The sequence below is a fragment of the Dromiciops gliroides genome, chromosome 1, assembly GCF_019393635.1.
Source record: "Dromiciops gliroides isolate mDroGli1 chromosome 1, mDroGli1.pri, whole genome shotgun sequence".
In the NCBI taxonomy this organism is placed as follows: Eukaryota; Metazoa; Chordata; class Mammalia; order Microbiotheria; family Microbiotheriidae; genus Dromiciops; species Dromiciops gliroides.
This window is the reverse complement of record NC_057861.1, coordinates 412,513,519-412,650,400: the sequence shown is the minus strand read 5'-3', so window position 1 is coordinate 412,650,400 and position 136,882 is coordinate 412,513,519. Positions and strand designations below refer to the sequence as shown.

The 136,882-nt window shown below is 38.7% G+C and overlaps 1 protein-coding gene across 1 annotated transcript; it reads right to left on the bottom strand.

The window, feature by feature from the left end:
• Window positions 1-22,117: 22,117 nt before the first annotated feature.
• On the bottom strand, window positions 22,118-116,286 carry MROH2B (maestro heat like repeat family member 2B). The gene is made up of 42 exons (XM_043996453.1): window positions 116,259-116,286; window positions 113,049-113,110; window positions 103,956-104,066; window positions 102,921-103,080; window positions 101,576-101,674; window positions 99,875-100,026; window positions 95,557-95,700; window positions 94,856-94,948; window positions 94,695-94,764; window positions 86,006-86,119; window positions 84,284-84,357; window positions 82,542-82,664; window positions 81,182-81,295; window positions 73,539-73,692; window positions 73,336-73,376; window positions 71,235-71,376; window positions 69,833-69,876; window positions 66,370-66,477; window positions 64,481-64,597; window positions 62,777-62,884; window positions 56,036-56,188; window positions 54,294-54,320; window positions 53,663-53,785; window positions 53,234-53,313; window positions 52,304-52,439; window positions 51,699-51,794; window positions 50,930-51,019; window positions 50,433-50,553; window positions 48,733-48,830; window positions 44,879-45,031; window positions 41,217-41,374; window positions 37,673-37,799; window positions 36,902-37,089; window positions 34,094-34,234; window positions 33,238-33,352; window positions 32,141-32,287; window positions 31,701-31,883; window positions 27,577-27,732; window positions 27,095-27,229; window positions 26,348-26,450; window positions 24,223-24,288; window positions 22,118-22,260 (listed from the first exon to the last, which is right to left on the bottom strand). The coding sequence occupies exons 1-42, from the start codon at window positions 116,284-116,286 to the stop codon at window positions 22,154-22,156; spliced, it is 4,761 nt and encodes a 1,586-aa protein (XP_043852388.1). The 3' UTR covers window positions 22,118-22,153.
• Between the last annotated feature and the right edge of the window lie 20,596 nt (window positions 116,287-136,882).

Here is a 136,882-nt window from a genome sequence, read left to right as displayed (position 1 = left end):
TATTTTACTATTCAAGTGAACTAGGAAGAACACACTGTCTGTCCTAGCACTCTTTTGCTAACAAAGCCAGATTCTGGAACTAATGGAATTTGAAGAATCAACGGTTGCCTCTAGAGAAACCACTGGGGCAGTGAAGTGGGTTTGAGAGCAGAGAGGGAAGTCCAGAGGGAAATAGGGGAAGTGCCACTGATAGGGGCAATGGTACGGAATAGGAAAGAGGAAGTTATCAAGCTCCCATCATCCTCTGTAGTTATAATCTTTTCTAGGGTCCAAATTCAATGGTTATTGGCTCTTGTTGTTTTTGTTCAGTTGTTTTAGTTGTATCTGACTCTTTGTGACCCCATTTGGGGTTGTCTTGGCAAATATACTATAATGGTTTGCCATTTTCTTCTACAGCTCATTTTATAAATGAGGAAACTTAGGGAAATAGGGATAAGTGACTTGTCCAGGGTCACACAGTGTCTGGTTTAAAACTCATGAAGATGACTGTTCCTGTCTATATACCTGGTCCTCTGCCCACTGCCTACTATCCTTTTACAGGAACGCATGTCAACATGAACATGGTCACTTAGCTCTAGTTTATTCAAGGGAAAGTTATCCATGTCATGAATTATTTCACTGGTAGTTTATCAAAGCGCTATTTTTCTTACCTCTTTTTCTGTTTTAATTTTGACCCCCGTTTGTGGAGAGTGGCTTTAATGAAAGGAGATGATTCTCAGTCAACAACTTTTGCTATTTGCTGAGGGGCTTTGCAACTCAATTATATTCAATTAAAGATTTTGTTGAATGACTGCACCTAGTGCTATGCTAAGCACTGCTAGGGTTACTTAAAACGTATGAAAAATAGTACCTGCCCTCAAAAGGGTTTATCATGTCACTGGGGAAATAGGAAATATATGTTTAAACCAGGAATATAGCAGGGTAAGGCAATAGTAAATGACTAAGTGCTGAAAGTATACCAATTGTGTGTAATTATAGTTATGATAAGGAAAAGACCACAAGGGCTGAAGGCACAAGGAACATAGAACTTGAGCTGGGTATTTTATGGATAGTGTTTAAATAGGTAGAAAGAAAAGTGGGGAGCAGCTAAGGTGGTGCAGTGGATAAAGCATTGGCCCTGGATTCAGGAAGACCTGAGTTCAAATGTGGCCTCAGACACTTGATACTTACTAGCTATGTGACCCTGGGCAAGTCACTTAACCATCATTGCCCCGCCAAAAAAAAGAAAGAAAAGAGAAGATGTCGTGTGTGGTTGGGAACTGTGAGAAACATCCCACAAGCTTGCATGTAGGTTATGCTATTAGGGCACGTGAGAATAATAACAATAACAGAGCTAATTGATATTCTAGATGATTGTTTTGTTTTTGTTTTGTTTTTGACCAGGCAATGAGGGTTAAGTGACTTGCCCAGGGTCACACAGCTAGTAAGTGTCAAGTGTCTGAGGTCAGATTTGAACTCAGGTCCTCCTGAATCCAGGGCTGGTGCTTTATCCACTGCACCACCTGGCTGCCCCTTCTAGATGATTATTAAAGGAAAATACACTGATGGGGGCTCATGAGCTACAAGTGTAGAAGTATAGTTTCAGAGGATTTGAGCGAGCAGCTACTTTCTGTTGACCTAACCCATGAATGTGGGAGCAGGTTGGGGGAGTTGTCTAGGGAGGGCATTATGTTACATTAGGTTGTATAAACTAGAGAAAAAAAGAAAAAACAGGGAGATCCACATGTATGGAGACAGAAAGTGAAGCTAGGGATGCAAGAGGCATTGGAAAATTAACAGAACTCGAGAGGCAAATGTTGGGTTGTGGTTGGATGAAAGAGATGGGAAAGAGAGAATATGGAATTGTATTGTCTTGGTGCCCCAAATTCAGTTTTCCTAGCAGAATCCTGAGGATTCCAGAACCACACTGAGTGGCTTCAGCAGATTGCAGCCTTTCCTTAGATATTTTCATAGATTTCTATGAGGCAGATAGCATTCAATTTAAACTTTAATGAGTGGGCCATGAGTTCTGAATGAACTATGTTTTTCTCTGGCTCTTCTGGCTGCCAGGAGGGAAGAATTACTGGGATTGAGTAAAGACTAGACTATTTTCCCTGTGGAGCCCTTAAGGGGGATTGTATCCATTTGTGTATATGACAAAATAATAATTGTATTATATAAGCCCTTACATTTGCATTGTTCATATGCTTAAATCAATGCATTTACTGTTGAATTTATTGTTTGTATGGTCTTTAAATAGAGAGAATATTGCATAGTGAGGTCATGATTCATGAAACTGATTATCTGAAATAGACCATATTGAATCTAGGAAAAGTAGCAAGGGCTCTGGAAACAATATTTTTTGAATATTCAGGGCCCTTGTAGTAACATTAATAGTGGGGGGTTTTGCATCATGTCTGTTCACCCAGAAGATCCTATAACTACTCTGATTCAAGTTGCAACAGAAAAATATCTGTTGCTCCTTCTTTTTTCTTTTCTTTCTTTTTTTTTTTTGTGAGGCAATTGGGGTTAAGTGACTTGCCCAGGGTCACACAGCTAGTAAGTGTTAAGTGTCTGAGGCTGGATTTGAACTCAGGTCCTCCTGAATCCAAGGCCAGTGCTTTATCCACTGTGCCACCTAGCTTCCCCTCTGTTGCTCATTCTTGACCACAAAAAAGTATAGAACCAAATTGGTGAAATAGGCAAGATTTGACTTGGTATTCTCCCATTCTCTTTCACCTCCCATTTTATCTGCCCACCCCTTCCTTCTTTCCCCTTTAACTCCCTACTCTCAATTCTACTACCCACTTGAGCACTGATTTACTCTTGCTTCTTACTGGGCCATGAGGATTTTTCTAAAAATTCTGTTCAATTTGGGTCCTAGGAACAGATTGTGAGCTCCCTTTCACAACACAGACTGCTGTATTTGGTATTTTCTTTAATACTCAAGAACTGAGGGGGCAACTAGGTGGTGCAGTGGATAAAGCACCAGCCCTGGATTCAGGAGGACCTGAGTTTAAATGTGGCCCCAGAGTAACCACTCACACTTCCTTACACAATCACTGGGGGTGGGGGGCCCCCAAAAAATCTGGCTTCAGACACTTGACACTTACTAGCTGTGTGACCCTGGGCAAGTCACTTAGCCCTCATTGCCCTGCAAAAAAGAAAGTACTCAAGAACTGGGAGTTGGTTTATGCCTGCTATTCAATTACTTTAATCTTTCAGCAATTTACACATTCTTGGACAGGAAAACTGATGCCATGACAGGAAATCTTGCATTTATACTTGTTATACCCACAGCCAAGGAGCAGATAACTCCATATTTAATCTTAAAGCACCAATCATTTAGGGAAAAAACAAACAAACCTTTTTTTGTTAAGGGTTAAGAAATCCAGATAAAAAGATTATTCCAAGAGTGGGGGTGGTTGAGCCAGGTGGGAAGAGCAGGAAGAACATCACAGGACCTTGTAGAATAGATAGTCCCAGAGCAATTTCCTGTCAAAGTCTGAAAGCTAGCCACTGCTCCTTTATCACCCTGAGATCCATGCTATGAGAGCAAAATCAGACCATATTCCAGGACATAGGGCATTAAGTCCAGACTGTAGAAAAATAGTGACCAAAATAGACCAGAAGTATGGACTGTGAGATTGCAGCCCATTTTCTGGGGGCCACTAAATAATGCCTAACTATCCAAGCTTGAGAGGTGAAAGTCAAATAAATTTTCTGAACAAATGATAGAGATTCCTCTTACTAAAGGACAATTTTTATTACTGCTGTCAGGAAAAAGGTACTGCTGGCATTAAAGGCTCGAGAAAGGTAGAGATGTTAAATAATGTCTTGTTCAGTCGTTTGAGTCATGTCTCTTCATGACCCCCATTTGGGCTTTTCTTGGCAAAGATACTAAAATAGCTCGTCATGTCCTTCTCTAACTCAGATGAGGAAACTGAGGCAAACACGGTTAAGCGACTTGCTCAGGGTCACATAGCTAGTAAGTGTCTGAGGCTGGATTTGAACTTAAGCATTCCTGACTCCTGGCTCTGGGCTCAATTCCACAGCAGCACCTAACTGCCCTTAAGCAAGTATATAGCATAAATAATTCTTGCTGACTGCCTTGAAAATAAAGGGTGAGCCCTAATCACAGCAATTCTTCTTAATCTATCAACACACATTTATTAAGCATTTAGTTATGATGTGTCAAGTACTGCACTCATTAAGTTCTGGGAATACAAACACAGGCAAAAAACGGTACCCTTGAGAAGCTAACATTCCATTGTGGGAGAAACCCATACTTGCATAGCTAGATACAAAAGACATACAGAGTAGATACAAAATAACTTTAAAGGGGATGGCGCTAGCTCTTGGGGGCACTTGGAAAGGGCTTCTGTTAGAGATGAACAAGGCTCAAAGGATACCAAGGATTCTAAGAGGCAGAGGAGAGGGGGCTAATGAGCTCCATTGGTGTTGATTAGAATCAGTCTATCAATCAGACAATAAGTATTTATTAAATTTCTGTTGTGGGCCATACATTGAACTAGGCACTGAGAATAAGACAAAAATTCAATAGTTCCTGCTGTTAAGGAGCTTATATTCTAAAAGGAAAAATAACATGAGTACATGTAAGTGTGTACAAAAGATGTACAAAGTACAGCGTACTTTTTGTTAGGAAGACATTAGCAGTTGGCCAAACAAACCAAATCTGATCTTAGGCTTCATTTGAGTACAAGTATATCAGCAAGGATGAGGAAGATGATAATTGCATTCTACTTTATAACTTCTCCAATAGGAGATCATGAAGTCTTTGATTGAATGCTACCAGCAACAGGAACTCAATTCTCATTAAAGCAGACCACCCCCTCCCCATTTTTTGTAGGACTAGTAGTTAGACAGTTCTTCCCTATAATGAGACTATACCCACCATCTTGTAACTTCCGACCATTGGTCTTTTTCTGGGACAAAGCAGAGCAAGTGTAATCTTTCTTCCTTCTCTTGTTTCTTTGCATGAGCATATTCTGGTTCTTTAATTCACTCCTTCCTCCCCCCCTCCCCCCCTCCCCTTGGACTCTCTCTCTCTCTCTCTGACAACTGGGGTTAAGTGACTTGCCCAGAGTCACACAGCTAGGAAGTGTCAAGTGTCTGAGGGTGCATTTGAATTCAGGTCCTTCTGACTCCAGGGCTGGTGCTATATCCACTGTGCCACCAAGTTGCCCCCAGACTATCTCTCTTAATATTAGTATATTAATATTAATATGATTAATGGATAACCCACAGGGAACCTAATGTAGGGATTAGTGGATATAGATCTGGAATGGGTATTGGTCTGGAGTCAGGATGACCTAAATTCAAATTTGGCCTCATACACTTACTACCTGTATAACCCTGGGCAAGTCACTTTACTTCTGCTTCAGTTTTGTTATCTACAAAATGCGGATAATAATAGCACCTACATCCATGGGTCATTGTAAGGATCACATGATTGCAAAGTGCTTAGTGTAGTGCCTGGCACATAGTAAGTACTTTGTAAATGTTAGCTTGTCGTCATCATCATCAGTTATCATCACCACCACCATTGGCCCCAGTTTCTGTGTCAGTTTGACAGTATTTCCCTATGCCACTTTAGCTGCCTATAAGCACTAATTTCCACCTGTTTGTTAAGAACCAGCTGCTATTTGTTCTCAGGTTTGGGACCCTGTACTAAGCCACAGTTAGGCCCCTTATAGATAGAGGAGAGGGGCTGCTTGTTAGGAAAGGACTGGGGCAGGGAATAAGATTGTACTGTTAGTTCATTCATGTCTTTGAGGAGGAAGGAGGCAATGAATTTCTAAGGGATGCTGATGACACTAAATTGCTTCAGTCAGGAGCTGTTGAGAAATTCCACTTGGACACCAGCCTGTTGGGGAACTGACAAAAGAAAACAGTAGCAGTTTGTGTAAATGGCAAGTAATGCAAAGAGACCAAAATAAACCAGTCGAGCCTGATTCATAACCCATGTGCGCTTGTGGGAGTTCTCTTGAATTACAATAGAAATGAATCAGATGCACTGAAAGCCAGGATCAGCTCATGCCTTCAGAACTTTTCTGAGAAGAGAGACTAGAACATGAGCTTGTGATGAGGAAAGCAGTTGTCTGAGTAGTGGTTATGTGTTGTTCAGTCGAGTCTGATTCTTAGTAGCCCCATTTGGGGTTTTCTTGGACAAGATACTGGAGTGGTTTGCTATTTCCTTCTTCAGCTCACTTTATGATGGGGAAACTGAGGCAAAAGGGTTCAGGGTCACTCTGCTAGTAAGTGTCTGAGTCTGGATTTGAATTTAGATCTTCCTGACTCCAGGCCCACTTTATCTACTGCACCACATAGCTGCCCAATGGCAGTGTGTACATGAGCATAAATAGAAGGCTAGTTTTGTGGAAAAAAGAACTAAATTCTGCCTTCAACACTTACTCTTTGTAGGCTCACTGGCAAATCATTTAAGATTTCTTTGCCTCAGTTTCCCATCTGTAGAATAGGGATAATAGTACCTGCAATATAATGTATGTAAGGTATTTTTAAAACATTAAAATGCTATATAAACTTCCACTATTATTATTAAAAAGCAGACTGGATATTTAGTGCCATTCACAATGTGTAGGAAAAAAAACCTCAGTAAACAACAGATTACCCTAATCAAGTATAGGATCACACTTCCTTAATCCATCTCAGAAAGACCAGGCTGTCTCAATCTGATCCCAAGCATTGGATTAAGAGGGTGTTGGTCCTCTAGGTTTTGAATAACTCCTTAGACCAAAATTTCATGATGATGACGACGACGATGATGATGATGATGATGATATGATGTGTGTGTTTGTGAAGGGTGGAGGTCAGTGGAGGGAGGGAAAGTGGTGTCTGTTTCATTAAATACAAGTTAAATGTGCTTTGGAGCACGAATTTTACCTATGGCAATGAATGCTGTCTGAATATATTTTCTAGCATTATGATCTATAATATGCTGACAAAGCTGAGGTATCAAACACACTTCAGATTAAAATGTAATTAAGGGGCAGCTAAGTGGCACAGTGGATAAAGCACTGGCCTTGGATTCAGGAGGACCTGAGTTCAAATCCAGCCTCAGATACTTGACACTTACTAGCTGTGTGACCCTGGGCAAGTCACTTAACCCTCATTGCCCCACAAAAACAAAAAAACAAAACAAAACAAAATGTAATTAAGAAACATTTAATAAGATAAATTAAAATACAATAAAACATTGATAATGTTAATATATGGTTTCCAAGTCAATATGCAGTCTGTAGGGGTCCTTTTGTATGATTTAATGGTCCTGTTTCTATTTGAGTTTGACACCACTGATCTATAATATGGTTCAAATTTACTTTTCAGTGTTTTGAACTTTATTCTATTTAAGATCCTTGTTAGAATATAGGAATTTTTTTTTTTTTGCTATTTGGACTTTTGGTGGGGCATCTTCCATGACAGTGTTAAACATTTTGGGGGAACATTCACTTCTGTATTCTTAGTCTCATTTGATGATGATTATCAGAGATCATTGTTAAATCAAGGTATATATTGTTGCTTCTGTCAAGGAACCCTGTAGTAAAATCTTAGTATCTACTTAAGAGACATTTGGAGGAAGACTTTTCAAGCTGTTTTTTATTGTATACAGTCAAATTCTATTTTTGTAATCAGCAAACAATAATTTGCTGTAGAAAAAATAATGGGAACTTTGGGATTAAGTGACTACTCTATCATGAAACTCATAATAAAGAGGGAAACCAGGAATATTCTATCTACCAGATGCCCAAGATTTTGAGAAAGCAGATTTCAAAGGATTCAGTTAAACAATAGGAAAATCTAGGAACTGATTGATTCTGTAGCAGAAGGTAGTCCAAGAAGGATGGATACTCTGAAACAGGTTCTAAAAGATACAAGCAGAAATGAGTCTGATAAATAATAAAAGGGGGATCTACTTAAAGAGAAAGCTATGGTTGCCCTTGTGAATTTTTTTTCTTCCCTACTTATTTATTCTATCATGCCCCCCCAAAAAACCCAGGACAATTAACTCTTTTGTTTCATGTCATTTTATTTATGATTTTTTTGAAATATAGCTCTGAAAAATACACAGATCTTTAATTTTCCTTACCTTAGTTAACTCTGTGACAACAGAAAAAATAGTCTGCCATAGATGATCAACTATGAAATCCTGCCTATTCATATTTTCATCCAGGTTACCTTCAATACATGCATAGACAATTTTCATGAAGATTTTAAAGAGATGAGACACTAGGCATGTGTTGAGTAATTACTAATTTATTTTCAGTTTCTATTTGGTGTAGTAATACTATCCCTGATGTTTTCCTTTCTTATATTATTTTCCCTTCCATAGGTCTTGAAAAAGCAGTCCTTGAATACCTTTGAGATTAAAACTTGGATTACTTTTGTTTCTATTTTGTCAGCTCCAACCTCTCTGCCTAATTTCCTTTTTGGGAATTTTAATTTTCTTTCTTTCTATCTATCTATCTATCTATCTATCTATCTATCTATCTATCTATCTATCTATCTCTATCAGATTTCATACTCAGATGTTAGTTTCTAAATGTGGTTTCATCACCATTGTTTTCAAGAATAGATCAATATAGGAAATGGCAGATCTGTTTTTATGTACATCTATTTGTTGTCCTTCTTGGGTTACCTGTAATTTTGATTCTATGTAAATCATAACAATTGGAATGACGCCACCTGCTGGAGATTTACTATAGGAAAGCTCCACCATGAGAAGAAGGCCTCTGAGGGCAAGGCCATGCAGCTTTTCTTTTGCGTCAGGAAGTGACATTTGCTTGTGGGAAGAAGAGGGGGCGAGGCTGGCTCTCTCACTCTCTTTCCTTAGGACTCGGGTGGAGAAGGGAGCTACAAATGCGCTCTCCCTTTAATAGATAGATGAATCTAGGCTTTTCTCTTTCTCTTAACCAAATTCTTATTCTCCTTAATAAATGCTTATAAGTATAACTCTTGCTAAAACTTATAATTTATTGATGACCACTCATTAGATATTTTAGACAAACTAGCTAGAACTTTAGCCCCTTACAAAGTCATGGTTCATCTTATAAGCTTATTTTTTTCTTCTTTTGATTTTTACTGCTTTGAGAGATGAATTTTCATCTTAATCTTTTTAAAATTTGGTTAAAAAAATTTTTTTTTGCTCTAACCACTCAGCTGATACAAAGAGCTGATTCTGAAATAATTCCCATTTTAGGAATAAACTTGACTATAAAGTTATAGCCAATTTCATTTTTGTGTGTGATTTTATTCACCTTTTCTACATTCTCTTCCTGAAGATTTACATAATATATAGGCATGAGGTTTCTGAATAATTTCCATGATTTTGTTTTTTTCTTAATTCAGATTCATATTGTCCAATATATTTCTCCTTGTGCTCATCTTCTAATTGATGTCACCAAGTTTCCATCAAATTCCATGTTGTATTGGTTTGAAGGATTTTATTAAATTCCTTGTAGTATTTTTCCCATTAATTCATATTCTGCAACCAATTTTGATATATACACTGTAGCCTTGTTAACTGTTGCCCTTTTCTGTATGTTCATCATTAGTGTTACAAAGAGAGGACCAAATACTCCATGTAGTGATATTTCATATGGACCTCCTTGTACCTCCCTGGAGAACTTGTTGATCTTTCCTTATAGATACATATGATTTCTTTGTCTTCTTGATTCATTAATAGGGAATGTTAATGTGGATATAGTAAACTGACTTGCTAGGTTGTTGGAAAAGGGCCTCACATTTAGAGTATCAACTAATGTTTATAGGTAGTACAAAAGCTGTAGTTTTAATTATTTTATTAAATAATTTTCATAATAGGGTAGCCAAAAGAACCCAGAAATTCATTTTTTTTTGGTGGGGCAATGAGGGTAAGTGACTCGCCCAGAGTCACACAGCTAGTCAGTGTTCAGTATTTGAAGCCAGATTTGAACTCAAGTCCTTCTGAACCCAGGGCCACTGTGCTACCTAGCTGCCCCCAAAATTGCCTTTTCATACTCTTTGCCACCATTGAAGTAGAATAGTATCACGTAGGATCAAAGGGCATTTTTTACGGTTTCATGGATCACAATATATATCGTGTATTGGTCAACTTATTGATGATGAACCTTTCTGTACTAAACTGGGGGGAGACTTGGAAACCAGAACTTTCTGGCTAAGACTATACTTAAAGCTTTTTTAGCTTTGTTGAACCTGCCAAGCCCAGAACATGCTTTCCTCTTCCCTTCCCTTCCCTTCCCTTCCCTTCCCTTCCCTTCCCTTCCCTTCCCTTCCCTTCCCTTCCCTTCCCTTCCCTTCCCTTCCCTTCCCTTCCCTTCCCTTCCCTTCCCTTCCCTTCCCTTCCCTTCCCTTCCCTTCCCTTCCCTTCCCTTCCCTTCCCTTCCCTTCCCTTCCCTTCCCTTCCCTTCCCTTCCCTTCCCTTCCCTTCCCTTCCCTTCCCTTCCCTTCCCTTCCCTTCCCTTCCTTCCCTTCCCTTCCCTTCCCTTCCCTTCCCTTCCCTTCCCTTCCCTTCCCTTCCCTTCCCTTCCCTTCCCTTCCCTTCCCTTCCCTTCCCTTCCCTTCCCTTCCCTTCCCTTCCCTTCCCTTCCCTTCCCTTCCCTTCCCTTCCCTTCCCTTCCCTTCCCTTCCCTTCCCTTCCCTTCCCTTCCCTTCCCTTCCCTTCCCTTCCCTTCCCTTCCCTTCCCTTCCCTTCCCTTCCCTTCAAGTTGGGAAGGGAGAATTTAGTTTGCTGCCACTTGGAAAGCTGTTTCCTCTATAGCTAACATTTATATAGTGCTCTAAGGTTGTTTTCAATACAACCTCTAATATTAGCTTCCAAATAGAATTAACCATGGAATTCCATAAATGGAAGTTGGAGAAGATCCCTGAAAGAAATCCATGGCAAAGCACTCCAGCATCTTTGCCAAAAAACAAAACAAAACAAAACAAACCCAAAACCAAAACCCACAAAAAACCCAAATGGTTTTACAAAGAGTTGGACATGACCAAAACAACTGAACAACAAAGAATAAATAAGACCAGAAAAGCAAGGGGTAGAAAGGATATGCAGCCTTCCAAATCCTAACTTGGCTCTGGTTTTGGATGGAATTCTTTGTTCTTTACTAGACTGTGGTTCTGTGCGTTTCGCTTCTCTGTTTTCATTATAGTTTAAGTATGTTAACAAAATATAGTAAATCAGTAGCAAAGAAAAAAAACCAAGAAGTGAGAACCTTCAATAAATAGTACACTTACCAGGGTAGTGCCCTTCTTTTGGGCTTTCACCTTGTGCTTATCTTAAAAATTCATTCTATCTTTAAGAACTCTAAGGATATAAGGGGATAGGGGATGGATCAAATAATGCCTTCTGGAAACTTCTGGCTATACTCCCATTCTCAGCTTCTACATGAGGCATCAGAAAAGGTTATTTTTCATGTTCTTTTATTTTGGAAATAAAAAAAAGGGTGTAGAAAGGCCAATTAAGCAATAGTTCTGCTTTCTTCCTCCGGACCTTTGCTCTCCTCTTTCCTGGTAGAGTTGCCTTTTGATCTAGGTCAGCCAAACCAAATGCTTGTAATTTACCAGAAGGCTCCTATTTCTCACTGTGGGGTTAAAGAGCAGAGTGCAGGATTGCAAAATAACATGAAGGAAGAGCTCTCTGGGGCTGTGCTGGATTTGTAAGATGCCTGAGCACACAGAGCACTTCAAGTCCAATCTAAACATTATTTATGAACTCATTAAAGGCCTAAATAAAATGACAAGCAATAATAGAGACTGAAAGACACATGACTGCTCTTCAGGAGTAAGTCAATGTGGTAGCATCTGTTTGTAAACCTGCAAAATTCCTAAGGAATTCTTAATGATATTATGGTCCTGGAGGATAAATAAATTTTGTTTCTCAGATGTCTGTGGCACAAAAGTCTCAGCTTTTTTCTTGGGCAGGCTGGTGGTGTCATTTTTTTGGTTTGTTTTGAATTGTCCTTATAACCTAGGGAAAATTTTCCCACTGGACAGATCAGTAGGTTGGTACCAGTCCCTACTTACAAGCAGGTTGTCTATAAGGTATCAAAAAATCCCATTTCATTAAAAGGAAAGTGAAATTGACAAGTCATCCCTCTTCAAGAACTGGGGGTTAGAGGCACAAGAACTTAGGTTTGATTTCTGGTTCTGACTTTGACCAGCCATTCAGCCAAAACCAAGTTATTTAGTCTCTCTGAATTTCACTTTTCATCATCTGTAAAATGGGGATAATGACATTTGCATCATTTGCCTCCTGTGAGGAAAGTGTGTGAAAATCTTAAAAATACTTGAAGATATTATTTTAATCCTGAAAGAAGTGGAGTCTCACTTGAACCTACAGTCAATATTTTCAGTATCACACACAGTGTTTGTATTACTTCTCTGAAATTCAATCCTCTATGCTGATCCCATGAGGTCTGCTATGTTTCCCACTGCCATCAGCTGTCAACACCTCATTCCCTTCCTCTACTACCTGTTGTCAGGTATTGGCACCCTTTCTCAAGCAGAGGCATCTGGGCATCCCAGGTACTAGTAGAGGAAGTCTATGAGTTTTTCTCTCAATTTTGCCTGTAATTATAGCTACTCCCTCTGGATCTCACAGAGCTCACTATATGGTGCCTAAAGGAGCTTTTATCTTCACCTCTCTGTTCTCTATACAGTTATTTTCAGGATTGCTTCCAAGAATACCCATGAAAGATGTACTAAACTCATAACAGTGACCCTAAGTGTCACATCTAATTTGTTTTTTAGATAGATGTAAAGGGCTAGGGGAAGTGTTGAAGAAGTGCCTTTGTGGAAAGAAAGTGAGGAGTCAAAGATGGTTCTAATTTTCTGATCTTGGTGAACTGGGCAAATAATGGTATTGTTAAAAGAAATAGAAAATTAAGGAAAGAGGTAGTTTCAGGGGAGATGCCATATATAGTTTTAGGCATATTGAGCTGGAGGTGACAAAAGAAAGGAGGTAATAAGCATTTATTGAATGCCTACTGTGTGTCAAGTGGGGTAGCTAGGTGGCACAGAGTGCTGGGCCTGAATCAGGAAGACATCTTTCTGAGCTCAAATCTGGCCTCAGACACTTACTAGCTGTGTGATCCTGGGCAAATCATTTTATCCTGTCTGCCTCAGTTTTCTCATCTGTAAAATGATCTGGAGAAGGAAATGGCAAACCACTCCAGTATCTCTGCCAAGAAAACGCCAAATGGGGTCATGAAGAGTCAGAAATAACTGAACAACAAAACAGAAACTTAATAAATGTTTGTTCTCTTTTTGCACTTATGGCGTCAACTTGCATCATTCCTTTCCTTCCATCATCCCACATCCCCAAATGAAGAGTTCCCTTCTCCATATGGTAAAGTTTGTTTTCAGCTCCCTCTCACTTTCCATTTTGATATCTCCCTTAGTGTAACTTGGATCCCAGTGCCCTCATGTCTCTGTGATAAAATAATGGAATTTTGCAGATGCCCAAGGGTACTGCCTGATTGATTTAGTATTGTTGAATTGGGTGAGAATGAGAAACTGACTACATACCTACTTGGGGATGATTAGATATAGGCCACACCTGGCCTGCCCATAGTGACATATTAGTGTACTGCCATCACTAGGGGGACCACTCTCAGCCAAGCAGCTTGAAGGACTTGCCTTTTGGGGGAGGGAGAGAAAAAGTAGAAAAAGGGAACGTTCACTCGGAGAAGCTTTTCTTTCCTTTTGGGTGAGCTTCGAGAGTGGACTGGAGAGGGACTGCACAGCTAACTCTCATTGAAACTATGGATCCCAGGTGGTGAGTGGAATTGAGGATAGCCCTTTGAGATAACTGAGCAGGAAGAAAGTTTGGGGTTTGAGTCAGTTTTTGATATAGCCAGGGAGCTTATTCATTTTCTCTTCCCTTATTCCCTTGTCCCTGGCTTTATTAACTTCACCTTTATTGTAAATTTTATTCCCATTAATAAAACCTGGGTTTTTTTTTTTTGGTAGAAAAGAGGCTGTTAATCTCCTTTCTTATTATCCTGGGAGAAATAACTTAAATAAAAGGCAGTTTGGAAGGGAGGAAACTTTGGATCTAGAGGTCTCTCATTATTTTCTGAACCCCAATATTTGGTAAGCCACCCAATTAACTCTCCTCATAATAAATTTGGCCCCTACATCTCTCAGGTCATTGACACAATGTCCCAATAGGATCTTTTCCCTTGACAGAGCATTGTCAGAATCAAATTGTTTTCTCCTTCATTTTATTCCTCCTTTTTTTTTTTTTTTTTTTTTTTTTTTTTAGGAAGGTAACTTTGCTTTTCTGAACCTTGGTTTCTTTAGGTAGAAATTGAGAGATATAATGTCTAAGATTCCGTCAAGTCCTAAATCAATTATCTTATAATCTAAGCATATTGATCTACAAAGTGGGAGCCATAGCCTGGCTCATGTGTGTCATCAACCAACTAGATGATGGGAAAATGGGTTTCATTCTGCCATCCCTACAGTGGCTAATCATGGGCTTTTTTTTTTTTTTTGCAGGCCATGGGGGTTAAGTGACTTGCCCAGGGTCACACAGGTAGTAAGTGTCAAGTGTCTGAGGCCAGATTTGAACTCAGGTATTCCTGAATCCAGGGCCAGTGTTTCATCCACTGTGCCACCTGGCTGCCCCCTATGGGTTTATTTTTTTTTGTTGTGTTTTTTTTGTTTTGTTTTGTTTTGTGGGGCAATGAGGGTTAAGTGACTTGCCCAGGGTCACACCGCTAGTGTCAAGTGTCTGAGACTAGATTTGAACTCAGGTCCTCCTGAATCCAAGGCCAGTGCTTTATCCACTGCGCCACCTACCTGCCCCTGGCTTATTTTTGTTTGTTTGTTTGTTTGTTTGTTTTGGTGAGGCAATTGGAGTTAAGTGACTTACCCAGGGTCACACAGCTAGTAAGTGTTAAGTGTCTGAGGCTGGATTTGAACTTAGGTACTCCTGAATCCAGGGCCGGTGCTTTATCCACTGTGCCACCTAGCTGCCCCCGCCCCCCCCAGCTTATTTTAATACAAGTATACTTTCTTATCTCTCCCCTGCCCCAACAACTTCCTCTGTGCAAGCTCCTAGCCTACCCACCTTCCTAATACCCATAGAAGAAACTTCCTGACTCCTAACATGTCATCCCATAACCCCCAGATCACCTTGTGGCTTTAGCAGTAGCCCTTCATGGGGAGTCTTTGTGTTCTGTGGGCAGTGACTGACTCACAGATCGAGCAGGCTGAACTGTGATCTGAATTGCTGATCTCATTACATTACCCTGTGAACCCACTTCTTTCCTAACCATTCCTATTTCTGTTGAGGACACCATTTTCCCAGTCATTCAGATTCAAAATCTCAGTGTTATCCTCTATCCCTCACTTTGCTTCATAACACATATCCAATCAAATGCCACATTTTCCTATCTATACCTTCATAACATCTCTCACATTGGTCCCCCTTTCTCTACTCAAACAGCCACTACACTAGTTCAGGCCATCTAGCTGGTCTCCCATCTTCAAGTTCCTCCTCATTTCAATCTGTCTAATCTCTAAACAATTGCTAAAGGAATTTTCCCTGACCTCTGGTCTGTGTTGCTTCCTTACCCAGTCTTATCTGACAGTCACATTGTAGACACAGTCTATGCTCATTGCTGATTCTCTGGGTGGCCTTGGCATACTGAGGCTGCTGGGTATGAGGACATGGTAAGTGGCAACAGGTGAGATCTATCTATTTCCTATTTTATAGCATCTACTAAGTAAATGGGTAGGTTGGCAGGCAGGCAGGTAGGTAGGTGGGAAGATAGGTGGGAAAGTAGGTGGGAAGGCAGGCATTGCAGGACTTCACTGTGTTGGGCCACTTTCTCATAGCTCTGTTTGTAAGGAAGTTAACTGTGGCAAGTTATACCTATGAGAGTAGTCCATTGGGTGGTTCTAAGGGAGCCTTGTTTGGTGGTACCTAAGACTGGTACAGACCAAAATCAAGGCCACCTTGTCTAACCTTTTCCTTTTATCAAATCTTGTCTGTCCTATGCCCTGTTCCCAGGGGACTTTGTGTCCAAAGTTTCAAATGACCACTTTGTTATGGGAATATCTAAGGTTTATTTCTTTTTCTAAAAAAAAAAACAAACAACCCTTTGATTTTATTTGAATTTTTGTCAATTAAATTTTTTTAAAAACAAATTTAACAGTTTAAATGATCAAGTACTAATTTTATCTTTTCTGTTGGGGAAATAAAAAATAAAAATGAAACTTTTGTAGCACATATGCATAGACAAGAAAAACAAGTTCTTGGATCACCCATGTCTAAAAATATATGCCTTATTTTGCATCTTGAGTTCATCACCTGTTGGTCAATAGCTGGGAGATATGTTTGAATATCATATTCCTTGAATTGTGGTTAATCATTGGATTTATCAGAGTTCTTAGGCCTTCACTGCAGCTGAAGCCTAATTAATTTTTCTTCAGTCTTGCGTTTTAACTTTGTGGGAACCTTTATGTTTCAAGGATGTTTCTTGTAATGAACATGTTAAATTATGTTTTCTAATCCAGTCTGCTATCTTCTTCTATTTATTGGGTGAATTCATCTCTTTCGCATTTACAGTCATGAGTAGTGTATATTTTCTTCCATCTTATTCTCTTATACCTTTCCTTCTCATTGTTTCCTGTCCCATCTTTATAAATAAAGGGAACGGGCTGAGAGGGAAGGAGTGTGCTCAGTATTAGTACTCTAGGTTTGGTATAATCTGCTTCTATTTTCCTTTTCCTTCTATTTCTCTTACCTAAATCCCAGTCACAGGTTCCTAAACTTTCTTTCCTTTCAAATAATTTCTCAAGATCTACTCTGAGTTAGGTTTTCCTAGGACTAATCTCTCCCTTTTGTTTTCCCTTCTCCTTTCCCCCAATTCCCAACCCCCACTCCACTCCTGTTTCCCCATTAGGTGAAATATATTTTTGTACACTGTGTTCTGGGGATGTGTATGTATATATGAGTATATATTTGTAATCATCCCTCCTTTAACCAGTTTGGATGAGAATGAGGTTTGAATGTTGCCTATTTTTTGTCTTTGAACTGGAAACTCTGGATTTTAATTATAATGTTCCTAGGAGTTCTCATTTTGGGGCCTCCTGGCTCTAAGAGATATGGGTAGGTTTAAAACAATCTTTTGGGTGGTGGTGGTGGTGGTGGTGGTAGTGGTCATGGATTTTAGCTAGTCCAGTGGTTCTTAAATTATTTTTACTTGATCTGTTTTCCAGGTCATTTGTTTTGGCTATGAGACACCATTATCTATCTATCTATCTATCTATCTATCTATCTATCTATCTATCTATCTATCTATCTATCTATCTATCTATCATCTATCTACCTCTCTCTCTCTCTTTCTCTCTCCACACATATACATACACACACACACACACACATATATGTATATATAATTCTTCATGTCTTACTGAGGCATTAGTTTCTATTTGATCCATTCTGATTTTCAGGGAGTTTCTTATTTGGGTAAAATTTTGTATCCCTTATGCCAACCTGCTAATTCTATTTCTAGTTATTTTTTTGCAGCTTAGCTTGTAGGTATTTTAGAGTCATTCTATTTTTCTGGGTTTGGGTCTTAACTATTCCTATCACCATGATAGCTCTTTATGATGGTATTCTTTTTTTGCTAATTCTTCCAGCTTACTTTTTGGCTTGGGATTTTATTAGGGCTGAGCCATATATACTTCTTGATGGATGTCTGGACTGAGCCTGTGTCTATTGCCATTTTCTTGGAGTATTGAGTGTTGTGTTATTTCAGGATCTAAGAGAACATTCAGGCTGGGAACTTGCCAACTTTCAGTGCTTCTAAATGATTCGATCACTTGTCTTCCTGGTCTGAGCTTTGCAAGTTCCTGACTTGAGCTTGGTTCTGAGCAATACATCCATGGGCTTGCTTTTTTAAGGAGTTCCAGTAGACTGCTGCTGGATTCAGTCACTGTCAGCTAGCTTCAAAGCTGTTAGTTTAAAATGACAGAATTTAAGACTTCACTTTGTCATGGTTTTTTTCACTGTTTATTCTGCTGCAGACTTCAGATTGGACCAGACACTGGAACTGAGAACCTTGATTTGATTTGCTACCAGGATTAGAACCACATGGCTGCTGCTTGGTTCTGAAAATGCTCCCTTCTCAGTACATAGTTTAGGGTCCATCACTGTACCTCACCCTGCAATGCCTCTTCTAGGCATGGGTCCCTTCAGTCTGCCCTGTATTTGTGTTCCTGAACTGAGTAGTAAGTGACAGAGCTACCAGCTGGCACCTTTTCTTGCATCTTGCACAAGGTCAAACTCCTCTATGTGGGTCTGGGACCTCTTCTTGTCCTGATGCATAGCTTTAGCTTTCAGTTCTTATCCTAGAATGGTTCTGTCTAGATCCCATCCCAAGTGTCTGAAGACCTCTTGGTCCATCTTCCTATGCAAACCTAGTGTAGAACATCACTCACTGTGATTTTTCTTGGATTTCCCAGTCAGGACTCATTCTGGTGGATTTTTTAGATCTTTCCAGAAGAGGTGGAAAGGAAAGCTCAATTGTATTCTTACTGCTGCCCTGCCATCTTCTGACCCCTCAGGTTTAAAGGGTGAGAATGAGTTATTATCCATTTCAGGTTAAGACTTTGAATATGTAATTCAGCCATATCTATGCTCATCTGTACCCTATCTGAACCTGGTCAGCCCCATAAAACTGAGAACAGACAAAAAGGGCAGAAGAGCTGAAGGAATGGCAATGATGAGAGATGTGGACCAGCCCATCATCTGAAAACCACACTAGTAATGAACAACTGTGGAGCCACTGGAGCCCTGTACAGGTCAGTCCATGGACAGCTGGGCCAGGAAGCAGTCAGAGAGCAGGACTGACAGAGTTCTGGTAGGATGTCAGCTTCATGTGAAGTGGTTTTGTTTTTTGTTTTTGTATCTTCCTAATACCTCACACAGTCTGGGACTGAATAGGCAAGTAATATTTATTGAATAATGGATTAATTGATTAGAAGTTGCTGGCAAAGCTAGAATACTGAAGGGGAAAAGCAGGGGCATCAGGAGCTGATTCCTGAATTCCCAAGTAACTTGACTAGGATTCCTTTGGAGTCCACAAATGGGAAAACTTTAAGGATATTTGCTAAATTTAGACCAGATCTAAGAACTCCTGGGTATAGGGCACGTTTAGCCTGATTGGCTGTAGGGAGCCAACTTGTATCTGAGAGAAGGGAGCAGGTATATAGCCTGTGGGGTGGTTTTTGTAATAACTTTAGATGGTATGCCTTTTACTTCTTTGGTCATGAATAAAGACTACATACAGTTGAAAAACATTTTACTGATACCATTCAGTAGTGCTGCAACTCTATGAAAGCCACAGCAAGTTTGGTGTTGTTTCTAGGCACCCCTGGGGCTGAGTGACATGTTGAATTGCCAGGGGGAAGGAAGAGATTAAGGAGGTATTGTCAGCAACATGTCCTTCTCCACTATAAAGCATGCCAACTAGGCAGGACACTCTCATATCAACTAAACACATGAAAGTTATTTTGTGGTGCCTCAGACGTTTAACCCAAATGCCAAAAAGCAGTAATTTGGGAAAGTTAATAGGAAATCAGGAGCAACACCTTAAAGCAAGTGATCTTGCAAGAATATACTTCATTCCCACCTATCCTAAAGGCCTTGTGTACTTGGGAGAGTATTTGCATATTGTATATATTTTTCTGTGCTCAGATTTGTTTTTTGTTTTGTTTTGTTGTTTTCAGGGCAATGAGGGTTAAGTGACTTGCCCAGGGTCACACAGCTAGTTAAGTGTCAAGTGTCTGAGGCTGGATTTGAACTCAGGTCCTCCTGAATCCAAGGCCAGTGCTTTATTCACTGCACCAGCTAGCTGCCCCTGTGCTCAAATTTGTGAGCTGAGGCAAGTGATATTTGTGACGTGTCTGACCAAGTATCTGGATTCTTGTCCTGACTCTGTCACAAACTAGTTTTGTGACTTTGAGGGATAGTTTTGCAACCTGTCTGGGACTCAGTTTTCTCACCTGTAGAAGGAAAGGATTGGACCTGATGATCTCTAAGGTCTATTACAATTTTAACATCTAGTGATTCCAGCGGTAGATACTTCAGGCACTGTATCAGGCAGCGGCAATTGTGGCTAAGGGTTAATTTCCTACATTGTATTTGGGGGCCCATTTGCCTACTTCTATGATACTCTGAAGTCGACAGCAGTGGTATAAAACAAATAGCATAGGGCCACTAATCCATCCACAAGGATCCCTGTGGCTGCATGTTAAATTAGCTTTAAAATATATTGTTATATTTGGTTTATTTTATTTTTATTTATGTTGTTAAATACTTCCCAATTACATTTTAATCTGGTTCAGACCACATCTGGAGTGTTGTGGGCAGGCTCTGCATCTTGTGTTTGACATCTCTGGTCGAGTATTACTTTATCCTGAAGAGTTGTATCATGCGGCGTAATTATAGTCCAGGGTACCATAATCACATACAAGGACTGTGCAAAATAAAGCAAGCTGTTATTTGGCTCAAGTTCATTTTAATTCTTCCACATCCCAAAGGCCCTAAGATCAAGTGAATGTATATGTAGCACAGTGCTTTCTAATGCTCAATAAATACTAAATGGAATTGAAATCTGTAGGGAGAGTATCACTAGATTCTAGACTAGTGGAACAGCCTTTGACTTAAGTGGATGGGGGAATCAACTGACCAGACAGGCAGTAATTATTAATAGAGCAGTCCTTAAGTGCACAAGACTATGCCACAACATGGTGGGGATTACGAAGAAATATAAGTTATGGAACATGTCCTTGAGTTGCTTATAGTCTTACAAGGGTTTTTCTGCTGTGGTGAGGTGGTTGAACGTAACCACATAAAGAGCTCCTACATGGCACCTTGTCATTCCTAAAGGTCAACTAGCTGAAACCAACCAGTGAGGCAGGTCAGCCAACCCTATGTGCCCTGCTTCCAGTGCTCAGATGGGTCCCACTTATGGAGTCATAGTTGGTCCTCTGAAAACAGTTCTTGGAGACCAAACAAATTCCAAGGGCTGGATGATTAGGTGGCATTCAATCCAGTAATAGAGTCCAGGAAGGATATTAGTACAAAATAGGAAAGGAACAATCTGATGTTTGGTGAGGAGTAGAGGAAAGGTTGTAGTCTTGGAGGTATAGAAAAGATAAAAATGAAACAAACCAAACAACAAACAAAAGCCCTTACCGGTCTCAAGAATATAAATAGGGGAGAAATTTTGGGATGCAAATGAAAACTGTGAGGTCCTTGAGAACAGAGACTGTCTTTTCCCATTTTTTGTTTGCCCAGTACTAAACACTGTGCCTGGTACATAGTAGGTACTTAATAAATGCTTACTGAATGACTTTTAGAGCACAGAAAAGAAGTGACAAATCTTAGCTTATAAATTACATCTGAGAAGAGAGAACGGTGTGCCCAATTTGGGAGTCAGGAAGATGTGAGTTAAAATCTTTTTTAACTTATGGAGCTTGATTTAAAACAAATAGGCTTTACCTTGGAAAACTGCTTGACCTCTCAGAGTCACAGGAAACTCTGTTCTATTAAGTTATAGTTTGTTGTTATCTCCATCTGCATAAGGAGATCTCATGATGACAGAATCACAAATTCTTGAGCTACTGAAGACTTAGGGCAAATGAACAGTGATTGCAAGACTACTTGTTAGACGAGAGAGAGGTGTCTGAATCACACTGCCTTCAGTGGGGATAAAGATGGAAGTGGAAAAGTTAATGTGTGAGGAATGGGTAGGACTTCCATTCGGGAGATTTAAGAACAATACTTATCAGAGTGTATTACAGCGTTTTCTGAAAATGTCTGGAATTTGAGCTTCCTGGGAGCAAGGACAGATCTGATACAAGCTTGTAGGAGGGGAGGTGCTACCGGGTAAGTCAAAGAAGTGCCCCAGAGATGAAATGCTGTGGGCACTAATCATGCCAAGAATCAGACTGGCATGGCAATGCCTGAATCTGGAAAGGAATAAGCTACCACTGTGACCAGATCCCCAGCTGTCACATGCTAGCTCTTTCCTGGGACGCTGCAAAGTTTTGAGGGATTTAGGATGAAGACTAGATTCAGTCATATAAAAAGCCCAGCAGTTTATTTCCTGACAGCTTATGAACGGTTGCCTATCTCTCTACATCTTCTCAAGAAGGTCTGCATGGCAGCTTCAGCGGCTCTCTGGACACTGACGCAGGGGTCTTCCCTAAGTGCCTGGAGACCTGAAATAGAAGGAAAAGGAAAGGTTAGTTAATGAGGAGGCATCTTGAGTTCATAATTGGAAAGGGAACACAAAACCAGATTCAGCCAGCACTGATTTGCAAGATTGACTCCTCAACTCCAGTCTCATATATTAGCGACAGAAATTCACATTTATATAATGCTTTTATTATTCTTTTTTGGTGAGGAAATTGGGGTTAAGTGACTTGCCTAGGGTCACACAGCTAGTAAGTGTTAAGTGTCAGAGGTTGGATTTGAACTCATGTCCTCCTGACTCCAAGGCTGGTGCTCTATCCACTGAGCCACCTAGCTGCCCCTATATAATGCTTTTTAAACATTATATTATTTAACTAAAAAATAAACATTTTTATTTATAGTTTTGAGTTTCAAAATTTATAGTTTTGTTCCTCCTTCCCTCCCTCCCCTCCCTCCTCCCTGAGGAGGTAAGCAATCATATAAAGGTTATATAAGGCTGTTAAGTTTTGCAAAGCACTTTCCTCACAACAACTCTTTGAGGTAGGTACTGAAAGAATGATCTCCATTTTACGGATGAGGAAACTGAAGCCCAAGATCATTCAACTAAAGAGTGTTAGAGATGAGATTCACATTTAAACCTTTTCTGATACCAAATGTAGCTCCCTCCCTCTCTCCTTTTCCCCCCTCCTTCCCTTCCTTTCTTCCTCCTTCTCTACTTTGCCTTCTTCCCTTCTTCCCTTCCTTACTACTTTCCTCCCTCCTTCTTCCCCTTCTTCTCTTCCTTTCTCTTTTCTTCTTTTCCTGCTCCCTTCTTCTCTTCTTTTTCTCCCTACTTCCCCCCTTTCTTGCCTTTCCTCTCTCCTCTTCTTCCCTTCCTCCCTTCTTTCTCTCTCCCTCCTTTCCTTCCCTTCCCCTCTTCATCACTTTTCCTTTCTCCTTCTCTCCCTCTTTCCTCTCTTGCTTCCTCCTTTCCTCTCTCCTTCCTTCCGATGTTTTTGTAGAAACTCATGCTATTTACCCATGCTCCCTCCCTCTACCCCATAGAACCTTCCTTGAGAATAAAGAAGGTACAGTGCAGAAAAACAAGCCAAATCATCAAGAAGCCTTGGTGCTGGATGTATCATTCTGCACCTATAATCTTCCATCACCTTTCTGGGGCAGGCATATTGATTGCGTCATCACTCTTAGGGAGTCAGGATTTACCACTGTATTGATGTGAATTCAGCTGTTTTAGTATTGCTCTCCTCTATGTTACTATGGTCACTGTGGGGTGGTCTTTCACATATTCCATCCTGTCTCCCTAGTCGTCACTACAGCTCACATCAACATACCACCACTTTGAGGTTTGCATAGCAGTCATTTTGTTTGTCCCTCGCAACCATATGAGATAGGTGTTATTATTATCCCCATTCTACTGACAAGGAAACTGAGGATCAGAGAGGTTAAGTGAATTTCTCATAATCACAAAGTTGCAAAACGTCCCACCTTTATCCATTTACCTCACTTAACCTGTAGCAAGTGAGCTAATGGACTGGGGAGAAGAGCCTGGTCTTGGATCTCAGTATCTTACAGAAAATCAGATAGTAGAAGTAGTTTTCCAGACTCCTAGAAGGGGGGGGAGGTTCAGAAAATGGTCTTGGACTCTCATCTGATTTTGGAGTTCTTGAGAAATTTCACTCTTTTTTTTTTTTGTGGGGCAATGAGGGGTAAGTGACTTGCCCAGGGTTACACAGCTAGGAAGTGTCAAGTGTCTGAGGTTGGATTTGAACTCAGGTCCTCCTGGATCCAGGACTGGTGCTTTATCCACTGTGTTACCTAGCTTCCCCAAAGAAATTTCACTCTCTAAGGATTGTCTAACTTTGATTCAAGTGCATCAAGTAGTGCTGTCTTTTACATCTTCTAGGTTCACCCAGAGTTCAAGGAAGCACTATGTTGTATTCTTTTTAGATACAGCACTGAGCTAGGCAAAGATTGTATTTGGTACTTACATGAGTCCAGTTGTTCTCGGTCCAGCATCTCCAAGAACTGAGGTGTCACATTCTGAATAATGGCATCTAAATTCAAGAGGAGGAGGGAACAATTACTTCACAACTAGAGGTAACAAATGTTAAAATGGTGTGGCAGTTGGGGTGGAAGTAATGGGATCTTATTAAAAACTGAGCTATAATATTTGTTATATAGATGGAAGGCAAATTTTCACTTTGGACTTTCCTTCTCAAGGAGATGTGAGGATGAATGCTCAGGCTGGAATCACTCAACAAATACTGAGTGACTTCTATATGACCAGTACTATGCAAGGTGCCAGAGTGAGGGAGGTATGCAATCAAGAAGTGTAATATAAGATCTCTGTTCTCAAGAGTACTATTTGAGTGAGGGAAGATTAGACTAATACGTATGGAACAATTAAGTATTATCTAAAGATGCTGCGGGAATTCAGATAAGGAAGGGGTCAGTGTGTACTGAGATAATTGGAATAGGTTTAGTCAAAAAAAGTGGAACTTGAACCCTAGGATTTTAGAGCCAGCAGAGACCCTAAAGTAATCATTCCCAACATTTCACAGAGAAAGAAGCTGAGATCAAAGTCATTTAATGATTTGTCCAAGATCACATAAATAATACGTGATCTTAGAGAACTCAGTCAGTGTCTGCTATATGCCAGGCATTGTGCTAAGTTCTAGGGATATAAAGAAAGGCAAAGAGCCCCTGCTCTCAAGGAGCTCACAGTCTAATGGGGGTAAAAGCATGAAAATGACTATGTTCAAACAAACTGTATACAGGAAAAGTTGGAGGTAATCAGCAGAGGGAAGGAACAAGCATTTAGAAGAATCAGGAAAGCCTCTTATAAAATCTGGGACTTGAAAGAGGCCAGGCAAATCTGGAAGCAGAGATGAGGAGAGAGAGTGTTCCAGACATGAGTGACAGCCAATGAAAATACTCAGGGTTGAGACATGAATAGTCCTGTTTGAGGACAGTAAGGAGGCCAGTGTCACTGGATCATAGAGTACCTGTTGTGGAGTAAGGTATAAGATGACTAGCAAGGTTGGAAGGGGCCAGGTTGTGATGAGCTTTGAATGCTAAACAGGATTTTTTTTTTATTGGATCCTGAAGATGATAGAGAGTGACTGGTGTTTATTGAGCATGGGGGTAACAGGTCAGACCTATGCTTTGGAAAGATCAATTTGACAGCTGAGTGAGGGATGGGCTGGAGTGAGGAGAGAGACTTGTGGCATAAAGAACAATCAGAAGAGTCCAGGCATGAAGTAAGGAGGACGTGAGTCAGAGTAATGGCAATGTCAGTAGAGAGAAGAGGGAAATCCGTACCTTGTAACCAAGGGTAAAAATCAACAGGACTTGGCAACAGATTGGATATGGGTGTGTGTGAGTGAGGAGCTGAGGATGATAGCTAGGTACCTTCTGGTTCCCAATATAGTGCTCTTTCCATAATTGGGAGGGAAGGTCTTAAGAAGAAAGGCATTATGGCTTGTAGGAGGGTTTGAGTATATGTGGGCAACATGAATCAAGTCAGGGAAATTGGAATGAGCCTGGTATATCAGGAGGGCACTGAAGAGCAAAATCTAACTTTTACTTGCAGTTCATGGTGGGGAATATGAACAGGTTTGTAAATCTGGGTTATAACATAAACAAGTCCCTTTGAGGCAAGGCATCGTCAAGTGATGGGTAGAAGGTACATAAGTGCAGTCTTAATTTTGATGTAGCAAGACTTTCCTAATGATTGGAGCCAGCCCAAAGAGGAATGTGCATCCTCCAGGAGTTTCTCATCATTGGCAATTTTCAAGCAAAGATGGGTCGGCCATTTGTCAGTTACGCTGTGATACAGAGGCGATTCTTGTTGGAGGTGGGAGTAGGCTGTCATTCTGGCTTTAAGCTTCTAGGATTCTCTAACCTGGGGACACACAAAAGGCACCTGCACAAGTAGAAGGTGCAAAGGGAGGCAGACAAGATCTTTTTTTGGGGAAAGGAGATCTTGCCTATTTTTCTGGGATGAGATCTCTTTATCGCACTAGAGTTTCACTAGGACAGGTATCAAGAGAGGAAGGATCTAGAAGAGAGGGAAGTGGGGGCATGAGAGTAACAGAGGAGAGGTGACCTGACCTGTTAGTTTGGCTGCACCACTTCGGATCCCTTCCCAGGAACTGCTGAAGTAGGCAAACGTGTGTGTGTGGAGGATCCATAGGAGGTCCTGGTTCTTCTTTGCCTAGAAGAAATGAACATTAAACTGGTAGTGTCTGGAAGAGGAATCAGTAAATTCTCTTCCTCTCTCAAGTCCTACAAGCAAAGATCCAAAAGGGGACGAGGAAATAAGTGAACCCATCTATAGCTTCTATTGGGTACATAAAACTCTTCACAACCTTTTCCCTTCCTGTCTTTCCAGTCTTCTTACACTTAATTCACCTCCACATATTCTGGGGTGAGGATGCACTCAAATGGCTCAGTGTTTTGGGAGAATCCTCTAAGACTATAAGCTGCAGAGAAAGTAGACTCCTTCACTGATAGACTTTCCCTCACCTGGTAGTTCCCTATACCAGTGAAATCACAGGTGTAGCCCCTATCCCTATACCATCCTGAATTCAATAGACACACAGTGGATTTGGGGAGGTAAAAAAAAAAACTAACTTTAGCTAGGGTGTTAAAGTGGAATGGTAGTGATGGCAAGGGTGGAGAGAAGGTGCCACTATCCTTCGTGCCCATTCTCACTGTGGTAAGTGTTCATCTGCTCCATTTGCCTAGCTGCTATTTCCTCAAATCATTCTCAAGAAGTATGTGACTTGTTGGCCTAACGGACCCTCTTTCCTTTCTTAGAACCAGAAGCATTCATCAACATGTTTGCCCCTTACTCACCAGCTTCATGCACAGATCTCTATAGAAGTCCTTGTTCTTTGGCATTTCCTGGCAGTCAACAAAGCGGTCCAATAGTGCATGTAAATCTTGGACACCAAGAAATGGGATACAGGCAGACAAGGCATCACGGCAGGCCTGGAAAACAAAGTTTTTTGCTCTACTCTCTAACTCCCCACAATTAGAGTGTCTCCATCATAGCCAGGAGAGAAATCTGGAGAGCAATGTGGGTTAGAAACAGGAAGCGCCAATGGCAGCCTTATTATCATTCATTGGTGCTTGTACTAGTTGTAAAGATGGAAGAGAAAACCCTGAAGGGGATTTGGAGAAAACAGAGAGATTCCAGAAATGTCTTTTAGATTCTGTGTCACCTGAGTGGCAGTATCAGAACGGGTTCTTCAGTGTAGGGGCTCCACAGCTTCTCTGTCCTCTCTTGGGGAAGGAGAGGGGTAAGGAGGAGTGGGTTTCTGTGCTATTTCACTTACCGTACCTATCTTGGGGTTGGGATCCCAGAGGTGGAGAACGAATGAAATCATGCTCTTTTTAATTTCTTCAGTAAAAAACATTTTCCACCTTTTTCCTGTTAGAGATGCCAGATCTTCAAATAAGAAGAATGCAGTCAGCCTCACATCATCCTGCTCCTGCAGCCACAAACACATCCTCCAGGTAAGTGAGACTTTTGGCTCCTGGTCTCTTCACATACCCATCCCTACAATCTGCAAAGGACGTACTAGACCCTTTTGTGTGACATGGACCCCTCTGGAAGTCTAGTGAAACATATGAACCCCTCCTCAGAATGTTTTTAAAGGCAAAAAATAAAATACATAGTATTTATTACACAGCAAGACAATTCTATCTGTCTGTCTGTCTGTCTGTCTATCTATCTATCTATCTATTGCAAATTCAGGGACCACAGGTTAAGAACCCATGGAGTAAACAGGAACTATCTCCTCTCCACATCTATAACCTTGGTCCATGTGGATTTTAAAAACAAACAAACAAATTGGGTCTGGATACTAGAGGTTGGGGAATGGTAGAGATGGGGGGAAGTGAGGTGGAAAAGGGTAATACAAGAGAAACAGGAGGTACAGATTTTGCCTTTGAGGAGCTAAGAAAGAACATGGCCACAGTGATGGTAATCCATGGCCACAGCGATGGTAATCCATGGCCACAGCTGAAGCAAGATCCTGGGCCTGGGCTATTGAATTCTCTGGGGCCTTTCTGGTGTATTGCTTCTTCCTGATTGATCTGCTTTTATCATTAGACTAGAGTCTATAAGCCCAAGTGATCTAAGTCAGCCAATAGATTTGATCCTAAATAATCTCCAAAGGATGTCCAGGAAACTAAGAGATGATTTGTGGGTGCTCAGAGTAAGAGAAGAATTCAGTCAGTAAGATATCCAAGCCTTTCTAGAATGTAATTCTATGGATCTTCCTGTGTTAGAAATTATTCTTGGGGCAGCTAGGTGGCGCAGTGGATAGAGTACCGGCCCTGGAGTCAGGAGGACCTGAGTTCAAATGTGACCTCAGACACTTAACACTTACTAGCTGTGTGACCCTGGGCAAGTCACTTAACCCCAATTGCCTCACTAAAAAAAAAAAAAAAGAAATTATTCTTTGCTCCTCTTTGTAACATCTCAGCCAATAAACAACCTTTAACAGAATGAGGAAAGGGGAGAGTGGTGGAAGAGCTGGTGTAGTCCAAGTTGCGATTTTTGTTTTGTTAGAAAAATGCTTTGTAATCAGAGCACAGGGTTCTAAAAAGAAGAAAGAGAAAAGTCAGAAAATACATTTGAAAGATTTCTTCAGATTTAGAGAAGTATTTAAAATGACCCATTGGAAGGAAGAGGCAAAAATGGTCAGAGAGCACTGGCCATTTTTAAAGGAAACTATTAAAAGTACAATAAAATCATGATTTTCTGTTTTGTTTTGGGTTTTTTGGACCTAGTTTTTCTCGAAATAGGCTGTCTCAGTTATAGCTATAACCTCCTTCTGCCTGAAACCCCTTTCATTTCTGGGATTTTTTATGACTGGATCCTTCCAAGTTAGAAACTTCCCTCTTCAGGGCATCTACCCTAATTGGTACTTTCCTGCCTGTGGCATATAAGTAAGGAAGCCAATCAGTTGTACCTGCCAAAGAACCTGTCCCTCCCTATAAAATCCATAGCTCTCTTCGGTAGCTCTCAGCTGCCCTGATGTGTGGAGTGATGGACCCGAGTCCTATCCATTGAACCTGGGAAGGCTAAGAGCTTAGCGCAACAATGTGTAAACAGTGTCCTCTGTAAGGTGTCAGCCCTGGGCTGAGTTTGGATGCTGCCCTGGTATCCTCCCTTTGTTGATTTGGCAGGGCAATTGTTGTCCAATTGTCCTTGCCTAACCCTCCAGGTCTGTATCTTTGGGTATCTCATGTTAAACTATGTCAAGGTCTTCTGCTGTGTGAGTCAAACTGTGTCAAATAAAGGTCTATTGCTTTGTTTCTAATGATAGATCTAATTCTTCCATAAGGTACCCATTAAATTCCAGGGCTGTCACATTGGACTGGGGCAATACAAATACTACCTCTGGTCATTCATAGGAGTGATTGTTCCTATCAATATAAAGGAAGTTGTGTCTGATTATCTAAAACGCACAAATAAGAAGGAAAGAGAAAAAGTAATCAGAACAGAAAATGAAAGGAGAAATTGGGGATTGTACAATTTACATATTGTAAAGAGAAACAGGATAAAAAGAAACTTTCTTATAAGAAGAGAACAAACTGAGATAATGATACAAGAAAAAACAGAGTTATTTAATCCCACAATTTCTATAGCCTCAAAATAGACAAAAGTGGTTAGGTCAATCTACTGCAAATAATTCTTCCAGTTGTCTCCTGCTTCTCCAGTCTGTTGCTCTGCCCTCCTACTTATGCCCAAACCAATTTCTGACTTAAGGTGATTTGCACAGATACCATTCTTGAGAAATCCTTGAGGACTGGTACTATAGGGGTTGAGGCAGGAACAGAGGGCTTCATGTGGAAATTAGAAAAAAGCAATGCAATGTCTATATTTTGAAAAGAAAGGCAATGTGTCAAAAATTACAGATCTGTTCCAGAAGCTTAAGTAATATGGTGAAAAATACAGGGTGAAATAAATCACACAATAAATTTGTAAACTCTTTGAAGAAAATAGGCCACACGCATAACAAACAAAATGGCTCTGTGAAAGCCCAAGGCCTATCAGACTGATCTAATTTCCTCCTGTGACGAACTGACAGCCTAGGTAGATCTAGGTGAAATGATAGGAGATAATCTAACTTGACTTCAGTGATTCTTTAGATTCTGTCTTTTATAATGATACTGAGAACATCTCTCTTCTATAGAACACAACTGTTATGTAAATGTATGATTGACAGAAAGGTCGGACCCAGAGAATCGTTATCAATGGATCAGTGTTAAGTCAGGGGGGAAAAGTATAACAAGTGATACTCTTCAGGGGTCATTGCCGAGCCCTGGGTTAAATCTGGTCATCAATCATCTGTGTGAAGGAAGAAAAGAGGCATGCTCATTTATTCTGGAGAACACACCGTGCTGGGTGGGATATGGGCCACCCATCGTGGAGGATAGGATTCTAATCCAAAATGACCTGGGTAAATTGGGGAGATAGTGATAAGCAAACAAACCGTAGAAATTAGTTGAGGCTGAATGCTGGGCACTATTCACGGGTTGGGAGGAAAACAGTTGCATGAATATTGATTGGAGGATGGACTATGTATGAGTACTGGAAACATCGATGGAGGTCATAGAGGGTAACAACTGATTGTAAAGTCAGGATTTTTAGCCACAACAGCAAACAGGAAATTAAGGTAAGAAGGGAACATTCCATCCTGTGCAAATGTAGCCCCCCTCCTTAGCAGAGTGCCTGGAACACGGCAGGTGCTTAATAGAGACTTGTTGATTGATGATAAACAGAAGATAGGAATTGTGAAAGAATTGTACCTTTCGTATCATATTCAGTCTTACCCCAGCCTCATCTAGATTATTTTTTCCCAATTCTGGACTAAAGAGTTAAAGAAAAACTTGGAGAATTCAGAGAGTTTAGAGAACCACAAAGGGCCAGGCAATTAGTGCTGGGGGGGGGGGGGGAATGGAAAGAATATGAGACTTTTTAGTCTGGAAAGTATACTTTTCAAATACTTTAGCTCTGATATAGAGACTGGTGACTAGCTGTTTTCCATCTTCGCTGATACCAGAACAAGAGGAAGAAACAGGATTTGGGTTAGACAAATATATGATTTCCTGATATTGGGGGAGGATAAACATTGGAATGGATGACTGTGAGAAGTTATTGAATCGTTTTCTCTGGCAGACTTTAAATTTAGAATGATTCTCGCCTGCCTGGGATTGTTTCAGCGACACTTCCTGAAGGGAGGGACATGGAGGAGATGAATATTTCCCCGGTTCTATGATCCGATGGAAACTTAGGAGGAGGAAGAGCTAGGATAAATATAGAAGGAGGGACACCATCCATCAGGCCCTTGGCTCTGCGCTGAGCGCCTCCCGGAGCCTGCGTTAGGTCTCCACACCTGTCATCTCGCTCTTGCTGGGGGAAGATTCCCGGATCGGAATCACTTACATCTTCAAAGAATGTTCTCGTTTGCAGCACTATCTCTTTGAAGTAGAAGCTCACGTCTCTGTCTGTGAGCAGTTCTAGGATTTTCTTCAATGCCTTCAGGCTTTCACAGATGACTTCTGTTCGAGTCAGGTGGTAGAGACCTCTGATGACGGTTTCTAAGAGCATCTGCTTATTCTTCTTCACCTGTTGGGTGAAGAGGCTCTTTAATGCTAACAGCTGTTGTGGGGGCAGGGACTGTAGGAATTAGGGAGCAAGAAATCGAAGAGTTCTATCAGGGGTCACATGGATTCCCAAACCTCCATTTCTACATTTCGTTCAGCAGTAAGTACTTAAATTTTTGGCAACCAGTAGATACATTGGAGAAAAATAATAAAAAAATCTTAGTTTAAATAAGTGATGAGATTATGCGCATTCTCTTTCCTCCTCATAAATTCCCTTACCTTTTGTGGGGATCCGATGGCCACATTCCCAAGCCCTCTGATTGCCATTTGTCTCAAAGTCGTGTTGGTGTCCCAGGCACTCTGGTCTATTACAAACAGAACTTCTCTTAGATTCCCCTGTTTCCAAAGGAGTGGCTCTTTCATTAGCTGAAATGAACATACTTATCATTAGCATTGAAATGAGAGTTTTTCCTCCTTGGTTTGAGACAACAAAGCAAAAGAGTCAATTAGCTCATAACTCAGAAATGGGTTGTAATTACTTTGGGGGACATGGGGAAGAATAGCTGGACCTAGGCATGTTGGTTAGCAACTTGGTAGCTGTTGGCAGAGGCCAGGTTTTTGGATGTAGACAGTTCTGAGGATGAGGATCTGTACAGAATTCTTTCTAGAAACTTTGTGATTGACAAGATTTTCTAGTGTTGTTGAAACCAGGAAGGCATAGCTGTAGAATTTGGAGCAGGAAGGCAACAACTGCTGCCAGGAACTCCAATGAGAGCACCAACTTCTCTCTCCTTATGAGGATGCCTACTATAAGGAACAGATAAAAGCATTAAGCCTGGACTTCTCAGGGGGCATTAAGAAGACCCATTATAGCTCAGCTTTGTGTTTTGGAAGGTGGGAGAGCCAGAGAGGCAGTTGAGGCCTTTTTGTGACAGAAGAGCACAACTTTGTAGAGTGTGGATCCTCGTCTGAGTGTGTGTGTGTGTGTGTGTGTGTGTGTGTGTGTGTGTGTATGTGTATGTGTTTCCAGTGAAAATCTTGTGCCTTGGAATATATTATAAGAGGTCTGACGATTTTATACCAATCATCAAAGGACTGGGCAGTGCTATGTGTGCTACAAAGTCAATGACAATTTTAGACTTGGCAGCAAATTCAGAGTATTTCTATTTTTTCTCCCATGTGCCACTGTCAGAGGTCATGGAATCCCAAAGGTCAGTCTAGCTGGGAAGACGCAGTTGGGGAAATAGTAGTCAATGATATCATTTTTGTCTCGACTTGGCCACAATGGTCTGAATTTTAGTGCCTGAAGAAGTTTACAATATAAAAAAGAACTCAAAGTGGGAAAACAGCATGCTGTAAGCCATGCTGGGCCTTGCCTCGGAGAAGAATGCTGTGCCTGTTATTCGGAAGGACTCTGAAGTTGAAGAAAGCGATGGGAACATATGCTCCATGATGCCTATCATGATCTCCTGTTGCCAGACGACCAAACTCCTAGAAAAGGGAAGGGCCAGATGTTGACACAAAAAATGCATTTTTTTTATCTTTTAAAAATTACATTTATTTATTTGTTTTTTTCCCCAGAGAATGCATTTCTAAATAGTCCATGGAGCCCTGAGAAGTTTGTGGATAGGTTTTAGGGGATGGGAAAAATTGTATCTTTACTTTTTCTAATCTCTAGTGGAAATTTCTTATTTCATTCTATTACTGAAAAACATTATTGTGAAAATGGGTCTATAGGTTTCACCAGAATGCCAAAGGGGTCTATGATACAGAAAAGGCTTAAGAACACTTGGATTAGGGGAAGCATCAGATACCTTGGAGCAGACAAACTTTCCACGAGAGAACCTTACAGGAAAGGGATGTCAGGTATGGAATTTCTAAATGATCCATCTTATAAAATGTCAAACAACTTTTAAAAAAATTGACCACAAGTAACAACCTTTTCCCTCCCTTGGGTGGGTGAATAGTTTTTGACTGTTGACCCTTATGCTCTTCCACTTTTCCCCCTCCTTCCATTACCCTTCCCAAATCTCTCTTTCTTGATCCTGGGTGAGGCAACCAATATAAATAAAGTTAATTGAAAGCCCATGTTTTTCCTCCTTGTTTTGTTCATTCATTTGCTTAACATTCATTCCACATCTAATGTGTATAAAGCAGTGTGGAGGCAATGGGAAGCCTATCATTGTTCCTCGTTTTCTCCCCTACACCAATCTCAGACTATCTAACCTTTACCTGGCCAGTACACAGACTCCCATATGGTGGGAATGGGGGCTACTCAGCAGGTTCCACAAGTTGTCTCCCTCTTCAGACTCTTTAGCCAGGCCCTCCTTCATGGCTTGGTTCTGCACACATTTCAGGGTCATAGTTGAAAGCCTGAAGAAGCAGCCAGAATTAGAGAAATGAGCTGGCTTAGACTCCACTCTTTTCACAAACATCATTTATCATCCAGGGTTAGTAACTGATGTGTGATAGAAAATACAACCAGACCGATCCAGATGGACCTGCTGAGACGAGTGGAGGCAGTAAACAACATCACAATTTCTCACCAGCCTTCGAAGTCACCAAAGCTCCAAGGATGGAATGAACAAAATATTGTCTTTTTCCTTCCCTTGGAATTCTTGGTTAGCAGCGAAATTTAGCTGATCTGAAAAGTGGAAGCAAAAGAAAATGCCAAGTGCTATTCCATGAAGAAAATCTTTTGTTGGAATATTCTGAGTCCAAGTAAAAGAGAGGAGGTTGGAGTGGGTGAGAGGGAAAGGAGAGAGAGGCGGTGAAAACTAGCTATGAGGCAATACTAATAAAGGGAAGGGGATGAACTAAACCCATCCCAACAAGAAGGGAGGGTGATAAGGGAAACCAGATGGATTTGCACTAAACTGCAAAGCTGCATCAGTCCTGGGGGCAAGAAAGAAAAGAGACATTGCTCCACAGATTGGGTTGAAGAAAAGGACAGAGAGAATTTGTGGTCGCCAAGAAGCCAATTACACTTATATGAATTTATAATGCATATAATTACATATGTATACACAAATATATGGCTAATAATATAATTTATCTTACATATACATATTTGGAGGCAACTAGGTCGTACAGTGGTTAGCACGTTGGGCATGTAGTCAGGAATACATGAGTTCAAATCTGGCCTTAGATACTTGTTAGCTGTGTGACTCTAGGCAAATCCCTTAACTGCTGTTTGCTTCAGTTTTCTTGCACGTAAAAGGGGGATAATAATGATACCTCCCTCTGAGGGCTGTTGTAAGGATCAAATGAAATATTATATGTAAAGTGCTTAGTATAGTGCCTGGCACATCAGTAGGTAGATACTATATAAATTTTAGCTATTATTGTATGTGTAGGATATTGTAACCCTGGTTAGTAATTAGTAAATACCAATGATTACTAGGATCTGTTCAATTAGAAGCATAAAGTAAAGAACTATCCGATGTATCTTTTTATGTACATATATATGCAAATGTGTATATATGTGTGTATGTGTATATGTGTACATATATATATATATATATGTGTGTGTGTGTGTGTATCTTGATCTACTACAAGATAACAGTATAATGTGGACAGGATGGTAATCAGGGCTTAAGAGTAGAATATCAGCCTTGCTTGGGGATCGTTCTCTCTTTTTGGGACATAATAATGAAACACCAAAGTAAACCCTTGGAAGCACCAAATGGTAGCAGCTTCTGCGGGCATGAAACAAATTCACTGGGTGATGGGATTGTTGGCTTATAGATTTAATAGTGTGAAGGACCTCACAAGTCATCGGCTCTCACTCCCTCATTTTACAGATGCGAAAAATGAAGGCCCGGGAATTTAAGTGACTTGCCCAAGGACACACAGGCAGTAGATGGCAGAGATGAGATTTGAACTCAGATGTCCTGACTTCATAACCAATGCTTTTTCCACTTCTGGCCACAGAAGAAGGAGTGTGTCGCTTTGAGAACCCAGAATCCACTTCTCTCAAAGGGTCAGACACCACTTAGTGTAGTAAGAACTGTGTCCTCTGGTGAACTAGCACTCCTGGGGTGCGGGGGGATGGACAGAAGGGAGCTGTAATAGCTGCTCCCAAGGTTCCAGCTTATTCTGGGACCATGCACCTTATAGCCCTGGCATAGAGAAGAGGGTCTCCTGAGGAACATCTACTGTACCAGCTCATATGGACAGATAGTTAGAGACCATACTCTGTTCTCTATCCCTCTGAAAAGCCAGCACTTTTTAGTCATTTCTTTTTCTCTGCAAGGGTTCTATGCAGCCAACCAGGCCTATGAAGAAAAATTATAGCCTGAGATTGTGAAGTGCTAGTCAATTTTGAACAGATTTATGAAGTGCTTATTATGTCTTAGGCACGGTGCTAGGCACCAGGGAGACAAAGAAGCAAAGTCACTGGAGCTCCTGGCCTGCTTGAACTGGTAGCAACATGTGGAGGACAGAATGGAGGGCACAAGCTGGAGTCAGGAAAAATAACTAGGGGATTATTGTGACAATTTAGACAAGAGACAATGAGGCCCTGAATTAGACTGGCGGCTGTGTGAGAAGCTAGAGAGGAATGGTTCCTGTTAAATGGACAGGGTCTTATATTTGTTCTGTTCCACGACAGAAACAAGGCCATTGTCTGATACCCTAGAAAGAACAGAAAGTCTGTCATCAGACTTGCATTTTTGGGGCAGCTAGGTGGCACAGTGGAAAAAGCACCGACCTTGGATTTAGGAGGACCCGAGTTCAAATTTGGCATCAGACACTTGACACTTACTAGCTGTGTGACCCTGGGCAAGTCACTTAACCCTCATTGTCCCTCAAAAAACAAACAAAAAAAGCACAAAAAGACTTGTGTTTGAATCTTAGCTTTGCTATTTACTGTCTATGTGACTTTGGACCAGTCAGGAAGCTTCGATTTCCTCATCCATAAAATGAGGGGGTTGGATGAGCTAGATAATTCATCTCTAAAATCCCTTCTGCCTCTTAATCTCATGATCCTATGATGTGATGTAAAAAAATATAGGAGGCCCCTACATCTATGTCATTTACCTGCAGGGATCCCCCTCCTGGTGTCTCTGTCCCTGCTGCAAGGCCCTCCTTCTCTCACTCAAGGTTGGGGTTGGCATCTTCTGACCCAATGTGTAGCTAATGAGCTTCAAGAGCAGGTAGAAAAGCTCAGCGTATGAATCCCTGATAGGGATGCCCGTCGACACCACCTCATACAGAGCACAGGCAACCTAAGGAGAGAAAAAGAACACCCTTGTCAAGAGGTGGGTGAGTTCTCCCAGAGAATTCTGAGGAAAAGAACAACAGATATTATTGAGGTTTCTACTTATCAAGGGCTTTGGACACTTTCTGACTTTATCTTCAGATGTTTCTATTATCCTTCATGTTCATCTTGTGCTAAAAACACTTAACTATGGTAGGCTTCCGGTATTTGTTTTCCTGAAAATGGTCTAATCAATACCAGGGGTTCTTCCCATTCCATGAAACGTTGAAAAGGGAAGGATTTTTTGATGTTGCTATTGTTGTTATCATTGTTGTTTGTTTTTTATAGGGTTGTAGACAAAGCAGAAAACACAAGCTTTCTTTGGTCTGATGGAGAAATTGGCTTCTCACTATGAATTGGGAGGGGACTTTATTCTTGTGAACTATCCACAGACAAAATCATTGCTGTACTTGTTCCATAGACACTGGTACTTCAATCAGATTGACGCTGGAGAAAGGATATGAATAACAAAAAGCTTCAAGAAGATAGGACTGGGGAAATGATTGAGCTTGGGTACTCATTCAACTTAGTGATGGAAAAGACTAACTTACTGCAATTGTCTCTGGTTCTGCTGTGTCATTCTCCAGCCCACTGTCCAGTTTATCCATCAAGGCTCTTAAGAGATGGGTATTTGGGGAACTATCCTCAGCCAGAGCCCTCCACAGTGTTTTTATGTCCCTAGAATTGTGAGGAAGTGGAAAATTCATGAGGTAGTTCCTGACTACCACAAAACCTACCATTAAGTTACTAATTACATTTTAAAATTAAATTTTATTTTTTAAGTTATCAAGTTTTTTTAGAAAAAAGATTAATTTCCCCTGGGGAAAGAAGAAAAACCAAACTTTTGCAATATATAAGTACAGTCAAACAAGATGAATTTCTATATTGTCCAATGTGTATCTCACTCTAGTTTATCACTTCTCTGTTAGGAGGTAGGTGGTATTCATCATTGGTCCTCTGAAATCATGACTGATTATTGTATTAATCAGAATTCATAAGCCTTTAAAATTTTTTGATGTCATAGTATAAATAGTTCTCCTGGTTCTGCTCACTTCACTCTGTATCAATCCATATAAGACTTTCCAGGGACAGCATAATAGTATTCTGTTACATATATATAAGTATATGTATATGTATATGTGTGGGGGTATATGACCCTTCATGTGATGACAGGATACAAGAAGCTGCTTCTTCCAAAAAGGTATACTGTAAAGAAAACAGTAGTATCCCCAACCCTTTCTGTATCTACATTTCCCCCTTTTTTTTTTGCAGGGCAATGAGGGTTAAGTGACTTGCTCAGGGTCATACAGATAGTATACATATACATATACCCCTACACATATACATACATACATACATAGTCAATCCTCAACCTTCTTAGGGGTAATGTTCCAAGAAAATAGCATGAAAATAAAAAAGGCAAGTGCTGATACATTGAACCCATGGGAAACAGGGGGTTAGGTTCCTGTGATCTTCAAAAACTGTAATTTTTCACTAGAGATCACTGAAAATACACTTTTCTACATATCTATTTTTATAACAAAATATTAATTCTGACAATATGCACTTTTCTTAACACAGTAAACATGAAATATCCCATAAGATGCAGTACACAAAATAAAATAGGTAACATAGGCTCCCTAGAATTCTGTGACCTTTTGTGCTAATATCTCAATAAAAACAACATTTATTTCAGACAGTATTCACTTTTCATTACACTTGAAATCTACAGTATCATAAATACTGTACAGTGAATAAAATTCTTAAAACAAAATAAAGCATTTTTAAAAACCTGAATCTTACCTTGCATTTTGTTGGATGGTGGTGTGAGGGCATTGTACTATATTGCTGTAAACCTCTCTACCTTGGCCACCCTCTGAAAACCAAGGAAGAGGTTGCTTGCATTTTAATTGCTGCTTCTGGAAGATGTTGAGACTGGTGAGGTCTCTATATTATCTTAGAGACCAAAGGAGTTGCACTATGCTTTGGGAGCATGATTGCAACACAAAATTTGAATTTTTTTTTTTTTACAAAATTTGAATTTTAAAGGCAAACATTGAAAATATGCGACAAATGCGCAGGGAGATCTTTACTCTAAAAAAAAAGTAAGGTGAACAAGACCAGTGAAGTCTTTAGTAGTATACCTGCCACTTCATAAACTTGCTCACATTACACCTCTCACTTTTATTTCTACATAGCCACAAATGTGCACAGTTCCCAATGTGACAGTGAAAATGAGGTTACTAATAAAATCACACAAATGCTCAAAGTTGCAAAAGTTAAATGCTAAAGATTTGACTACACCATAATTTGTTTCGCCATTCCCCAATTGATAGGCACCTCCTTATTTTCCGGTTCTTTGCCACTACAAAAAAAAGAACTACTATAAATGTTTTTGTGAATATAGGATCTTTTCTTTTTTGATTTCCTTAGTATCCAAGTCTATTCATGTTATCACCCAGTCAAAGGGTATGTATAATTTATTTAAAAAATTTTGAGATGAACCATGCTCTTCATGTGGGAAATATTGAGGATTTTTATTTGACCAGCCAGAGTGCTCCCAAGGACCATTATTTATTAAAAAGACAAGAGAGGGGCAGCTAGGTAGCACAGTGGATAAAGCACTGGCTCTGGATTCAGGAGGACCCGAGTTCAAATCCAGCCTCAGACACTTGACACTTACTAGCTGTGTGACCCTGGGCAAGTCACTTAACCCCCATTGTCCCACAAAAAACAACCAACCAAACAAAAAGGACAAGAGAAGTTCACCAGGTCTACATATCTACCCTTAGTTTCTCTCATGTGAGGTAAATTATGAATCACCAACTGATTTTGCAAATCTTGAACTGGATTTCCCATTGGCATCTTAAACTCAACATGTCCAAAATAGAATGCACTATTCCCCCCCCCCCCCGCCCCAAACCTTCTTTTCTTCCTGAATTTCCTCTCAGCCTTTGGGCTATATTTGACTTTATCCATTATTTACCCCATAGATCCAATATTTCCAATCTTTTTCATTTCTACCTTTACAACATCTCTCACATATTTCCCCTTCTTTCTACTCATAAAACCGCCAACATAACTTGGTCCCTCATTACCCTCTTAGACTCTTGCAATATCCTTCTAATTTCTAATTACTAATCTAATGGTTGTAGGATGGGTTTTTGCCATTTTGAATCTGTCTTCCACTGTTACCAAGGTGATTTTTTAAAAAGTGTCATTCTGACCATGTTCAGTGAGCTCCAGTGACTGACTGCCTCTCAGTGACTTCAGGATCAAATACAAACTCTTATTTTTGACTTTTAAAGTTCTTTGTAACCTGACTCCTTCCTATCTTTCCAGCCTTCTTATGTGTCATGCACTCTATGATCTAGTTATACAGGCCTCCTGAATTTTCCTCAAACATAACTCTCCATTCCCCATCTCCCTGCCTTTGCATTAACTGTCTAAATTTCTTGGAATGCTTTGCCCTGTCATCTCTGCCTCTTGGTTTTCTGGCTTCCTCTCAGATTTAATTCTTTTTTTTTTTTTTGCGGGGCAATTGGGGTTAAGTGACTTGCCCAGGGTCACACAGCTAGTAAGTGTTAAGTGTCTGAGGTCGGATTTGAATTCAGGTACCCCTGACTCCAGGGCCAGTGCTCTATCCACTGCACCATCTAGCTGCATATATGTAACATTTTACTGTTATTAATTTTTTTGTGACCCCCACATTACATGACTCCACATAGGAGTTGTGACCCACAGTTCAAGAAGCTTTGGACTAGATGAATCATGAGGTCACTCCTAACTCTAAGATTTTATGACAAAAATCTTTATCAAGCATGGTGCTAAGAAAGAGAAGGAATAAATACTGTTAAAGATCAATATCAGGATGTAGTATATCTCGTTATCTAATAAGCATGTATATGAATCCCCTCAGAAAAGTGTATCTGTTACAAATCATTCAGATGAGATATTTTTCTTCTGACTGAAAAGCTTTCTCATATTTTGCATCTATTGTTACTGGCCTTTTCTCAAATAATTTACTCATTTTTTATCCTGAGGAGGTGGGTGTCCCTTATTAGAACAGAAGATCAGGTATTAACTAGAACCTACTTGTCAAAGGGTAGAGGCTTATTCAGGAGATTGCAAACAACTGCCTCAAGGTGGAAATTTGCTATCTGGGTGATTGCTTGCAGAACAAAATTGAAGTTTTGCTCCTTAAGTCTGAGGATGGGCATGTGATGATAAATTGAACTCAAGATATTCAACAACTGCAAGGAAAAAAAGAATAAAACTAATTACCAATTTTTTATGAACACAATTTTTGCATATAAACAGTGAAAAATTGCTGGGATTCTGAAAGTACCATCCATTTTGTGGGTCCAATGATCTATAGGTGGTTAATGAATAATAATTACCCACACACACGGTAGGTTTATTTCTCAGTCATGAGCCTTCCTCCTGAACCAACAGTTTGTACTCCAGACAAAGATGCCTGAAATAATAGGAACTGAGACCAGGACTCACCAAAAACCCCACTCTTCTTTGCAAAGTTCTTTTTTAAAAAATAAATTATTTATTTATTCACTAATCAACCAATCAATCGATCAATCAATTCATTCATTCATTCATTTGTTTTTGCTTTTTGCAAGGTTCTTGAATGTAGGTTCACTTTATTGCACTATTCCTGTCAAATCATCTGGGCTGATTGTGGTCTGCATCTAGCTTTGGAGGAAAGCTGTTATGTCATTCTCACCTTTGGCACTTTTTTGGTCATTCCCATCTCAAATCTTATTTGTCTGGTTGTAGTATGGTTACTTTGACATAGTGAAGGGCTTATCTGTCCTCAAGTACTTTACCTTTTTACATGCTATTTCTTCCAAATAAGAGAAACATCTTTAGGGATCTTTAAGTTCAAGATGGATTTACAGATTATGCTTCATTTCTGAATAATAATCACTGGTTATATGTAGGTATGTAGCTGGGAATTGGAGATAGCTTCTACTCTCAGGAGAAAGTCCTCAGTGTCTAGTTACATGAGCCTCTGGGAGATGCCAAAAGAGAACATCTTAAAAGGAAAGTGTTGGGGCGGCTAGGTGGCACAGTGGATAAAGCACCGGCCCTGGAGTCAGGAGTACCTGAGTTCAAATCTGGCCTCAGACACTTAACACTTACTAGCTGTGTGACCCTGGGCAAGTCACTTAATCCCAATTGCCTCACTAAAAAAAAAAAAAAAAAGGAAAGTGTTACTTTTTCCTTGCCCTGGAGGATAGGAGGTAGGTTGTGTGGAAAGGTAGAGGAGTGAGAAGAGATTCTGGGTCCATGATTTGAGTAAATGACAGAGAGTTGGAGGGGGTGTCTGGAAGCCAGCTGCCACAGCTGCCATGAATCACCAGAAGAGGGTGATGGCATTCAGGTTTGCCAGTTCTGGGAACTCTCTCTGTCCTATTCCAGAAACGTTCTCCAGATGACAACAGACCTCTCTGTTGTTTCTATTAGGTCAACAAATAGCTGCCTTTGTATCCCTGAATAGGGAGTTCCCAATCGCTCCTATTCTTCTTCCTCTGTTCATTATTGGATGACCCTTCATGTGATAACAGGGTACAAGAAGCTGCTTCTTCCAAAAAAGTCTACTGTAAAGAAAACAGTAGTATCCCCAACACTTTCTATATCTACATTTCCCCCCTCTTTTTTGTGGGGCAATTAGGGTTAAGTGACTTGCCCGGGTCACACAGCTAGTGTTAAGTGTCTGAGTCTGGATTTGAACTCAGGTCCTCCTGAATCCAGGGCTGGTACTTTATCCACTGTGCCACCTAGCTGCCCTTTCCCTCGTCTTGATTTCCCCCTTGGAGCCCCAGGAAAGCTCAAAACTCCCTGACTGGGAAACTGAATCATACTGTCATAATCATGACTTGTAGTAATGACCCAAAGTCCTTTCCCATCTCCATTTCCCTTTCATCAGGAGTTTGAATATCAACTAAGCTCCAGTTCCCTAAGGGTCTCCCCTTTTTATCATTACTATCCTCAGGTGCAGGCTTGTTGTTTCCTTCTGCCAGTACCTGGTGCTGCTAGATACAGGTAAGAACCCCATAAAAATCTACCAGATGATTGGGTTTGAGAAAGGGTGCCCAATCCTTCCAGGGATCCATAAGGATACATAATTCCACCCAGGACTCCAGTGCACTTATTCTGTTTCCATTCTTCTCCTCTACTGTCCATTATTTTGTATCCTTATTGATTTGTGAGTTCTGTATTTTCTCTGCTGGATACTTGGTATTCTGAAACTTTATAAATCTGTATGAAAACATTCTTCCTGAAAGTAGTCGGGCAGAAACTAGGCATAGTTCAGCATCTCACACTGTATACCAAGATAAGCTCAAAATGCTTTAGATTAGACATAATGTAGACATAAAAGGTTATGTTATAAGCAGATAAGTGGAGCACAGAAGAAATTTCCTGTCAGAACTATAGATAGGGGAAGAGTTCATGAGATAGAGGTTCACCGGAAGTAAAATGGTTAATTTAATTACATCAAAAATGTTTCCACAAACAAAATTAATGCAGCTAATGTCAGGAGAAAAGTAGGAAAGTATGGGAAAAATCTCTTCAGCAAGTTTCTCTGCTAAAGGTTTCATTTCTCAAATATTTAGAGAATTGTGTCAAATTTACAAAAATAAGAGTCATTTTCTTTTTTTTTTTTTTGGTGAGGCAATGAGGGTTAAGTGACTTGCCCAGGGTCACACAGCTAGTAAGTGTCAAGTGTCTGAGGCTGGATTTGAACTCAGGTCCTCCTGAATCCAAGGCCAGTGCTTTATCCACTGCGCCACCTAGCTGCCCCAATAAGAGTAATTTTCTAATTAATAAATGGTCAAAGAATATAAACAGGTAATTTTTAGAGGAAGAAATAAAAACATCAATAGTCATATGAAAAGCAGCCTAAATCACAAATAATTAGAGAAATGCAAACTAAAACAATTCTGAGCTACCATTTTACATTCACCAGATTAGCTAAGATGACTAAAAAGAAAAATGACAAGTGCTGGCAGAGATGTGGGAAAATAGTTACACTGTTGTACTATTGGTGGGGCTGTGAATTAGTCTGGAGAACAATTTGGAAATATGTCCTAAAAGGTATGAAACTGTACATACCTTTGAGCCAGTGATACTGTCACTAGGTCTATATACCAAAGAGATCAAAGAAAGAGAAAAAGGGCCAATATGTACAAACATTTTAGGCTCTTTTTGTGGTGACAGAGCATTAGAAACTGAGGGGATTCCCATCAATTGGTTGAACATGAATTTGAGGGAATACTTTTGTGCTGTAAGAAATTATGAAGATGATGGTTTCAGAAAAACCTGGGGAGACTTGTATGAACTGATGCAAAGTGAAGTAAGCAGAACCAGGAAAACAATTTATATAGTAACAGCAAAATTGTGTCCAGGCAAAGATCATTGTATCCTAAATTTATTTCTGAAAGAGATCATGGAGTGAAGTTTAGACTTCTCATTTTACGGCTGAGGAAACTGAGGCACAGAGAGGTGAAGTGACTTCCTCAGGGTTACACTGTTACTAAATGTCAGACATGGGCTTGGAATCTAGGTCCTCCTGAATCCCAGTACATTTCCCCCATGTTTCTCTTTTTCTCTCTGTCTCTGTCTCTGTCGCTCCATTTCTGTCTCTGTCCCTCTCTTCCTTCCTTCTTTTCCTCTCTACTCCTCTTCCTTCCTACCACCACTCTCCCCTGCACTTCTCCCATAACAACTTTCAGGCTTACCTCATTTTCCAAGGCAGCTCCTTGTTCCTTTAGGATTGTGATTACCCACATACCACATGCCTTTGAACACTCAGGGTTGAGGATCTCCATACCATCTAGTGATTCTTCTAAGAATGCTTGGATTTCTTCATTGGGAATGTATTTGCTAACAACCTAAGATTTCAGTAAGAGATATTGATTGATGTTATTAATCATGCTTTCTACTTAGATTAAATTTGATTTTGCTTGTTTTAGTACCACAACATTTGATTTTTCTAAGCCTTTTACATATGTATGGTACTTTGCAGCTTACTAAGTATTTCACACAGTATGCCCTTTGATTCTCATACAAGGCCTGAAAAAAAAAAACCAGGACATTATTACATTCATTTTACAGATGAGAAAACTAAGGTTCGGGGTAGCTCATCTTTGGCTCAGGGTCAGGAGCATTGAAAGGATTGGCAGATATCCTTTAATTATGAATGATTTTTCTAAGTAGTTTTTCTTTTTTCTTTTTTTTTTTTTTGCAGGGCAATTGGAGTTAAGTGACTTGTCCAGGGTCACACAGCTAGTAAGTGTTAAGGGTCTGAGGTTGGATTTGAACTCAGGTACTCCTGAATCCAGGGCCAGTGTTCTATCCACTGTGCCATCTAGCTGCCCCTAAGTAGTTTTTCATAGAATCTAAGTTAGGGCTGGAAGGAAACTTAGAGATCATTTAGTCTATCCCCTTATTTTAGAGATGGGTGAAGTGCAGTCCAGAGATGTTAAATAATATATCCATGGCAACACAATAGAACACGGCAGAGATTGGCTTCAAGGCAAAGGTCTTCCATCCCCAAATCCAGCACTTATTCTATTTACTACATCATGCTCTCATATAAGCTCAAATTTATTGGAGGCCACTGAGGCTGAGGAGGGTGGTTTCAACATTTCTAGCTATTGGAAATTCCATGAGAAGAGAGAAATATTCTACAGTGGGAGAGGAGGATGGGGTTCTTAACAATGGGTATAATCTGGAGGGATTTGGTCTTTGAAGAGAAACTACTGACTCTAAGAGAAGGTTATATTTCCATGGAAGATCCTTAGAAAGGGAATCAGAGAGATTTCTTTTTGTTGTTGTTTTTTTTGTGGAACAATGAGGGTTAAGTGACTTTCCCAGGGTCACACAGCTAGTGTCAAGTGTCTGAATTAGATTTGAACTCAGGTCCTCTTGAATCCAGGCCCAGTGCTTTATCCATCGTGCCACATAGCTGCCCCCCAGAGAGGAGATTTCATGGCAAATGGGAAGAAATGATCATGGGGAAGGCAGTGGGTAGTAATGAGTTACATAATGGGACACAGGAATATTTCTATGAGGAAATGCTTTTATTCTCTCTGTCTCCTCTAGGAAGGATAAAAGGGCAAGATCTACAAAGCAATAGTATAGAAACTGTTGAGAAGAGGGAACTCAAACTAAATAACGTGGTAGCTTTAATTCTAAGTAGAATTCAGAGACTAAAGAAGGAATGAATAAGTATAAGGCCTATGAATCAAAGAACAAAAATCTAGAAGAGAAAGAAAGGGAAGAGAAATAATTAAGAGAATGAATGGAAGAAATCCTTTTTCAGAAAAAAAACACAGAAAATTTTAAAAAATCCTAGTAAATAAGTTAAAGGGGAGGAGAGCAAGTGGAATTTTTACTTGACAATTTAACTGTCAGGTTAAGGAAAGGAAAGTTAAGGAAAAAGGGAAACAAATAACTAGAAGAAAAAATGGACTGATTAAGCTTAAAAAACTCCAAAATAGTGTGGTAAGATTATTGGAATTTGGCTGATTGGGATGAGCCACACCTGGCCCACCCTTACTGCCATGTGCTGCTGATGTCAGCAGGAGAAACCACTCTCCACAGGCAGTTTTGAAGGACCTCCCCTTTTGGGGGAGGAAGAGTAAATGCTTGCTGCGGGGAGCTCAGTCTTTCTGGAGTGACTTTCCTTTCTGGTGGTGTGAGCAGCAGGAGCAGAGGAGTCCTGAAGGCCCTGGCTGCAAAGCTGGTTTTCGATTGAAGCTATGGATCCCAGATGGTGAGGTAAAATACGAGCCCTGCTCTTTTGAATTAGGGGAACTGGAAGCGAGTTTGGGGATTGTATAGACTTAGGAGGATTATCTGTATTTCTTTTTCCCTATTCCCTTGTCTTTGATTTTATTAATTTCACCTTTGCTGTTTATTTCATTCCCACTAATAAAACCTGATTCGTTTGTGGAAAAGAGGCTATTAGGCTCCTTTTTTATTGGCCTGGGAGAAATATCCAAAAAGGCAGTTCAGAGGGGAGAGAGCGTTGGACCTAGAGGTCCCTCATTATTTCCGGGACCTCAATATTATGGTGAGCCACTCAATTAACTATCCATATATTAAATTTGGCCCTCACAACAGGGAAGCAGGAAATAAAAATATGTCTACAAACTAAAGAGATCAAAGAAAGAAAATGACCCACATGTACAAAAATATTTACAGCAGCTTTTTTTTTTTCGTGGTGGTAAATACTGGAAACTGAGAGGATGCCCATCAATCAGAGAATGGCTTAAGAAGTTATGGCATATGAATGTGATGGAATGCTATTATGTTGTAAAAAATGATGAAAGGAATGGTTTCAGAAAAACCTGGGAAGACTCATATGAACTGATACAAAGTGAAGTGAGCAGAATCGGGAGAACAATTTATACAGTAATAGTAAATTTATAAAGAAAAACTTTGAAAGGCTTAGTGATTCTGATCAAAACAATTACCACAACAATGATGATGATGAAACAAGCTATTAATGTTGGGATAGAGAGTTGATAGACTTAGAGTGAGGATGAAGGTAATTTTTCTATCCATCAATCAAGCTATCATCTATCTATCTATCTATTTTCCTTCCTTCCTTCCTTCCTTCCTTCCTTCCTTCCTTCCTTCCTTCCTTCCTTCCTTCCTTCCTTCCTTCCTTCCTTCCTTCCTTCCTTCCTTTCTTCTTTGTCTTCCTTTTGGAACATGGGTAAAATGGAATGTTGTTTTGCAGGACTATACATATTTATAATGGGTTTTGGGTTTTTTTTTTGCCTTATTAATGGGTGGAAGATGTGGAGGGGAAGGGAGAGATTTGGAACTGAAAATAAAAAAAATTGAATTTAAAAAATGTATTCCATTTTATTCAACAGTTAAGAAGTATAATACCTCCCTCCCCCCTTTTAAAAACATTTTTTATGTATATCGTGGTATTTGCTCACTGATCTGGGCAAGCGTATCAGTTTTGTACAGCACTTAACCCTTGGGTGCAATCTAGTATTTATACTTACCTTCTTTGTGGCCTACTAGTTGTTCCCTATAATGACATCTCATCCTCTCCCTTCATGCCTTTGTACAAATGGTGCCAATTATAGGGGCTCCTGTGCCTCTTTGAATATGTAGCTTTGTTTAAAGAGCAGATCAGAATCTATATTATGTACGAAGCCTTTCTTTGTCCCACTAGGATTCTTCGCTTCTTAAAATTACTTTAATTCTATTACTTTGTCTTTATTTAGTTTTGTGTTAGCTATATCCTTTATGCCGGCTCCCTGGGTAGGCATTTTGGGGATAGAGACTGTTTTGCTTTTGTCTTTATATCCATAGCACCTAGCATTTTGTCCTGCACCCAACAGTCATATAATAAATATTTATAGAATGAATATTGATTCTACCATGTTGGTGGGAAGCCCAGTGCCTTCTCTTAATCCAGCAGATAATCTAGAATTGTGGGATGATTATTAATAAAACTGTATTCTAAGTCACTCAGAGGCACAATTTAAAAGTGATTTGGGTGAATTATTTTGTGAGCTAAGGAAGGGTCCCTTTGTTCTCTAGTTCCATTTTCCCCCAGAGTTACCTTAGCCATATTAGATGCAATCCAGAGCTGGACTTGGTTATCAGTGGACTGCAGTCCTTCCTGCAGGTGCCTTAGTTTCTCTGTTTCCTGGGGCTTATCTAAAATCACCAGAGGAGAAACTGGATCAGAATTCTGAGTCTGTTAAGTTAAAGGAAGAGTTCTTAGCCTTTGTATGTGTGTCACGGCAGTCTGGTGAAGCTTCTGGACCTCTTCCCAGAATCGTGTTTTTAAATTCATAAAATAAAATACCTTGAATTGCAGGGGAAAGCAGTTATGTTGTAATGCAGTTATTAGAATTTTTTTAAACCAAGTTCATGAACCCCGGGTTAAGAACCTGTGGGGCTACAGGAACTACTCATAATGTGATTTCCCAGCATATCAGCTGTAGCAAGACTTTGGCATTTTGGCTTAGGGCTTGTTTCTGTGCTTATAGTCTTCATTGGACGCAGTGGTACACATGAGACCTATTCCAAAAGCATTAGATAAGCCGACAAAGGTCATTTCCGAGACCTGGTTTCCCAGAAATTAAAAAAAAATATGAACACCATGAAGCAACTTAGTATCTTGCCAATTTATCTGAAATTTGAGCTGACTAAAAACAGTTTACTCAAGTCAAAACTAACTGAGAGTTCAACTTTGCTCCTGATGGGTCCCTTAAATGTCCTCTTCCATGTCATCTACTAAATTTATTTTTCTTCTCCTTTCTTTCATGACTCAGAAAAAGCATTTCTTCAATAAATAATAGCCCCATTTTCCAAGGGAATTTTGAATCTTTTCTGTTTATCCTCTTTCACTTTTCAGCCATCCCCAACATCTATCAGATTATATAGGCTAAAGCTTCCAGTTAGAATATCAGTACCTCTGGGTGATCACCCCCACTTAGATAAAGGCATAAGATCACTGATATTTGTCCTTTCCATCTGTATGTGAGAAATTTGCTTTCTCTGTCCATACAACACATATACACATATACATATAAACATATATATTTGTTACATATGTAAATTGGAATATATCTTAATTGAAATCACATACCTTTCCTATCTGTGTATACATACACACATGTGTCTGTATATGTGTGTATGTATGTGTGTGTCTATCTGTAAATGCATATGTAGGTATGCATATACAAACACATATAGTATGAGATTTCAATTAAAGAGAGAAACTGTTATTTCCCAATTCTCCACCTCTCAGTCTAAATAAATGGTACAATATGTACATTCCAATGTATACTGAGAAACTGTAAGCAGATCTTTCTCCTTAGTATGGACAGACTCAATAGAAAACTCTAGTTGGCTGTTGGATTCTGCATCTGGCCTCTGTCTAGTGCCATATTTCAACTGCTCATTTTAGATAGTTTCTCTGCCTATTATACTCAGTGATGTTCACGTAGGGTCATGCTATTCAAGTAAAAAGAACCCACAAAGAATTTTTTTTTCATATTCACCTTTGAAATACACTTAACCTTTGAAAAGCAGTGCAAGTTTCTATTAAAGAAAACCATGAAGTAGAGGAAGTTATAATATGACCAATTGCACTGTGCTTTAATTTGAAACTCTCATAATATTTAATATAGAACTATACAATGCTTATTTAGGAAGAGAAAGAAGGAGATGAGAGGAGAGAAGGAACATTTGACAGAAGAAAGGAGAGAGTCTTCTTTTTATCAATTGACTCCCTCATGTCTTTCCTCTCACCTTTGAGAAAAAACAGACCAATAACAGCATCAGCAGCCCATAGACGGATGGTGGGTAGTGTATCACAGCAGTGAGGTGCAAAAAGTCCGAGAAGAGGACCAATTTTAAATCTCTCTGGTGACTATAGAGAAAGAACAAAGATAACCTCAAGATTTCTCAAACAGAAGAAACGACATTCCATCATATCCTGGACATCACATTTAATTTTATTCATTTCTTTCCAACAAACCCCAAAGACTAAAATGAGATTCAAATTTTCCCTCAAAAAGAGGTTAGTGGTTCCCTATCATAGCAGAATCCATTTAAGGTGCAGGGGGACTGTCTTTGTCATTTTGGGGTTCATGAGTTTGGGGAAATCATCTCTTCAGTAAAATTTATCCACTTTGGGGATAGAGATAAAAAACAAACAAACTAGAAAAGCATTTTATGTTTGCTTAAAGACCCCTTGGTTAAGTTTTCTTCAAATTCACTCATCTAAAATAGACTAGGATACTTACTTCATTACTATTGGTCAACACCTTTGAACAGATCTGCAAGGCTCTTTCTCTTTCCCATTCTTTTGATGAAACAAGCCAGATTCGCAGAAGCTATTGGTAATTAAGAAAAAAAAATACATTCTTTAGTTTTAGTTTTCTTCATCACTGAACTCTGTCTCTGTTTCTCTGTCTTTATGTTTCTGTCTTTCTCTTTGTATGTCTCCGTGTTTCGGTCTTTCAGTCTCTCTGCCTGTGTCTCTGTCTTTTTCCTGTCTTCCCTGGACTTGCCATCCCTCTAACTGTGGCCAGGGGAAAAAGCTCAGCATTGTTAAGTGTTGAATATCTTTAATTTTTTTGTATGTGTGGAAGGAATTATCTATCAACTGGAGAGAGAGGGTTGAGGCTGACAGTAATTGTTCTTTGTATGAATGTATTATCTCCTCTTTTAGGATGTGAGAATTGAGGACAAGGACTGTGTTGTTTACTTCTTCTTTGTTATCTATTATATGCAACATGTAATATCATGCTGAGCACAGAATAGTAGCTTAATAAATGCTTGTTGGACAGATGAGCGAGTGCCAGGGACAGTGACATCATATCAAAGAAGGAGGATGCTATTTCTCCCTTTTCCTACAAGTCAGGGAATCCTGTGGTGAGGAATAGGAAGACATAAGAGAGAGTTGGACAGAAGGGGGGCCATAAGGGGAATAGAACAAGTTTTGGGTAGTGGGTGAACAGTCAGAAAGCAAATGAGAAAGAGTAGCTATCAGATCCAGTGGGGCTAACTCACGTTAAACATTTCTTGACATTCTTCTGGGTCTTGGCTACTCCACACCAGAGTTCTCATAAGTTTCCCAAGGGCATCCATGGACCTTCCATAGAGAAACTGAAACCAGAAATGAGTCTGTGAGGCTCAGCTTGAGCTAAGGTCTTATCATGGTTTTTCAGAGAATTCTAAAGAAGATTATAAAATCAAGACTACTGGTCCTATAGTTGGAAGATTTGGGTTCAAATCCCAATTCTTCAATTTACTATCTACATGACTTTGGACAAGTCACCTCACCTCTCTGGGTCTCAGTTTCCTCTTTTGTAAGACAATAGGGCTGAATAAGAAATAAGAGGTTGTTAACCTAGGGTCCATGAAGTTTTTTTTTTAATTTTGATAACTGTATTTTAATATAATTAATTATCTTTGTAATCCTATGTATTTCATTTTATGAGTTTAAAAACATTATTCTCAGCAGAGGTTCATTATGTCCCACAGATTGACAAAGGAGTTGATGACAAAAAGGGCAAAGAACCCCTGAACTAGAAGATTTCTAAGGTTCCTTCCAGGATTAATCCTGTGATACTATTGTCCTGGTTTGGGAACCCAGACCTCTCCTTCTTTCATACTTGGATGTGTGCTTTGTCCTCGTCAGTCTGTCCATCTTCTATGATTTGAGTTAAATGAGGAAGGAGAATGAGACTCCGAAGACTCTCTTCGAGGATATTTAGGTTGTCATTTATAGGTAACTGAGGTTTCAATTTGCTGAAATGAGAAAGACATAGGGGGATGCATGTTAGACTAGGAATTACTGAAAGCAGGAAGATGAGGTAAATGGTTTACAAGAGTCATTGTTCTGATCCTAAGAAGAAAAATGTATTTTCTTATAGGTAGGCATGTGGAAGGAAGTTATAAGGAAAAGAGTAAATATATAAACTGGGTGATTTTTGTGGGTAGAGGACTTAGATGATATTGAAGATGGGGCTACACTGAATCCTTTCACATTCCTCAACACATTTTTGTTACAGTTTATATTTCTTTAACTGATATTTTTCTCTTGTCTTTGCACATTTTTTTCTTGTGTTAACAGCTTGATTATACAATCTTGGGAACAAGGATCCCTATTTGTTTTGTATCACCAACTGTGCTTAGACCAGTGTTATATATGCTGTAGGAAAGCAATGAATGTGTGCATGCAATGAATGATAAAATTTAGACTAGTTTTCTTTTTTAGGTAAACAGAAGGTGTTGAAGCTAATCCAAAGGAATGAGAACAGGAACACATATTTTAATCTAGAAGATTAAAGTTTGCTCTCAGGCAAACCCTATAAAAGAATGCATCTTTGTACTCTGTACTTCATTAAAGCTGATTCTTCTGACTGGATGTTTGCTTCTTGATAGTTATCCCATACATTTAGTTTGTTACCCTTTTGGAAAGAGAATCAGTTTCCAAACCAAAGCACATTTATGGGATTCTGGTTTTTTGCCAGGACTAACAAGCAAACCCATTGATCTGGGATGAAAAAGGAGGACAAGACCAATAATCGTAGGTTCTATACCTTAGACATCGAATAGCAATTAATGCTTTCCATCGGACAGGGCTAGCTAAGGAATCCAGGGGTTCTTCTCTGATTAAATCCTGAAACACAAAGAGGTGAAATGGAATATTAATAATTTTTTGGGGGGTGGGGTTCATACCCTTGATTCCTATTTCAACCATTTTGGTCTCCCAGGTGTTGCTGCCTCCTTGCAGCCTCAAGGAGCAAATAATTTATGGGACCTGAAACACTGGCTATCTCATCAAATGAGATAATATTTAAAGGCTCTTAGCACGGTACCTGGCACATAGTGAGTACTTAACAAATGCTTATTCCCTTCCCCCATGCACCCCTTGGAGCTGATCAGTGTAAAACCCTAAATTCTTGTTAAACAATAGCAACAACAAACAAAAATCTAAGAGACTGTCCAGTGCACTCGTGTACACTCACCAGCATGTGTCCAAGGAGAGCTTCCTTACTGGTAAAATTAAAATTCAGTAGTTCTTCAGTGTCCCGAATAGCAATACAAATTTCAGTGATGCTTTTCGTGAAACTCATTTGCAGATCCATGTTCTAAAGGGAAATGAAGCATCATGCATAATAAATAAGATACTAGAGACTGGATATAAAACACATCTTTGATATCTGTCCCAAGAAAATCCAACCCACCCCTTTCATGAATTGGGATCGTTGCCTTGCTTCTATACAGAGGAGTCCAACTTTCAAACTTTACTGGAAAAAAAAGTTGAGTAGCCCCTTGCATTGCTTTAGAGCAGCCTCAGATTTCATGGCTTCAGAATAGGTGACAACCCTAATATCCTGATCCTATTGTTGAGAACCAAATAAAGATGATATATAATTTTGAATGATTTTTTTTGCAAAGCAATAAGGGTTAAGTGACTACTTGCCCAGGGTCACACAGCTAGGAAGTGTCAAGTGCCTGAGGCTGGATTTGAACTCAGGTCCTCCTGAATCCAGGGTCAGTGCTTTATCCACTGCACCACTTAGCTGCCCCCAATTTTGAATGATTTTTAAAATAGACCCTAACGCAGAACAACAAAAGTATTAAAATATAACTCACCTTGTTTAAAACAGCTATTCCCAATATCTGAAAAAGTCAAAGATGAAAGCAAAAACTCAATGAGTGGTAATGGAATAATTGTCTTCTTGACACTAGCTCATTTATCTGATAGGGAGCACTAAAGCATGATTCTATATCCTATCAATGGTTTTCCTCAGTCTTCTCAAATTTGTAATCTTTTTGGGGGGCGGGGCAATGAGGGTTAAGTGACTTGCCCAAAGTCACATAGGCCACATTTGAACTCAGGTCCTCCTGAATCCAGGGCTGGTGCTTTATCCACTGCTCCACCTAGCTGCCCCAGATTTGTAATCTTGAGAGACAAAGGCTAAGCCTTGACTAAGTAACCAGTGAAATGCAAGTTAGAGAACTTTTCTAGAATCTCAGAGTTCAGAATTAAATGACAAGTGTGAGCCTTTGGGTTTCAGTGCCATAGATTAGTCCAAAAAACTTTCTGATAATGGGTGGAAAAAAGAGTAATGCTCTGTGGGAGAAAAAATGGACCTGGAAGTTTATGAAATCTGATGCAATTGGGCAAATGAGAAAAAGAAAGAAAGAAACAAAACCAAAGCTATAAAATTACAATGACTGAGCATTACCCCAAAGAACAGACATGAGAATGTACTTGCCTTCTTGGCAGAAATGGTAGTACAATCCATGGTTATGGAACAGTGTGTATAAAGTTAGACTTGGTTGATGAATTGGTTTTGTTCAATTTTTTTCTTTTTTCTTTCTTTCTTTCTTTTTAAAGCTATAGCACTGTAGATTATGGGGGAAAGATGACTCCAGAATTGTTATTATTATTATTTTGGGAGGCAATTGGGGTTAAGTGACTTGCCCATGGTCACATAGCTAGTAAGTGTCAAATGTCTGAGATTATATTTGAATTCAGGGTCTCCTTGAATTTAGGGGCTCTAGGGCCAGTGCTCTATCCACTGTACGATCTAGAGTCCCTGACTCCAATACTCCAGTATAAAATTTAAACTGACATATTTTTCAGTGTGTGTGTGTGTGGGGGGGGGGAGGGCATGATTTTTTTCAGGGATGAATTTCATGCAACACATCAATTTTTCCCTTTCATACTTTTAAAGTAATATTTACTATGTTTATATTTTCACTTTTCATCATACAACAAATCCCCCCCAACCAAACCAAAACCAACCCAGTACACAAATAGTAATTAATGCACAGTGCTTAAGCTGTAAGTAATAAGATACAGTTTTTGTCCTCAAGGAGCTTAAAATGGATTTGGGTGGACAAGACACAGGTGACTATAAAGTTAAGTACTCCTTGCCCCCACCACAATAGAAGACATATCAGTAAGAATCTCATTGTTGAAGGAATTATATATAAATACACACACATATACATATACACACACACATACATACACTCACACACACACACACATATATATATACACACACTTTAAGTGTTGAGGTCAGAGTAAGATTAGATCAATGTGAGCCAAATTCCTTTGGGCAGCATCCTAGAGAAACCTGGGTTTTGAAGGACTTAAGTAAGCCTCCAGCCTTTCTTACAGAGCATTTTCTTATTTTTTAATCGATTCCTTTAGGTTCTTTATGCCAATTTTCTAGAGGCTGAGCCATCAGGACTCAGCCCAAGTAGTCTTTCTTTGACTCTAAGGAATGCCTGTGAACTGAAGACCCAAACAGATTCTTGAACCTCACTTGGGAAAACCCTGAATTAGACCCCATAAGCATCCTGATGTTAGTGACTATTACCTGACAGCTGGAAGTATAGAGATTGAGGATTGGGGTCACAATGTCTTTTTCCACAATAGGGAGAAGTTGTCTTTTGGGAGACTGGAGAGCCACATGTCCATAAATTGCCATAAGGTCAATCTTGGTCAACATCTTCTTTCCATATAAGATAGACTAAACATTAGGAAGGGGAAATATGAAATTATTGAGTCAATTTCTTCTTTCTCAGGCTATTTTCCAATTTAGAAAACCCCATTTCCTGCTAACTATAAAAAGGTTGCCCCAAAAAGAATTGAGGTGATTACAACATTATTCTCCTATTTATAGTACCTATTTAGGGGTAGGCATCTTGCATACACTCAATACTCCATAACTGATAATGATAATTATAGCAATTGGGACTCTTGAAACCCTTTTCACCAGAAAAGCCCTAAAAGCACTATGAATTTTTAAGTGGGCCTCATGGTTCCTGAGAAGCTCAGAGATAGACAGACACATACCAATCTCATTTAGACTTTATTTGCTAGTATCAGTAATAGAAATGAAGGGGAAAATTTGCTATTTGTTATATAATTCCATATAACATCACTGGGAGAATACCAGTATCTGGAACTGTGATCTCAACAAACAAAACAAAACAAATCATCTACTGGACAAAAGGAAGATGAATGGTAGGCATTAGTAGGCTACAACATGTTACCAACCATTTTTATAAGGGGGAGTCTCCTCAATAATATATTTTATGATGCGTATGATTGGAAAAGAGAGAAGTAGTTCTCCTGGGACAAATGAGAGAATTTAATCCATTAGAAATTTATGTAAGTGCCTACAGTGTGTACCAACTTCACTCTCCCCCAGAGCCATCTGGGACCAATGCCATGATATATATCAGGATGACTGGAGATGGCTGTGGATATTTGAGGCAATTGGGGTTAAGTGACTTTCCCAGAGTCACATGAGCTAGTAATTGTCTGAGGCTGGATTTGAACTCAGGTCCTCCTGACTCCAGGGTCAGTGCTCTATCCACTGCACCACCTAGCTGCCCCTATGGACTTGGATATATAACATAGCATAAGAAGGTATGGAGGGCTTGGAATTGCATCAATGGAGGGAGTACCCATACTGGTGAAATTATGGCTGTATCAAAACACTAAGGTGCCACAATCCAAAAAAGCAGAGGAAATGTCAGAGGTTATCTATTATTTCATTCAGGCCTCTTCTCTTATATTCACCAAATAGGTAGCCTTCTATTCTGTATCTGAATTCCTTCAGTGGTGGAGAACACATTATTACTCCCTGAGGCTATCCATTTCATATTGACAGCTCTTGTGTTAGGAAGTTCTTCCTTGAAGCGAACCTAGAGCTGCCTCCCTTTTCAATTTCCAGACCATTGATCCTTCTTAATAATAGCTAACATTTATATTCCATTGTACATTCCACTATATTCTTAACCCTCTCCAATCTGGCTTCAGATCCCACCACTCAACATAAAATGCTCTCTTTAAAGTTAATAACAATCTTTTATTGCTAAATCCAAGTCTTTTCTCAGCCATGATTGTTGATCTTTGCAGATTCTGACACTGTTAATTACCCTTCATTCCTACTGAATACTCATTTCTCACTTGGATTTTGTGACATTGCTCTCTCCTGATACTCTTCTTTACCTATATGACCCTTACTTATTGGTTTTGTTTTGTTTTTTTTTTTTTTTGCTGGATCACCATCCATGTCTTTACTTCCATACATTGGTCTACCTCAAAACTCTGTCCTTCAGTCAGCCAGTTGAGTCAGTCAACAAGCATTTATTAAACACTTACTATGTGTCAGATACCATGTTAAATGTAATTACAAAAGAGGTCTAAAAAGTTCTTACCTTCAAGGAACTATATTTTAATGGGAGAAACATGTAAACAATTAGATTAAAAAAACCATAACAAAATTATTGATATGTTTTGTGTTCATATTACGAACATTTACAGACAAACCTGATACACGTGTTCTTGTACATATAAGACATTTTCCTCTTTCTTTGATCTCTTTTGAATGTAGAACTAATAGTGGTATACTTGTGTTAAAGGAAATGCACTGTTTAGCAATATTTTGTGTATAATTACAAATGCTTTCAGAATGATTATACCCATTCACAGGGCCACCAAGAGTTCATCAATATGCCCATTTCTTTGCAGCTCCTCAAGCAGTTAGTTTTCCCTTATTGTCATCTTTGCCAATCAGATGAGTATGAAACAGAATCTCAAAATTACTTTAAATTTCATTTTTCTAATTAGTAGTGATTTGGAACTTTTTTAATGCAGCTATAAATAATCTGGGTTTCTTTCCTTGAAAGATACCTGTTTATATCATTGGACTATTTATTAATTGGGAATGGCCTTTATTCTTATAAATTTAATTCAGTTCTCTAGAAATGAAAACTTTATCAGAGAAACATTCTGCAAATATTTTCCCAGTTGTTTACTTTTTTTTTTGGCGGGGCAATGAGGGTTAAGTGACTTGCCCAGGGTCACACAGCTAGTAAGGGTCAAGTGTCTGAGGCCAGATTTGAACTCAGGTCCTCCTGAATCCAGGGCCAGTGCTTTATCCACTGTGCCACCTAGCTGCCCCTTGTTTACTTTTTAATATTAGTTTTAATTTAATTTTCTATAATTTTATTATTGTATTTATTTGTAAAAATTTGTGAAAAAATTATTTTATCATCTGTGACCTTTTCAGTCTCTTGTTTGGTCATGAACTTTTCCCTATCCATATTTCTGCCACATTTCTCTAATTGTTTGTTATGTGACCTTTTGTATTTAGGTCATGTATCCAAATGGAGTTTGTCTTGATATATGGCCTGAGGCTTTATTATAATTCTAATTTCTTCAATACTACTGTCCAATTTTCTCAGCAGTCTTTGCCAAAGGGCAAGTCTTTATCCTAGTAGCTGATTTTTGTTATTTTTAAATATTAGAGTACTAGGTACATCTGTTTCTGTACTTTATCTTTCCCTCCAAACCTTCTTTTCTTCCTTATTACTTCTTCCTTCCCTATTACTGTTGAGGGTACCATCAACCTTCCAGTCACTAGACTCCCAACAGAGGTTGTTTCACCCTCAACTCCTCACTCTTTCTTCCTTCCTTTATCCAATCTGTTGCCAAGACTTGTTAATTTTATCTTCACAACAGCTCTCATCTATGCCTTCTCTCTTATGATACTGCCAGCCACTCTGGTGTAGGCCCGTATCACCTCAAACCTAGACTATTATAGTGGCTTTCTGATATTTTTTCCATGCCACAAATCTCTCTCCACTCTAGACCATCCTGTACTCTGCTGTCAGAGTCATCTTCTTCCACATGTTTGATCATGTCACCCTGCACCTTATGGATTGAGGAGTGGAGCTAGGGAGAGCTAGGGAAAGAATCTTGATCTTGATCTTCTGGTTTCTGGCATCAAAAGAGATGACTCAGTTCCAGACAGGTTCTCTTCAGTAAGAATTACCTGGAGAGACAGAGAGAGACAGAGAGAGAGAGACAGAGAGAGAGAGAGAGAGAGAGAGAGAGAGAGAGACAGAGACAGAGAGAGAGAGAGACAGAGACAGAGACAGAGAGACAGAGAGACAGAGACAGAAAGAGACAGAGAGAGAGACAGACACACACAGAGAGACACAGAGAGAGACAGAGACAGAGACAGAGAGACAGAGATGGAGATACAGAGAAACAGATAGACAAAGAGACAGAGAGAGGTAGAGAGACAGACAGACACACACACACACACACACACACACACACACACACGTACCATTCAGAGTCTAGGAATAAGCTGATGTGCAGAAGAGCTTGCAACTTGATCAAGTTCTCATCCCCAGTGTACCACAGCAGAGACTTCAGGGCATTTCCCTATGGTGAGATCTGGCACTCTCTTGGTTGAACTGAGATATTTCACTCCTGGTGGGAGAGCTCATTCGCTCTGTGTATTGTTTGGTATATTATCATTTTGCATATATTCTCTGACTGCTATTGGGTTTGGTTAAATGAGTTCATTTGCTGTCTGCTCTATGTATTCTTTGTGGAATTGGCATTTGGTATCATGGGAGTCAAGCCCTGGGTATATAGCTTGGGGCACTCCTGAACAACAACAACAACAACAACAACAACAACAACAACAACAACAACAACAAAAACCTCCTCAAACTTTATTTTAAAGAGAACCCAGAACCTCAGCCAACTCTTCATTTGCCATCAGCTGCACTGCTTGATTTTGACTCCACTATTATCATCCTCCAGAACTGGATACCCTCTACCCAAATTCCTTTTCAGATGCCTTTTGTGTGTTATCTTCCCCCACTAGATTGCAAGCTCCTGGAGCACAGGGGTTGTCTTTCTTTTTCTTCTTTGTATCCCCAGCACTTGACACATAATAGGCATTTAATAAATGTTTATTGTATTGTATTGTAATATGGAGCCACTATAATTTATTTTATAAAGGGGGGAGATGTGATCATACCTACATTTTAGGAAAATCACTGTGGCAGCCGAGCAGAAAACGATTGAAGTGGGGAGAGACTTAAGGCAGGGAGAGCAATTAGAAGGCTACCTCAGTAGTCTAGAGAAGTGATGAGAGACTGAACTAGGCCTGTGACTGTGAGGAGAGAAAAGGTGTTGTAGGGCAGGACATAGGTGGACTTGGGGAAGCTTTGGTTAATCTGCCATACCTCCAATAGGGGCTATTGTGAGCCAAGAGATAGAGTAGACCTGGTATAGTTTGAGTTAACTTTGCCCCCAGTTGGATTGATCTGGACCAAGCTGTGAATCTTTTGAACAAGGAGAATATGAAACTGGTTTTTAGGGTGGAGAAAATCTGGGTGACTGGGAGGATGGTGGAGACTTTGATATAACAGGGACATTCAGAAGACGGGATGGTGTGTGTGTGTGTGTGTGTGTGTGTGTGTGTGTGTGTGTGTGTGTGCACGTGCAGACAATGGGTTCTGTTTTGGACTAATTGTTTGCTGGTTATTTCCCCATGGATATTTTGTAGACATCTTAAACTCAACATATCCAAAATGAAACTCATTTTCTCCTAATTTTACATAAACATCCTTATTTTTCTACGTCTATTTTTCCATCAGGGTACTACCATCCTAGTAACCCAGGTTTGCAGTCTTGGAGATATTTTCTTCTCTTCACTTCCTCAAATTACTTCCCCCCTACTCAAAAATAATCGGATGCCAAACTATGTTGACAACATATTTCACATATACCCTCTTCTCTCTGCTCACATATCTGCTACTTAGTCTAGACCCTAATCACCTCTAGTCTGAACTATTTGATAGCCCCCTAAATAGTATCATTACAATAAGGTTTCCCTCACTCCAATCAGTCACATAGCTTCCAAAATTATATTCCTAAATATTAGATGTTATTATGTTACTCTCTTGATCAAGAAGCTTCAGAAACTTCCTTTTAGTCTAGGACAAAAAATAGCAATTAATATGTAAGACATTTAAAGACTGCTACAATCTGATTTCAAACTGTCTTTCTAGATGATTTGATATCACTTCTCATATACTTTACGTTATAGCTAAACTATTATTTACCCCCGTATGTGACATTTCATTTCCTTTCAGTCCCTGAGTCTTTGTCCAAGCTTTCCCCCACATCTAGATCCCCCTCCCTCCTTGCCTTTGACTGTGGGAATCCTTAGTTCCCTTCCAGGTTCAGCTCAAGTGCTTCTACTTGGAAGAGGGCTTTCCTGATGCTTTCTTCTCCTTATTGGTTAGTGTTCTTTCTGCCCTCACATAACCTTACATTTACTTTTCAGATAATTTCTATCTATCTGTATACTATTGTCCCCCTCTCTTCCACTTCTGACACAGTAGAATATAAGTTCCTTGAAGATGGGGATAGTTTCATTTCCCCAGTGCCCAATATGATGCTTTGTACAAAGTAAGTACTTATTAAATGCTTGTGAAATTGAATCTCACTTGATCTTCAAAATAAGCCTGGGAGGTAACAGGTATTATTGTATTCACATTAATGATAAAGAAACTGAAGTTAAGATAGCTATTGTGAGAGGTGGGATTTAAATACAGGTCTTTCTTGACTTTAAGTCTTATTCGTTTTTTGTGTCATGGTCCCCTTTGTCAGTCAGGTAAAGCCTATAGACCCCTTTACAGAATAATTTTATATGCATAAAAATAAAATACATAGAATTATCAAGGAAACCAATTTTATTGAAATATAATGATCAGAATAATATTTTTAAAGCCATAAGTTCACAGATTCCAGGTTAAGAACTTCTACTTGAGGTAACAGTGATTCATCAGTCAGCACACTTTGTTTCTTTTTTTTTTTCCTTTTTTTTGTGGGGCAATGAGGGTTAAGTGACTTGCCCGGGGTCACACAGCTAGTAAGTGCCAAGTGTTTGAGGCCAGATTTGAACTCAGGTCTTCTTGAATCCAGGGCCAGTGCTTTATCCTCTCCGCCACCTAGCTGTTCCCAGTCAGCACACTTTGTGTTAGATCATTTAACTGGTTACCACTCTACCTGACTGTACCATTTTATATTTCCTTAGCTTGTCCCCAAGTGTATGATGAGAAACATTAACAAAAATTGCATAGCTTCCCATTTCCCATTCTCATTTATTTCCAAAAGACCTTGTTTTTGGCTATGTCTCTGACATGGTATAAGGACTTAAGTATTGGCCTAAGGAAACAGTTATGGTTTATTCCTGATATTAAAAAGCAGTTTAAAGGAAAATTGTGTCTTTTACCTTACAGCGATTTGAGAAGGACTTCTGATCTGCTTGGAATTCTTTAAGAACCTTTATAACAATATCCATATGATTCTTGGCACAATATCCCAGAATAGAAACAGTCGCCTAGGAATTGAGAATCACAGAATATTTATTTTAACCTAATGTACATCAGATTTTACACTGGTAGTTTACACTTGATAAGTCTTTTTGCACTTACCTCTTAATTCCCTTGGACCTCCTACCTCATCTTTATCCTGGACATTTTCAGCCCTGCTGCTACTGTTCCACTTTCTAAAGTAGTTACCAGAAAGACCTAATACACTCAGCTCTGAACTCTCCGGAGGTTTTAACCTGACCCTTTTCTTTCCAGGTTCTCTCCAAAAATACAATCAAGTCACCATTACAAGAGTCTCTGGAGAGCCCATGTCAATGAACCAGCTTCTCATTCCACTTCCTGTTTCCTGGCCACCACTTGCCTATAAATGTCCTCTCTATTAGAATTCACATTCTTTCCACCATGATTCCAGAGGACTGGTGATAAAGCATACTAATCAGTTCTTGATAGAGAGGAAATAGACTCAAGGGTCAGCGTAAGATAGAAATGTTCAGGTGTAGATGATAGGAGAATGTACTTTGGTTATCTGTGCTTGATAAGAATGTTTTTTTTGTTTTTGTTGTTCTTGTTTTCCATTGGGGGCTAGAGTAGGGGAAAGGGAAGAAAAAGAAAGAAAGAAAAGAAGGAAGGAAGGGAAGAAAGAAAGAGATAGAGAAAGAAAGAAAGAAAGGAAGGAAGGGAAGAGAGAGATAAAGACAGAAAGAAAGGAGGGAAGGAAGAAATGAAGGAAAGAAAGAAAGAGATAGAGAAAGAAAAGAAGGAAGAATGAAAGAAAGAAGATAGGGTCATTGGGACACGGATATATATTTAAAGCAGAGATAAGGAGGAAGGCCACAAAGAAATAGAAACCAGCAGGGCAGCTTTGAAAGCTTTTAACTACGTATACAGGAAAGGAAACTGTATCTACTAGAAATCTGCATTTTCATGTACAACTCTCATATCAGTGTTTATGGAAATACTCATTTTATTTGATGTTTAGGTTCAGAGTAATAAGAAAAAAATTAAAAGTCATTAGTATAAAAATGAGTGCAAGCTCTTTGAGGCCAGAGACCATTTTATTTTACAATTTTAATCAGCTTAGTTATCTGGCTTCCCAACTCAGGATATTTGCAGCAGCAGCAGAATAGGTGGGGTTCTGCTCTAGATGGGTACACTAACAACAGTAAAAAGTTAAGAGCTGGCAGTCTATTAGTAATAGAGGAAGCAGGAAAAAAACCCTATGAAAAACAGATATGACTAAAAAAACTAATACCTTGGGGGGGGGGAGGAATTTCACAGAGAATAAATTCTTTAAACTTCACCAGTCCTTGAAGGCATCGCTATATTACAATAAAGGTTAGCAATTATTTCATAAGGATTGAATGATAAAGATACTGTTAATTATAATACCCTAAGAAGGCAGAAAGATGGGCAATGCCATTTTAGAATGTTTTCCATGAAAAAATGTACAAAGTGGTATGCTTCACTTTTCTGGACAATTCTCTAATGTACAATAGCTGGAGACATGTGATTTTATTGTCATTTCAGTGGGAGGTTTGAAGGATATGCCTCAACCCCACAAGAATAAGATGTGTATGTGGGGGAGAGATGGAAGTTTCTCCTACCTCTCTCTGGTCCCCCAGCTGGGTGGCATTGACTAAGGTCTCCTTCAGCCATTCAGTTACAAAGTTCACATCCTGGCAGCATGCTAAAGTGGTTCCCAGAGCTTTCCAAAGGAATTTCTGGGGGAAAAAAGGAAAGACCAGCATCAGGATGTTAAATGTTTCAGCTCCTTAGAACTGTTGTTCTATTCTCCTTATGCCTTTATAATGTCTGTTTAAAATCTGTAAGCCATATCTAATGTATTTTTTGGAAGAAGTTGGGAGATATACATGAAATAATAACTGTTTTTAAGGATGAAAAAGATTATCAGAGGAACAGTTGGAAGATTTGAAGAGAAGGCTGTGGTTTAACTTAATAAATGTTCGATGATAGGATCATTTCAAGGAGAATTTTTACCAGCTGTTCTTCATCTTTATTGAGGACAAATAAAAATAGGAAAGTGAGCCTAATTTGGGACAGGAGAGACTTTGTTCACTTTAGCCTTGATGATCATATCTCTGCTGCAGGAAGGGGAAAAAGACAGCTGGAAATATCAGGAAATGGTATCAGAGTGTAGCACGTGCCACATGCCAACCACCTCTCTAGTTTCCAAACTATCTCCCTCTTCATAATGGGAAACATTGCTGAGGGAAAAGTACACCACAGAGGAACAATTGAGAGTGAGGAAATGATATGAAACATTCCTGTCAGTTCCACTCACTTTAGAAGTGACTGAAGGTTTGAAGTTAATGGTTTCATCTACCCCATCTGCTTCAGCCCCTTCCTAGCTTTGTTCCAGGTGCCTCTGCAAGTTTTTAGAGGGAGACAAACCAAGTTTTCTTTTTTCTCTTTTACTGGAAACCATAGAGGATTCAGGGCTAGGGCTTCAGAAACCAAAGAAAGACTTGTCCTTTTAAAAACAAGGTTCTGTCATAGGTTAAACAGTTTTTTTCTTGTTGAGTTTAGAGATACAGAAGAACTTCATAGGATCATAGATTTAGAACTGAAAAGAACTTAGAGATAACCCCCCTCATTTTACAGATGAAGAAGCTGAGGCACAGAGGAGTCAAATGACTTGCTCATTATTACATAACTAGTAAGTATCAAAAGTAAGGCTTGACATCCAGGTCTCCCTAACTCTCAGTCCAGTGCCCTATCCATTATACCATGTCATCTGTCAAAAATTTTAGCAGAAAAAAAAAACTTAGCAGAGGATGATTCTTCACAGGAATACTTAGGGAGTTTAGGAAATGTTCTTTGATGGAATTTTCCAGCAACACTATGGATAGAGAATCTAGGCAGGGGTGTTCTTTTGATACTCAGGGATCAACTTGATGGATTCTTTTTCCCCTCCTCCCCCTAGGTTAAAGAGTCTGAATTTATTTCAGTTACATTGGAAAATAATACTTGTTAGGAGCTGGCCCATCTAAGTCTGAGTATGTGCTATCTTTTTTTTCATTCACCATGATGGGATAGGATAAATTTTAAAAAAATTTAATATTTCATTTTCCCCAATTACATGTAAACACTATTTTTTCAAATTTTGAGTTCCAAATTCTCTCTGCCCCCTTTTCCCATTGAGAAGGAAAGCAATTTGATATAGGTTATAAATTTGTAGTCATGTAAAACACATTTCCATGTAAGTCATACAGTGAAAGAAAACAAAAACCCCTAAGAAAAATAAAGTATAGAAGAAGTATCTTTGATCTGCAGAGAATGAGATATCTGAAACTAGAATGATGAAGAACAGACATTGCCACCAAGAAGTGTTTTATTTTGTGATTTGACAGCAGATAACCATAAGCAATAATTTTACTTCCGAATAAAATTCTGGGTCCCATTGTAACTACCTTCTCAAATACTGGTTTGCTAATGCCAGGAGGTAATTTGAGAATTTTAGTTGAGAACTGACCTTCTCAAGTGAGGTGTCATAATAGGTCCCCATCTGCTGAATAAATTCATGGGTCAGTTGAATACTCCAATTTTTGTCATTGATTTTCCATAAAGATTCCCTTAGAATCTGTTAAAAGACGTCAGAGTTGGAGATAAGACAAAATTTATTGTCATTAGTTATTTTCATCTTTCTGGTACCTTTTTTTTGAGGGGCAATGGGGGTTAAGTGACTTGTCCAGGGTCACACAGCTAGTAAGTGTCAAGTGTCTGAGGTCAGATTTGAACTCAGGTTCTCCTGAATCCAGGGCTGGTGCTTTATCCACTGTGCCACCGAGCTACCCCTGGTACCTTTGGTTTTTAAAAATAACAAATACAAGAAACGAGAAATACAAATAATTCTAGTGAAATCAACTGACAAGTTGAACTGACAAGTGGAATTATTTTCTGCTTATTTCTCAGATTTTTCCTTGCTAGATTTGATTTCCCATAGAGAGGAGGAAAATGGAAAGGAGACCTTATCTTTTTGTTTTTGTTTTTTTGTTTTTGGTGGGGCAATGGGGGCTAAGTGACTTGCCCAAGGTCACACAGCTGGTAAGTGTCAAGTGTCTGAGGCCGGATTTGAACTCAGGAGCTCCTGAATCCAGGGCCGGTGCTTTATCCACTGCGCCACCTAGCCACCCCCGAGACCTTATCTTTTGAGCATGCTTCTCTTAGGACAGGTAGGCAAATTAATTAGAAAAGATATTTAACTTAATTTCAAAATCAAGTTGAAGTTTTTCAAAGTTGGAAATAAGTTTGGGAAAATGTGTTTCTTGAGAGCTTTTTATTCAAGCACTGACACATAAAAGGAAGAAAAATGTTTGAATCATAGTAGTAATAGCATAGTGCTCCAAGGTTTACTAAGCACTTTATATAAATAACTTTATTCGCCAATCAGAGCCCTCATTACTTATCTTTATATATATATATCTATATTTAAATATTTTCCAATTACATGTAATTATAAAAATTCATTTAAAATTTGCATTTAAATTACTCTTTCTCCTTCTCTTCCCCCATCCCTTGAGAAAGCAAACAGTATGATATCGATCGTACACGTGAAGTCTTGTAAAAACATTTTCACATTAGGCATTTTGCAAAAGAAAGCAATACCCCCTCCCAAGAAAAACAAAGTTAAAAAAGTCCTCATTATTCATCTAATGATAGTGGCCCTGCTCTATTTACTATCTTTGTGACTTTCCAAGCCATACCAGCTTTCTCTGGCCACTACTCTCCTATGTGTGTCCTCTCCCCCATTAAGAGTGTAACCTCCTTAAGAAGAGATGGTCCTAGTTTTGTATTTTTATCCTCAGTGTTTACAAAGTACTTGTCATAATTCAGTCCAATGATCCATGCATTTGCCATGAGTTATTTTAGGTGTAGAATATAAAAAGGCAAAAGCAAAACAATCTTTACTCTCAAAGGAGCTTGCCTCTTGTTACACATAGGGACAAGAAAAACTCATTTGTATTTTCCAAAATCTATGATTCTACCTTTTAAAAAAATTCAACCTAAACTCAGAAAAATCCTTCACTCTATAAATCTTCTAAGTAGGGGAGGAGGAAGGATAGTCTATAGATATTGTTCATGAATAGTTTGGGATGATAACTTGCTGAGGAGGCTATTTATAGACAGTTAAAGGAAATTAACGTTATTTACTATGAAGATTAAAAAAATTTCTGACAAAATTCTCCCTTTATGGTAGAATATCTATATCTAGAGAAAGCAAGGCAGGAATTTTGCATAAGTGAAGAAATAGGATGGAAATGAAGGACACATTAACTGGATGGATCATATAGCTATATGATACAGATATATCATATGTATATATGATATATTTGTATTATATAGGTCATAGAGGCTACAGAGCCATTTTCATGTGCCACAGGCTGAATGGAAGAAGGTTAGAGGTGAGAATCCTCTCTTGACCTACCACAGAATCATCAAATCTGTTTTAGACACAACATCCTCCTGCTGTCAGCAATCAATCATATTGTCATGAGTTGGATGTCATTCTTGGTTTATTATGTTTTTCCAAAACACCATTTTGAGGACTATGATTGAGAAAGATTCTATGTGAGGACTTTGGATTTATGATTCTGTGTGATTCTTGGTTTTTGGTTACAAGTTGAGTTTAAACTCCTTTAGGAAAAGGACTGCCTCATTTTTTGTATTTGCATTCACTGTTTTATTTATATACACTCATACATATTATATAAGTATATATACACATACATACATACATATATACATACATACATACATGTGTATGTTTGTGTGTGTGTGTGGTTTGTCATTTCCTTCTCTAGCTCGTTTTACAGGTGAAGAACAGAGGCAAACAGTGTTAAATGATTGGCCCAGTGTTACACACACACACACACACACACACACACACACACACACACAGTGTCTGAGGCCAGATTTGAACTCAGGAAGATGAGTCTTCCTGACTTTAGGCCTGGCACTCTATACATCTGACACTCTATACATCACACCACCAAGCTGTTGTATGTATATACATACACACATGAGATATGTATGCATACGAACACACATGTATATATACATGGGCATATGTGTGCATATATATATATATATATACATACATACATACATATACTATAAAGTGTTTTTACCTATTTCCCTTTCTTTGTGTGACTGAATGAAGAATGTGCATGTAAGGAGGAGAAACCTAGAAAATAGAGGAAAGATATAACAAAGGTATATATACAGGGAATTAATATTTAACTTCAAAGTTCACACTCACTTTATCAAGGTGAAGGTTATAGGCTGATGTACAAATTGTATAATTCTGTGTCAACTGAGACCATCCTTAAGCAAACAAGTAGACCCCAAAGCCAATATGAACTGATGGTGCGATAGGATCTCCACCCAAGCTAGCACGATCTGAAAGTTGCATTTAGAGAGACAGAATGCCCAGGCGTAGGAAGGCAATTGTCTCTCAGTACCCTGCCTTGGTCAGACTGCATGTGGAATAAATAGTCTGTTCATTTTGAGTGTCATATTTTAGGAAGGACATGAAAAAGTAGATCATCCAGAAGAGAGCAACTAGTGCCAAAAATGACTTTGGGATCACACCATGTAAATCCAAAAGCTCTGGATATTTTTAAACTAGAGAAGAAATTATATGAGAGCTCTTTTTCAGATATTTTGAAAGACTTTTATGCAACAGAGATTAGACTTGTTCTGCTTTGATGCCTTGTGTTTAGAGAAAAGTCTTGATGCATTGGACTAGACAATCTTTTGGGGTCCTTCCAAATATAAGATTCTGTGAAAGACTTGATGTCACATCTTATGGAATTACATTTTTTGGATGGGATTTTACCCACTCTCTGCCCTTTGGATTTGAATCCTTTGGTGCAAATATTAATCTCTACCTGATTTCACCTGAAAATCACTGGAATTCTAAGAGGCCCCCTTACCTCCAGCAACATTTCTTCCCACAGTGCAACTTTATAACAGTTTCCTAAAAAAAAAAATGATTCAATGACTGCAGGGTAATCACAATTAGAGCAGATTCACAGTTTCCAATTTCTCACCATCATAGTTCATTTATATCTAATGGAGATAGCTCATACTTAGATGGAACTTAGATATAATTTGCTGATGTTAAAACAAAAGATAAGGGAAGGACATAGATTTTGGCATAGTTTGTGACTTAAAGCACCCAGGAAACCCAACCAGGATCTGTCTAGTTTTTTCAGGATTCCATACTGACTTGGGTAACTTTTGAATGTTGTCATAATTGGGAGCATGAAAAATTAATTTGTATTTTTTGGTATTTATGTTTTTAGTCGACCTAAACTCAGGGAAAAAATAAAGAACCTATTATACAAAGCAATGAAAGGGAGCGGGGATATTTCCAGATTAAAATTCATTCCCTGAAGGGAGGATCCTTTGACAGGGATTGTATCTATTTTTTTCTAGGACGAGTGTATCTGCAGCTTTTTACAAATGTATTGTTCTACAGTAAGCAGACCTTAAGGTACCTTTGTATACATCTGTCATGAGTAACTTTGTTATGGATACAAACAGAGGTTGGCGAAATTCTTCTGGTGTTCAGGAATTACACTTATGGAGTCATCCACCATTTTGTCTGTTTCTGTCTATGTGTCCCTGCTCTTCCCTCTGGTGGAAGGGGCCTTGCCTAGCTAGGCAGTTTCACCCAGTGAATACTGCAAATTTATTCTTAAACCTTCCTCCTTGCTTACAATTTCTCAAATAATATCAATTTGGCCAGGTGGAAAGGGAATCTATATCCACATCACAACCCATGGTTTCTTATTTCCTTTCTGATTTTCTCCATGTGATCATAAAAAATGACCCCGTTATCTGCATCATATGAGTGCTTTATGGGGCAGCTAGGTGGAGTAGTGGATAGAGCACCGGCCCTGGATTCAGGAGGACCTGAGTTCAAATCCGGCCTCAGACACTTAACACTTACTAGCTGTGTGACCCTGGGCAAGTCACTTAACCCCAATTGCCTCACAAAAAAAAAAACCAAACAAACCAACAACATATGAGTGCTTTATTAAAACCATGACTTCTACCTGTATTGTTCATTGCCACTTCCTGAATACTGAGAATACTGAGAAGAAAAAGGTAAAAATATGGCCCATTTTTCTCCCATGAAAAGACAAGTTACCCCCAGAGAAAGACATGTGGAACCATTAGTAATAACAATTGGATCCATTCAACTCACATAAAAATCCAGTGATATTATTGTCTAAATGTAATATGATTATTTTAGAGTTCAGCACATGATGCTAAATTCCTTGGGTTCTTTTTCCTTTGAATGTAAATCTAACCCCACTTCCTTCCTACCTTCCAAAGGGAGAAGCAGCTGAGGGATGAGTTCCTTCCATAGTTCTATTAGGTTTGGGTGGATTATACTGGACAGGCTCTTTAGAAGACCTACTGCTCCAGTCCCACATGGTAGTCCCTCACTGGCCAGAACAGCAATCACCTGCATATGGAAAAAGAAAATGGTTACCATGGTTCTCTTCTAGCACATCCATCTCCTTTTCATCATAAATTCTATTTTGGATTCTCCTCAATCCTAATATCCAATCTTTCCTCTTACCAAGAAATTAATTGAAGGAAAAAGATCAACACACTCACAATCTATTTTCACCTTCCATTCTTTTGGCTCCCAATAGGACTATAAAAGTTTCCAGTAGGATATAAGCAATTTGAAGGCAGGGACTATTTTTTTCTTTTTGTCTTTATATTTCTAGTGCCTAGCACAGAGCTTTTCTTTAAAAGTATTGTTGAATTGATTTGAATTACTATGATCAAAAAAGGAAAAATGCAAATATGAATTACGCTGGGAATCATCATTACATAGCTACTTTTATACTTGAAAAAGGGTACCTAAGAAATGAATGCTAGATATATACCAGAAATAGGAGAGCCAACCAATAGCAGTGGGTATCCTGCTAACAACTTATGCAGATACTGATTTACTTTATTTTTAGAATTTTTCTTTTTTTCAATTAATAATAATGTCTTTTCTCTCTCTTCCACTTCCCATCCTTTTGACCTCACACTGAGCTTGGAGTCAGGAATACCTAAGTTCAAATCCAGTCTCAGGCATTTTTTTTTTTAGCTATGTAACTTTGGGCAAGTCACTTAACTGCTGTCTGCCTCAGTTTCTTCAATTGTAAAATAATGATAATAATAATAATAATAATAATATACCTACCTCATAATGTTGTTGTAAGGATAAAATGAGATAATATTTGTAAAGCACTTAGCACAGTGACTGGCAAATAGTAGATGCTTACTAAATGGTTATTCCCTTTCCATCTCACTTTCTTCTCACAACCACATTGGGAAAAATTGCAATAAATATGTATAGTTTGGCAAAGGAAATTCCCACATTGGCTATGTCTCAAAATTTGTCTCATTCTGCATCTCGAACCTGTCACTTGTCAGTAGGTGGGTCTCATTCTTCACCATCAATTCTCTGGAGAAACAATTAGGCACTGAACTGATTAGAGTTCTTAAGGGATTTATTTATTTATTTTGTGAGGCAATTGGGGTTAAGTGACTTGCCCAGGGTCACAGAGCCAGTAAGTGTCAAGTGTCTGAGGCTGGATTTGAACTCAGGTCCTCTTGACTCCAGGGCTAGTGCTTTATCAACTGCTCCACCTAGCTATCCCTTAACTGATTTATTTTAAGTCATTCTGCAAGTGTTCACTAATACTTCATCATTTCAAGGATTGGTGATTCCATTGGTATGGATCTCCTTTCCATGGATTCAAATCTATGTCTTAGGAGAAAGTCTTCATGAGTTACCATAATTGTACTCATTCCCTCTTTGATGGCCAATCTTCTGGTGATAAGCCTTGCTTATCTAGGTTCAGCTAGATAGGTACCAGGATTCCAGGCTCATACTCCATCACAATCCCTGACTCAAAACCTTTCAAGTTTGGTGGGACCTTCCAGCGTTTTGTACCCCACTGGCCATAGCCTTTGTGAACCCAGGGTCATCATGATGAAGCCATGAAGTAAGACTTATATGGAGGTATTTAATTTATTATTGGTGAAATTAAGTAGATGAGAGAAAGATCCCATCACTCCTTAGTAGGCTATAGATACAACAATTCTTAATCAGTGTTATTGGTGCAAATGACAATTCTATTTACATAACACTTAATGGAACTAATTTGGTACAGACTTGCCTATATCCATGTAGGATTGTGAGGTCATGGATTTAAAACTGAAAGAGATATTAGAGATCATCTAATTCTATTCCTTTCTTTTTGAAGGGAGCAAATAGATGCCCAGAAAAATGAAATGATTTCCCCAAGGTTCTACACATAGTATAAGCAATAGACCTGGGGTTTAAAGCCATTTCCTCTAACTTCATCCCAATGTTCTTCCTACATGTTTCTCCCCTGTTTTGTTAAACTGCACTCACCAGAAGTCTGGCCAGCAGCTGTTGGGCTGAAGGAAGTTTCACTAGAAAGAGAAGTTAAATAGTAGTATTAGTGGTACTGGAATGATTCTGATTTGATTTAGATCATGTTTTCTCATGAATCTACTTGAAAGAACGATGCCCTTTGTGGGAATATGTCTATGAAAAGAGAAACAGGAGGGGGGATTTTTTTTTAAAGTACAAACCTGGTCCAGCAGAGACTACAAGAGCTGTTGACTCATCAGCATTCTGCTTCTTCTCTTCTGCCATCAGCAGGATCCTAAGGATATTAAACAGATAGGGCAGAACTCCAGTATATTCCACGGGTACCACAAAAGTTAGGAGTTTTGGCCATAGCACCTGTAGAAGAGACAGTGAAAGGGATAAAAGCTAGGCTATACCTTGCCATTTGTCTATGCTTTTAGTTAGCTTTCTTTCCTGTTACAAAGCTTCATTAGCATTCATTTTTTCCCTTTGTCTCTTTGTCTCCATCTCTGTCTCTGTCTTTGTGTGTCTCTGGTTCTTTCTCTCACTGGTATACACATTTAGGGCATGGAAGTACAGATCAACAACTATCTATGACATAGCTTTGGAGAGTTGCCTGGGGAAAAGGAGAGTTTAAGTGACTTGTCCACAGTGCCCAGCCAGGGTGTGTGATAGGTGGAACTAGAACCTAGATTTTCTTGACTCCAAGCCCAGGCCTCTATCTACCATGCAATATTACATTCAGCTTTTGTATATACAAGTCAAATTCTGTTACCAGCAAATACCATTATGATAAAATCTCTATATCATTAAAAATTTGTTACAAGAGATCCTTGTATGGAAGGTAGGAAGATAGAATCATTAATAGAGGTCTTAGTGTTACTTTTGATGGCCCCAAGAGGGTCTCCCAGCTCTAAAGGTTAGGAACCTTGACTGTCAGTTTAGCCTAGGTCTCTGGGAACACTGTAATGGCCCAAATTCACATGAAACAGACTTCCAACTTTGTACTCATTTGGATTTCTCTGTGTCTTGTCTTCCATATCTGATAAATAACTGATTAGACAATTCTTCTAATGTTTCTCCAATGAGTCTTTTCCTTTATCTCTTCTCCAAAGCAATACTGTTGTAGTTCAGTGTCTCATAGTTTCACACTGAACCTTGATTCTGGATTATACACTAGTTCTTACCTAGGCTCTCTGCTTCTAGACTTTCTGTTTCTCTCCATCCCTTCCAGTTAACAAAATAATACTTTTAAAACGCTGATTTGTATGGATCAAGGTAATTAAAAAAATTTAAAGTAATAAACATTTTTATTTATAGTTTTGGGTTCCAATTTTTATCCCTCCTTTCTTCCCTCCCCATCCCCTTCCCTGAGGCAATAAGCAGGTATAGGTTATACATGTACAATGATGTGAAACATTACCATAATAGTTATTTTGTGTAAGAAAACTTGAATAAAAGAAAAAAATGAAAGTGAAAAATAGCATGCTTCAGTCTGTGTTCAATCAATATCGGTTCTTTTTTTGGAGGTGGACAGTATGTTTCATTGATAGTCCTTTGTATTAGTTCATTCTATTGTTGAGAATAGTTAAGTCATTCACAGTTCTTCAAACAATATTACTGTCTCTGTGCACAACGTTCTCTTGGTTCTGCTCTCTTCACTGTACATCAGTTCAAGGTAAAACTTAAGAGTTGTTTTAATTTGTATTTCTCCTACCATTAGTGATTTGGAACATTTTTTTAATGTGGTGATTTATAGTTTTCAAATATTTGGACAACTATTCCTATTATTTGGCTACTTTCCATTTGGGAATGGCTCTTGATGTTATAGAATATAGATAGTTTAGTCACTTTTCTTTGTATTTCTCCAAAATCGAAGCCTACAATGATTAAATTGCTTCACAATCCACCATTAGTGCATCAGTATACCTGCCTTCCCACAACTCTTCCAATACTGACTGTTTCCATCTTTTTAAAAATCTCTGACAATCAATGAGTATAAAATTAGAAAAGAAATGTGAGTGGGAAAATAACCAACAAAATTTTATTATCCAAAAGATGAATGTTCTAAACTGAACGGTTCTAAAAAATATACAGGGAATTCACACAAATATATAACACTAACAGCCATTCTCAATAGGTGACTGTTGATTGAATTAAACCTTTGAGCTTAGATTGTTCATTCATTTTTCTAATTCTTTCACTACCAAGTACAGTACTTCGTATATTAGGCCCATATTAAATTGTTGTTACAAGCATAATGTATAAGAAGCACAGTCCTTGTTTCTATAGAACTGCATAATAAAAGGAGAGTCCTTAAGAAATGTTTCATAGTAAAGGGTGGAGCCAGGATGGTGGAGTAAGGAAGGAAATCACCTGAACTCTCTCAAATTCATCTCTAAACAACTATAAAATAACACCTTAAAATGAATTCTGGAGCTGCAGAACCAATAAAAGGATGGGGCAAAACAATTTTCTAGCCCAAGACAAGTCAGAAAGTCAATGGGAAAGGTCTGTTTCTCCTGTAAAAGGGGAGCTTAGTCTAGTACTAGTGGTGTCTGGGCAAGCCAGCAGCAGGCCACACCCTATCAAGTCAGATGTAAAGCCCCAAACTCTGGCATGGACCAGTGGTTAGGTCCTATGCCCCTTACACAGTTGGCTAGTAGCAAGGCTGCAAACTCCCAGTGCAAGAAGCTTGGGATAGTGGCCTGTTCACCCCAGAGTTAGAGCCCAACTTTGACATAAAATTAAAAATCATGAATAGGCTGGAAAAATTAGCAAAAAAACAAAAAAAGAACCTTACCATAGAAAGTTACTATGGTGACAGGGAAGATCAAGCTGCAAACTCAGATATAACAATGTCAAAAGAGCTACATGTAAAGTTTCAAAGGAAAATGTGAATTGGACTCAAGCACAAAAAGAACTCCACCAAAAACTCAAAAAGGATTGAAAAAATCAAATAAAAGAGGAAAAGAAAAACTAGGAAAAAAATGCAAGAAATGCAAGAGAATCAAGAAGTATTTCAAAGCCAGTGATAACTGAAAATATATGTGTTACTTAAAAAAATCCATTTTGCAGACAGTCATATTACCCCAATTACTTAAATTTTTGAAGTGTTATTTTTCAGCATGAACCACATTGAAAATAATGGCTGAAAAAGTTCACAAAATATTCTAGCTTCCTATCAGACTGCCCCCCCCCAATTGGCTGCTTTTGTAAAAGTGTTTAAAAATAAAACACATTTGGAAGAGGGTTTTTTTAAAGATAAAAATGTGTTCAATAAAAAAGAAAGTTTAATTTGGATTTTACAAATATTTTATTTAGAAAATTTGTGTCAGATTTTGTCAAGTATTGTTACAACAAACTCCAAGAGAATGTGAAAATGTCTACACCCCTTTGTTGTACAGGAGTTATGCTGTATGGAATATTTTAGTACTTTAATGGATGGTCAACAGACCATGCATACCTTCATATCCTATAGGACTCTTATCACACATATACATTATGGATACTAGTACAACTGTTGTACTGTCTATCCATCACTCTTCATGCTATCCCTTATTTACTTGCTAGAGGCCCTTGATAATGTCTTTCATGCCACATCTTATACATAAGTCATTACTGTAATATATTGTAACCTATTTATACCCAACATAGATCTCCTCCTGTCCTTAGGATATTTGCAACTTTTAGTCTTCCGAGACTGTGGTATTCCATGATTTTGAGTAATGTAAAACATCACTAGGAAAATATTCACATTATAAAGGTGAACTTTGTTCCTCTTGAAGTGGGAATTGTCCTTATCTACCCACAAACCTTCCGTTATCAGATTTCTTCATGATTTCTTCAAGAGGTTCCATATAACTGGCAGTTTTTTTGAGTCACTTACCAAAATACGCATCAGTCCAGATACAGAGATACCAATCTTCTCTTTTTCATAATTTTTTTTCACCCGAGGGCCTAAAACCTCCAGAAGGGCCAGAATTCTGACAATATCACCACACATACTAAGAACCAAATAAAGGTCATATATTATAAGTGTTACAGGAGTTTAGAGGAAGAGTGATTGAGAAGGCTTCATAGAAAAGAAAGGACTAGGGGGCAGCTAAGTGGCACAGTGGATAAAGCATTGACCCTGGATTCAGGGGGACCTGAGTTCAAATCTGGCCTCAGACACTTGACCCTTACTAGCTGTGTGACCCTGGGCAAGTCACTTAACCCTCATTGCCCCACCAAAAAAAAAAAAAAGAAAAAAAGAAAGGAAAAGAAAAAGAAAAAAAGAGAAGAAGGGACTTGGGTCTTGAAGCTTGAATCTTTGCAAAGTTGTCTTTTATTCCCATCTTTCCTTTCCCTTTTATTATTCAGTTAGTAGCAAAAATCCTATTGATTTTGCTCCTGAAATATTTCAATTTGTCCATCTTTACTAGTCTCACTGTTTTGTTTTGCTTTACTTCATTTATTTTTTCCAAAGTGTTGTTTGTTGTTTGTTTTTGTTTTTTTGGGGGGCAGGGGAAGTGGGTATATGTATGTGAAAGAGGTACTAACAATAGTGGTGCCCAAAATGGGGGATTATTGAAATTTTGTTGTTGTTGTTGTTGTTGTACACAGAATAGAACAGGAGGCTCAGGAAGAGAAACAAACAGGACAACTTTGAAACTAGAATATTGAATTTATTAAAGAATTTTTAAAATGCAAGCTGTATTAATAGAGATTCATGATTTCACATGCATTCTTTGACATTATTATTATTATTATTATTTTTTTTTTTGCGGGGCAATGGGGGTTAAGTGATTTGCCCAGGGTCACACAGCTAGTAAGTATCAAGTGTCTGCGGCTGAATTTGAACTCAGGTACTCCTGAATCCAGGGCCGGTGCTTTATCCACTGCGCCACCTAGCTGCCCCTTTGACATTATTTTTTAATGGAGAAAAGCTCATATTTATCAAGATGAGAAAAAGAAAAAAATAAGCATTATCTTGCAAAAAGAGAGGTACTACAGATTAGAAAATGGCAAATAGCCTAATTTTTTTTTTAAAGGAGGGAAGAAAATGAAACTTGTAAATTACTTAGATTCCTGGTAAAATTCTAGAATGGTTAGTGAACATCTAGAAAAGGGAGCTGTGAACAAAAGGGACCAGTATGGATTAATCAAGAACAAGTTATACCACACTAGCTTCATTTTCTTTCTTTTTTTTTGACAGCATTATTAGACTTGCAGAGAAGTAGAATGCTGTAGTTGTAATCTCAGGCAGGAAATTTAAACAGTCTCTCATGATACTTTTGTGGACGTGATGGAGATATGTGGGCTGATAGTACACTTATGTAGTTTCAGACCTCATTGAATAATTGATTCAAAATATTAATTATTAATGACTTTCACGAAGTTCACATGGAAGCAACATCTTGAGGGAAATATTCCAAACATCAGTTCCTTCCTTCATGGTATTTAATATACTTTAATAAATATTTGAATGAAGATTAAAAATAGCATACTAGTCAAGTTTGCAAATTACATGAGCTATGAGGAACACATTGGATGCAAGAGTCAGATTCTAAAAATATTTTAACAGACTAGAACCTTGGACTAAATCTAATAATGTTAAATTTAATAGGCATGAATAGGAATATGTTTCTACTCTTGGGTTCAGAATGTCAACTTCCCAAGTACATATGAACAAGGAGGTGCTAGACAACTGTTCATCTGAGGGAAAAAGGTCATAATGTCTCCACAGTGTGATGTGGCAGTGAGAAATGTTAATATTCTTTTAGGCTTCATTAAAAGAGACATTGTGTCTGGAATGAGGGAGTTTGTAGGCCTGGAGAATGTTCAGAAGCTAAAGAATGGAGAAGAGCCTCAAGATCATGCAATGTGAGAATCATTTGATTGGACTGAGGGTGCTTAGCCTTGATAATAGAAAATTCAGGAAGGTCTAATAGCTATCTTTAAGTAATGGGAGGGCTATAAAACTTGGATCAATGAATGAAAGTTTCTAAAAGGCAAATTAGGCTTCATATAGAGAAAAATTTATCACTAATTAATTATTACTAATTAAAGCTAATTATTATTACATAAGAATTAATTATTATTATAAATTAATTATTAAAGCTATTCCCAAGTGGAATAGGGAAACTTGGGAGTGGGTTTCCCTTCACTACAGGTCTGTCAGGGAAGGCTGAATGACCACTTGATGAGGGGAGACATGGAAGGGATTTTTTTTTCGTGGAGCAATTGGGGTTAAGTGACTTGTCACACAGCTAGTAAGTGTCAAGGGTCTGAGGCTGGATTTGAACTCAGGTCCTCCTGAATCCAGGGCTGGTGCTCTATCTACTGCACCACCTAGCTGCCCTGGGATTTTTGATCAGGTACAGACAATCATGTTTTCAAGAACATAATTTTAGGGAATGTCAAAGAGCTAGGAGAAGGAAGGGGAAGAGCTAGTGAAAAGGACAGAGAAAGGGGCATCTAGGTAGCGCAGTGAATAAAGCACTGGCCCTGGATTCAAGAGGACCTGAGTTAAAATCTGGACTCAGACACTTGGCATTTACTAGGTGTGTGACCCTGGGCAAGTCACTTAACCCTCACTGCCCCACAAAAGAGAGAGAGAGAGAGAGAGACAGAGACAGAGACAGAGACAGAGACAGAGAGAGAGAGGAAGAGGAAGAGGAAGAGGAAGAGGAAGAGGAAGAAGAAGAAGAAGAAGAAGAAGGAGAAGGAGGAGGAGGAGGAGGAGGAGGAGGAGGAGGAGGAGGAGGAGGAGGAGAAGAGAAAGAACAGATAGGGTAGTAGAAGGAAAATTTGGAGAATGCATTGTCATGGAAGCCAGAGAGGACAGAGTATGAGGAAGGAGGAGCATTATACAGTATCAAATGTTCTGGTCCCCAAAGGGAGTACTGATGACATTACATAGGTAAAACATATTTATTAATTTCTGACTGTGCTTAAAGCTGGAGATATGGATGCATGTAAATTAGACATTTTTTGACATCAAGGAGTTTATTTTCCAAGGAAGGAAGATAACACATAAAGAGAGGATGGGAACAGGGTGGGGGGTACAGTATGCACACAGGAGCATGATGGCTGGGAAATGGGGCAGAGGCTTGGCTTCAGGAAAGATCAGGTGAGAGCTCACTAATTAGAGCCCAAGGTGGTTGCAGGAGCAGAGTTCACTGTCCCAGTAGGGAGGAAGAGGAGATTATGTGGTCTGAGTGAGGTGGCATGGTCAAAAGATGGCTGGGAAGTGCTATTAGAGAGAATAGCCTTAATGGAGTGTGGGGAGGGAAGGTAGATTAGAGTAGGCCCAAGAATGGTGAGAAAGTGGAGACATTAGGTGTTGGCCTACTTTTTTTTAAAGAAGTTTGGGAGTGAAAGAGTGAAGGGACTCAAAGAACCCTAAAGAATATTATACACACAAAAAGAAACGCTGAAATAGTGAATGGTGAATCATCTACTGCCAATTAATATTTATTTTGACTAAATGAGTAACCTCAGTTTATCAAAGCATATTAGATCAGTTATCTTTAGTCAACAACGAGAAGGATCCAGATGAGGGAAATAAGGGAAAGAGAAAGCCTGGGAGTGGGTAGGACTCAGAAAAGGCTGATAGGGGCCTTGGGACTAAAGTAAATGAGGTGACTGAGCTGCTTTTATTTACTTGAAAATCAAATCTGAGATTCCCACATCAATGTGACCCCTTACTTCATGATAGGAGCTCAGATTAAGGCTCACCAAACAGAGGATGAAAGTGTTTCTGTTTCCAGCTGAGTTAAATTCTACACAACAGCTCAAATCACGTGAAAGGGGTATACCCACACACACAAATAAAGCTTCATCCCTAGCCGAAGGACAGCAATGACAGATTACTTACTTGAGGCATTCCATTAACTAGTGGGTCCAATCCCCTTAAGACTTTGAGGGCAATTTCTAGGACAGAGTTTTCTGCCATTAAGTTCTCCCGGATGATAGGCTTTATTGGATCCACCTTTAAAAAAGATAAAACTGATCACTTGCTAAGAATCATATCCTTTAATTCTGTCTTTGACTTTGGCAGATTTTTGGAGGAGGACATACTTGGTCAAGAATTTGGACTAGGTTTATTTTTAAAAATTTTTCTTTTTTTTTTTTTGAGGCAATTGGGGTTAAGTGACTTGCCCAGGGTCACACAGTCAGTTAGTATCAAGTGTCTGAGACCGCATTTGAACTCAGGTCCTCCTGACTCCAGGGCCAGTGCTCTATCCACTGCTCCACCTAGTTGCCCCCCTGGACTGGGTTTAAAAGGGTTGGAGATTCATGGATGGTTTTGTAGATAATAGAACCTTTTCCCCAATGCTTAATTCCCACTTGACTAAAAAATACTATCATTATTTAATGCACGCTTTTTTTTTTTCTGTTTTTTTTTTTTTTTTTTTTTTTGCAGGCAATGGGGGTTAAGTGACTTTCCCAGGGTCACACAGCTAGTAAGTGTCTGAGGCCGGATTTGAACTCAGGTACTCCTGAATCCAAGGCCGGTGCTTTATCCACTACGCCACCTAGCCGCCCCCTGATACACACTTTTTTATGTTGTCTTCAGTATTGGAAATTTTGTAGCATTTCTCCATACAATCAGAGAATTATTGAATTCCAGAATTGGAAGGGACTTTGGGAATCATCTAGTCCAACCTGAAGAATGAATTCCTCCTATAATATCCCTGAAAAACCATTAGCCTTGGGAAATTTGCCACATGAAAAAAATTGGGCATAGAGAAGTGGTTAAATTATATATACACTCTGTGATGCTCAAACTAAACAGAATTTTCAGATAGCTTAATGAGGCCAGAGGAAGTGGGTGTTGCCCACTCAGCGAGCTTAGCTATGTCTGATCTTTTTCATATAATGGCCTGGAAGAATGTGTCAATCTATCCACTCAAGGACAAGATGGATTTCTTGAATTTTTGTTTGTGTGGTGAAAAGATGTTGGAAAATTTTAAAAAATGGTTTTTATTGAAGCAGAGAGAAATCTGATTTCAAACTACTTCATCTTTAGTCTTTCTTATACAGCACTGGAGCAGAGAATCATCAGTCAGCCAGGGTCCAATTGTAATCTGAGAGAACTTAGAGTAAGCTTCAGTTATTTTATTGTGATGGTTCTTTTTAGGGGGTGGAGGAGATTCAGATATAAATGATGAATCAGTTACTTGAATAAGCTCTGGCCCTTGAACAGACTCAAAGTGCAGCCCTCAGAATCCTACCAAATTCCTTCTGGAAAATGCAAACTGGAAAAAGATGTATTCAATAAGCTGCCATCCTTCACTTGCTTCCAGGTAGCCCTTGTCACACATGCTTTGGATGAGGAGGAGAGTAGAAATCCTTACCTAGAGTCATAGAAAGATGTATACAATTTATGATGTTGGAGAGAACAAAACTTGATCCTTTTCCTTTCCTAAGTCACTCAGAGAACTAATGCTGGTAGCAAGAAAACGTCACTTGCTATTTCTTGAACATGATCCCCTCTAGCTCCTCCCGGTCCCTTTTTGCTTTTCCTTCATATCTGGAATGTTCTTTCTCCTCCACCTTCACCTCCTGACTTCTCTGGATTCCTTCAAGACCTAGCTCAAAGTCTGTCTTTTTTTTTTTTTTTTTTGCTGGGCAATGGGGATTAAGTGACTTGCTCAGAGTCACACAGCTAGTAAGTGTCAAGTGTCTGAGGCCGTATTTGAACTCAGGTCCTCCTGAATCCAGGGCCGGTGCTTTATCCACTGCGCCATCTAGCTGCCCCGAAAGTCTATCTTCTAAAGGAGCCCTTTCCTGGACTCTTGAGTTACTTTCATTTGCTTTGTGTATTATATGCTTTCCCCTCATTAGAATATAATTGAGATCAGGGCCTCTTTGTATCCCTCCTGCCATATAATTTGAAATTCTATGACTGGAAAATACCTTTTTTTGCAGGTTAAAATATGACCTTTTCTTTACAAATGCTGAGTAGTACTACTGTCTGTGCTCAAATATTATCAGTCATTTACTACATCAGAGTGAATTAGTCTATCTGGTTGCTTTCCTCTCAAGCAGTTGAAACCGAAGCACTTCATTGGAGGATAGAAGGGGAATATCTGAGCATAGGACATTGACAGTGAAGGCAAGACCATGCAGGATACTTCAGTAAATAGCATAAGAGTGCTAGGCACAGAAAGAGGAGCTGGGATAGTATCCTCTGCCTTACAATTTTTTCTTGGATCAGTTTTGCCTTTAAGGATTCAGTGAATGTTCCTTTGGTCCCAAATTCTCCCCAGGAACTCTTTGATCTTTATTCCATGAAACATAATCTGGCTACTCACTATGCCTGATCACTGTAGAGAGTCAATGAAGCAAGAACTATCTATGGAGAATCTATGATTATTTTAAAAGCAATCGCCATATACCGGAAAGAAGCTAGTTACTACAGGTTCTCAGGAGAATTCTAGTGCATAAGTAATCTGGGGGTTGGATATACTACTTTTACCTAATGGGACTTAGTATAAGGCCTATATTTTCTGTAGTTCAGGCCTTTGTCCATCAAGCAACTATCTGAGTATCTCTTATCTGCAAGGCACTTTGTTCTATCTATGATAAGAACAAACATTAATAGTTTCTTCACTAAGTATTAAGGAGAAAACCTTAATGTCTCGCTCTTAGAGGTTTCTTCAGTATTTATTTCTATGTCATGTTCTGAACACGTTAGGAAAAGTAGTAGGCAATTGATTAACAATTGACATGACTCAGTGACATGATTAATCCAAATGTGTCCCTTCATATTTCCTTCTGAGATCCATTTCCTTTATAGAATTTCAGTTTTGTGGAGTGTATTTTTTTTTTTAAGAAAAAGGTGAATTAGATTTTGGACAATGTGCTTCTGACATGGTTCTTTTTGTCATTCTCATTACAGCTCAAAGTCTCGTGACCATTTCCTGCATTCCTCTTCTGACAAGCAAATCAAAGATCCTATCCAACCTCTTACTTTTATATTGTAATCATCCATGACGAGTTTGACTGTCCTTTCAATTATAGTAATATAATCCCTCAATTTGGGCTCTGAAAAACACAAAGACAGAGAGGCACTATTAAGTAAAAGCCTAAACTATTCTGAGACTCAAGAGAACTCTTCAGTGATTTGAAGATAATCACAGTCTCCTTTTCTAAAATCAAAAGTGATATTTGTTGCAGCTGTCTTCTCTAGTTTTAGTTCCCCAACTTTTCATTGGTTTTGGGTGTTCAACCACTCTTTTGGACCCAATTTCTTATCAATTTCTCTTATTCCCTTTAAAGTATGGTGTCATTTATACATGTTAGGAGTTGCTCTGCAATATGCCTACTTTTATTCCTTAGCCTTCCTCTTAGTGGTTAATTTTTTTTTTTGTTAAGTTCCCATGGCTATATGCTACAGTAATTTCAAATATATGATTTGTACCTAATTTGGCAGCAACAAATAGGCCGCAATTGGAAGGACTTTTAGCTCCTTATCTTTTCAATGACTCTACAGTCTAGCCCCAGATTATACACAGTCCCCTAATGCCATCTCATTCAGCTGTTTTTTTTTTTGGGGGGGGATTACTTTATAGCCTGTACATGATCTATTCATTTGAATATAATCTGGTTCTTTTTTAATTTTTTAAACAATAATACTATTATCCCTGACTTGGCTTGGTATTGGCTATTTGCATTCCCCATTTTGTTAAATGCTTAAAGTTTTTTTTCTTTCCTATGTATGATTTCATCCTCTTTTCTTCTACCTGGTTCTCTAATGAATTCTTTCCTTTTTCATTCTAATCTTATACTCTAATGCATTACCAGCTTGTCAGGAAATCTGACTCCTAATTGTTACTCTAGGATCAAATATAAAGTACTTTGACATTTATGGTTCTTCATAACCTGATCCCTTCCTACTTTTCCAGATCTCACTAGATGTGCAATCTTGAGAAAGTCACTTAAACTCTCTGAGCCTCAATGTCATCATTTGTGAAATAGACATAACAATATCTGCACTGTTTTCCTCACCGGGCTATTCTGATGATCCTACAAGATAACGTATGTGAAAGTGCTTTGAAAACAGTTATATAAAAGTTATTTAATGACTTGCAATCAGCAGCAGCCATAGCAGTGGCAGCAACTTTTTTCTTTTTCAGCTGGTGTGTGCCAGTAGGGATGACAACAAACAATTGATGCTCATAGATTTATGAAAATCCCACACCTTCTTTGGAAACTATTCTATACAAATGTAAATGCATCATACAGGCATGCCAAGGATGTGGTTGGATCTGGGTGGGGTGGTCAGTGGGTGCTAGGTTACATTTGCTTGGGGCATGGGGTGGGGCAGGAGCAGGCACAAGTCTTGATGGAGGGATGGGGAATCAGGGGTCAGAATGAGGGGGATGCTAGGCTGGACTTAGTAAAAGAAATGGGTGGGGGAGAGGTATTCTTTCTAAAAAATAGGTCTTTATGGAGAAAAAGTGGCTAGCTATCCAAACCAACAATTTTTTATGAACATGACAGAAGAAAAAATGAAATGAAAATGTATGCTGTGAATAACCCAAGAATTAGAAACTCGGTAACACTAGAGTAATAAAATGATAAAAGTCAATTTCTGCCTTAATGGAGTAGAATATAAAGAAGTGTGTGAGGTTTTGTTGCAAGCTTCTGGATCTAAAAGAAGCTTTGCAGATTTCAGTTTTCTCTTACTTACCATCAGCATAGATGGCAGATCTTAAAAAAGAGAATGTTCCTACTCGGATGTTCTCGTCGATGATTCTCACTTGTTCTTCAAAAAATTCCAGCAGGTCTGCTGTGTTGGAATGCACTGTAGGGGTGGAGGAATCCTGGGGTCAGTGAGGACTTAGTCTCATGACAAATCATTCATATAAAGAAAACAGCAGATTACCAAAGCAAAGTCCCAGATTGTAGCATTATGGTGAGCAAAAAATGACAGAATCAGAGTTGGGCTGTATCAGAGTAGTCACCGAGGCTCCTTTATCCCACCTGTCAGTGCCACTTGCCCAAGATTTAGAGACAGAAGTTAAACATTATCAAGATACCTATGAAAAACAATGTACAATCCACTGGATTCCTATGGAGCCCCTGGAGTGTTTTTAAGGTCACAAGTATGCATTTTTTTTTTGGCAGGGCTATGAGGGTCAAGTGACTTGCCCAAGGTCATACAGACAGTGTCAAGTGTCTGAGGCTGGATTTGAACTCAGGTCCTCCTGAATCCAGGGCCGGTGCTTTATCTACTGCGCCACCTACCTGCCCCCACAAGTAAGCATTTTAAAGAAGGATATGGAAGCTGTGGTAAAAGTTGGGTGGGTAGAAGGGAAGAATTCAATTCCACTAGATTTGAAAAGTAAATTGAATACTTATATAGGCCCAGTCCTAACTAGTTATGTGACCATAGACAAGTCCCTTAATCTTAAAGTGAGTAGGTTGTATTAGATTATCTCTAAGGATTCTTTTAACTTTCAAGTTGTATGATTTTATTATTTTCTATACTTGGCTTCCTGGCACATGATACTAGACTCTCAAGAAACCAGATACTGGCCCCAGGAGAAAGTGATGAATCTTGGTGGTTGGTGATTCCCTGCTCAAGGGGTATTGGATAGGAAAAGCAGAGAGGAAAATGTAGTTTCTAACAAATGTAGGAAATCTGCCAAGGGCTACACACTTTTTCTAACACATGTAAAATCTATGATATGTACAATTACCATTATCATCATTCATATCATTGTAATCACCATCCTTATCACCATAATATTTGACAATAATATCACACTTTTTAAAAACTGGAAAACATCCCTAGTGACTTAAAAGTTTGAGAATATGTGGGTGGTGATTTCTCTCTCTCTTTTTTTTTTTGCAAGGCAATGAGGGTTAAGTGACTTGCCCAGGGTCACACAGCTAGTAAGTGTCAAGTGTCTGAGGTTGGATTTGAACTCAGGTCCTCCTGAATCCAGGGCCGGTGTTTTATCCTCTGTACCACCTAGCTGCCCTCTTTATCTTTTTCTTCAATTTGAGATGGAAACTTTGGAAGAGAAAAAAGTACATGAGAACATGGCACTTCCTATGTAGATGATACTGAAGAGGAAGATTTAGTATTATATAGCATGGCTTAAGATATTGGTTCCTAGCTAGGGAGAGTGTAATTTAATGAAGACTGGGAGGAATATATTTGGGTAAATACTTATTAATTTGATCCAAAACACTATAAAGTAAAAAACAGAGATGAAAAGAAACAAATACCCAGGTAAAGCTGTCAAATAAATATGGGGTTAATAGGTATGATGCAGGAGAAGGAACAATGGTAGAAATCATAAGCAATACACAGAGAGACATCAAATGGGAAGAAAGTGGCTATATTCCATTAATAGTTCAAGAGGAGGATCAGCAGGTATTGAATAAAATTAAACAAAATGAAATTGATTATATTTTCACAGGAAATGATTGCTGTTAGAATCATTTTCAGATGAACTGTTTGCATAGTCAGACCATTGACTTATTAGAAAAAAGGATGAAAATCATTATCAAATGAGAAGAGAGAACAAAAATAAGGTACTCAAATCTCTCTGTGATTTCATGAATTTGGAAATTCCTTTCATTAATGCAGATCACAGTTTATTCATGCCTGCTTATTATTTGTGACTCACATCCATGACCTTCCATGAGTCTGCAATAACACTAAATGTGCTAGAGGCCTTTTCCAATTTCTCCTGCTCTCTGGGGGTACCAGAGTGCACTCTGGCTATCTATCTGTCATATTGCACCCTTATCAATATGTTTTCTTTTCCATGAAACAGAAAAATAAGATGTGGTGTTCAATTGAGGCAATACCAACATGACTAACCAATTTTTTGATGCTAAGAAATTGGAAAGGATAAAAGAATGAACACCATTTCCTAAGGAACTTTAACCAGAATAAATCAAGTGCCAAAGCAAAGACACCAGAAGCAAAAAGTACCTAGGAAAATAAACTCAGTTATTTAATGTGTCCTTTACATGGCAGAGTTATGTCAGCTATAGTCAATTTGGTACAGAACATAAACTTGTTTTTAAAGTCTTATGGAGGAAGATGGTGGGAAATTATAAACCATGCCACTTCAAGAGAAGCAGTAGAGAAAAAAGAAAAGTTAGAGAATTTGGAGGGTAGATCCAACTGAATCATATCCCAGAAATAGGAAGGATGACAAGAAATAGGGGGGAAATGGAAAGTTATATATGATTTTTAGAACAAGGTCTTATTTTCCATCAATGATTGTGGGAATACTTCATTTGGATCCTAAAATCATAATTCATAGTATAATACATGAGGAACTAGAAATGGCACTAAAGAGAAAAAATATGGGAACAACAGCTGTGCCAAGATAGAGAAAATTTGTGCCAATCAACCTAATTTTGAAGACATTGAAGGAATGATTTTCAATTTAATTGAATCAAGGATCTTGGGGAATGAATCAAATATTAAAATAAAATATAGACATTATTATTCAAATTATTTGATGAAATATAAATAAAAACTTATAAATTAGTCTAATAATGTCTACAATAGAAAAATACATCGGGTGAAGAATTCTTATTTTCTGGAGAGTATATGGAATGGACAAATGATAGAGCTGTTGTATCAGTACAAATACATCAAACAGATTTTTTAAATGGACAATGAACTGAGCCCTAAATTGAACAGGAGGAGATGTGTAGGTTGAATTTACCTTTCAAAAATTGGGCATGCTATAATGATCCCAAACTTCTGACAGAAATGAAGACTCACCTTACAAAAATTTTAAAGCATCAATATTCTTTCAGGAAGGCTCTTTGTCTGGATCATCCATTCCATAATCCCCCCCCCCCCCAAGACCCTCTCTAACCTCCATCAACCCCACACTGATTTTCTTACCACTCCCAGAAGGAGGGAGGGGCCTTGCCTCAGTCAGTCATTCATTCACCCTCCTGTCCGTCTCTCCTTTCACAACTCCACACTTGTGGCCTTGCTTCTACATGGGTACTCTCCTCACATCATCCTCACCCTCCCCTTTTAGTTACAGATCAATTACTCTGGGACCGCTACACTCTGAGGGCCAGAAGCTCTATATTATGAGAAAGACCAACCTCACTGCTCACGGTGCACTATCAACCTGCTCTACCTCCATACCTACTCCTTTAGGGATGATGATGACTTACCAGAATTCATTCTTCAGTAATTAACATACTCCCACCCCATAATATCCTACTTATCCCAGGATTTCGAGTCCCTAAATATCATTATACAAATACTATTCTATGCTCTCCTTCCTGCCCACTCCCTTAACTTCTATTCTTCTCAATCCAACTATTCTCATCCCAATCTATGAAGATAATGTATAGATATAATACTAAATTGCTGTTGACAGTTGTTGAGGAATTTAGAAAAATATAAGGGGTGTTAGATTAGAGATGAGCAAATATTGTCTTAATTGTTTAAAAGTAGAAAAAATATAGACCAATGAGTTTGACATAAATACCTAGAAATATTGCATAATATATAATAAAATGGATTACCTGTAAGGGATTAGAAGGAAGAAAAATAAACACTAAGAGATAAGTGTGTTCACAAAAAAAATCATAGCATATTAATCTCAATCTCCTTTTATTCATTTATCCATTTACCTATCCATCTATTCATTCATTAATTTATCTACTTATCTCTCATTCATCTATTTATTTGTTAGTTTGTTTTTGTATAGAGCTAGCAGATTAGAATATGAAAGGATTATCACCAATAAAGCATACCTGGATTTCAGCATTTGACAAATTATTTTCTGATACGATTGAGAGGACTTGCATCTTGTTGAATAACCATTCATCTGTACTCAGTCAGTAGCTTCAATGGATTGATGCCAATCTGGAGTGACATCTCTAGTGGCCCACTTCAGGGCTCTGTCCTTTATTCTGTCCTGCTCATCATTTTTTATCAACGATTTGAGGGAGATGTGACATGCTTATAAAATTTGCATATGACACAAAGCTGGGAGGGATAGCTAATTAATCGGAATTCAAATCAGGATCCCAAAAGATTTCAACAGGCTAAAACAGTGTGTCAAATCTAATAAGGTGAAATTTAATAGAGAAAGATGTACAGTCCTACACATCATTTTAAATACCCTGCACAGGATGGAATGACCTGGTTTAAAGACAGTTCATGTGAACAAAGTCTTAGGGATTTGATCTGATCACAAGCTCAGTATCAGTCAATAGTGTTAATATGACTGTCAAAAATGCTAATGCAACCTTAAGCTACATGAACAGAGTGATAATGTCCAAAATAAAGGAGGCAATGGTTTTGTAGTACTCTCCACTAATCAGATCACATTTGGAATATTCTGTTCATTCAGTTCTGGGAGCCACATTTGAAAACAGATGTTAACTAGCTGGAACACATTCAGAGGAGGCCAACCATGATGATAAAGGGACTCAAAACCATGTTAAAAGAAGAAAGGTTGACAAACCTGGGAGGTATTTATTGTGAAGGACATACATAGAGGGAATGTAGTTGCTGCCCTTTAATATTTGAAGGGCTGTCTCATGGAAGAAGGATTGACTTTTTCTGTATGGTTTCAGGGGAAAGGACAAGGATCAGTGAGTGGAGGTTACAGGGAGGAAGATTTATAGTACATATGAGAAAAAATTCCCAATACCGAAAGATCTTCAAGAAAAGAATGAAGAGTTTCAAAAAGTAGTAAGTTTCATGTTATTAAAAGTGTTTAAATAAAATCTGGATGATATTTGTCGATTATATTATAGATGAGATTCTTTTATGAAGTAGAAGCTTGTATCATAAGACCTCTAAACCTCTAATATTCTTTCCTATTGAGAGCCTACTACAATAATCACTACAGAGAATAGTAAACATGGTATGAGAAATAGTCTTTAAGGATGTCACATTATTAATTCATTGGGAAGATAGGAAATGCACAAGTCAAATAGATAAGGAGATAATTATGCCATTCAATGGTAAAACATAGGATAGATCCTATTCAGATTCAGAGAAGGAATAGAGCCTATGCCTAAGTAACTGGAGTCCTGCTTTAAGCAAGAGGTTAGGGTTTTAACTTTGCTTTGAAGGACTAGAACTTCAAAAGGTAGAGAAGAGAGGGCAGGGCATTTACTTGGTTATTAGGATGGGACAGTGTGACAAAGGTAAAGAAGTAGGAATGAATGCGCCATGTTTAAGGAAGAGGGAAGTGACTGGTTAATTTGGAATAGAAATTTCATCTCGATGATAATGGGAGTTAGGATTGAATAGGAAGGGATAGGCTGTTTAGATAAAGAAGTAAACTTGAATTTTCAGATATCATATAAGTTGAGTGACTTACAACTTAAACATAACTATAGAAGGGAATAGATGTACATCATTGGTTCTGGGAGCTATTCCCATCCCCTACTACTTGGCACTCACAGTTTCACAGGTTGGGTCCTCCTGCATTTTGACTGTGGTTTCAGAGGATGGTTATTATTTCTGGTTCATAGGTTCTCTCTGGACCCAGACTCCTGAGACTATGGCTCACAAGCACTGACCAGTGTTCTGACCTTTAATAGTCAGCCTCTAGATGAGATTAACTCAAAGTATAGACCTTCCCTAAGACGCTCAGACAAATGTTCACACTGTCAGTAGGAAGAGTGTGCATGTGAATGACTCTTGTAGTTAGGCACAAAATGTAGGGAATACATGTGGCTAAGGCAAGTCACTCCTCTGTCACTTTAGCACCCCCAAATCTTTTTATTTCTCATGTTTTTCACAGTTGGTTCTCTTCTCTGCTGCCAGGAATAAGCATTATTTGGAGTCATCATCACCCTTTGAATGTCCTTTGCTAGATTCAGTGACTCCCATTAGATGAGTAGCTCTTTTAAAAGACACCACAACTTATGGGTTTTGGGAAGAGGAGAAAAGAGTGCTCACCTTTTTTTGCTGCCTTAATGATGGATACACAAGGATTGAATTTCTTTCTTTTTTGTTTGTTTGTTTTTGGATAGGGTGATGAGGGTTAAGTAACTTGCCCAGGATCACATAGCTAGTAAGTGTCAAGTGTCTGAGGTCAGATTTGAACTCAGGTCCTCCTGAATCCAGGGCTGGTGCTTTATCCACTGCGCCACCTAGCTGTCCCTAAGGATTGAATTTCATAAAACTTTCCTGCTTCAACCACCTTGACTGTCTCTAAGGATGGAAAGTTTGATAGTGTACCAGGCAAAAAATATGAACAGAGAGCTTTCCCAGGAAGAAAGCTAAGCTATTTCACATCTATCACATTAGCAAAGTTGATAAAAAAGGAAAATAATAAATGCTAAAGGGACAGGAAAATTAATTCACTTTGAATTTGGTCTAGACATTCATTCTGGAAAGCAATTTTGAACTATATTTAAGAAGTTACTAAATGGTGCATACCTTTTGACTCAGAGATGCTGCTTCTAGGCTTGTGCCCCAAAGCAAAGGAAAAAGGCAAAAAAACCTTATATAAGTACAAAAAGATATATTAAAGCTCTTTTTGTGGTGTTGAGGAACGGGAAACTAAGGGAGTCCATGTAAACTTTGAAATGACTGAACAAATGATAGCATCTGACTATAATGGAAGAGAAACTGGTAAGATTCGTGCCATGCAGAGTGAAGTTAAGTAGAACCAGGAGAACAATTTATATAATAATGACATTGTAAAGACAAGCATCTTTGGAAGACTTAAGAATTCTGATCAATGAAATGGCTCACCATGATTCCAGATGACCCATGATGGAACATGCTGCTTACCTCCTGACAGAGAGGTGATGGATTCAGGGTACACAATGAGACAGATAGGTTTTGGACATGGCCAACGTAGGAATTTGTTTTGCTTAACTCTTCATATTTGTTTGTTATGGGTTTTACTACTCTTCCTACCCTCAACTCTCTCCCCCCCACCCCATGATGTGGGGCAAATGGAAGGAGAGAAATTAGATTTTTGTTAATTGAAAAAAAGGCTATCAGGGACATCAACATACATTTGTTAGCCAATGGCAAGCTACTTTTCCAGTTCCATCAAAGAAATGCCTTTATACTTCATATAGAAAAAAATAGAGCACTGAGAGCTTTTTCCAATGACATGAATGATAACATGGACAGTGTGCTCACTAAGTATACATATTATAAGAAGCCAAAAAGAACTGTTAACATGTACAATAGAATTAGGATGAAAAAAACCCTTAATTTGGGGGGGGCAGCTAGGTGGTGCAGTGGCTAAAGCACCAGCCCTGGATTCAGAAGGACCTGAATTCAAATCCATTCTCAGACACTTGACACTAACCAGCTGTGTGACCCTGGGCAAGTCACTTAACCACCATTGCCCCATAAAAAAGCAAAAAACAAACAAAAAACAAAAAAAAACCACCTTAATTTGGGAAAATGGGCTGATTGCAATAAAGTGAAATGTAATTGGGATGAATATTTGGTCCTCCACTCTAATTCAGAGTCATCTGTGGAAGCACAGGGAGGGTGCCTAGACAACAGTGTGAAAAAATTGATGGTTTTAGTGGAATAAAACTCAGTATTGATCAACAGTGTTGACCAATAGTAGCCAAACATTCAAATGAGACCTTAGTTGCATTATAGAAATAGGAAATTCAGAAAAAGGGAAACAATGGTATGTCTGTATTCTGCCCTGGTCAGAATATATTTAGTGCTACATTTTAGGAAGGATGCTAACAGATGTGAGAGCATCCAATAAGGGTTTCTGAGATAATGAGATAATGCCATCCATATTAAATTAATTCTGTTTAGAGAAACCGTGTTTGTTTAACCTAGTGAATAGAAGACTTAGGGGAATTGTGTTATTATCAAATATTTGAAGGGCTGCCATGTGGAAGAGGCCAATATTTGTTTTATGTGGCTCCAAAGTACAGAATCAGGAACAATGGGTGGAAGTTGCTGAGAAGTAGATTTCATATTAATGTAAGCAAACATTTCATAATCCTCAGAGCTTTGCAAATGTAGAATGGCCTAACTTGACAGGTAGTGAGCTCCCCATAAAAGAAAATCTTTGAGCAGTGGTTGGATGAGTCCTTTTCCAGGGATGCCACAGAAGACCTCCTATTCAAGTTGGATGTGTTTAATTCTTGGGTCGAGTCAGACTGGTCATGAAGGTCTGAAGCAAGCATGGGATAAATGAGTAGTTGCTTTGGGGAGAACTGCTGGCAGCATGTCAGAATATAAGAAGAAATCCAAAGAAGGAAAGACAGTATTAAGTGAAAAGAAGTTAGGAATGTGCCTGTCAGTGTTTTCTTCATCACCATCAGTCAACATTTTTATCGAGGATGCACTAGGGCCCCATTTATACTGAGTACTTGGCACTCTACTAGGTTTTCTATTTCCTACTAGATGTTCTTCTTACCCAGAATGAGGAAACATTGCACAGCTTCATTTTCATTTTCCTTAATTCTGGGCTCTGAGGTGCCACAGATCTGTAGAATGGAGAGGAATGATGAAGAAATAGAAGCAAAGGGGAAAAGCAATACTATTAAAAAAAAATACAGACACAAGTCTACTTCTTACCTGTTGGTGTAAGATAGTAAAGATGGATCTTTTGGTGTTCTTTGGGATGTAGACTTCATAAAGGTCAGCTGCCGCCAATAACTGTTTGAGACTCTGAAATTATAATGACTCATATTTCCCCAGCACTTCTAAGTTTAAGGTGGAAGCTGCTCAGACAGGTTACCTGACAGATTTATATGGGACAGGAATATAATGTGCGACTATGTATGAATATCGTTTTGGTAGGTGCAGAGACACAGAGCCCTCTCAAGATGAAGGGCTTGTGTTTGTTACTTCTGGTCTTTTCTGTAATATTTCTCTGCTATAGCAGCCTCAGATGGAGATCCCATTAGGGTATCAAGAATCTTTCTTATCTAGCTTCACCCCTTTTTATATTCATCTTAAGTACAACTGTCTGAACTGTTTTCAGATTACTGGAACATGAAATTTATTATTACTTTTTTAAGTGAGAAGGAGGCTTAGAGAAATACAGTCCAATATCCTCATTTTATAGGTGAGGAAATTGAAGCCTAGAGCGGGTGAATGATTTGACTAAATTCATACAGTAAGTGGTGGAGCCAGAATACAGGTGCAGGCTACTTGCCTCCAAATCCAGTGTGATTTCTCCAAAACTGTACCACCCAAGAATTCTACCCCCTTACTCCTCAGTTCTCTGTGTGTGTCTTAGACCTTATTCCTTCCACAAATTACTCCTGACCTACCTGAGTGACATAGAAATCTGTTTCGATATCCTTGTATTGGCTTAAGAGCCAAGGCACATGGTGCAAGGCAAACTCCTGGAGGTCTTCCCTGTGTAGCAGGAGGGCCACTGCTGGGCCATGAGCCTTGATGATTGCTTGGTTGGTCTGCAAAAAATAGGTTAAGAAAAACCTCTAATGCGTACTTATTCACTTTCTCTAAATGGATACAACTTTATTTCAAGCCCCCTTAAGACACCATGGGCTCCAAAATCCATCCTCTATAATCCTTCCTTGACACCTGTGGCTTGGTGACATCAGAGGTCATTCTTCCGACTCAAGTGGAGAAGAGTATGTAACTTTTTTTTCTGTTTAGAATTTTCCTTTCCAAATTACATGTAAAAATAAATTTTGACATCAATTTTTTTTTTTTTTGCGGGGCAATGGGGGTTAAGTGACTTGCCCAGGGTCACACAGCTAGTAAGTGTCAAGTGTCTGAGGCCGGATTTGAACTCAGGTACTCCTGAATCCAGGGCCGGTGCTTTAACCACTGCGCCATCTAGCTGCCCCTTGACATCAATTTTTAATAACTTTGTGTTTCAACTTTTCTTCCTTCCTCCCTTCCTCCCCCCATCCCCAAGAACCCAAGCAATTCAATATAAGTTATACATGAGTAATCATGGAAAACATCTCCACATTAGCTAGGTTGTGAGAGAAAACAGATAAAAACAAAACTTCAGATTAAGGAATTGTCCCTCCCAAAAATGTGTTTCAATCTGTTTTCAGATACCATCAGTTCTTTCTCTGTATATGGATCACAATTTTCATAAGTCCTTCAGTTATATTGGATCATTGCCTTGCTGAAAATAACCACATGCTTCCTGGCAGATCATCTTACACTATTGCTGTTATTTTGTATACAGTACATTTCACTCTGCTTCAGTTCATGTAGGTGTTTTCAGGTTTTTCTGATAGCATCCTGTTCATCATAACTTTTATGTAGTACCTTAAACTTGACAAAGAATTTTCTTCATGATAGCCCAGAAAAGTAGGTACCATACGTTTTGCCATTATAGTCAATCATCATAACTATTTCCCTCCATCCTATTCCCTTCCCATGATATTTACTCTATTTTCTATTCCTCCTCAAAAGTGTTTTGCTCCTGACAGCCCCCTCCCAACTCTGCCCTCCCTTCTTTCACCCTTCCCTCCTTTTATCCTCTTCCCCTCCTACTTTCCTGTGGGGTTAAATAGATTACTCCTCTCAATTGGGTGTGTATGCAATTCCCTCCTTGAGCCCATTCTGATGGGATTAAGGTCTTTGAGCTAATTCCATGTTCTAAACTGTTCTTCCTCCCTCCCTCCTCAACCCTCCCTATGAAATCAAGCAATTCAATATAAGACATACATGTGCAGTTATACGGAACATCTTCACCTTCCTTGAAAGTGTTTTGCTTTTTACTGCTCCCTCCCCCAATCTGCCCTTCCCTCCTTTTCCTCTCCCCCCCCCATCTTATCTCCTTCCTCTCCCACTTTCCCTCAGGGCAAAAATATATTAATATACCCACTTGAGTATGTATGTTATTCCCTCTTTGAGACAATTCTGATGATAGTAAGGTTCACTCACTCCCCCACTCCTTCCCCCTCTTCCCTTCCCCTCCATAAGCTTTTTTTCTTGTTTCCTTCATATGAATTACCTCTCCTCAGTCCACTTCTCCTCTTTTCTCTCCCCCAGTGCATTCCTCCTACCTCTCAACCCTGTTTTAAAGATGTCATCATGGGTTAGCTAGGTGGCACAGTGGACAAAGCGCCAGCCCTGGACCTAGGAGGCCCGAAGCCCAAATCTGGCCCCAGACATGACACCCTACCCTGCTTGCCCCACAAAGAACAAGGATAAACCAAAAATAAATGCTTTACAGATATCATCCCTTCATATTCAGTTCAGACCTGTGTCCTCTGTCTAAGTGTATTACTTTCAGCTACCCCACTACTGAGAAAGTTCTTATGAGTGTGAAGTATTATCTTCCCATGTAGGAATGTAAACAGTTTAATCTTCCAATATCCCTCATGATTTCTTCTTCCTGTTTACCTTTTTATGCTTCTCTAGGGTCTTGTATTTGAAAGTCAAATTTTCTATTCAGTTCAGGTCTTTTCATCACAAATGCCAGAAAGTCCTCTTTTTCATTGAAGTCCCATTTTTTCCCTCTGAAAGAATATACTCAGTTTTGCTGGCTGGGTATGTGATTCTTGGCTGTAGTCCCAGTTCCTTTGCCCTCTGGAATATTGTATTCCATGCCTTCTGGTCCTTTAATGTAGATGCTGCTAGATCTTGTTTTATCCTTATTGTACCTCCACAGTATTTGAATTCATTTTTTCTAGCTGCTTGCAATATTTTCTCCTTGACCTGGGAGCTCTGGAATTTGTCTATAATGTTCCTGGAGGTTTTCCTTTTGGGATCTCTTTCAGGAGGTGATCGGTAGATTATTTCAATTTCTATTTTACCTTCTGCTTCCAGAATATCAGGGCAATTTTCCCTGACAATCTCTTGGAAGATGCTGTCTAAGCTCTTATTTTGGTCATGGTTTTCAGGTAGTCCAAGGATTTTCAAATTATCTCTTCTGGATCTATTTTCTAGGTCAGCTGTTTTTCCAAGGAGATATTTCATATTGCCTTTTATAATATTTTTTATTAATTTGGATTTGCTTTACTGTGTCTTATTTTCTCATTAAGTCACTAGCTTCCATTTATTCAATCCTAATTCTTAGGCAATAATTTTCTTCAGAGAGCTTTTGTATCTCCTTTTCCATTTGGCTTTTCAAGCTCTTGACTTTTTTCTCATGATTCTCCTGCATTGCTCTCATTTTTCTTTCCATTTTTCCTCCACCTCTCTAAATCTTCCTCCTATCTCTCCTACTTTCTCTTCAAAGTCCCTTTTGAGCACTTTTTTGGCCTGAGACCAATTCATATTTTTCTTGGAAGCTTTTGATGTAGGGACCCTGAGGTTGTTATCCTCTTCTGAGGGTGCACCTTGATCTTCCTTGTCACTAAAGAAACTTTCAGTGGTTCTCAACTTTCTTTGCTTACTCATCTTGATGTCTTTTACTTGACTTTTAACTCCCTACTTCCAAGCTACACTGTCCCAAGCTTTAGAGGCGCCCAGGTGTTTTGGTTTGAGGGAGGGTAGGTTTTTTTTCTCTCCTGGCTTGTTCTCTGGTCCAAAGATAACCTAAAGCCAATTTGCTAATTAACCAGCCAGCAGAACTTTGTGTGCTGTGGTGGTTCTTAACTCTGATGAGCCTGCGCCCCTCCCCCACCTGGGCCTCCTGACACTCACGATTTCTTCCTGGTTCCCTGCTGGGATGGGATAGCTGAATTTCTCCTTAGGTACCACAGTCACCCTATATTTCCCTCCCCTAGTCAGCCATTCAACCCTCTCACCCGACCATAAGCTTAGTTCCAGAGGACACCAGTGCTGTAGCTGATTTGGAGGCTCTGGGGTAAGTTCCTCTAGCACAGGATGCCTAGGGTCTGTTTCGACATGATTGTGGGGTTGGACTCTGCTCCAGGGGTTATTTTATTGCTGTTTTGGGGGTAATTATGTCAGGAGTTCTGTGCATTTAATTGAGTATATAATTTTAAAAATAATTCTCAGGTTAGGTCCTTTATATAGTTGGAGATAGTATAGAGGGGTTAGAAAAGGAGGAAAATATTGTCATAAACTCAATGTCCAAGTACTATGTATAAAATACTTTACAACTGAATATTTTGATTATTATTTCCAGCATCACATAAAATAAGAATTGGAACTTTGCCAGACATTCCATTTTTGTAGTTACAGTTTAAAAAATATTTGTCTTCATGTCTCAAGGAAAATTAAAGCCTAAGGGAATGTTTTTGTTCATTTGTGAAGAGAGGCCAAGATGTCCTAATGAACTTATTTGATGACTTAAAGTATGAAAAATACATGAAGAGACAATACTCCCATCTAAATCCCCAATATTCCTAACATAAAAGGAGGAAAAGAGTAGATGCTACTGTAACTAGACAACTTCAGAGGATATGATGAAATATCCTTGGAAGATATTATAGCAATTAAGCAAAGTTAAACACATGTAGGTAGAACAGTACATCCTCTCAAATCTGGGTTTAAATGTTTTGAGTTTCCTTTAAATGACATATTAATACTATTCACATTATTTCTTTGGTTAGACCAAAGATAGCAAATACAACCAAAAGAAATATGAAGAAATTGGCATACTTAATAGAGCAAATCCTATAGCTTCTGGATGGAATTGAATGTTGATAGTATCATAGAAAGGCAAGAAATACAGTTCCTACTCACTTCATAGGTCATGTCTGTTGTCCACTTGTCCATTATGAACCGAAACAGCATGTAGATTTTATCAGAGAGCCGGTTGGCATTCATTTTAGGATAAGGAAATTCTTCCCAGTGGTTGATATATTTGAAAATGGCCTTACTGAAATTCTCAAGAGCTGCATTTTAAAGAAAGAATAAGAGACAGAAGGAAAAACAAATCAGGAAGGGATGGAAAAAAGTGGGGAGAGGGAGGAAGAGAACTGATCATAAATCAATGTAACAAATGATTTTTCAAAGCCCATGGCTGCAAAAGTAACATTAAGTCCACCAAATTTACATTTGGCACCATCCTTATTTGCTGATAACAGTTCTTTCCAGCCATAAGCAATTGATATCTAACACATGCATGTTCAACACCAAACATAGATTCCCATGAAATGCTCAGGAAAAGAAAGGGAAGGAAGAGAATAATAACTGTCCTGGCTGATTTTCATTCAGCCTGAAGTCTAATCTCTTTGTCTTATTTTCTTTGAGTTTTGGGTCACCTAAGTCAATGATTATTTATTTCATAGCTCAATAATAATGTTTTAGCGGTAGCAAATTGATGAAGTCACTTGTTTTCATAAAGTTAAATCTCTTCTGGCCTTCACGATCTCCAGAAACTTATTTCTTCTGCAAGATGCCACTTTGTAATTAAGACTATTTTACACCCCAGCTCTAGGATTTCATCAAACACTAGATACAGGTGCCCTTTCTGCTCCTCCTTTTTTTTTTGTAGTCTTTCCTGTATTAGACTGTGAGCTCCTTGTGGGCAGGGATTGTCTCATGCTTTTCTTTATATCCCCAGCTCTTAACACAATGGCTGTCACAGAGTCGGTGCTTAATAAATGTTTATTGACTGACTAATTCTAAGTTCATGGAAGGATCAGACTTCACCATGGAAAATTTCCTGTAGTAAGATCAGAAAATGTCTTTATGAATCCTCTTGTGTGATCTTAGCTATTATAATGGCAATTGAATCAGGCCATTTGGCAAAAATAATTAACTTGCACAGATATGATACTAGGATATTCAAGCCCAAATTGTATATCTTTCTTTTGGCTGTGGTCAAAAGTGGCATTTCTGGATGCCTGAGTAGTATAAGTAAATTAGCCTAAGAAGAATCCTTGCTATCTTCAAAGTTAGAAAAAATAAGCATCATTCTCCAACTCTACTGAGAATAAGACAGGTAATGGACTGGAGGTTAGAAGAGGATAGGTGGTTTATTGAGAGGGAGGTATTTCATGACAGTATGGTGGTTTCTTGAACATTAGCATGGATTCTGGAAACAAAGCCTAATGATTCTCCTTTCCTCTAGAACTTCAATCATAACATATGCATCTACCTGCCTGGAGAAGGGTAATGAGTGAGATGATTTCTGGATGCTCCAGCTCTATTTTTTCCATGACCTTATGTTACTTTTTCCTTAGGGGAGACTATTAGCTTATGACTAGTAAAACATTGCATTCTGGGCTTGATAACAGAATTTGGTCTAAATTTTGAAAACTAATCGACTCCTATAACTATGAGACTAGAATGTTTAGTGGTCAAACTAAGGAATGAAGGATGGTAGAGAGTGTAAATGGTGAGTAGTAGAATAATATAATTTTCACTAAAATAAATATAAACTAGTTCCTATGACTCAGAAGAAGAAAAAAATCCTGCACTTGTGGAGGAAATACTCACCAGTACAGAATGCTCTCTTCATCTTTTCTTCTTCAGCTAATCTTACCATGGTTTGTATAGTGAGTAAGGTCATAGTCATGAATGGTATGCTCTCAGATACTGCAGAGAAGAGACGGAAGGAATAAAGTTATTACCTTCTCCCACTGGAAAGTTCTTCACATTATTCTCCCTGCACTTGAGTCTCCTATTTATATCAGAAAGGTGTTAGCAGTATAGTTCCTGGTACAGGAGGAATTAGTGGAGAATGGATTGGAAGAGAAGGCAGAAGAGTCTAACTTCTGGACTCCCTTAGGTTCTCTACCTGAGCTTCCTCATTTCATGCTATAATTAGAAAATGAAATGGACCTTAGCTATATCTGGTACACCAGGTGTGTACTTTGTGCAGATTCAAAAAATCCTAAGTAGGGACCTAGACTTTGCAGATATACACCAGAGCTATTTTTCTACCTCTCATTGGGTGTCCTCCTCTTGATTCCATGAAGCGAGGATTGTTAATTCATATTTAATTAACCCCATTGGTCAGTGGGACATGTTACTAAGGGTTAGGTTGAAGGGGCAGCTAGGTGGCACAGTGGATAAAGCACTGGCCCTGGATTCAGGAAGACCCGAGTTCAAATCCAACCTTGGACACTTGACACTTAATAGCTGCGTGATGCTGGGCAAGTCACTTAACCCCTGTTGCCCGAAAAAAAAAAGAAGGGTTAGGTTGTTAGCTTAATCATGGTGTAAGGTAGTTAACTTTGTTTTGTTCTGTGGCAGTAATGATAATTGGTATTCATAAAGCACTTTGAAGTCCACAACATGTTTGAGCTTCACAACAACTCTGTGATGGAAGTGTTACAAGTATCTTTATTTCCTCCTTACAGAAGAGGAAATTGAGGCTTGGAAAAAGTAAGTGATTTGATCAAGATCACAGAGCTTAGATGTTTCAGAGGCACCAGACTTCAGGTTTAGCACTATCCACTGTGACACACAGGTGCTCCCAGCCCTGGCCAGCTATATTGCAAATACATGGTACCGGAACTTGGCCAGGTAGAGAGAATTAATGGATTATCTCAGAAAATATAACCCCAATACTTGTCCAGTGAAGATATGCATACCTTACTGATGGTCTTTATAGATAAAGGAAAGCATGGGACATATCTATTGTAGCATCTTATTCTATAATATGGAAGCAGATTTTTCTTTCTCCTTTTATATACAGCTTGCTATCCCTACTAGAGGTGTATGGAAAGGTACATGAACCACTGTTAATTAGTTTAGTTTTATACTTTCTCATCAAGAAAGTATCATTGTCTTTTCTTTTGCCAACAACCAGATGGGAAAAATGGAAGAAGCACTATACCATGGCTAGTTGCCAGTTCAGCCAGGGCAAGGACGGTGAATTCATCAGGGAGTTCCAGGATCTTGAAATGTCTTTGTACTTCTTCCATCACAGAGTTGAAATCATGGTCAGCAAGAGACACTAAAACCTCCCCAGCTAGCATTCTGATTTCTCTTGGGGCCTGTGAAATAACCAAAATGATGGCCATGATGAGAGAGAGTGTATTATAGTTCCACATTAACACTATGGTTTATAGAAGCTTTGTAAAGAAGTAATTGTGATTTGAGGTTTCTATGACCCCATCTTTGGCTAAAATTAGAAGCCCCAGCAAGCCCTGGCTGGCCTCAGGTGCCACTGCCTCCACACTGGCATGGTGCTCCACCCACCAACTGTGGCCATTGCCATGGCGCTGCAGCTCATGTCATCACCATGCGCTGACGCCTACATGGGCCTGTCCAAATTACTATGATTAGAAACCTGGTGAAGGCAGTCAGGTGGGGAGGCTGGCAGTTCTACAGCAGCCGTTAATTCTGTCAATCAGGGCTACCAGCCAATTAGCGTGGTGGTGGTGGTGGTGGTGGTGGTGGTGGTGGTGGTGGTGGTGGGTGTGTGTGTGTGTGTTGGGGGGGGCACCCTGTTTCCTGTGAGAAAGGGGGTTGCTGGGAAAGAAAGGGGAAGAGAGATTCACTCTGGCTTGAGCTATAGAGGGAGTGAGATGCTGGAGTGCTGTGCATTGGGTTCTCTTTGAAATTGCTGCTTTCTGGGTGGTGGTGAGTTGTGGATTGTATCTTTTTCCTTCCCCTATTCCCTTTTGTTATCTTTATCCCTAGTTCTATTAACCTTATTTGTGGTTTAAATTTGTTCCCATTAATAAACCCTGTTTTGTTTTTTAAAGAGTCTGTTAATCTCCTTTTTTACCCCAATATTATGGCAAGCCGCCTAATTAACACTTCCCAATTAAAATTTGGCCTCTACAGATTTACATATTTTATCTAAGTGGATCCTTCCAACATCCTTAGGAGGTAAAGGGACCACACTGACAAAAACTTTACTCACATCATTGTTCCTCATGTCCTTTGAAGCATGAAAAATCATTCTTTGAATAGCTGAGTTATTCAAGTTGCAATTATTCTGGATAATGGTAGCAAGACTACTGTAAATGTCTTCCTGTGAATACACAAGTATGAAAACAGAAATTAGTGTTGTGAAATCATAGTAATCAGATGATATTCAGAGCCATGATGTCAATAACAATGCTTATTGATCTCCACCAGAAAGAATGCTTTTAGATTTCTTTCTTTCTTTCTTTTTTTTTTTCAGATTTCAACATTGCTTCCTGATGTGTTCTTAGGAAATAATAACTTGTATTTATAGATCGAATATAAAGATGAGTTTAGTATTTGTTGTTATTTAATCATTTTCAGTCATGTCTGACTCTTGGTGATCCCATTTGGGGTTTTCTTGGCAAAGATACTGAAGTGGTTTGCCATTTCCTTCTCTTGCTCATTTTATAGGTGAAGAAACTGAGGCAAACCAGCTTAAGTGACTTGCCCAGGGTCACACAGATAGTAAGTGTTTGAGGCCAGATTTGAACTCAGGAAGATGAGTCTTCCTGACTTCAGGCTTAGCACTCTATCCACTGTGCCACCTAGATGCTCCTGAGTTTAGTATAGTTTTGAAAAGTAGTATAAATTTTTCTTCCTGTTGGGATGGGTTAGGGCTGAGGAGGAGCTAGAACAATTTTAAAAGTCTCTTTAAAATTTTAAAGGGCCTAATTATCCTGTTTACTTATTGTTCATCCTTTGTTTCAAAGAGGACCAATGACTTCACAGGAGATGTCTTGACTCATGTGTAAATTATATTTAAGTGAAGAAGAGTTGTGCAAAGTCATCAGTCTCACTCTCCCAGAGTCATAGAAGTCCAATCTGGCTAAAGGCAAAGAGGCTCATCACCAGTAGGATGGCCACTGGGTGATGAATTTTTTGACCATGACAAACCATTGGACAAAAAATGTTAGAGAATGTCTTGATCTCATGTGCTTCCCTTATGTTTTTGGAATGGAAATGGAGTGGTGGAATTAGGGAAGAGGGTGCTAAGAATGACATACATTTTAAGGGCAGCTAGGTGGCACAGTGGATGGAGTGCTGCACCTGAAGTCAGGAAGACTCATCTTCCCAATTAAAATCTGACTTTAGACACCTACTAGCTGTGTGACCCTACGAAAGTTATTCAATGCTGTTTGCCTCAGTTACCTCATCTGTAAAATGAGCTGTGGAGAAGGAAACGGCAAACCACTTCAGTATCTTTGCTAAGAAAACACTAACTGGGATCATGAAGAGTCAGACATAACTAAAAACAACTCAAGAACAACAAATAAAGACAAAAGACAGTGGATGGTCTTGGAGTCTGTGATGTCTGATCAAGTTCTAAGCACTCTATAGCATCAGCATCAATGGGCTGGGACAAATTGTTATCATCTCCCATTCCACTGGGAAAGTCTTCCCATGATTGGGGGTAGACACCCTTGTCACTTTCCAAGGTGTTTGAGGCCTATCAGTTACATCAAACCAAGTTGAGAGTAACCTCATTACTTAAGCCCTTGGAGAAGTATGTTAAGTACATTAAATCTTTTAGGTGTCATTCCTATTGCAGAGCAAGGATGAAAGCATTGTGGTGTATTAGTTTTGGATTTGTAATCAGATGATCTGGGTTCAAATTCTGATTCTGCTACTTAAGTAACTGTGTGACCTTAAGCAATTTATGAGATAGAAAAGATTCTTTGGGGCAGATGACATTTAAATTCCCAACTCTAAAGATTCTGTGACCTGCTCTGGGCCTTGGTTTCTTCATATGTAAAATGATGGGGTTGGATTAGAATGTAAACTCCTTGAGGATAGAGATTTCTTTATTCTTTGCTTTAGTATCCCTAGGGCATAGCACAGTGCTTAGCCTATTGTTGTTCAGTCATGTTTGACTCTTTCTGAGCTCACTTTTTTTTTTGCAAAGATATTAGTGTAGTTTGCCATTTCGTTCTCCAGCTCATTTTATAGATGAGGAAACTGAGGCAAACAGAATTAAGTGACTTGCCTAGGGTCACACAGCTAATACGCGTCTAAGGAAAGATTTTAACTATGGTCCTCCTGACTCTAGGCCCAGCACTCTGTCCACTACACCACCTAGCTGTGTGCCTAGCTTAGTGAGTGCTTAATAAATGTTTGTAGATTGGTTGATGGATCTATAGATAATTCCTAAATTCCTTTATAGTTCTAAATCCTATGATTTTTTTTTTATTTTGGTGGGGCAATGAGGGTTAAGTCACTTGCCCAGGACCACACAGTTAGTAAATGTCAAGTGCCTGAGACTGGATTTGAACTTAGGTCCTCCTGAATCCAGGGCCAGTGTTTTATCCACTGCACCACCTAGCTGCCTCTAAATCCTATGATTTTAAATAGCTTCCCAGTGGGCTGGTAGTGATTATGCTCCCTCTCTCCCAAACCCAAGACCCAACAGAGAACTTCAGACAACAAATATTTAATGCTCTATATATGTAGTCTAGAGCTCAGTTTATGATGCCACCCAAAGAAACTAGCTTACTTTCAGAATGTGACTCAGGCACTAGTCAGAAAGTGAAGTACCAAGAACATAAAAAGGCAAACTTTAGATTTCCTACAAAATAGAAATCAGATTGAAATCTTTGTGATTTTCTGCACTCTCTGCAATAAATTCAATTTTATATTTAATCAATTGATATGATCTTTTACCTTCTAATATGGAAATATAAAATCACTTTGATAGAGAAATGTTAATAAAAAAAATCAAGACTGAAACAATATGAAAACCAGCCAGAAAGTGTCCTATTATGAGAACTACTGGTTTAGGAGAGAGACTGGAAGGAGCAGAACAGAAGTTTGGGGTATTATACTATGTGACCAAAGGAATTATACCACTTTGATTAAGCAAGAGTGGAATTGAATACAGTTAAACTTTTATTCTCTTAAGAGAACTCTTTCAATTGACCTGAGGTCTGAATATACCTACTAGTTTAGGTATCAGCTGATTTCAATTTAATTCAATTCAATTCAATGAACACTTAATTAAGTGCCCATGAGCAGCAGTTACTATGCTAAGTCTTGGAAATACGAAAGGGAAAACAAAATGGAATCCTCCCTTTAGGTGCTTACATGCTTCTGGGGAGAAGAGGAAGTTTCTTCGATTAAGAAATAAATCTAGTTAATGAGATGATAACATGATATCAATGAATTTGAAAAACCATAGACAACCTGACAGATGCTCTTTGCACCAATGTTAATGCTAAGTTTATGTTTATTAAATTTTGAGAGATGAGTGCTGCAACAAGTTTACTAAGGGTTACATTTCTCAGACATCTTTCAGGCTAGGGTGGCCTGGGATGGTTTGCAGATGTGGTTACTGCTTTGAAGCAGTTCTCTTGGTTTTATTTTCATCCTCAAGTTGTTCAGTTTTCTTGGGGGTGTAAAGAAGATGTGGTGAAGTAACAATTAACAGATGCTATTGTTTGTTCTTTCAGTAAAAAAGCTGATGGGAAAAGAGCACAAAGGTTTGGTCACTTTCACCATACCCATACATACTAGGAAAATCACTTTTCTTTTTACTCCACCCCTCTACCCACCACCCCATCTCCTAGGTTATCTATCTATATCTATCTACCTATCTATCTATTTATCTACCTATCTATGGTTTTTTTTTGGGGGGTGAGGCAATTGGGGTTAAGTGACTTTCCCAGGGTCACACAGCTAGTAAGTGTCAAGTGTCTGAGGTCAGATTTGAACTCAGGTCCTCCTGACTCCAGGGTTGGTGCTCTATCCACTGTGCCACCTAACTGCCACCCCTCCCCCCCAGGTTATTTATTTAAAGCAAACTTGTGAAATACACAAAGTCCATCTTTGTGGACAAGTTCATCTTTCCCATTCAGGGGCATTTAACTTTTAATAGGGAGGCTTCCTCCATAAACTCCTACTCTGATGCCTAATAGTGGTGTGGAGGTGAGCTGGAGTCACTGAAGACTATGCTAGTGATGTTAAAGCTCTGACTGAGTCCACCATATTAGAAAGGTTTCCAGTGCAGTCCCAATGCCACTAAATTGAATCTGAAGTCTGAAGACCTATCTGGTTAAAGGCAAAGAGGCTCATCACGAGTAGGTTTGGCCACTGGGTGATGAATTTTTTTTACCATGACAGACCATTGGACAAAAAAAGTTAGAGAATGTCTTGATCTCATATGCTTCCCTTGTGCTTTTGGAATGGAAATGGAGTGGTGGAATTAGGGAAGAGGGTGCTAAGAATGACATACATTTTAAGGGCAGCTAGGTGGCACAGTGGATGGAGTGCTGCACCTGAAGTCAGGAAGACTCATCTTCCCAATTAAAATCTGACTTCAGACACCTACTAGCTGTATGACCCTATGCAAGTTATTTAATGCTGTTTGCTTCAGTTTCCTCATCTGTAAAATGATCTGGAGAAGGAAATGGCAAACCACTTCAGCATCTTTGCTAAGAAAACACTAACTGGGGTCATGAAGAGTCAGACACAACTAAAAACAACTCAAGAACAACAAATAAATATTAACTTCATTGTTGGTATCCAAAATTTCATTGTTGGTATTCAAAATGTGAGATTTTTCTCCAATTACCAGCTAACTGACATACTAACTACATCAACATTGACATTTTTATGATAAACAAAATCGAAAGACAAAAGATGCAGCCAAATGGAAAGATAACTGACAGCCTCTCCTTATATAGATAAAAACAAAGAAACTGATGATCCTGCTCTTATTATGCACCCAAAGACATTGAGAAATATTTCATGGTACACTGGGTTACTTTGTCTTACAGTGCTCAAGGTGAGCATAAGCAAGAAGTCCACCTTGAAGAGAATTAAAGCTTTTTTGCTAACATCTGTAGAGAAGTAGAGAATTCTATAATTCATGTGATAAGATCCTACAAATCAAGTCAAAATATAAGTTGATACTCAGAGTGAAGGTAGGAACAGGGGAGGATAGTAAAAGGTACATTGGAAAATATGTTTTAGCTTAAGAAAATAAAGTGACCAAAGACTTGTAGAGAACTCAGAAGTTGTAAACTTATGTATCTCAACTACTTTCTTTCTTTCTTTTTTGTTTGTTTGTTTGTTTTGTGTGTGTGAGGCAATTGGGGTTAAGTGACTTGCCCAGGGTCACACAGCTAGTAAGTGTCAAGGGTCTGAGGCTGGATTTGAACTCAGGTCCTTCTGAATCCAGGGCCGGTGCTCTATCCACTGCGCTACCTAGCTGCCCCTCAACTACTTTCTTTAAGAAAAACATCAGAAGGTGATAGACACGGTAAGAACTAAATGATTATACAAAAATGAAATTGACTATAATTTTAATGGATCAGAAGCTGTTAGTTTCTGGTATGTGAATTGTATCAGTATTAGTTTTAGTCAAATCATCAAAAGTAAATATCAACACCAAATTAGAAGAAAGTATAAAGATAGGAAGAAGGTATTTTGCAGAATTGAAATAATTTAAACCTAAAGTAAATGCTAAATGCAATGGAAATGGCAAAAGACAAGGATAATTATCTGATTTTCATCACTTTCTGTATGGGCTTAACAGATATAAAATACTTTCCACAAAAGGAGTTCAAAATATCCCAGTAACCACCTTACTTAGCAAACACTCTCATCACTGAATATAGAAATATGGAGCACAGACAAGATAAGATAGTGGAATAGAAAGAAATACTTCTACCCCAGATCTTCCAATAACCATGTGAGCAAAGATTTCAGACGAAGGCCAGACCAAGTACTGACTAAAAAAAATATAAGGAGCAACTACAGCGATTCATTTTTTCAGCACATAATTATAAAGTTGAATCAGAGGCAAGTGATCATGGTGTGAACTATGGGAAAAGGGTATACTTAGATCATAGAGCCCCAGGGAACAGAAGAAGACCCAAGAAAGGGGATTGGGATCTCAGACAACCAATGGTGCAGGGACCTCAGCTCTATCTCTCTAGCCCAACAATGAGATCTTGGATTCAGGAAAAGCATGGTAGTCAGTATATAAACTTATTTCTTAACCATTACTGAAGAGAACTGTGGAAGATTATAAGCAATATTGCATCATAAAACAATGAAAGTCAATGGTGGCAAAAATAAGTCATCAAAAAACTTTGTATGAGAACCAGTTAAGCCATACTATTTCAAGAGAAGCATTCTTAGATGAAATTTGTGAGTAGTACAAATAGATGAAAAATAGAACAGATTTGTCAATGTTCCTATAATGATATATTTTCATCATTAATGGCAGTGGAATACCTACCTTTTGACCCTAATAATCCATCCCTGATGTGCTATATGACGGAAAAGAAAAGAAAAGAAGATGATGAAACTGGGAAGAATAGTCAGATCAGACCAAGTATACAGATAAATTCCATCCTAGAGTCAACACATAAATGTGAAATCATTGAGGGTTCATTTTATATAGTATCTCAAAGAGGTGAAGATACCAATAGAATGGGGGAAAATATACTACACATCATTACTCCAAAAAGATGGTGAATAGGATATCCATAACTACTGATTCATATTCCTAATTTTCATCTTAATGTAATATTCTTTATAAAAATGATCTATAAATGTACCCAGGATATTGGTGATAAAAATATGAGAAAGGGGATAGACAGATGTTTACAAATAATTCCCTATAACAGATCACACATTTATAGTCACACAATTGACCAGAAGAGACAGAATACAAAAGTCCATTCCTTATTTTTCAATTACCCTCATGTCCCAAGAGCAAAATACAGCTCTAAACGTTCGCCTCCAACACTGCTTAATGCTTTTATATATATATATATATATATATATATGTATATATATATATGTATATATATATATTTTGGTGAGGCAATTGGGGTTAAGTGACTTGCCTAGGGTCACATAGCTAGTAAGTGTCAAGTGTCTGAGGCTGGATTTGAACTCAGGTCTTCTTGACTCCAGGGCCAGTGCTCTATCCACTGCGCCACCTAGCTTCCCCGCTTAATGCTTATATTGAGATCATATAAGATTATTTAATAAATCCAACTATAAAGATCATTCTATTCAATAACTTTCTAGTTACTGAGGCATAAGCCAGGCAGATATATGCTTGTCAGGGTTTTTACCATTGTTGTGAGGCACATCTGACTTCCAGATGATCCTTTTTTGTGGACGGCATTGTGATAATTATTATCAAGCCCCCAAATATTACAAGACTTTGTCAATGAGATCTGTGATTACTCAAAAGACATCAACCTGACAACTCATATAAGAAAAATCAAATGTGTGAAAACTCTTGTTGTTGAGACTATGACATGGAATTAAATGATCAATATATTTAGTTAGTGCATCTGTAGTATTTTTGCCTCAGGCAGACTCTGAAGATGAATAAGAAGCTGGCTTTAGAATTGAGTAAGAGTAAGAAAGCAGCCTGGAAAGCCTAAATTGTGCAGAGTTTTAAATGATCTTAATTTGCTCTTCAACACAGAAATCTGTCTTTTTAAACAAAAATATTCTTTTTATGATGCTATATAGTTATGGGTCTTGTAATACCATCAGCTCAGAAGAAGCAAAGTTGCAGGTTACTCAAGGAAAAATGGAGAAATAAATTGCATAATGAATGCAAACAGGATATGACTTTTTAAAACATTTTTTTTTGTACAAGAAATAGTTGAGACTTGGGATTTCAGTGATGCAGGGTTCTGTTCTGCAACTTAAGAGTCCTGGTTTCCTGGAGGACTGATATGTTATAATGACATTTCCAGGATCACATAGCTAGTAGGTGTCAAGAGGCTAGAGTTGAAACTGGGTCACCTTGACTCTTAGACCAGGCTTCTATCCACTATGTAATGTTGCTTCTGGCATAGGCGATATCATCCAGGACTAGAAAGAGAAGGGAGCCTGAGATAACAGATGGACAGTCTGAGTGATACACTAGTATCCATGAAATATAGAAAGACCTAGAAGAGCCAGTATGCTGCTTAAATACTTTGTAGAGGTCCTGTGGCAGAACATGGTCCAGAATCACCCAAAACAATGGGTCATAATCTGTACTAATCAAGAGAGGGAATGTTTACATAAATGAATGAGATCATGAATCCAATGAAGGATTTACGAAGCATCTCTTAGAGCCTGGATTGACTTGGAGACCCAAAGGAATGAGTGTCTAATGGTGAGATTTACAACAAGGCCACACAGGAGGATACTTTGGGACCTTCCCAGGGGCATCTTAAATTTAAAATTTAAGAGGATTTCTATTTGACTTATCTGTAAGATTGACTTATTCTTTCCTTTCTTGCCATAAACAACTTCAAAGGAAATCTTAATTTTTATAAATGATTACATTTAATTATATTTTAATCATCACAGAATGTCTTTCTCACCTACAGCCATGCCTCAAAAGATCTGATATTTCTTCTTCGTGGGTACTTTTTCTGTTTAAGAAGACAAAAGCTTCTCTGTCTATTAATAGTTTCATGAGTTTCAGTTAAAAGTAAAATAAATAAAATATCTACCATCTGATGGGCAGTTTTTTGCTGATGAGCTTGTATCTAAACTTAGCCATCATCAGTTTTCCACCTTGGTGAGACATACCAGAGGTTATGTTCCATTGGCATTGCTATTGAGAACCAAAGAACACCTCAACACTGTGACAAGGGATCAATTAGCACCTGGATTTAGTGGTTTGAAATAGGACATCAAATAATGGAACTGAAGAGGATGCCCTTTACACTAATTCTGAAGAGAACTGGATCCTGTGATTGTTAAAACATCATTAAATACAATCATTTAAATATAATTATGATTTTCATTAAAGCTGTTATTTCATGGAAAAGAGTACCATCATGTGAAGTATAACTAATTTGGAGATAAATGGAAGTTGGAAAGAAATTACAGTGCCTAGACAAAAAAGGAATGGTGTGAAATTCTACACTAGATCTGAAAACTGTGAATAAGTATGTATTTCTCTGTAAATTTCCATTTCTTTATCTGTAAAATGAAGTTTTTTTACCAGATAATCTCTAAGGTCTCTTCCAACTTTAAATCTATGATTCTATAATTGTATGATTTTGTAAATTTACCCTACCTTGCCTTCGTTGTCCTCCTTGTCCAGCATATTAAGAGTGATGTGAATATCTCTGGAAATTTCTGCAATGCAAAGAAAAGGAGATACTAAGATCTGTGTTGAAATGTCCCAGGGATAATCATTATGAAGGTTTTATTTAACTTTGGCAAACATTTGAAATTAAAAAAAATTATTTGTGATATATAATTATATTTTTTTACATATATCAAACAGATATAATATACACAGGCATATATAACATACATAATGTAAATTTTCTACATTGTACATTTAGATATACCTAGGTATATTCTAATAATATAACTGTTTTAATTCCTTAAATAACTGTTTTATAAATAACAAATACATATCAATTTATATATTTATTAAGCTTATGATCTGTGTAATCGGTATACCAGAAAAAATATTTATGACATAGTCTTTGTCTTTAAAGAGCTCACAATATAATAATAGACAAGTGATTTCATTAGTGCAGGGAACTATTGGTTCTGAAGCTCCCTTCAACAATTCAGATTAGAAGCACATCTCCAAGTGTCTTGGGGCATCATCACCTGGGGAACTGCAAGTTTAAATGACTTGTTCATAGTCACATAACTGGTGTGTGCCAGAAACAAGAATTGAACCAAGCCTTCTGATGTCAAGAACTGTTCTCAATCTTCTTTGTCATGAAGCCACTTGGGAGATATGTAGTTCATAAGTCAAGGTATCCAGGTAGGTGGCACAGAGGATAGAGCATCAGCCTTGGTGTCAGGGCCCCTGTTCAAATCCAGCCTCAGATACTTACTCACTGTGTGACCCAGGCAAAGTCACTTAACCCTGATTACATCAGAAAAAAAAGGACAGTTTTGATCCATTGGGCAGATAAGTGGCTACTCATTTCTCCTTACTCCTACATTCAAAAGGCACTAAATCTAACATCCCACGGGAGCTTTCCCTCTCCTGTTCACAACTTTATCCCTCACTACTTTAGTCTTGATTATGATTATCCTTAGGAAAAATGAGCAAAATTTTCTCTGGCAATCTCCCACCTCCCCCTTTTAATATCATTCCTTCATCCTCTCTTCCCCACCCTCAACTTCTGCCCAGGCACCTCTTCTGTGTCTTGTTCCCATTGCATCTTGTTCTCAGCTGGTTATGAATCAATCATCATTGATGTTAGTTGATAATAGCATCATGTATAAACTCTCTCTGGATATTACTATCACAAGAAGATATTCTGGAAGACTATATAACTTTCAATGATCAAAGGAATAAATTTCTAGTGTTGGATTTCAGTACTTCGATGCCTGTAGGGAGAGGTGTTTGGGCACAAGGAGCCCCCTCAAAGAAACTATCAACATCAAACCACATAGGCCTACTTTACCTGCCTTTAAGGCTGACCCTTATTGGTCCCAAAGGAAGGTAGATTAATCAACACATACAATAATATTTTCCAATGTGCTTTTTTCACTCAAACTCGAGATATAAAATTCATGACTGCCATTGCACAATGGTATTGCTGGACCTCCTTGCATACAATAGACATGTCCCTTTAGGTTGTGTATTCATCAAATCATGGGGAAGCTCACTTTCAAAGTTATTTAATAATCTGCTTTCTGGAAGGCAAATGATCATTTCCTAATTTACTTGCTTTATGAATCTGGAATTTTCTATGTAATATTGGGCTTCTTCTTCTTTTTTTTTTTTTTTGCAGGGCAATGAGGGTTAAGTGACTTGCCCAGGGTCACACAGCTAGTAAGTGTCAAGTGTCTGAGGCCGGATTTGAACTCAAGTACTCCTGAATCCAGGGCCAGTGCTTTACCACTGCGCTATCTAGCTGCCCCCTAATATTGGGCTTCTTAAAGAGACATACACCTAGGCTTAGCAATTATGTAAATAATATAAAAGTGTTGTCAGTTGGAAACCATGAGGGGTTGTAGAGGCTAATTAATGTATTACAAGGCAGAGGTATCATTTTCCTTGCAACTTTAGTTTAAATGTGAAGAAGTGGGGTGCCTGGTGATGACAGAGGGCTAAAATTATGTTGAACCTCTCCTTGGGTCATTCTTTCATTGTTGTTATTGTTTTGGGGGGCAATGAGGGTTAAGTGACTTGCCCAGGGTCACACAGCTAGTAAGTGTCAAGTGTCCGAGGCTGGATTTGAACTCAGGTCCTCATGAATCCAGGGCTGGTGCTTTATCCACTGTGCCAACTAGCTGCCCCTCAGGTCATTTTTAGGGGCAAATTTTTAACAAAACAACAGTTGATTAAATCTAGAGCCAGGCACTGTTTTATGGGTTGAGGAAGGAATTGAGAATAGGTAGATCTTTTTTTTTCCCTCTATGGAGCACAGAGGACTGAAATTAGGAAGCATATTTTTGCTTAAAATTTAGTTTAAGTATTTTATTTTGTAAATCCACTATCCACAATGTTCTACACAAATCTCATTAAGAAGGAATCTTTCCTTAGGGAGAAAAGATGCTGCTTTTTTTGGATAGATAGGTAGATTTCTGGTTTTCATTTATAGTTAATTTCCACAGCTATTTAAACCAGGTATACACTTCCTCAAGGTGGCCTAGTGGTTTTTCTCATTCTCTTTTAACAGTATACTGGCTGAAGGACTGCTTTCTCTTTCTGCATGCCATTTACTTCATTGAGAAGCAGGGTGGAAACTGATCCACTGGTTTGAAACATCCATAATTATATTTACCCTATCATTCCTTTCTTCTTTCAAATCCCTCTCTGCTTGCTACTTGAAAAACCTTCTGAATACTCCCTCCTTTATGCAGTTATCTCCAGGGTAATCTTGAATAGTAAAAACTAAATCAGAAATTTTCCTTTAAAAACAATTAATTCCCTGATACTCTGGCAGGCTTCAGACCTTTAAAGAGGTAATGCTGGAAGAAAGCCCTAAAGAGTGCCTGAGGTATTTAAAGCTGCATACAAATCAACATTAATCTAGGTATGCTGAAGCAAGAGAAGGAAAGATGTGTAGTCAGCCTCCTTTTAACACACAATCTATTAAAACTTTTAAGGCTCAGGACCTCCTTTTTTCTTTCAGCTTCCCTCTTTCCCCCCTCTCCTTTTTTCTTTCAGCTTCCCTCTTCCCCCCCCTCTCTCTCTCTCCCTCTCTCTCTCTCTCTCTCTCTCTCTCTCACTCACTCACTCACACACACACACACACACACACATACACAGAAGACATATGTTTTAGAAGATAAGGTTCCTCACCTCCAGCTTCCTCCATGATGCAGGCCATATCTGTTGTTTCACTGTCCCCTTTTTACTTGAATACAGAGGCAGTTTTTGTAAACACAAATGATTAGGTTAAAGAATCCAAAAAAGCAGGTTAACAAGTTTCTCACAAATTGCTCACGATATTTTCTAACTGTAAGTCCTGTCTCCACTCGGTTGACACTAAGGTATGAGAGCCATCTGGGATGTGGTTGCTGGTGAAGAGAGTATTACTGGATGGTACCGCTAAGACATCTTGCTTCTGAGCTGCTGCTGACCAAGAAAATGGCTGCATTTCACCTTGTGTTGTCCCTTTAGTGGAGACCGCAGCATCCAGAGAAGATGAGAGTAGTATAGAGAGTGGGGCTCGGACCCAGGGCACAGGATAAAGGAACTCTTCTCCTTGAGCCTGGGTCCATTAATCAAGTGAAAACAGAGAGATTAGACACAATTTGGTTTGGGAATCATTTTCCGTGATTGTTTTTCCTGGCTTGAGTGTTAGGGAAGCCTCTCCGGTGGTCTTGTAGGTTGTTCTACTTGGTGACTGTCCCACAATCTGCTCACGCTCAGTGGGAATAGAATTTCCAGGGTGGGCAGTTGAGAGGAATGTGTAACTGACAGCACAGTGGGAAGTCCACTCCCCAGACCTCCCAGTGTCTGTCTCTTGGCCTTGTTCTTAATCTTATTAAGATAACCCCTTAATACCTTAGTACTTTAGCCATAACTCTACCCTTTGCTCTTGTTCCCAGTCATCCTCTTGACTTCCCACTATCAGAGTCTTCTGGTGTTTATCTGTTTCATTTGTTGGCACTAGAGGTGGTTATAGCCCTACTTCTGGTTCCAACACTTGCCTATCCATAATTTCCTCCAGTGTTTGAGTTCTATGCCTGAGTGATAAAGTTTGGAAGGGGGTAGTAGAGGGCCATCCACAGGACTGGATTTGGAAGAAGACTTGAGATAAGTTTATGGGAGACACTCTCATATGCTACCATCTCCTCAGGCCTCAATTGCCATCAGAAGGTTTTCTGATGGACAAAGGGATAGCATGCATCTACTTAACTGTTGTATACTGGTATTGTGAGACTCTATTATATGATAACATTTAGTTCAGAAGATGGTCAATGACCAAGGTCAGATTCTCTCTCAGGGTCCCTTTGTCTAGGTCCTTACCCCAAACCATCTAGTGAAGAATTAAAGATTATACAGTTAACTAAAGGATTATTAGAAAGCAATTTTCCCTTGCCTTTCTCTATCCACCATGTTTCTTTTCTATGGTTAGGAAACCAGTTGTGAAATATGTGTGTCAGGGAGTGTCTGGAAATAAATTTAGAAGACTCTGGGCTGCTAACCTCCATAAGGAGGTAATGCAGAGTCTATCTGTAATCTTTCCTTAGAAGTCTTAGGAATTCTGAATCAATGCCATGTCTGTAAAAGGAATGAATAAAATGAAAGTTACCAATTTATGTAGTTATCTATTTCAAAGTAACTTTGGGAAGATTGGAAAATGGTTATTTTTGCCCTACTGTACATAGAGTTCATTTACTTGAGAAAACGCAGAGGCAACTATTTGGTTTTAAGCATCCTTAATTACCCTGGCTACTTTAGTTCATCAATGGATTAATACTACATCATTGTGAGTATCCCTTCTAATGATGCAGGTTGTAATTTCTCCACACCTCATTCAGTTTAATTCTTGACTATATCCTTCTGTAAATCCTCCACTGGGAATTTACCCAGAATGCTAGAGGTGTTCCTCTAGATCTCTCAATATTTCAAACTATCTAGCAAACAGGTTTGTTCATCCCCTTGCTTTTACGGCATGAATGGTGGACCTCTTTCCTCTGCTCCATCATGTCTACCTGAATGATGTCTTTTTGTGCCACTTTGTTTTGTGTGCAAGTTCTCATCTGTAATATTATTGCATCTAAATTCTGTCTACCATATGGCTTTTTATTGCCTATATTTAGAAAAAAAAGTATGTTTCATTGTCCTGACAAATAAATTATAAATAAACTTAGATATAATTATATTTTACAGTAAAATATGAAATGAATATATGTAAATTTATCATGATTGTTGTTGTTATTGTTATTAATTAGGATACGGCTGGGACCTGTAATTTCACTGGTCATGGAAATCTTTTTTTTTTTTTTTTAGTGAGGCAATTGGGGTTAAGTGACTTGCCCAGGGTCACACAGCTAGTAAGTGTTAAATGTCTGAGGCCAGATTTGAAGTCAGGTACTCCTGACTCCAGTGTTTTTTTTTTGGTGAGGCATTTGGGGTTAAGTGACTTGCCCCAGGGTCACACAGCTAGTAAGTGTCAAATGTCTGAGGCCAGATTTGAACTCATGTCCTCCTGAATCCAGGGCTGGTACTCCATCCACTGTACCGCCTAGCTGCCCCTGGTCATGGAAATCTTAATGAGGAAACTTCTCTACCAATGAAGGTTGAAATTTACTTTACAAATTAGTCTTAGTCAGTTGTCTAGAACATGAAGACATAAAATGACTTGCCGGGGTCACATAGCCAGTAGTTATTAGAGGCAGGATTTGAACACAGGCCTTCTGGGATCTGTTCCAATTCTCTATCCATCATGCCCCAATTCCTCTCCTAAATTATATAAACAAATACACATGCATGTTATATATAATTTATTGACAACTAAATAATATATACTTTTAAAATGTATTCATTCATCCATTTCTCTTTTCAAAATTTAACTTTGCAAATTTACCTTCTGAATTGTACCATTATTAGGACCCTATCAAAATTCCTTTTGGCTTTTTTTTTTTTTGCCACATCCATCTTCTACTATTTACCATATTACCAGGCTAGTAGAATAAATGTTTTGACATTCTTCTCTGTTTTAGTATGTGGCAAGTATCAAATTCTAAGACTTAACAAAATGGAGCATAATCTTATCAATGAAAGACTGTTTCTCAAGAGTTGTTAGTGAGGCAGACAGTCTTCAGATTGCCTGAGAGAGAATGCAGAAGGAATTTTCCTATTTCAGTATATAATACTAATGACAATATCAATTCCTGGGGTTCAGATTTTATCCATTTATATGGTTAACAGACATCAGAATATTAAAACAAAACAAAACAAAAATGAAAAACAACCATAAACTTGTAAAGGTAGAAATTGAATATAAGACAAGACAAATTATTGAAAATGCTAGACATTGCCCAAAACTTTCACAATATAATTTACACATAACTATAGAACCAGAGAATTGGTCAGATAGGTTCATAAAAATGACCTTTTCTATAAATCTGCACATGAACCTATTAGATAAAAAACAAAGAGATGAAAAAATGTTAAGAAAACTTAGAATTCAGTAACATTTTAACCTGAGTTTTCAAGTAGAAGAGATTCTTTTCTCTTTTGTACCTGCCTTTAAAGAAAAAAGAGGTATTTCACTTAGAATTATGCTGGTACCACTTTTTTTCACTCTTAAATGCCAGGATATGACTTGAACAGAGGAGGTATTCTGCCTTAGGTTCATACCTGCTTTAGCCACACCTCAGTGTGAGCTACCTATAGTAAAGAGCAATGAAAACTGGTACTCAGTGATAGCCCTGCTGTCCTACCTGGCTATTTTATAGTTGAAGAAACTGAAGCAAACACAGGTTCAATGGCTTACCTAGGGTCACAGAGCTAGTAAGTAGCTGATCCCAATTTGGAACTCTATAACACTTTTAAAAAATGTCTATCTTTCTCTCCCATTATTGATTAGGCTCAGATTTGTAGGGTATGTTACTTCCTGTTGCATCTTGAAGCTTTTTTTTGTTTTGTTTTCAAAACACATTATTCCATTTCCTTCTACAGTTTTTGCTAAGCATATACTTGAATTATTAAATTTTCCTTTCCTTTATATTTGAAGGTCTTTTCTTGCTTACTTTCATAATTTGTTATGGGATTTATTAAATTTCACTACAATTTTTGTCGGAATTTATAGCATAAGGTTTTTTATGGTGGTGATTTCTGGATTCTTTTGATTATCTTTTGTATTTTGTGTTCAGAAATTCTGGATGCTTCTCATTATTTCTTGCATTATAGCAGTTTTTTGACTTGTCATGTTCTCCCAGGAAGCCTGTGATTCTTACATTGCTTCTATATATCCTTTCTTTGAAAGTAATATGTCTTGCTTGTAGAGAGATCATGCCTTATTTTAGAATTATTGCTTTTTGCTTCTTTTCTTCTAGATTGTCTTCTACTTTGATATATTTGTATCTCCAATCAGTTGCTTTCTGTTTCATTTCCAAGGAAATATTCATTATTGTGGGTCCATGTTTTTCTTTCTACCAATTATTTTTGTTGTGCAGAAATTAATTATGATTTCCCAATTATGCTATCACAATTCTGTTCTCTCTCTTGAACTATTTGGGAATATCCTTTTGTGATTTCATCTTCTCTTGGGAACCAATGGGGTTCTTTGTCTCATCAGGAATTGATTCATTTTTCTTTGTCTTGCAATATTTATTCAGAGAGGTTTGGACTCATTTACATGCTCCAAAGGTCATCTTTCTTTTTTGTTATTGTATCTTCTCTCTTGATTTATCTGTTTATGATCAAGTTTTCTTCCTCCTGAGATCTTTGGTAATTTTAGTCTTCCTTATATTGTCCTATTTCTCTCTTTCTTACTCCTTCAAATTTGATGATTAATCTCCAGAGGACTGGACTTCAAAGTTACCTCAGTCTCCTCCCGTGCTGGAGAATACACTTTTCATTTTCCTTAATCCTTACCCTAAGTGACTTCTGGAGGTAGGATAGGGTACAGAATTAATCCCAGCTAGATACCAGTCCTATTTATTTTAGGCCTGGTGGGGCCCCCCTTCCCCCTCCACCAAATACATATTGACACCTTGTCCTTGTTCCTTCTGTTTTTAATTTTATGACTGAGCACTGCTGCTGAGTTGTGTTCTGCTACAGCCAGGGACTCTACCTTCTCCACAAAGGGTAGGGGACTACCCCAAACAAATTGCTAAGTAGATCCCAGAGTACAAGCCCACATCTTCCATTGTGCACCTTTGCCACAGAGGTTGCTGAGTGAGAATATAAATGATTAAAGTTTCACTTTCTCTGCTACTAATTTATCAGATTCTTACCTTCTAGGTTCTTAGCATCTTAGCCTGTGCAGGTCGTTATAATTACTAATACATGATTCTTATTTTCGAAGATTTTAACAGTTCTAAGAATTGAAAAAATAGAGATAGAAAAAAGATGCTGTTGCAGTTCATATATATACACATATGCATATGATTGTGTGCATATACACACAATTATATCTCAGTGACCATGTAACCACAAAGTCTTTAAAAACAAATTTACCAGAATTATCTATTTTCCAAATACTCTACCGACAAGAGTTTGACTGATGAACCTTTTTAGTTTTAAGACAAAGTACATTTACAGTGGGGGTTATATGGTCACCACTGTAGCATAATCAAATTCCCTCTTGACCTTCATTGGTGAAGGTTTTTAAAAGCATTTTCCTTCTGGGTTGTGTTTTCTCTGAATAATGTCCTGTGAACAATTTTGTTGTAGCTGCACTGGGCACTTTGGAGTTGAAGCAACTATGTTTACAAACAAGAGGATGTTTTTGAAAACTAAGTTTATTCCAAAGGAAAAAAGACCCAGAAAATAGTGAGTCATGCTACTACTCTCCTTCTAAGCATATACATTTTGGGCTAGAGGGAAACTTGAAGGGCAAAAGATTTACAAAAGGACTTGAGAGGTAGGACAAATGGAAGAGGGACAGTCCCATTCTTTTGCTTGGTAATGAAGGAAGGAATTGTCCTTTGCCTTTCTTTGTTTCTCCTGCTCTTAGCACAGTGCCTAGCATATAGTTGGTACTTAATAAATGCTAATTGACTTACTGATTGGTGATGGGAGGGTTCACAAGGTTAATTTTTTTTAGCACTATCTAGACTGGAAGAATCACCTCTCTCCCACCTCATCGACTGCCTCAAGTCATTCATTGTAAGTAGAGAGTCTCCCAAAGAACAGGACCTTGGACTGATCAGCCTGACTCATTGTACTCCAAGTGGCTCTGCTCAAACCCCATGCTCATTGCCAAGATTCTGATCCTGCGTTTGGATTACTCCCTCTCAGAAAGTGTTGCCACTTTGGGGCAGCTAGGTGGCGCAGTGGATAGAGCACTGACCCTGGATTCAGGAAGACCTGAGTTCAAATTTAACCTCAGACACTTGACACTTACTAGCTGTGTGACCCTGGGCAAGTCACTTAACCCCAACTGCCTCACCCAACCCCCCCCCCCCCCAAAAAAAAAACCAAGAAAGAAAAGAAAAGAAAAACAAGGAAGTATTGGCACTTGTCCTCTCCAATAATAATATTTCTCCTAAAGCAATGACATTTAAGTCCAGAAAACATAGACATGGTCTACATCTTTGGAAAAGGTAATATCTACTTAGAGATGAAATGGACATGGTCCTGTACTTATAGGCATAAACATGGATCTTAGTTTTTTAGAGTCTTTGCATAGAGTCTTTGTGCCTCTAACCTCTAGAATACATTCTTTTTTCATCTCTTTGAATCTCTAACTTCCTTCAAGGCTTATTTCAGGTTCTATCTCCTATGGGAAACCTTTCCTGATTATTCTGATAGTATTTAGCACTTCCTCCCTTTTCAAATTATATTGTATTTATGCATTTGTTTAAATATTTCATATCTCCCTAGTAGAATGGAAGGTTCTTGAGGGCAAGGATTGTTTTTCCTTTTGTTTTTCTCTCCTAAGTGTCTAGTACAGTACCTTATATGTGCTTAATAAATACTTGTTAAATTAAATGGGTGTAGAAGCCAGCTATGTTCACTGCTTTTGTTCAAGGCCATTTTCTAGCAGAAATTGGCTTTGGATCATGCGTATGTATATCATGATAGACTGAAGACAAGAACATGAGGACCAGTTTATTATCATCCACTACTCATCATCCAGTATACTAGAGATGAAGGTTTAAACAGGGGTGGGCTGGTAAATATTTAACAAGCAGCTCTGGGGAAGGGGGATGTATATAGGACACACTTTAAAAGTTTAATCTGAATTATTAACATTTTCTCCATCATTTAAAAAAGTTTAGATAATCAACAAAACACTAAACCAAGCCCTGATTTGTAGCATTTGAAAATTTCCTTAGTGTAAATGCTCACAATGAAAATTTAACAATAGATTCTCAGAGCCAGTTCAAGCTCCTGATTTTAAGTCTGTGTCCCTGATTTCATCCTTCACTGTATCTCTTCAATTTCTTCATATAGACTACCCCATGCCTGAAATGGGTTTCTTTTATGTCTTTCCCCATGGAGATCCTTCTCTTAATTTGAAATCTAGCTCAGTTGCCACTTCCTCCATGAGGCTTTTCCCTTATCAAAGAATAATCTCTTAGACTACTTTGAATCACTCTCTTTTTGTCCTTTTCACACTCTACTTGGTCACATTCTTTATTTTTTGTACCCATCATTACCTATCTCCCTTCTTAGTGTGAGTTCTTAAAGAACATTAACAAGGGATATGATCATGTTAGTGAGATAAGTACAAAATGGGGGTATATATAATAAGAGAAAGACTCAATAATGTAATTTTTCAAAAATCTTGCTCCTTGCTTCTCCCATGTAAGTGTCATGGGGCTGATGAAATAATAATGAACTTCATTAATAGGATCCCAGCAGCTAGTGCCCAGCAGGAACCAAGGAGGATGCTGAGATACTTCCATCAGTAAGGAACAGAATTTACTTAGAATGAGAAGAGGGCAATGATGACCATATTGACATGGTCTTAGAATTTGTAGACCTGGGGCAGCTAGGTCGCGCAGTGGATAAAGCACTGGCCTTGGATTCAGGAGGACCTGAGTTCAAATCCAGCCTCAGACACTTGACACTTACTAGCTGTGTGACCTTAGGCAAGTCACTTAACCCTTGTTGCCTCGAAAAACAAAACAAAACAAACAAACAAAAAACAACACCAGAATTTGTAGATATCAAAGCAAATACCAGCCAGTTCTAATTTCTCAGATGAGGGAACTAAGGCCCAGAGAGGGAGTGGCCTCTTCTTGCCATGGATGAAACCCAGGAGAGTTGATTACAAATTTATTGCTCCTTCATTTCCTTAGACTAGGCAGTTAACTGTGTCTGGATGTCTGATTCCTCCAATCACTGGCAATTCATGCTAACATTTATGGAGAACCTTACCACATGTCTTAGAAATACCAATCCTTGGAAATATATTGACTGGGGAGAAAAGATGGGCCAATAATACTATAGTGTTCAGTTGGAAACACTTGCCTTATAGATGTTCTGTCCCAAGGGTTTTTCTTTGTAATATACTAACATGTATGACATGCTTCCAGGCTTTGAGAGTCATGATTTCCTTGGCATGTATACTCCTTTCACTCTGTAAATCTCAATGTGGCATTCATCTCATTCTGTCTGAATATCTCCAATTCTGCTGCTCCTAACATCGAGAATTTGGCTGGGACCTGGGTTTCTTAGGAAATCAATAAAATAACCAATTGCTAAATGCTTACTGTGTGCTAAGCACTGTAGTAATGAAGAGACTCAATCAACACATCAAAAACACTTGTAAATTCCTATTAACCACAAGGCATTAATCTGGGCACTATTCATAATTCAAAGACAAAAATGAAGCAGTCCCTGCCCTCAAAGTACTTACCTTCTATCCTTATGGTGAATATTTGTGTAGATTAGAGAAATACAGTTAATATTTGTGAGACTTTTAGAGCTTCAAGTTTTCATATACATATTTGGGTTACTTATCCCTTCTCCAGGAAGTGTTACCACATGTCCTTCTCTCCAAAAATAACATTTCTCCTAAAACAATGACATTTAAATCCAGGAAACATAGACACACTCTACATCTATGGGATAGAGATATCCATATCTCATATTTTATCCTCACAACACCTCTATTCAGCAAGCAACAAAGGCATTAATAGCCCCATTTTACAGATAATAATAATAGCTAGTAGTATTTCTATAGCACCCTAAGGTTTATATAGCACTTTACATATTATCTCACTAGATCCTCACAACAACCCAGGGAGGGACGTTTTGCTACTATTTCTATTTTACAGGTGAGAAAACAGAGGCTGAGAGCAAATGACTTGATTAGAGTGATACAGCTATTAAACGAATGAGTCAGAATTTGAATTCATGTCTTCTTGATTTTGAGTCTAGGATGTTAATCTACTACATCACTTAGCTGTCTCAGGATGAAGAAACTGAATCTCAAAGAAGTGAAATGATTTGTCCAAGATGACACAATTAGCAGCAAAGTTCACTACTACAACCCACCTTTCCTCTAATGATCTACCCATTACACCTTGTTGATGGCAGCCGGTAACCAACAGCTATGAGACAATGTGCTTTTAATCAGTGATTTTGTGATTAGAATTTTCAAATACTGATATTCTTTTAAATTTTTTGACTTTTAGAGAAGAGTGGGATGCTTCTGAGCACTAGGAGGAGAAAAGAGGAAAACAAAGGAAGGTTTATTTAGGTGGCAAAGTGAAAAGAAAAGGAAACAGCAGACAGCAAAGGGGTAGCTTGCTGTGAGAGACAGGAACAATAAACACCACCAGATGATGAAGCCTTATCTTACTCATATGAGTAGCTGAACAATTAAAAAGAAACAACATCCCCCAAACCTTGAAAAAAATTTATATGTATAAATGTTTAAACCCCTACAAAACATAAAAATACAAACATGAACAACACCTACTCCTGAGAGGTTTGCCTAATTTCAAGTTAAAAGGGGCTATATTGTATTTAGCCTTACAGTCCTATGAGGAAAACACTGATTCTTCTCATGTCTTCCTTGGCTTTTGGCAAGACCATGGAAGTATCCCAGCATCCTCCTTGGCTCCTGCTGGGCAGTGGCTGCTGGGATGCTCTTAATGAAGTTCATTATTATTTCAGCAGTGCTATGAGACTTACATAGGAGAAGCAGGAAGCAAAAATTTTGGAAAATCATATTATTGAGTCCTTTTCCTCATATAAAAAGAACCCAGTTAGAGCAAAATTAATTGTTATATCACTTTGTGTCCCTAAGAGGCTGAACTCAAGTACTTGGAAACTGTTTGGCTGACTGCCTAGCTAGGAATTCTTCAGGGAATGCTCCAGTTGCACACCCGAACAGTAGACTGAAATCAGACTTGGAGAGTTTGGAAATTACTTGAGAGAATGACAGAACAGGGTCAATAGAGTCTTTTTTGCACCACCAGAGCAACACTTAAGAGGCTGACTATTCTCCTTTGAGAATAGAATGTATCCTGTTCTAAGCCTGAGGTAATTAAGAAACCCTCCAATCAAGAGACAGAGCTTTGGAGAGAGGGCAAGGATCATTGTGTTAAAATAATGACATACGGATTCAATTCAAATCAAATAAATAGTAATTAAGTGCACCCTGTGTACAATGAACTAGACTAAGCCCTGTGGAGGATTTAAAAGTGAGTAAGACATGACCCTTGCTCTCAGAATGTGTGTCTGTGTGACTTATGCTTCCATTGCTATGGAGGAGACTTTGGACTAGAAATTCCCTCCATCCATGCAAATGGACAACTGCTGTGTAACTTAGACTTTTAAAGAGTTGTCTGAGTCATTGGGAGGTTGAGTGATTTGTCCATGGGCAGACTTGAGCAATGAAGTCCAGAGCGGTTAAAATATTGAGCTCAGTTCAGACAGGCAGTGTGAGTTGCTGAGCTGGGATTTGAGACCAGATTTAATGACTCTAAAACCAGTACTCTTTCCATTTTCCTACTTCCTGTTCTCTTAAGATATGTAACAACCTGTTTCTTTTTTAGATTTGTTTATGTCAGATAAATAAATACTCCTGTGAGAAATGGAGAGGAAACAAGCATTTACTAAGTGCCTCCTATGTATTAGGCACTGTACAAATATTTACAAATATTATTCCATTTGATCCTTACAACAACCCTTCAAAGTAGATGCTAATATTATCCTCATTTTACAGTTTAGGAAACTGAGGCATACAGAAGTTCAGTGACTTGCCCAGGGGCACACAGTGTCAGAGGCCAGATTTGAACTCAAACTCAGCACTCTAACTATGGTTCCACTTTCCTGCCTCTCTAAGTTGTGTGTGTGTGTGTGTGTGTGTGTATAAGATATATAGATATAAATATCTACATGGATTGTCTAAATATAGCTCATGGGATACATGGATAGATATGTCTGGAATCTGGTCCATCCTTTGCCAAGGGAGACTTTGGTTTGTGTTTGGAAGGGAGCAGGAGAAGGAAGAGAAAGGCTGTGACTCGGTGCTTTTTCCTTTACTCACCTGTTTCAAAGAAGGGTAGGGGACTACAATTACATCTATTTGTCTCCTTTACAGATTACTGGTGTAGAATATATGAATTTGGTGCAAAACAAAAGACACTTATCTGGACACAGGCTCTTGGTTTACACTAACAAGTCTAAATTCTTCCCACTCAACACTGGATACATAAAACACCATCACATATAGAGAATGGTGAATAAACAAACCCATGTATCCAAGCAAATAGCCTACAAAAATCAGGTTGTTGTTTAGTCATGTCCAACTCCACGTAACCCTATTTGGGATTTCCTTTGCAAAGATACTCGAGTGGGTTACCATTTCCTTCTCCTGCTCATTTTACAGAAAAGGAAACTGAGGCAAACAGGATTAAGTGACTTGCCCAGAGTCACATAGCTAAGTGTCTGAGGGCAGATTTGAACTCTTGGAGATGAATCTTTCTGGTTCCAAGCCCAGTGCTTTATCCACTGCAACACTTACCTGTCCTCCCTAGTCACATAGAGTCAAGAATAAAGGGTAAAAATCAGGCTCCATGTGTGAGAAAAGGCTGAAAAAGTTAAAACACCCTGTAAAGATAAGTTGGAATTATTTATGAAATGTAAATTTAAGGAGAGAAGCTGTGTTTATAGGAATGTGAAAACTGCTTGAAACATTTGTAATGGGGATTTTAATGCTCAAATAATCACAAAATCATATCATGGGGAAGAGGGATTACACTTGTTCTGCCTCTCTCCTGAGGGAAGATCAGTGGGGGAAAGTTACAGGAAAGTAGATTTTTACTTAGTATAAAAGGAGACATTTTCAGACAATTAGAGCTGTCCATCAATGTAATGACCTTCAATCACAAGAGGCATTGAAATGGAATATGAATGATAGAATCATAGGGACCTCAGAGGCCATTTAGTCCAGTTTCCCCCCTCTTTTTACAGATGATAAAACTAAGGCCCAGAGAGGTTAAGAGACTTGACTAAGGTCACCCAGGTAGGAAGTAACAGAGATATAGGGTTGAACCCATTGATCCCAAAGCTAATTTCCTTTCCGCTGTATTATTCTGCCTCTTTTTGAGTTCCCTTTGAACTATAGGAATAAATGATTCTAGGAGTCATCTCCAATTGATCCCATCTGTGAGAAGTTAATGTATTTTGTTATTTTTTTAGTGGTCTTGCCCTACAAACAAAGCATTTAATCCATTTATTTAGATAGTGCAAACAGATTGGGTTCTCTTCTTCCCATTCTGTTTTTTCCCCTTCCTCCTGTATACTCTATTCCTAGATGAAAGACCTCTTCTGTATGTTATTATATTTTGAAGTCCTTTTATCTCTTTGTTTTTGAAGTAGCCTGGCTTATTTGCTTCTGTTTTGTTTTTGTTGGTTTGTTTTTTTGAAGTTTCTTAGAGGTGGAATTATTATTAGTGACTCTCAGAAAATCCTTTCTCTCTAAGACCCTGAAAAGGCTCTCTAAGCCCTAGATGAAACCATGATGTTCTTTAATAATGTTTCCTTTTTCTTTAGGAGTTCTCTTTTTCCTCTCTCCCCTTCTCTCACCCCCAGGTCCAATCAAATTCAATCAACATTTATTAAGCACCTACTATATAAGCCAGATACTGCTTAAGCACTGGGGATGTAATTAATAAAAAGAAAGACAGTCCCTACCCTCAAGGAGCTTACAGTCCAAATCAGGGTGGGGGTCAGGGGTAGAGACAATACACAAAGGAAGACAGAAAAGTGGGAGGAAACTATAGGGTACTTGGCTAGTAGAGATCTTGTTCCATGGAGTTGAAACCAGGTGGATCAGCAGATGCAGAGTGGAGTGAGTTCAAGTGCCTATCCTATTTATCTATTATCATAGGCTTTTTCTCGATCATCTAACAGATGCCTTCATAAATCTTTGTTATGTATCCATCCCCTGCTTACCCAGAGCTTGCTGCTGCCTTAATTCTCCAGTTTTACTTATACATCATCCTAGTGTCAAGTAGCTAATCTGATGAACTCATTTCTTTGTTTTTTTTGTTTGTTTTTGCTCTGAACTTATTATTTTATTGTTAGAAGGAATTCCTGGTGAAGAAATTCATTCTCCCAATGTCAATAAGAAACTGGTCTGCAGTTTAGAGGCCTAGGGAGTTCCTTGGACCTCTGAAAACTTAAATGACTTTTTTCAGGGTGATACAGTCAATATGTGTCAGAGAGAGGATTTGAACTCAGGTATTGGGGCTTGGAGTTAGGAAGACTCATCTTCCTGAATTCAAATCTGGCCTCAGTCATTTACTAGCTGTGTGACCCTGGGCAACCCTGTTTGCCTTAGTTTCCTCATTTGTAAAATTAGCTGGAGAAGGAAATTACAGACCACACTAATATTTTTGCCAAGAAAACTGAAAAATGGCGTATGAGAAGTTGGACACGACTGAAAATGACAAAACAACAGCAAAAATTCTTGAAACTGAGAACAAGTCTATGTAACATTACCCCAGTCTGTCTCTCCAAAGTAATCTGTCCTATTTACAAATAGGCAAGGTAACACAAGCACTTTGTAATTGGGGCTTCCTGAAGACAATTACTTTGACATTATCACCTAAGCATTAATGACTCTAATCACAGGAATTTCAGATTACAGGTAAATGGGGGTTTGGGGGGGAATTGGGGGGGGGGTCAGGACATCAATAGTTATATGCCCATATATAGAACCGGCCCTGGATATATTTAATAAGGTCTTGCTTAGCTGACATAGTGAATTCGTTCAGGGCCTAAAAGAGTTAACTCCTAAACTCCTAGTTAACAGCTAGGCAAAGAATGTGACTCCCTGAGCTTCTCTGACTTTTGACAATATTATAATCTTTCCCAATGTATCGTGATCACCATAGATTGAAGCATTTTACCCTTTCCATATTTTTGTATATGAAATGATATGCTCTATGAATTCTTCCCTTACTTCATTGACTTGTGTCTAATACTACATCAGGCTTTTTAAAAAGAGTGTATAAATTTGTAAATTTGGCTCTGGGGGAATCACATGGAGACAAAGTTCCATACATACAAACCATGTCCTGTCATTCTACATTATAATACAGGGATAATTACTTACATTTACATATTTTATGCTTTTTAAAAAAACTCTTATCCATCCTTCCCTTTGATCCTCATGACAGCTCTGTAAAGTCTATGGAACACATTTTAATGTAGACATTTTACAGATGGGGAAACAGGTACAAGGAGATTGAGTAAATTAAAATCTTATAGCAAGTTAACAGCAGAGAGGGGTCAAGAATTCATGTCTACTAACTCCTGTGCAGCTGGGTGGCTTAGTGGATAGAGTGTCAGGATTGGAATCAGGAAGACTCATCTTCATGGGTTCAAATCCAGCCGCAGACGCTTCCTAGCTGTGTGATTCTGGGTAAGTCACAACCGTTTGCCTCAGGTTCCTCATTTGGAGAAGGAAATGACAAAGCATTCCAGTATCTTTGCAAAAAAACACACAAACAAAAACACAACCCTCTAAATAAGTTCATCAAGGGTCAAACATGACTGAGTAACAGCAACACTCCTGTGTACTAGGAAATTGTGTCTTAACCTTCTCATATATGTAAAACCCCTGTTAACATCAAACAATTTTGCAGACTCCCACGTGATATCCTGCCATTGTTTACTGATTAAGAAAATGCATAATGACTAAATGACAATGCTTGGTGGGCATGTGCATTTGCAACCTCCTTATAAGCCCAGGTCAGGACAACTGTACTAGACAACACTGGCAAAGTGTCCTCCATGATCATACGTGATAGAATTTATAATGCCTTTCAAATGAGATATTTTGCCTGTTGTATTGCCTTGAAATAACAGTTAGTGGGTAAGGCATATAAATGAACATTTACCACATATTTGTCATGTTTGAAACTAGAACATAAGATTAAGAGGAACCTACTAGTAAAATGGCATTGAGACCAGCCTGAGAAGCAAATAAGGGCCTATGATGAATTCAGTTTAAAGCATATTTATCAAGTGCCCATCCTGTGCTAGGCCCAACTGAGTATGAAGGACATCAAGACAGAAACAAGAGAGTCTCTGTCCTCAAAAAGCTTCCACTTTGTGATTCTACAGAATTTTACACAAACTCATAAAATGTACTAAAGGACTTATTCCGTTTTTCCCCTCTTGTTTTCTGGTCTTTTGTACCCTTTTCTTCATATTGATCTCTATTCTGTGGAATTTTGATTGGTTTGTTTTATATCATACACAACTTCTCTTTCTTTCTTTCCTTCTTTCTTTTTTTGGTGGGGCAATGGGGTTAAGTGACTTGCCCAGGGTCACACAGTTAGCAAGTGTCAAATGGCTGAGGTTGGATTTGAACTCAGGTCCTTCTGAATCCAAGGCTGGTGCTTTATCCACTGCACCACCTAGCTGCCCCACACCTTCTTTTTTCAATACCATACTTATTTCTCTTTCACTTTTTTTAAACTTACATCTAAGTATGTGGCAGTAAGATGGACCATGTCTGTGTGGACTGATGATATACAGTGTAGTTTGTATTCCCATCTCAGACCTCACTAGCTGTGTGTAAAGGGGCAGCTGTATACTTAAGAGCTTTGATCTTATAGTGGGTACCTGTGTTAACTACTTTACAGGGTCATTTATGAGGACCAAATACAGCCGTGCATGTTTAAAAAACCCTTCAGCACATTAGAAACAACTTTAAAACTGTACTCTGTTTTATGTCATATTCTACTCCTCTTTCCTCATCACATGGTCTTTATCCACACTTTTTCACTAGACTCACATCTATGTATCACAGCATGGTGACTGTGGTGGTTCTTACTATGGGTTGCCTTGTGTGTCCATAGAGATTGGAGATGATTTCTTCTCCTAGAGAAGATGGTGGGGCAGATGAACTCTTCCATCATGTTACTGCTGGCTTTGTTGGTTGTATGCTTTGCAGAACTGTCCTCAGACTCCCAGTTTTCAGGAACTGTAATTGGGGCAGCTAGGTGGTGCAGTGAATAGAGCACTGTCCCTGGAGTCAGGAAGACCTAAGTTCAAATCCGGCCTCAGACATTTTAAAAACTTACTAGCTCGGGGCGGCTAGGTGGCGCAGTGGATAAAGCACCGGCCCTGGATTCAGGAGTACCTGAGTTCAAATCTGGCCTCAGACATTTGACACTTACTAGCTGTGTGACCCTGGGCAAGTCACTTAACTCCCATTGCCCTGCAAAACAAAAACAAAAACAAACAAACAAACAAACAAACAAAACTTACTAGCTGTGTAACCCTAGGCAAGTCACTTAACCCCAATTGCCTCACCAAAAAAACCACCACCACAACAAAACCCCCCAAACCCGTAATTGACCTAGTCATAGTCACTGGCTTCATCATTAGGCACTAAAAGTTCCTTTAGTAGGGAGAGACTCCTGGGGGCAGAAGGAGGGTTGCTAGTTATCCTTGATCTAATCACTGTCATGTTTTAGGTTCTTCCCTTGGGTATAATGAGAATGAATTTCCTCCCTGGAAAGTAGCATGCAGAAATACAACTGCAGTAATAAAAAATTAAAAACAAATCAGGATTATATCAGCTATTAAAAGTGTGTTTCCCTTGGGTTTTTTATTTTTTATTTTGAGTTCCATTTTATCAGGCCCTATAAAGTTTTTACCAATTTTAAGTTTCACAAGAAAGAGCTGGAGCTGCCTGATGTCTTTTAAAATATATATACTTTGGGTCCCTAGGGTACAACTGTACTCTGCATAGCAGAAGATTACTGAGTTGGGCAACTCATGCTTTTACTCCTGTGAAACAGTAGTATGGATGACCTTCATCAGTTCAGAACTAAAAGAACTCTTGGGGAAAATAGTTTGATATTGGAATGGAAGGTTTTCCCCTTCCCCCCCAGCTGTGAAAACATTTGTTTTCCAGCTTTGTGGATCTGCAGAACCCTTCTGAAGGATCTGCTCCTCGCCTCTGATCACAGTCTCCAGCATCACATCAGGGCAGGGTATGGCAGTGATGAAACAGAGCCACAGTGTGGCACATTTCCAAAAGGACCGTGGTTCCATGTTGTGAAGAGGTTGTATGGAATCATAGAACTCATGCAGAACTCATGACCTCTCATGTCTTTTAAGCAAAAATCATGTCATCTAAAGTGGCACTAGCATGGTCTATTGAGTTTTTCTGATTTAGTCTTTCTCCATCTCTCCCAGATGTTATTTATTTATTTATTTTTATTTTTGTGGGGGCAATGAGGGTTAAGTGACTTGCCCAGGGTCACACAGCTAGTAAGTGTCAAGTGGCTGAGGTCAGATTTGAACTCAGGTCCTCCTGAATCCAAGGCCTATGCTTTAGCCACTGTGCCACATAGCTGCCCCTCTCCCAGATGTTATTAACCTTTTTTTTTTGGGGGGGGGAGGAGGGAAGGGAGACAAGGATTCCTTTGATCCTTGTGAAGATAGTGAACCCCTAGTGAAGATTACGAACCTCTTTGCAGAATAATTGCTTTAAATGCATAAAAATAATATCTTATTTTATTTTATTTATGCTATTGTAATAGAATTACAAAGGAAACTAATTGTTTTGAAATAACTATAAAAATATTTTAACAATCAAGTTAATGAACTCCAGGTTAAAAAAAATCCTCAATTTATGCCCATGTCATATCCTCCCTATTACTTGGTAACCTTCTCTTCTGTTCCCCCTGTCCCACTATATGACTCCTCTTCTGAACTCTCTATATTGGGATTTTCTGTGTGGAAGGCTCTAGGCAAGATGCTTCTAGCCTAGTTTGATGATTGCACCTCCATGCCCATCCCCCCAGAAGAAACCAATTAAACTCACTTGAGTAGGATCCTCTCTTCTCCCTAAAACAACTGAGCAGCCTGACTTTAAATTGTCCAGATGCAATAAATATGGACTACGAGGAGTTCCAAAGAGAATTTGGTATAATGAAACATCAGATACTGGAAGCAGCCATCTGTCTGAAAGGCCACTGTGCATCCCCTTTTCGACCATGGCTTGAAGAGGGGCAGTTAGGTGGTTCAGGGAATAGAGCACTGGCCCTGAAGTTGGGAGGATCTGAGTTCAAATGTGACCTCAGATACTCACTAGCTGTGTGGGGCTGGCCAAATAACAAACCCAATTGACTTAAAAATCTGGGACCATGTCCAATGGTCCTGATGGATGAATGGATGGATGGATATACACACACATACACACAGACATCTACATCTACATCTATATCTATATCTATATCTTTATCTATATCTTTCCACTAGACCGAGGTGACTCTAGAGGAGAGAGTGAAGCTGGTGACTTTGAACAGCCTTGCCTCTCTTAAATCCAATAATTTCAGTCATAACATCACCCCAATGTCATGGTCCTCTTTGAGAAAGGACCAACAACAATTACTGTGTGTGTGTGTGTGTGTGTGTGTGTGTATGTGTGTGTATGTGTGTGTAGTATGTTGGGCATGGACTTTAGTTGCTTCAGCCTTCCTCAGGTGTCTCCTCAGGTGTTTCCAATTAAACCACAAGATCTTTCTTTAAATAGGTTAAATTAAAAGGTATAATTCATTTCAGCATTGATTCACTGGTCTAATTTGAAACCCATTAGTCACGGCAATAGACACCAAAAAGTACTCTGGTTTGTGGTCATCTAACTCAGTAATAAATCAGTAATCAGTGAATCATAAACCCAGAGGCTGTTTCTTACAGCCTCTCATGATGAACAAGCAAAAAGTCTATTAGCTTTGCATCGCTCCAGAAAAAATTCAATTATTATCCCAAATTTACTTACCAATAACCTTCTAATTTGTACAATTTTTTTTGGTCAGAAAATACAAAGCTCTGGAAAAAATTGTGATTTCTAATGAAAGTCATACACCTCTAAAAATAAATATGCATTCCAGGCAAACTGTTCACATTACTCTTAGCTGCCAGCAGATTGAAGTCTAAAATAAAAAGAGACTCTGCAACCTGGGGTCACATTAGGTAATATCTGCAACCAAATTGACATAGAAGATATGGATGTAAAAGCTGGAGAAACAAATTTGTTGTCTTTGCAGAGTTGTCAAGAGCTATGTCAAATTTCCATCCTCACATAAAATCAGTGTTTAGAGGGAATGTTTCAAAAGCTGAGAAAGGTCATGTTTAGCTATGAAAGGATGCCAAACAAGACCCTATGTGAGGGAAGGAGCCAAATGAAAGCTTAATTCTTTTACACAAAGTGGAGAAAATGAACCTGGTGGGGACACATCTCTTTCTAGTGTTATCAGGATTGTTTAGCATCTTTTCATTTCCTGGATCTCTGCATTTTTAAGATTTTCTTCACAACTTACCTAAGGGATGGAAATGATGGGGCTCAAATAACCACTTGCATCAATTATAGATGAAAAATCTGACAATGTTTTGCCTAGAGTAACAAAAACTGAGGCAAATTTATGAGAAGTGTAGGTCACTTGATTTCCAGTTTGGTCTGGTCACATATTTTTGTGGTAGGCCATGGTAAGCTAAAGTCAGGCCTATATACATTATAAAGGAGGAAGCAGGTCAGATGGAGTTCCTAGGATTTCAAGGAGGGAGTTCCTAGGCTGATGTGCAGATAGAATGTCAAAGGGTAAGTCCCTTACTTGGTCTATACAACAGTTAGGATTACAAGCCATTAAAAGTTACGGAATGCTGGGGGCAGCTGGATGGCACAGTGGATAAAGCACTGGCCCTGGATGCAGGAGGACCTGAGTTCAAATCCGGCCTCAGACCCATGACACTTTCTAGCTGTGTGACCCTGGGCAAGTCACTTAACCCTCATTGCCCCACCAAAAAATAAAAATAAAAAAATAAAAATTTACGGTAAAAAATACTTTATTAATTAAAAAAAAAGTTAGGGAATGCTGATGGACAATAACCTTACTTCCACATAGTCAGTCAGAGCAAGGAGGCTACTTCATTTCATGCATAACTGAAAGCTTTGCACTGATAATATATCTATTAGCCCCCAGGACACACAAAACCGTGGGTTGAGTGCCTCATCAGACCTTACAGTTTCCCTACTCTGTGCAAGCTGACACCAGCCTTCAGCCACTCTCAAGCATCATTTCAGGGGAGGAAATGGAGACAGGAAGAGACCTTGGCATTCAACTGAATCAGAATCAGAATCAGAATGAGCACCATAACCTGAACTATCTATGGACATTTATTTGTGCTCTGTATTCAATACCTATATCTTGAGAAACTAAGGAAACCTGTTTTCTTATTACCCCCTTGCTTATATGGAGTCATTCATTTGCACCATCCAGATACCTAGGCTTTGAAGCTGCCTTGCTGAG

What these genes read in the sequence shown, in the direction of transcription:
- MROH2B (XM_043996453.1), bottom strand. Translation starts at nt 116,286, where the DNA reads ATGGCCTGCATCATGGAGGAAGCTGGAG. An exon ending in TGTAGTCTCTGCTGGACCAG is followed by an intron (nt 73,377 to 73,538) that starts GTTTGTACTTTA and finishes TTCTCTTTCTAG; the next exon opens with TGAAACTTCCTTCAGCCCAA. An exon ending in CAGGAGGGGGATCCCTGCAG is followed by an intron (nt 34,235 to 36,901) that starts GTAAATGACATA and finishes CTGCTTCTTCAG; the next exon opens with GCTTTCAACTATGACCCTGA.